General features: G+C 34.2%; 15 protein-coding genes, 2 long non-coding RNA genes and 1 pseudogene across 18 annotated transcripts; 12 read left to right on the top strand and 6 right to left on the bottom strand.

Moving 5' to 3' along the window:
• Positions 1 to 1,960: 1,960 nt before the first annotated feature.
• On the top strand, positions 1,961 to 6,821 carry LOC145611422 (E3 ubiquitin-protein ligase CSU1-like). Its single transcript, XM_081666755.1, has 2 exons — positions 1,961 to 3,372; positions 5,992 to 6,821. Exons 1-2 carry the CDS (start codon positions 3,134 to 3,136, stop codon positions 6,665 to 6,667), a joined length of 915 nt encoding a protein of 304 aa, XP_081522881.1. The 5' UTR covers positions 1,961 to 3,133; the 3' UTR covers positions 6,668 to 6,821.
• Positions 6,822 to 8,674: 1,853 nt separating this feature from the next.
• On the top strand, positions 8,675 to 13,985 carry LOC145611288 (protein PLANT CADMIUM RESISTANCE 12-like). Its single transcript, XM_081666600.1, has 5 exons — positions 8,675 to 9,857; positions 10,054 to 10,117; positions 11,915 to 12,079; positions 12,820 to 12,885; positions 13,213 to 13,985. Exons 1-5 carry the CDS (start codon positions 9,598 to 9,600, stop codon positions 13,405 to 13,407), a joined length of 750 nt encoding a protein of 249 aa, XP_081522726.1. The 5' UTR covers positions 8,675 to 9,597; the 3' UTR covers positions 13,408 to 13,985.
• Positions 13,986 to 17,014: 3,029 nt separating this feature from the next.
• Positions 17,015 to 19,573, top strand: LOC145611002 (uncharacterized). The gene has a single exon (XM_081666248.1). The coding sequence runs from the start codon at positions 17,015 to 17,017 to the stop codon at positions 19,571 to 19,573; it is 2,559 nt and encodes an 852-aa protein (XP_081522374.1).
• Positions 19,574 to 22,962: 3,389 nt separating this feature from the next.
• LOC145611003 (23 kDa jasmonate-induced protein-like) lies at positions 22,963 to 25,357 on the top strand. Its single transcript, XM_081666249.1, has 2 exons — positions 22,963 to 23,427; positions 25,169 to 25,357. Exons 1-2 carry the CDS (start codon positions 22,963 to 22,965, stop codon positions 25,355 to 25,357), a joined length of 654 nt encoding a protein of 217 aa, XP_081522375.1.
• A 1,462-nt stretch (positions 25,358 to 26,819) lies between these two features.
• LOC145612322 (protein PAL OF QUIRKY-like) lies at positions 26,820 to 28,509 on the bottom strand. Its single transcript, XM_081667689.1, has one exon. The coding sequence runs from the start codon at positions 28,392 to 28,394 to the stop codon at positions 27,135 to 27,137; it is 1,260 nt and encodes a 419-aa protein (XP_081523815.1). The 5' UTR covers positions 28,395 to 28,509; the 3' UTR covers positions 26,820 to 27,134.
• Positions 28,510 to 35,745: 7,236 nt separating this feature from the next.
• On the top strand, positions 35,746 to 38,763 carry LOC145611318 (equilibrative nucleotide transporter 3-like). The gene is made up of 10 exons (XM_081666641.1): positions 35,746 to 35,913; positions 36,184 to 36,244; positions 36,368 to 36,472; positions 36,674 to 36,829; positions 36,949 to 37,092; positions 37,206 to 37,311; positions 37,568 to 37,728; positions 37,820 to 37,980; positions 38,071 to 38,329; positions 38,453 to 38,763. Exons 2-10 carry the CDS (start codon positions 36,200 to 36,202, stop codon positions 38,561 to 38,563), a joined length of 1,248 nt encoding a protein of 415 aa, XP_081522767.1. The 5' UTR covers positions 35,746 to 35,913; positions 36,184 to 36,199; the 3' UTR covers positions 38,564 to 38,763.
• A 3,160-nt stretch (positions 38,764 to 41,923) lies between these two features.
• Positions 41,924 to 44,633, top strand: LOC145611004 (equilibrative nucleotide transporter 3-like). The gene is made up of 9 exons (XM_081666250.1): positions 41,924 to 41,974; positions 42,097 to 42,201; positions 42,825 to 42,980; positions 43,123 to 43,266; positions 43,361 to 43,466; positions 43,626 to 43,799; positions 43,909 to 44,050; positions 44,146 to 44,404; positions 44,523 to 44,633. The coding sequence occupies exons 1-9, from the start codon at positions 41,924 to 41,926 to the stop codon at positions 44,631 to 44,633; spliced, it is 1,248 nt and encodes a 415-aa protein (XP_081522376.1).
• Positions 44,634 to 46,045: 1,412 nt separating this feature from the next.
• Positions 46,046 to 48,336, top strand: LOC145611005 (equilibrative nucleotide transporter 3-like). The gene is made up of 9 exons (XM_081666251.1): positions 46,046 to 46,093; positions 46,241 to 46,345; positions 46,509 to 46,664; positions 46,765 to 46,908; positions 47,041 to 47,146; positions 47,346 to 47,506; positions 47,607 to 47,767; positions 47,864 to 48,122; positions 48,226 to 48,336. The coding sequence occupies exons 1-9, from the start codon at positions 46,046 to 46,048 to the stop codon at positions 48,334 to 48,336; spliced, it is 1,251 nt and encodes a 416-aa protein (XP_081522377.1).
• Positions 48,337 to 49,216: 880 nt separating this feature from the next.
• On the top strand, positions 49,217 to 54,012 carry LOC145611006 (equilibrative nucleotide transporter 3-like). Its single transcript, XM_081666252.1, has 10 exons — positions 49,217 to 49,304; positions 51,622 to 51,683; positions 51,788 to 51,892; positions 52,041 to 52,196; positions 52,288 to 52,431; positions 52,562 to 52,667; positions 52,882 to 53,042; positions 53,125 to 53,303; positions 53,398 to 53,656; positions 53,777 to 54,012. Exons 1-10 carry the CDS (start codon positions 49,217 to 49,219, stop codon positions 53,885 to 53,887), a joined length of 1,371 nt encoding a protein of 456 aa, XP_081522378.1. The 3' UTR covers positions 53,888 to 54,012.
• A 4,509-nt stretch (positions 54,013 to 58,521) lies between these two features.
• On the top strand, positions 58,522 to 64,452 carry LOC145612777 (uncharacterized). The gene is made up of 4 exons (XR_014106706.1): positions 58,522 to 58,632; positions 60,726 to 60,889; positions 62,472 to 62,727; positions 63,822 to 64,452. It is a non-coding gene; the product is annotated as an uncharacterized LOC145612777 (long non-coding RNA).
• An 8,325-nt stretch (positions 64,453 to 72,777) lies between these two features.
• On the top strand, positions 72,778 to 75,487 carry LOC145612072 (UDP-glycosyltransferase 86A2-like). The gene is made up of 2 exons (XM_081667447.1): positions 72,778 to 73,449; positions 74,374 to 75,487. The coding sequence occupies exons 1-2, from the start codon at positions 72,888 to 72,890 to the stop codon at positions 75,279 to 75,281; spliced, it is 1,470 nt and encodes a 489-aa protein (XP_081523573.1). The 5' UTR covers positions 72,778 to 72,887; the 3' UTR covers positions 75,282 to 75,487.
• A 488-nt stretch (positions 75,488 to 75,975) lies between these two features.
• Positions 75,976 to 79,069, top strand: LOC145611418 (UDP-glycosyltransferase 86A1-like). The gene is made up of 2 exons (XM_081666749.1): positions 75,976 to 76,598; positions 77,943 to 79,069. The coding sequence occupies exons 1-2, from the start codon at positions 76,043 to 76,045 to the stop codon at positions 78,857 to 78,859; spliced, it is 1,473 nt and encodes a 490-aa protein (XP_081522875.1). The 5' UTR covers positions 75,976 to 76,042; the 3' UTR covers positions 78,860 to 79,069.
• Positions 79,070 to 83,133: 4,064 nt separating this feature from the next.
• Positions 83,134 to 85,871, bottom strand: LOC145611923 (uncharacterized). Its single transcript, XM_081667302.1, has 2 exons — positions 85,377 to 85,871; positions 83,134 to 84,535 (listed from the first exon to the last, which is right to left on the bottom strand). The coding sequence occupies exons 1-2, from the start codon at positions 85,770 to 85,772 to the stop codon at positions 83,636 to 83,638; spliced, it is 1,296 nt and encodes a 431-aa protein (XP_081523428.1). The 5' UTR covers positions 85,773 to 85,871; the 3' UTR covers positions 83,134 to 83,635.
• Positions 85,872 to 95,179: 9,308 nt separating this feature from the next.
• B160 (protein) lies at positions 95,180 to 101,951 on the top strand. Of its 2 annotated transcripts, none has more exons than XM_081665712.1 (11): positions 95,180 to 97,050; positions 97,153 to 97,298; positions 98,185 to 98,287; positions 98,400 to 98,537; positions 98,636 to 98,694; positions 98,797 to 99,814; positions 100,136 to 100,663; positions 100,791 to 100,863; positions 100,944 to 101,029; positions 101,283 to 101,402; positions 101,495 to 101,951. In XM_081665712.1, the coding sequence occupies exons 1-11, from the start codon at positions 95,557 to 95,559 to the stop codon at positions 101,573 to 101,575; spliced, it is 3,846 nt and encodes a 1,281-aa protein (XP_081521838.1). In that variant the 5' UTR covers positions 95,180 to 95,556; the 3' UTR covers positions 101,576 to 101,951. The 2 variants fall into 2 exon arrangements, with proteins under 2 accessions (XP_081521838.1, XP_081521837.1); XM_081665711.1 differs by having other exon boundaries at positions 95,181 to 97,050; positions 98,400 to 98,532; positions 98,631 to 98,694.
• A 1,414-nt stretch (positions 101,952 to 103,365) lies between these two features.
• On the bottom strand, positions 103,366 to 110,087 carry LOC145611119 (uncharacterized). The gene is made up of 5 exons (XM_081666362.1): positions 109,878 to 110,087; positions 107,427 to 108,765; positions 106,809 to 107,072; positions 105,654 to 105,809; positions 103,366 to 103,789 (listed from the first exon to the last, which is right to left on the bottom strand). Exons 1-5 carry the CDS (start codon positions 109,883 to 109,885, stop codon positions 103,670 to 103,672), a joined length of 1,887 nt encoding a protein of 628 aa, XP_081522488.1. The 5' UTR covers positions 109,886 to 110,087; the 3' UTR covers positions 103,366 to 103,669.
• Positions 110,088 to 111,540: 1,453 nt separating this feature from the next.
• Positions 111,541 to 112,230, bottom strand: LOC145611008 (protein MOTHER of FT and TFL1 pseudogene; annotated as a pseudogene).
• Positions 112,231 to 115,766: 3,536 nt separating this feature from the next.
• Positions 115,767 to 116,780, bottom strand: LOC145612008 (uncharacterized). Its single transcript, XR_014106506.1, has 3 exons — positions 116,654 to 116,780; positions 115,942 to 116,003; positions 115,767 to 115,777 (listed from the first exon to the last, which is right to left on the bottom strand). It is a non-coding gene; the product is annotated as an uncharacterized LOC145612008 (long non-coding RNA).
• A 15,419-nt stretch (positions 116,781 to 132,199) lies between these two features.
• On the bottom strand, positions 132,200 to 134,313 carry LOC145610259 (transcription factor MYB102-like). The gene is made up of 3 exons (XM_081665570.1): positions 133,818 to 134,313; positions 133,463 to 133,592; positions 132,200 to 133,245 (listed from the first exon to the last, which is right to left on the bottom strand). Exons 1-3 carry the CDS (start codon positions 133,948 to 133,950, stop codon positions 132,324 to 132,326), a joined length of 1,185 nt encoding a protein of 394 aa, XP_081521696.1. The 5' UTR covers positions 133,951 to 134,313; the 3' UTR covers positions 132,200 to 132,323.
• Positions 134,314 to 142,339: the final 8,026 nt, after the last annotated feature.

The raw sequence follows: 142,339 nt of genomic DNA on the forward strand, positions 1-142,339 counted from the left end.
TGTCATCAAATATCAAGGCATAGGACAATTTGGACGATTCAAATGAGGTCAATTTCATGGTGGCTTCAAACTTGGAACACACTTAGTGCTTTTTTTTTTTTTTTTTTTTTTTTTTTTTGGGGGGGGGGGGGGAGTAAGGGGACTACATCTTCCATGTATTACTACTTTACTAGTAGCACGGTCCACAAGGTATGGTATACTTGATTTTTCATGAAATGGATGTTAGTATATGGGTATGTTGGACAGTATGTAGGTCATTATCTTTTAGTGGTTTATCTGGGTCAAATTATTATTTAATAGATAATTTTGAGTGATTGGCAATGTCGTGGCAAGACGATTGTTTAGTAGTTGAAATAGATTTTGTGAAAAGTTAATACTATTATTAGCAGTTTTGAAGATTGAAGGTAGTTTAGGTAAAATGACAATATAGTGATGATATTGTGCTATCAATTTTGTGTTGGAAGCTTATTTCTAGTGGAACCCATCAAGTAGCCGAAGCCCAAACGACATTCAACCAACTTTTTGTCAAAACATTGGGCTAAGTTGGGACATTAAATCCTTCCTTTTATATACGTAGTATGAAAGCTTGTTATCATGAAGGGCTAAACGGGTCTTGAATATTTCCCTTATTTCAAAAACGGATAATCCTTCTTCAATGATTGATATAAGTCGAAATATGTACTCCATTAGTTCTAAATTAGTACTTAATACATGATCATTTACACAAAATATTATGCATGTGAAAACGTAGTTATGAAAAATAATGCAAGTAATTTTGGACTCCTCATATAGTAGAAAAGTGGTATAAGTAAATTATGACATCCCAAATTGACAAGTGAAGCAAAGTGATTCACAAATTATTATCTAGCTACCAAAATCTTCAATTTCAAATTTTGTCAAACAATCGTGGGCTTGGTTGTATTCCTATATTAAAGCCAACACTTTTTTTGGTCCATCCTAACTCCTAAGTTAAGGTTTATTTTCAAATATATCTATTACAAATATTTTAAAATATTAGGATAACATTTGATCAAATTTACAACTCCTTTCATATACACACAGGTGGGGTATTTTTTTTTGCTCAAGTTTCATATACTGTTATAGTAGGTGTGTTGTCTTTAGATTTCAGTTCTTCAATTCAGTTCCTAATATCCTCCTTTTATAAACAGTTCAGTTCAATTTAGTTCAGCTCAGCTCAATTTAGTCAATCAGAACAGACCCTATATTATACAATCCTCTTGTATTCATGATAATTTATGGTCAACATTTATAATTTCTTTTATTTTGTGTATAGTAGGGCAAAAAAATAGCTATATAGGGACACAGGGAGCATTATAGAAGTATTTAAATAGGGGGAGTTTACTAGGGCCGAGCAAAACTGCCCGAAAAATCGAAAACCCGTTCCGAAAATGAGGGTACTCGATCCGATAACCTTAACAGTTTAGGTGTCCGCTCCGATAATTTGTTATTGGGTGTGGTAATGGGTATCATTTTAAAATTAACAGTTACCCGATCTAATTCGATAAACAATTTTTTGTTTTTTTTTTCCTACTTAAATCTATTTTTTCCAAAATTTTAACTCTTACTTTATTTCATAATCACTTTATAATATCAATGATTAGTAATAAGGATTATTATTAATATTTTGGTAAAGATCATGTGATATTGTTTTTAATTAGTGTTAAGTGATATATTATAGGAAAAATTGATTTTAATAATCCCACCTTTAGCCGATTCACCGTTAATAATCCCACCTTTTGATTATTATCTAATAATTCCACCTTTGGGGTGCATTCTCTTCTAATGGTCCCTGACTTGTTGGTTACCGATAGAATGGGTTAACATGCCATGTGGCACTTTGTAATTCGCTGAAATATATTGTTTTCATTTAATTTTTTAAAATTATTTTTCCCTTTCCTTCATCCTGGTCCTTTTCCCCTCCATCCTCCATTCTTCCCAGCTTGGCAGACTATCCCTCCCCCTTGCAACCAGCCACCCACACCCACGACCCACCATGACCCAACCTATCCCCATTCTAAACGCTTCATTTCAGCCGTTCCACACACCGAAACACCCTACCCCAACCTTCTTTAACCCTTGAAAAACACCACCCTAAAACGCCCCACCTCAACAAAGGCGCATCTTCAGTGTTCAAATTGGAGCATCAATTGAAATTATTGGTGTCGAATTGCTCGATTAGAGGTTGGAATTATGATTGTAGGTGGTCGAATTGTTGATTGCGGCTGGTTTGGAGGTAGAATTGTTGTCGTTGGGTGGCGGATTAAAGTACTATAGGGAGTGTGAGGTGGCTACTGATATGTTGTGGTGGTTGTTGGTTGCTGTTGCGTTGTTGAGTGACGGTGGCGGGTAAAAAAGAGCTGTGCATGATGGTGTCGTGACTGTTGATGAGTGAGCAACAAGGGCAAAGGGATTGCGTCATTGCGTGGTGTGCAGAGGCTGAATGAGGTTTATTGTTGTGGTGGTGGTGCCTGTGGCCGAAAATGTAGGGGACTGCTGGACTGGTGGTTAATGAAAGGAGACTGGTGTAGTGGTGTGTAAACAAAGAATTTTTTATTTAAAAAAAAAAAAATACCCAAAGAATAGGTCACCAGTCAAATAGGTTCATTAGAAGAGAATGTCCACTAAAGGTGGGATTATTAGATAATAATCAAAAGGTGGGATTATTAGCAGCGGACCGGTTAAAGGTGGGATTATTAGAATTAATTTTTCCTGTATTATAAAGTTTACTTATCACTATTGGGTATCTTATTGGATACCAGATAATTGATTCGAAAATTCGGATATCCGAACTTATCGGTCCGATTTATAAGTATCACTTTTAATGATATTGGTTATCGATTACCCGAACCGTTAGTTTAACGGTACGAGTACCCGTCCCATGCTCACCCCCAAAGTTTAGAACACCTTTGTTTTAGACGGTGAAAAAAAAAAAAAGAAAAAAAAAAAGGAGGTTTTCTTCACTTTTTTCCTCAAAATAAAGTTTTCCTCACACATCTAGGGTTCCAAATCCAATTTCCCCAAATTCAATTCCCTCCTTCTTTCGATCTCTATCCAATCAAACCCTGCAATTCTAAGCAGTAATTAGGGTTTTTCCCTAAATCGAAGCTACAAGATGCCTCAAAGACACTCGAAGAACAACAACGATCTCGCGTTTTTCACCTACGATGAGAAGCGAAAGCTAGGGTATGGTACCCAGAAAGAGAGATTAGGGAAAGACTCCATTAAACCTTTCGACGCTTGTTGTCTCTGCTTGAAGCTTCTTATTGAACCTTTGTGTTGCCCTAAAGGTCATGTATTCTGTAAAGAGTGTATCCTCGAATGCTTGCTTTCCCAGAAGAAGGATATTCAAAGGTAATTTCTCAATTTTTCCTTTCTTTTTTGTTTTAATTGATTGTTGATTTGTAATTTCTGTGTTAATTTGTAGTTTTGTATAGTATGATGATGTAATTTTTATGTTTGATTTAGTTTAGTAGTGTATTGTTGATTTGGGGATCTGGATTGAGTGTTGCAAAGGTGGAATTTCTTGTTTTCGTTAGTAGAATGTTTAGCTTGATGGAATAGGGGATTACTCCGAAGGCGGGCGTGGCGTTTGTGGCTGAGCGGGCTGAGGGTAGTAATGTTGTCCTCCATTGGTGAGTATGGTATTTGTAACTCGTAGTTAATCCGGATTGTAATTTGGAAATTCTGCGTTCGACATTTGACTCTCACAGTACGTTCTACTGCAAGACGAAATTCTGTTGATCTATTGATCATTCAGTTATGCGGGATGGAGTCAGTTAGATTCTATAGACTGCAATTTTTGCTCTGTAAGTTTTGGATTCGAGACTTTGATAGTCAGTTTTAGGGTATAGGCAAGGCTGAAGTTTAAAATTTTCGGTGTATTTCCTCCATTAGATATTAATTGCCTCATATTGATTATGTGGTGAAAGTATGTAATTTTTGACCAAAGTTGCTCATCGATACGTAAGAAAAAGCATAGTCATGTGAACTATTGCTAGATTCCACTCCAGTGTATTTGCAAGATAACAATTTTCATTGTTATTACTGATACATAGTCAAATATATCAATGATCATACCAGCTAATTGGAAATTCTGAAACTTAATTATGGAATGATGGAATTATGAGATGATGAGGTATTGAGGTGTGTTATGAAAATTCTCTTTTTCTTCTTTGCCATTGCTCTATTCCCATAGAGATGGGGTCAACTATATGAACCTTCATGTTTATGGATGTATTATTGTATTTTTACACCGGTACCAGATTTTAACTCATCATCATGGAAGCTTTTGGCACCTATGTGAAGACCATTCTTGATTGAGGATGGTTTGTGATTGCCACATTGGTCTGCTCGCTCTAGTATCATTGCTGAGTGGTTCTGCTATAAATGATAACTGTTATAGGCTTTATAGCGGATTTACTCTGATTATGAAAAAAGGGTGATAGTTAGAAAGATAATTTGGATTAAGAAAAAAAGGTGAAAGAGAAGATCACTCTAATCTAGGGGAAAGGGTAAAAGTTAGAAGGATTACTTTTCAATTGACAAAATACTCTTACGGGAGAGGATTTATCTATGTACTACCTCCGTTACAGGTTATGTTTAGACATTTTTCTTCTCTGCTTTGTATCAAATCGTTGCACATAACCTGTAACGGAGGTAGTATATATAATATATAATTATATATTATTGAAAGTAAACTATGTGAACAATTTAAGTGGTATTTCTTTGAATAATTTAAGCCCCTGGGTTGGGGTAACTTTGTATTTAAGATAACATAGTGATGGGTAGACTGATGTTTGAGATGCGCCAAATGCATCATTCAAAGTCAGTGTAGTTAGAAGCAAGTCTTGATCATTCCTTAGTGTTCTCTACAGTCTAATGTCAAAAAAAAAAAAAAAAATTGTTTGCAATTTCTCTTATCTGTTGTCATTTGTTTGGCTCCCAATATGTTACTATTCATTCCCACTGGGTAGTTAAACTGTTCATCACAATGTTGGTTGGCCCTTAAAGAGTTGAATTCTGGTGGTTGTAAGAAAGTTTGTGATATAGGCATTTAAAGCTCAACAATTATAATACTGTTATTACAGTGAGAGGCGAAAGCTAGACTACTGCACTTAGAATGGTGTTTGATAAGAACTCCTATTTAAGACCTGCACTGCTGTGCTTAAAATATAGCTCTATTATTTATTTAACTATAGACATTGAAAATTGTGGTTAGTACATTGAGCTGAAATAGGCAATTAAAATAGTGTTTAGGGCATACACCACAGCTTCTATTAGCTTGTCTGTTATATTTCATTTTGCTAGTTAGAATTTGTTCTATTGGATTCACAGATGCTTCCCTTTATCGAATCAGAGCATGAGCCTCTTGTTTCTCTTGTAAAGAAGGTGGAAACAGGATGTGATTATGTCCTGAATGCTAGGGTTTATTTTTTCAAGGAGCTATATTTCTTGTGAAAGATAAGGAAATAGTACTCATTTGTCAAACAGGTCATTGATTTTACAAGCTTGAGCTTCATTTGACTTGTGCATTTGATTTTACAGTATCCCCCTTGGATGCAGCATGATCTTTTAAGCTCATCACTTTGTTTCTATTTTCAGTCAGCCATATTCATACAGATATGAACCTTGTTTCTTCACTTCTTATTTTTCCTTGACATGCTCTGATTACGTATCTCCTTGACATCAGTCACTTGATCATATATATTCCTAGCAGATTGACTATCAACTATATCTCTTGTATGCACAAATGCTAGGAGATGTTGTAGGTTGTCTTTTTATGCTTTTTGCTAAGGTTTAGCCCTTTTTGCTATGGATAATGAATTTCAGCCTATTGAGTGTTGACCTTATGTTTTGAATGTTTTGAAGGAACTTCTAGTTTCATAAGAAAGGTTCTTGAACACATCTGTCTTTTTTCTCTCTATCAACTACAATATTAAAATATGCTGATTTCATCAACTAACATCGCAGAAAGTTAGCTGCACATGCTGCGCAGAAGAAGCAAGAGGTAGGAGAGCAAGAGGAGAAATTGATGCTTCAAAAGGCCCGGGAACTTGAGGCATTTGATCAGCAAAATCACGGGGCAGTGCCCCATCACAGTGATAAAAATTATTCTCATGATAAGAATGGTTTCCATGGTGCAAATAGTGTAAAGGCTACTTCTTTTGAAGAGGAAGCCTTGAGAACCATGAAAGCTTTCTGGCTTCCTTCTGCTACTCCAGAAGCAGCTGCTAAAGTAGAGGCTCCTTCCACTAGCACAACTTGTCCAGAGGGAAACGAGATGCTAAAGCTGAAATCCCTTTTCCCCATATATTTCACAGAAGAAAAGGGTGAGGACTACAAATCAACGGCTTATGACAAAAAACATATTTGTCCAAGCTGCAAGGTTACAATGACCAATGCAATGTCACTTGTGGCTCTTAGCTCTTGCGGTCATGTATTCTGCAAGAAATGCGCAGATAAGTTTATGGTCGTTGACAAGGTTTGTCTAGTTTGCAATAAGCCATGTAAAGCGAAGAATCTAGTTAATTTGAAGAAGGGAGGTACGGGATTTTCTGGTCATGATGAGAATTTGGAAGCAAAAGATTTCAAGCATTTGGGAAGCGGTTCAGGTTTAGGGCTGGTAAGGCCTGCCCAGAAGGTTTAAGTTCGGATTTTACATGTATGTAGTTGCAGGAAACAATGCCTTTCAACTGCAGTTTCTGAATGGCCATATATCAATTTTCTTTATCTGAGCTTTTGTAATTGTATTAAGATCGTATTGTTTTTCTTGTAATCTTTTAATGTTATGTGGCAAGTCATATACAGAGTATGTGTTGTTTTCATATACTTCAAAGGCATGAAATTCTGGAAAGAGATTTTTTTCTCCCACCCGTAGGGCTGTAGGTTCCTTGCACAGGATGACAGGAAGCATTGTGTAATTGTGTTTTTATCGTACTACTCCCTCCGTTTCTTTTTAGTTGACAGTTGACACGTTTTTTTTAGTCATGTTTGCTAATGCACTTAGTCAATCATTAATATCTTTAATTATAGATAAGCAAAAATTATAAAAAGTTGATATTTTGAAAGTATATAACATGACGAATCTAACAAGATCCCACATGACTATATTTTTTTATTACGTATAAAGCACAAAATACGGTCAAAGGGAGATGGATGAATAGTGCTAAAGTCAAAACGTGTCAACTAAAAAGAAACGGAGGTAGTATGTTCAAAGTTATGAAAATCTCACTAAGTCGGGGTTGATTCATGATTGCTTACAACTCACCGACATCTACGCCATAACTTGTATAGTTGTTATACCAGGGGTGAAGCATTATAGAGACCCAACTCCCCCAATGGCCCCAAGTATTCCACAACCTAGCATAAAAGCTCAAGTGTCCCACATTAGAAAAAAGGAATTAAGTCTAGCTACGCCCTTGCGGCCCTTCCCCCCTGTGTGGCTGTGTTGCACAATGAAACTTCGGCAACAAACAAACAAATCCAACCTTCACCATCAACACAAAAACAACACTGAATAGATTAGCTTTTGAATTATAGTCAAATTTGAGAAGCGGTATGCCTGTAATGATCAGATTGATTCTGTTTCATTTTCTTTTCTTTTCCCGGTCCCCAACTATTTATAAGCTGCGCTAACTTTAAACTAAGTCAAATTATGTGTTTGGTGCTAAGTTGTATTTCCGTTACGTAGTACAGTATGTAATTTATACTTCCACTAAGTCAAAATATAAGAACATTTTTGTATATATGTATCAAGTACAAAATATGAAGTACAGTCATTTTAAGGGAACTTTATCCTATCTCATACGGAGTAAAAAGTTTCCATATAAATTGTCAATAATTCAAAGTAATTCAGAGGCAGATCGCTAGCGTTTGATTCAATGGATATATTTAAGGCTATTCTCCATACAAATGGTTGTACGCCTTATACCTTTATTTTTTTTTTGCTTTTTTATTTTAAAATTTTATTTTTGTACGCCTTATACCTTCTAGTTGTACTACTTCCTCCGTTCTATTAATATTGCAACAATGAACTTTTTGCACTATTCATCACTCTTGTTTGACCATATGTCCATATAATATGATTTATACGTTAAGCAAAATATAGTCACGTGGGATCTTGTTGGACTTGTCTCATAAAATACTTTCACGATATCAACTTTTTATAATTTTTACTCTTACACAATTATAGATATTTAGCATATAACATGTGCTTTGGGATGCGTAATTTCCTCCTTGTTGTAATATTAATAGAACGAAGGAAGTATAAGATAATTTTCTACCCATGTGAATATAGGTCTAAATCAGGTGTAAATATTAGGATAGATTTGATATCTAAATAAGGGAAATTGAAATAGGATGACGACTTTCAATCAATTTACACTCGTGAATCATACACTTAATTAATGTTATCCCTATAAAGCGTAAAAGGAGGACAAAAATAAAAATTCTTGCATAGATCCTTTGACATGAATTGGTCTTTATAAAAAAAGGACGGTGGAATGGAGTATAATTGACCTCAAGAGAATCTCTTTGGACACTAAAATTATCTTTAAATAAGCATTTAAACCACAAATCTATATTATTGTATAATAATTATATTAGGTAACCAAGTTGTCATCTAGGTTATGCTTATCTTCAAATTCCCACCCAAAAAAGTAGACCAAGTAATATTATGCGTATCATCACATCTTGCCGAAGCCAAAGCAAGCAAAGCAGCAGCCACCAAACTAAATTGACCCCACATAAAATCCCCCCATTATTAGACTCAAACTAACCACCCTGAAATTATTTCCTAACCGAAAAAATTTAAAGGAAAAAAAAAAAAAAATACAGCCCCCAAATAAATTGTTTAATGACAGCTCAAAAACAACTAGCAATTGTTGCAATTTGGTTATCCACTTCAATTATCCACAAAATTCATTGAATTTTTATACTGTATTGTTCATCATTCTTTTCTGGGTGCCTCAAAAAGTTTCAACTTGCGTTGAATTTGTTCAAAGTTGCAAGAATTTTTGGCTGTAAGCTATAAATTGGGGTGATTTTGGTTGCTAAACTAGTTGGGTTTTTGTTGGGCATAAACCATTTTTTCTGGGTATCCGAAAAAGTTTGCAACTTTGCATTCAAATTTTGTATCAAGGGTGCAAAATTTGTGTGTAATTGAAGAAAGCTCTGGTGAAATTGGTTGTTGAAACAGTTGGGTTTTCATTGGGCATAATCCTCTTTAAGTTTGCATTCAAATTTGCAAATTTGTGTAATATTTGAAGAAATCTCTGGTTATTTAGTTGCTGAAATAGTAGTATTTTTTGGGCATTACCTAAAATTTTCTGGGTGCCTGAAAAAGTTTGTAATTTTGCATTTGAATTTTGAATTAAAGGGGTGCAAAATTTGCGTTCGTTTGAAGAAATTTCTGGTAATTTTGGTTGCTGTCTTGCTGAAATAGTTAAATATTGGTTGGGCATAATCTAATTGTTTCTGGGTATCTGAAAAAGTCTGAAACTTACATTCAAACTTTGCCCAAAGGTGCAAAATTGTGTTATTTGCTGAAATAGTTTAGTGCCTTTTCTGGGTCCATCAATGGCGGATTTGGGGAAAGAGGAGAAGGTTGGAGGTGGGTGTGAGAAGGAGGAAGAAGAGAGGTTAATTGAAGGGGTTGCAGTGTTGGATTTTGATATGTTGTGTTCAACGGTTGCTATGCAAAGCCAAGGGAAATGGAGGTTATTTGAAAATGAAGAAGAAGCTGAAGATGTTGGAGGAGGTGGTGGGGTTTTGAGGATGTGGGAAGGTGAAGTTCTTGATTGTTTCGACGATCATCGAATTGCCATTGAAACTCTCTGGTAATTCATTGTTTTCTGCTGTTTGATTAGTTGAATGGTGGTTCAATTTCATATGTACAGATTTTAAGAAATAAAAAAATAATAATTTTGAAATTAGCTTAGTCAAAGTTTGGATTATTTATGGGTTTAAGAGGGTTTATGTTTGTTAAATCCTGATGATTATTTAGTTGATAATTTCTGTTTGTTGTTTGTGTAGTTGTCCATGCTACAGATTTGGGAAGAACATGAGGCGTGCTGGTCTAGGCCCTTGTTTCCTTCAGGTGATGATTCTCATAATTTTGTGAAGTTTGCTTCCTATTCTAAGCTTTTAATTACTGTAAATTTAAGTCTGATTACAATAATTATGCTTTGGTATGAAGTTTGCCTTTGTGGATTGTTGAAGTTTGCCTTTGTGGATTGTTGAAGTATGCCTTTCTGGATTGTTGAAGTATGCTTTTCAGGATTGTTGAATGCTCCGAAAACAGGCCGTAGTGTAGGATGACAAACATGGCACCTATGTAGTGAGACTAGAAATAGGTTTTTCTGGCTTGTTTGTATATGAAGTGCACCTGTGTTATTTGCAAAGGAATGCAAGCTATATGGGATTCTGTTATTTTCTTGCTTCAAATCAATGATATCGTTTTGGCGAAACATCAAAAGCTATGCCACATTTGTTAGGGCATTCTTCAATGAGATTAGGTTCTGCTGCTGTGCTTTTTTGCAATTAGTTAAATTTATCTCATTTGTTTGTGTAGTATATTACAGGGTTCTGTGGAAGATTTTTTTTTTTTTTTTCTCACTAGGGGCAGGGTGCGTATAGCATGTCCTTATGTTTCCTACATATTTGATAAATTGTCATCAATTGGGAGTTATTTTTATCTAGGATTAAGGTTTTTATACCATTGAAGAGATCCAGAAGAGATTAAATGAGAGCCTTGTTGATTACAGAACTGTAACGCCTGATGTAGCTAAGGTTATTAATGATCAATAGATTTATGAACTTAAAAAGGGAATTCCTTGATTTGGAGCAGTCTCTAACTTCCTAGTAAGTCTTACCTTAGTTGCTAGAATGTGGAACTGTTTGTCACAGTTAGGTCTAGGTTAATTTAGAATCTGAATAAAAGGCCACTTCCATAGAGGAAGGTCATTAATTATCTTCCACAAAATTGTGCCTTACTTTTGGTCTGATGAAGAGGTTTGAACACTGAAGCATAGCCTAACAAGAACTGGCTTAACATGAAGAATGTATCACTAGTAAAATGTAAACCTCATGAGCCATGCTGATCTGCACAGAAAAACTACATATAACACCTTTCATTCCTTGAGGCTGCAAGCCAGTAGGATTGGAATTTATGCGTTTTAGGGGACAGACTAAGCTATCGTTTAAAATGAGTTGCCAGAAGCAATTCTGAAGACCTGGAGAACAGGAGAAAAAACAACTTTGTTTATGTCTAAATACGTACTTTTGAACTGGTGGTCTTCAAACCCAATGCTTATCAAGAGAAGATAAATCCTTGATCCTTTGAAATATGATCTTAGTATTCTATTAATGGCAACTATGAATAGGCTTTCTCTATTGAGCTTCTATTTAATGCATTCCTTATTGCTGTGAAAAAAACCAAGTATTTTGACTAGACACCGAACATTCTGCATAATAGGAATTTGGTTGTCTAGAATGTCTACCCCTTTCATAACAGCCAATTTATCAGAAGACTATAAGCTAGGATCGATTCCAGATGAGGTAGGCCTTTGCCCTTTGATGCTTTTTGCTGGTCTCCAGGTAGATGCTGAGTGTGATTATAGAACATAGCAATTTGTTAAAAACTTGGATGAATAAGGCTTTACTGTATATACACTTCATTATTTGTGGAAATTTTTATTCCAAAATTGAGTTCATTTAACCTAATTATAACGTGATCAGGGGATTATGTTGTATGATAGATTCTGAGTTTAAAAGTGGTTACCATGCCTTTGTAAAGAATGCTTTTATCTTCCAATAATTCTTATAAACTTCACTGTTCCATTTTTCTTGCACTATGAGTTATGTTCTGAAGTATTAAGTTGTTGTGGTGCTGCAGGGAGCTCTCTGTTTCATTCTAGCCATGTCAGTAGTTCTCAGCTGTGTTGCCTTCATAGTAACCAGGAGGCGCTGTTTCCTTTATTTGACTATCGCATTTACCATGTCCGTGGGAACATACTTGGGCTTCTTCCGCACACGGATAAGAAAGAAGTTTAATATTAGGGTGAGTATCTCTTTATTTGTTTTGTTTGTGATAATGGATTTTACCTTAGTCTTACCATGCTTCCCTTAGGGATGATTCTTTCATTAATCCCTTAAATGCCTTTTATCATGTTATTTACTTGGTTAAGCTTGTTCCACTGTCCCATTGTTTCCCAACTGATTGTCGAAATTGTTTTGCCTATTAAGTTTCTTTATTCATTGTTCTTGTTGTCAGTTTCTGATGTTGGCCTTGATGCATAAGTGTAATTTTTCTAGCCAATTATTCTCATCAGCTTCTATTGTGTGCGATGTTTGCTTGAAACATTTGCCTGGATCTTGTCTCATTGTCTTTTGCCATCTACTGGAGTAAAATGATTCGCAAGCTAAACCGACTATAGGTCCTTGTTACCTTTACATAATCTTCCTAGATCATGGGAGGCATGGGGAATTATCTGACTCAGCATGGCGCTGAGCTTCTGACCACCCGACATCAATAACAAATTGTTTGACACTAAATAATAGTGGAAACTTTAGTGCTTACTAAGTTATAACCTTCAGGCAAATGTGTCCTTTTTGATTTCGTCATAAACGTGATGCAGCTAAAATTCCTCTAGTAGCTAAATTTTATATTAGTTTTGGGTGTGTATATTAAACTACACCATAAATGAATGTATCTAATATTCCTCGATCAATTCTTGTCCTTAATTTTATATCTGTGCCTGTAGAGCTATACTGATTCTTTAAAATTGCTTCCAACTGTAGGGTAGCGACAATTCAGTGGATGATTGTGTTTACCATCTGATTTGCCCTTGCTGCACCTTATGTCAGGTATGCTTCTGCATGTTTTTCTATGTTTTTAAATTGAATAGGGAAGTAAAAGAAAAAAACAGTAGATTCATAAAAAAAAAAAATTATAGTCTTCAAGTCTTAGTGTTATCGTTACTCATTTCTTTGGACCAACTCCTACTTTGGTTCAGCTAGTCTATACTCTCTACCAACTTGAAATTATTATATCGTGTAAGAAACAATATGTCTGAACTTGGGATACATATACTCTTTTGGGACCCCTGAAGAATGAATAAAATTTGGATCCCCATTTCCCCTGAATAATATGTCGGAACTTGGGTTTGACAGTATTCATGAATTCTAATGCAGGAATCTAGAACATTGGAGATGAACAATGTTCAAGGAGGCACTTGGCATGGGCGGGGCGACACAATATGTATAGGAACTGTCGGTGAAGGTAGAAAAGCATTTGTTGAGCTACGTCCCCCGCCAATAGTTTCAGCAGAGTTTCACGAATCCAATGCATCACCAAGAGGTGAAGAAGATTTGCACAATCAATGTTGAGCTGAAAATTCTGGCACAAACTATTTGTAATGCCTTAATTCCACGAGGGCGCTTGATCTGTGGATTCTCACCTGCTATTTGGAGAACTATCCCTGAAAATTAACTTGGAATTTGGGAGATGTGTGTTTCAATGGCAGCGTGCACAAGAACAAGATCATGGCGAAGCTGCCTTGTCCTGCTTGTCCGAGGAAAGAATGTATCTGCAGATTGAAGAAACGTAAACATGATCCAGAAGTCTTGGATCAGGTAGAAAAGGATGGCTTAGGGTTGTTTGTTTTTAGCCTCAATTGAAAAATGCTGCTTCATCAGGTTAGCATTTAACCAAAAAAAATAAATCAGATTAGCAGGAAAAATAATCGCGGGTTGTGTGCTTTGTTTGCATTTGTTAAGTTAGCCATAGTAATAAGGGTTAACCAGAGATAGGAGTGTATTGTGTGCATTATGGGTGTATAGTCTATATACTACATTGCATCCCCAAAGTCGACGAGGCATTGTAAACTTACTTGACCATGCGTTATTTTACTTTTGAATCTTGTACATACTGTTCTTGTTGCACCAGAAGGTCCAGAACAGTACTACTTGTTGCGTTATTTTGTGGTCATCCACATCTTATTCTTATGTTGACATTCCGTTATTGATCCGTGGTAATAAATGGCAACATTGAAATTATACGTCGAAATTGATAGTCGCCTTATCACTTGGTCGAGATTAGCGTATATCCACTGAATCACGAATATAGACAAGGAGAATTTGAATCATCTTTGTAAATGACCACAAATTATACGGAGTAGGAAATAATATGTGTGTGTGTTTTTTTTTGAAGAATTATCATAATATATGTTGTTAAATACAAGTAGGTGTATCCTTCAAAAAAAAAAAATACAAGTAGGTGTATTAACAAAAAGTTTCATAATAATTTTTTTTTTTTTAGACTATAGTAATCAATTATTTAGGAAATGATTCTTTCTGGAAAATAATTTACAAAGGAAAACACAATTTGTAAACGAAATTTTCCTTTCTTTGTTTTCTTACAAGAAAAATCATATATGAAGAGGAAAATATAAGTTAATGGGAGAAAATGGATGAGAGGAGAAGTAAGGGATGTAAGAATTATGGAGGAAAATGTGGCATACATTCCTTTTAGTAGGAAAACATTTTCTACATGTAGGAGAACTACTTTTTACTTTTAGAAAAATTGTTTCCACCCCTTACTAACCAAACAATAGAAAATGAGAATTATTAAAAAAATTCCATCAAAGCAAACGGAATCTATTATTTAATTATAATGAAGTACTCTGTAAAATAAGGTCAAATTACTTTTTTAGGTGCACCTTAAAGATTTACCATCTTCAGATCACCTAGTAACTAAAGTCTTCTGTTTTGATTTGCAGGTCTACTCATTAATTCATGTTAAAGATGAGTGAGGGATTTCTGTAAATAATGCTAAAATAAAAAATAATTCCGTATATATGTCAGTTTGAAAACTATTTCCCATGATACCGTACACGTAGGATTAGTGTAGGGTTATAAAATCTGAGGCTATAAACCGCTAATAAAATTAGCGGATTTTAAAAAAGAACCGCTAATGTCATTAGCGGTTCATTTATTAAAGCCGCTAATGTCATTAGCGGTTTATACTTAAAATGCTCAGTAACTTATTAAGCTTAATGTTTAGGTTCTTCAAATAGAACCGCTAATGGTATTAGAGGTTCTTCAAATAGAACCGCTAATACCATTAGAGATTCTATTTAAAAATATCCATTACAGGTTCTTCAAATAGAACCGCTAATGGTATCAGAGGTTGTTCAAATAGAACCGCTAATACCATTAGAGGTTCTATTTAAACAACCTCTAACCATTTCAGGTTAGCAGTTCTAATTTGTGTAGAACCGCAATCTTCATTAGCGGTTTATTAATAGCCAAAAAACGAACCAAAAATCTGAGCCTACGTGGACGGTATGGTGGGAAATATTTTTTAAAGCAACGTATACACGGAATTATTTTTTATTTTAGCATTATTTACGAAAATCGCTCGAGATGAGTATACGGGTAGAGACGATTAGACGGGGGAGTGTTCGAATCTGAGGGTCGTTTGGTCGAATATTCGAATTACAATGGGGAGTGATAGGTGTTTCAATTGGGGGTGAGAAAATTTCTGCAATGCCGCAATGGAAGCAACATTGACTTTACCAGAAACGTCAGGTGTACAAGCAAATTGTATAATGTGAGTGATAATGTGATACTAATGTGACTTTCCATTATCCTGGACATGATCTAATAGTAAGTTTAAATTTCCAATGTCTCACAATTTCACAAAGTTTTGCTTTTAAGTAAGGCTTTTTGTGGGGAGCCCTTTCCCTAAATAATGTTGGGAAATTATCTAATTCCCAAATTACCGCTAATCTTTTTTTAATTCCCACCGTACCGTCCACGTCAGCGGTTCAGTGGGAATTTTTTTAAAAACCGGTTTATTAAAAAACCGCTACTTGAAGTAGCGGTATACGATTGAAAACCGCTACTTGAAATAGCGGTTTATTTACGAGAAACCGCTACTTCAAGTAGCGGTTTGTATTTACTAAGTATTTTTTTAACAAAATCACTTCCCTTTTCCCTTGTAAAATAAATCAACTGATCATCCCCAAAAAAAAAAAAAAAAAGTCGACACTCCTCAGTCCTCACCATCATCAATCCCCGCGCCGGAAGTTGTAATCGCCGCCGTCACCGACTTGCTCACGGTTGTTTACCGACACTTTGGCATAGAATTAGTGAAATTGTTGTTGGGTTTGCTAAATTACTGGTAAGTTGCTCGTTGTTTGTGCCCTAATTATTTTTTTAATTCAATTATCAAATTAATTGATTTGCTTTTTATGAATTAATAGCTTTCTTAGTTTGTTCTTGTTTGTATTTAGCTTTCGTTGCTTTTTGTTTGCTGTAAAATATAGTTTGTTGCTTTTTCTTTGTTGATCCCGTAAGCATCTTCATTAAAAAAAAATCAAATAAATTCTATGCTAAATTCATGTGTTTGACAATTTGTGCTTAAGTGTGTAGTTTTAGTGTTGATGTTAGGACTAATTGAATATTATTGTAGTATGCTTGCTGTAGACTTGTAGAGTTCAATCTCTTGGTTTCATAAAAAAAAAAAATGAAAAACAGTTGTTAGCTTTCTCTTTCTTAGTATCTTATTTATAGATTAATGATGTTAGAGTATACCATCAACATTAAGCAATTACATGGGACCATATGCATACATGAAATATTAAATTGTTAGTTGTCTCTTTCTTAGTATCTTATCATTTTGCTGGGACCATTGGCTTTGATTGTATCATATATTTTTACTAGGACCTATTAACAGCTTATTTGTTTTAATTATATAGAGGTGTTTGCATGCTTCATATAGTATAAAATATGGAATGCCAATGAATGCATAGTGGAACTTTAGGATTATTATAACTAGTTTAATTATTAGTCTTGTTATTAAGTTTGCTGATGATTAACCACCATTACATGTGTGCAAGGGGTTTCTAAATAAATTTATATTCGTGCTCGTCTTATTAAAATTTTGCAAAACTAATTTCTTAAATTAATCATGGTGTTTTTAGAATGAAACATGGAGGTACCAAACTACCCTCTATATTGCTATTGGGGTGGGGAAATTAATCACAAAGATGGTGATGTAACGTATAGGGGTGGAAATCAAAAATTTGTTTTTGTAAATCATGGGATGACATATTCACACGTTCTCAACAAGCTATATGAAGAATTGAGTATTGATCCTAGATTTGTGGAGTTGAAGGTGGTTATGCGGTATCCTATGAATGGGGCATATGTCGCAATTCCATTGAATGACGACAATGTTCTTAGGGCTATGTGGATTGCTGTGACTCAGACTTCTTCTATCGCAATGCAATTGTACATTGAACAGGTTTCAAAGGAGCCAGTTGTGCAAACTGATACTGGTTCCTTTCCGGAAACGGATTATTTTTGTAGTAAAGAGCAACCAATTTCCCTTACTAATCAAAGTGTGGGGATAGGCTCATTCACAAGAATGCTTGTTGATCCCGAATATGTCAATGAACATCTTTCAGAGATTAGGTCTCCGACCTCATTGCCTAATGTTGAAACCTCAACAAGCACACAACCACAAGCCATTCTCGATTCTCTTGACCCAAACAATGTTGATGTTTTTGGGGATGTCGAGATGAATGATACTGATGAAGATGATGATGAATATGTAATTGAAGCTCGTGATAAGGCAATTAAAGATAGCGCTCCTACTACAGACTTCAATGAAGTGCCGCAAGTTGATCCACATTTGAATAACTCATGGATGACTTGGTTAGGAAATGAGACATATAACACGGGTGGGGAATTTGAGGTTGGACAACAGTTTGATTCATTGCAACAACTGAAAGATACTGTGAAGTCTTACTCCATAGTTAGAAATCAAACCATTCGAGTTGTGGAGGTAGAGCCAGAGAAATATGTTGTTGAGTGCAAGAGGAAAGAACAATGTAGTTGTTCGTGGAGGCTTAGAGGAGTGAAATATCCAACACTATCTACTTTTAAAATTGTTCGGTACAACGGCCCTCATGCAAGTAATTGTGTTGGTGACATCGACTCCGTGGATCATAAGCTACTCACTTCTGAGTTTGTTTGCAATGCTCTTTTAGATGTCCTTCGCGTTGACCCTTCATTGAAAATCAAGACAATAGTGCAACTTGTGAAAGAGAAGTTTCAGTTCTCAATAACCTACAAGAGAGCATGGTTAGCGAAACAAAAGGCAATAAAACTCATTTATGGGGATTGGGAGGGTTCATTTCAAGAGTTGCCTAAGTACATGCAAGCGTTGAAGGAATCAAATGCTGGAACTGTTGTTGAGTGGAGGTTGTTACAGAGTACGGTACCTGGAACTTATGTTTTCCAACGAGTTTTTTGGGCATTCAAGCCATGTATTGATGGATTCCGTCATTGTAGGCCCCTTATCACTATTGATAGAACTCATTTATATGGAAAATACAAAGGGACTCTACTTATTGCTATGGGAACCGATGCTAATTTTCAATTATTCCCCCTTGCGTTTGCGGTTGTTGAAGGAGAAAACAATGATAGTTGGTCTTGGTTCATGGCTTGTATTAGAGCTCGGGTAACAGATAGAAAAGGTCTATGTGTGATATCTGATAGACATGCTGGCATTTTAGCAGCAATGGATGAGGTTGGAAGTGGTTGGGAGCAGCCCAATGCCTATCACAAGTATTGCACACGTCACTTGGCTTCTAATGTGAATTCAAAATTTAAAAGTGTCGTCATAAAGAACCTTTTTGACAAAGCAGCTGATGCAAGGCAGAAGAAGAAGTTTGATCACTACATGAACAAAATTGGTCACTTGAATGTAGAGGCTCGTCGGTACTTGATGGAGATTCCATACTATAAGTGGTCCATCCACCATGATGGTGGTTTAAGGTTTGGTGTGAAGACTACAAATATGTCAGAAGTTTTCAATGGAGTCTTAAAAGGGGCTCGTTGTCTCCCGATAACTGCCTTAGTGCAAATGACCTTTTTTCGAGTGAACTCCTATTTTGCAACTAGACGAAGTTGGAGTAAAATAAGACTTGAAGAGGGCCATGAGTTATCAGAAAAGGCTACAAAGACAATAGAGGCCAACATGGAGAAAGCCATGCACCATGAGGTTGTTGCTTTTGACTATGATGCCATAGGGTTGTATCAAGTTAGGACAGGTCGTGGAAGGAGAAAAGCTGGTAAAGGTGGTAACTCCCACACTGTGAATTTGATGAGAAAGACATGTACTTGTGAGAAGTTGAAAATATACAAGTTACCATGCTCTCATGTCCTAGCAGTTTGTCGGCATCGAAGCCTATCACACTCAGATTTTGTGGATTCTTTTTTTAGGACCGTCGAATACGGACATTCTTACTCGAAGTGTTTCACACCAGTTCCTGATCCTTGCCATTGGTCCACTTACAATGGGCCTAATGTTGTAGCCAACCCAGATCTAAAAAGAGGCTCAGGCCGACGATCTACTAGAATCAGAAATGAAATGGATGAGCGTCCATATCGTGTCAAGAAGGCATGCAGTGTTTGTCGACGACCTGGGCATAACAAGAAGACATGTCCTATAATTAGTGGTGGTGTTGGATCATCTGGGTAACGACCATTAGATATTGCTAAAATGCTTAAATTGTGTTCTAAAAAATTGAAATCTTATTTATTATTATTTTTTTCCTTATGCATGCTTGAAATTAATTAAATTTCCTCTTATCATGCAGGTCCCATGGATCCGGTGATTCGACCAGGCCCAATTGATTCATCTGTTCTACGGTTGCAAACTTCCCATAGGAGTCATGATGTTTGGAGTGGTGTGGCTGATAGAGTTTTGTCAGTTAGGGAGCATGTGGTCAGTTTGGGACGTGAGTGGAGGGTAGAGGGTAGAGTACTAGACTATGTGAAGCGCATTGGGTTTTACGGTGTGCATAGAATAGCAGGTGGAGGGTTTTTGCTTGACCGTTCTCTTCTCACTGCGTTGGTTGAGAGGTGGAGGCAGGAGACACATACTTTCCATCTTGTGGTGGGAGAGGCCACCATTACTTTACAGGATGTCGCCGTTTTGTTAGGTTTGAGAGTTCATGGCCCACCTGTCATTGGTCCTCCGTTCGAGGGATGGCATGACCTTGTTGAGGAGTTGCTTGGAGTTCGACCTGACGTTGATGATAAGGGTAAGCCATTTCTAGAGGGATCTTCTTTGAAGTTGACATGGCTCAGACGACACTTCTCACAGATTCCAGAGGGAGCTGATGAGGTTACTGTTCAGCGACATAGTCGTGCTTACATTCTTACTCTCATGGGATCTATTCTCTTCGCTGACAAGAGTGGCGATGCTGTGTCACTCTACTACTTGCCGTTACTTAGAGATTGGGAGACAGCTTCGACCTATAGTTGGGGGAGTGCGACTCTTGGTTTTTTGTACCGTCAGCTCTGTCGAGCATGTCAGAGAGGAGCGTGTCAGATTGGAGGCCCACTTATTCTAGTGCAGTTGTGGTCATGGGAGCACATTTGTATTGGTCGACCCTATGTAAGGAAGCCTCGAGATCAGTCGCAAGAGGACCTTCAGGAGGAGGATGATATTTTAGGGACTCAGCATGAGCGAGGTGTTGACTCCTTGGCGTGCAGGTAGTGTATTGCTTACAGTTTTAGTTCTTACATTGTTGTCCCTGATGAGAACTAAGAATTATTATTAACTATTTTTACAGTTGGCTACGTGTACATCTTTCGTGTGCGCATACTGCTTCTGGACTCTCATACTATCGAGATGCGTTTGACCATCAGCAAGAGGACCAGGTATAATCGTTACTTTGCTATGCATTGGCATTTGTTCATTGTAATAGTTATATTAACTTATACAAATAATATACATATTTTGGGAATTAGATGATTTGGCAGCCATATACCGAGGCGATTATGGAGCGACTTCCAGAGATTTGTCGTTCTGACATTCACATTTGGCGTACACGCGCCCCTCTTATTTGCTTTGACGTCGTTGAGTTCCACCTCCCAGATCGAGTCATGCGTCAGTTCGGGTTAGAGCAGCCGATCCCAGAGGCAGTAGACACGGACGTTGCTCTACACAAGAAGGATCGAAGGGGACAGCGTAACTGGGAGATTCGACATTCAGACCATGTACATGACTGGGGTCGACGAGAGGCATTAGTAGTCCAGGGTAACCCGTTCACTGGGACTTCTTCACTACTCATGACAGAGTACATGGCTTGGTACCATCGCATCACGAGGTTGATCATTACTCCACCTTCGCAGACACGCTCCCCAAGTCATTACCAGCCATCTAGCTCTGACCTAGTACTTGTATGAACTTCATTTCAATTCAATTATAAAGTAGTTATTTCGTTTTTGAATTCATTGTACTAACATTAAAACTAACTTCAATGCAGGCACATGCAGTTGCTGATTTGCACGCGAAGCTATCGGGAGCTACTGAGACCATCTCTGACTTGCCACCAGACAAGGCTCTACCATTTGCCATTCAAATGATACAGAGTCTTACATCATTTTGTGGGCAGACCTTGTCTAGGGTGGGGCATTCACACCTTATTGACCAGCCTCGAGTGTTCACCTCGCTATCTTCTTCTGCTTCTATTGTGCACACTCGGCCGATTAGATCACCATCCCGTCGTGGTGGTCATTCATCACGTGCTTTTCGTCCACCGACTTCCATTCACTCTCCCTTGCATGCTCCTTCCCCCTCTCCCTTACATGGTCCTTCTCCCTCTCCTACAGTTCGACATCCGCCAGTTGTCACTTCTGCTCCACTTTTTCCACCTCCCCCACCCTCTCCTCCTCCTCAAACTCTACTTGTTTCTCCTCAACATACCATCATCACATCTCCTCCACTAGTGCAACACCGGTATCAAAGAGTTCGATGGCGTGGAAATAGTAAGTCTCAGCTTGGAGTTGGAGTTGGCCTACATGATATTCCAGAGGACGAGACACCTACATCACCTTCATCATCACTTCATGGGAAGAAGCAACGTACGAGCTAGGTGTATATTTTAGTACCATTGACATATGCTATTTTGCAAATGATTAGTATTTCAGACTTTGTTTATAATTAATATTTGATAAGTATTTGACTTTGCTCTTAGATTACCTTAATACAATTTTGACTTCCATGGATTAGAATGTTTAAGTAAGTTGTTATTTGTGGTGGTTGTGTAGAAGATATGGTATACGGACTTTGCAGGCTGAAAATAGTAGGTTTTAAGGTTTTACAGGTACACTTGCAGGTTTTTTTTTTGGTTGATTTACTAATATTTTGTTTTAAAAAAAAATTTACAGCAAAAACCGCTACTTGAAGTTGCGGTGTCTGTTATATAAACCGCTACTTCAAGTAGCGGTGTATAATCTGTAAACCGCTACTTGAAGTAGCGGTGTTGTGATGAAAACCGCCACTTCAAGTAGCGGTTTATGCAATTAAAACCGCTACTTGAAGTAGCGGTTTTTCTCAGAACACCGCTACTTCAAGTAGCGGTTTGTTGCTGGACCGAAAAAAAAACCGGTTTGTTCTCATTAGCTTACGTGGACGGTACGGTGGGAATTAAAAAAAGATTGGCTGTATTTTGGGAATTGTGTGTTTTCCCAACATTATTTAGGGAAAGGGCTCTTTTGTGGGCCTAATTTGGTTTAATTGGTTAAAGTTTTAATGGGTGGTACGAGTACTCAAAATTTACGATCAAATTTTGTCCAAGTTATTTGTTCTTGAGGTTTCTCTCCCAAGAAAAGAAAATACAAATAATATTTTTAAATTGCATAATGATAAGAAATTTGTGTAAGTAGCCAAGTCTATCACATTACAACCTCCTAAGAGATATGACTAAAATCAACTCCTGTATTGTTATTTTATTTTTTTGGTGCACATAAACTCTTTTATAAATCAATCAAGGACTCTGAAGCCAATCTAGATACAAGGGTACCCCTTTTATTTTCCTTCAAAAACTAAATAAAATTAAGCCGTAATTACTTTGAAATATGGCGTGCAACGTCTTTGGAGTTCCTATCACAACCGATTACCAAAACAGGGTAATAACCCAAAGCGATCGAGCCAAGAAAGCAATGGAGATGAAGAATGCAGATGGTAAGGACATCAATGCTCGCGCTTTCGCCTTATCTCTAGAAGGTCGTTACGTAGACAGCGACCACAGCGTTGCTACAATGTGTATGATTTACAATGCAACGGGTGATCCTATAAGGCTGTTTAAGTACCATTATTGGACTGGAGACATTGGCGAAACGCCTTTGCCCGTAATTATAATGAATGGACAATGGGGTGTCTTTGTGCATACCAAAGAATTGGGTCGACCTATGAGTAGTGCTCCTACTGCTGCTGTTGCGTATCAAGGCAACAACAAAGATGGGAAACAACGACACTGGCTTATATCTTGGATTAATAATAAAGCATCGAATTATGATCCTATCAGAATCAACATCAACAAGGTAATCATAATTTTTGAAGTTCCAATAATGTTTAATTAACGTTCGATACTTGAGATCGATTCTGTCATTAGCTAAGGACCCAATTTTTGGAATTTATTTATTTATACAATATATAGAGAAAACTTGTTAATCAATAATCTAACTTCAATTTTATGATAAAACTAGGTTAAGTTCCGTGCCATACACGGTAATTTTAAAACTTAATACTTATCATTAATTTAGCATTATTATTTAATTATAAAAAATTAAACCTAATTGCAAAATAGGATAAAAGTTCTGTAATTATAAAAAAATTTAAAAAAATTGATCACACTAAAGAAAACAGAGAGAATGCGAGTGAGGGATAGCTCAAGTGGTTAGAGCTCCCTCCCGGTTCCAGGAGATCTTATACTTATAAAATAGGAAGTGAAATATTATTGAATAGTTTGTATTAAAAACTTCTCTAAAAAGCTTTGGCCAAAAAATAAAAAAATAAATAAAAATAAAAAAACTTTTGGAGGGAAAATTTTTAACCAGGAGATGACATGTGTCATTCCTGGTTTCGCCTTTAGTATAAAGTTATAGATAGATAGATTTATAAATCAGTAACATGTTTTTGCAAGTAATATTATGTTAGATTATATCAATGTGTATTTAATAATTCAATTTTTAGTATTATTTACAAAATTATAATTGAAGCTATCTTTGATTATATACTACGGAGTACATTGACAATTTTTATAACAGAACAAGTATGCTAAATTGAATAAAACTTAATGACTTGATTGTATTGATTACTCTCAACCTCATATATAATACAAGCTTAACCCTAATTTGATAGGATCAAGAAACTACCAAAAATATATCTCAAAGATATTCTAGTCATAAAATATGATACAAAATATATCCTAAAATATTCCTAAAATATATCCCGCAATAAAGTATTATTTAAAATTGAATTAACTAAACTTCTACTTCGTATCTTTGCTAAAATAAATTTAATAACATCTAAATACTTGGTAAACTAAAACTTTTATATACACTAATGGTCTGTTCACATTTACTGAATTTCAATTCAGTTCAGTTCAGCTCCAATCAGTTCAGTTCAATTTAGTTCATTTCAGCTCCTAATTTCCCTCTCTCATAAAATATTCATTTCAGCTCAGTTTAGCTCCAATCAGTTCAGTTCAATTTAGTTCAATTCAGCTCCTAATTTCTCTTTCTCATAAAATATTCATTTCAGCTCAGTTTAGCTCCAATTAGTTCAGTTCAGTTCAGCTCCAATCAGTTCAGTTCAATAAAGGGCATGTTCACATTTACTGAGCTGAACTGAACTGGACTGATTGGAGCTGAACTGAACTGAACTAATTAGAGCTGAATTGAACTGAAATTAAGTAAATGTGAACAGGCCCTAAGTTTACAATAATAGTAATGTACATTGAACAATTTTAGGGTAGGTCTTGTTCTTTTGAGCTACTCTGAAATCTATTATGCTCTGCTCTGGCAGTCAGAAGCTTTAAAGAACAGGGCCTAACTATTACAGTATTGGATTACTTTACGAATAAAGCAAATTACTTTTATTAGATAACTTTTATACATTATGCTGATATTGGGGTATGTAATGACTTTTACTCATTTTAAGGTAACCTCGAATCGTTTTAGGACAAATTTACAACGGATGTACAATAAATTGTACACCTAGATTTTCTTAAAAGTTTGTATAGTGCTTGGAAAATTCTAAAATCAAGAATATGAATTGTAGGTGTATGCAGAAATCTGTGACACAACCCAATATAATTCTACTTACAGTTGGAATCGGTTAACCTCTTATCTAAACAAGGGCAGTTCGATGAGCCAAAAGGATGAAGATGGAGGGATGATGTTTGTTTCTATTGGCCAAGGGAGTGTTTCTACAATGGAGGCTATATTGACGTTACCAGGAGCTTATTGATGTAACCATTTAATTGTCCTCTCCTTATTTTACATACTTTATATTATTTACTTTGTCTATTATTTGTTAGCCAGTGTTGGATAGTCATAATATGAGTATATGACAACTTAATAAATTATAAAGGAAAATTTGCCAACAATTATCTTTTATATGACCACTTTTAAGAACAACTACTATTAAAAAAAAAAAAAAATTGGTAGTGCCATTCAAAGTTTGTGTGTTTTTGTGGTAGTTTTTTCCTCAAAATAAAAAAATAAAATTATATGATAGTTTTTTCTCAAAAGTGGTCATTTGAATGGGAGATATACTCTAGTATAATTATATATATATATATATATATATATATATATATATATATAGAGAGAGAGAGAGAGAGAGAGAGAGAGAGAAATTTAAAATATATTATCTCCCTTATATATATTTTTTTTGAAAGAACGTAACGGAGTATAAATTAATTAAAGGACAAAAAGTCCGAGAGTACATAAGGTGAAATCTCCGGGGGGCAAAGATTCACCCATACTTGTTCTACACCGCTAGGCATAAGCTTGGCTAAATGATGAGCAACAAAATTGCCATCTCTTCTAACATGATTCCAAGCAATCGAATTAAAGCTAGAACTTAAAGAGAGAACATCTTCTATTATATCATTGAACCCATGAGCTTTAGCAAGCCTTACTGCCATACACACGGCCTTTGCTTCAGCTATCTCTGGCGGCCAACAAGCACAGACTCTTCTAGTTGCTGCGAAAAGAACCTTCCCCTCACTGTCCCTTGCGACCGCACCCATTCTCACCCATCCCTCAGTGGCGAGAGATGCATCAGCGTTAACTTTGACTGCACCAGCAGGGGGGGGGCTTCCAGTGCTTACTACTCCTCTTCTCTTTCAGCAAGGCTGAAATAATCTCCCTTATATATAATATACAACTTTTGAATATTTTATACCTCTTAAATAATAGCAATAAATGAAACATAATATTTTATCGAGGTAGGGCCTGTTTACATTTACTGAGCTGAACTGAATTGTTCTAATTGGAGCTAAATGAACTGATTGGAGCTGAAATGAATATTTTATGAGAGAAGGAAATTAGGAACTAAATTGAAATAAACTGAACTGATTAGAGTTGAACTAGACTAAAATTAAGTTGAAGTAAACAAGCCCGTAATATACTTTTTCAATGATCCTAAGTTCCTAACTACTATATTTAAAATAAAACAGAGTTTGAAAAAAGAACCCCACTAAACAAAGTAACAAACAAACATTTCATTATCGAATTTGACCCTTTGGAGTTAGGCCCCTCACAAAAATGGCAATGCATCAATGCCAAGTAAAATGATGCCAATTTGTATGGACAACTTTATTAATTACGAAGTAATACTGTGGCAAATTAGCAACATCATAGCTTTTCACTTTATTTGCCAAAATTTATCAATGAAATAGACAAACTCCCAAAATTCTTTACAATTGACAAACCTCCACCAAATTTCTTTTTTATATACAACATATAATAATAATAATAATATTTCTCCTTTCCTTTTAATCTTCACATAGAAGAACCATAACTTCACCAAAAACAACATACTTAGCCAAAAAAATCAACAAAAATAAGCAAAAACAAGATTGCTGCACACTTTTACTAAACACCGTGTCATACTACGGAGTATGATGAAGCTTTTTTATGAACTACTATAGCAAATTATAATTGACAACTCGTTTAAAATAATCTATACGTTCTTTTAAGTGTAGCGTTACTGATTATTTTGAGACGGATGAAGTATTTCAACTTTGATAGGTCCGGCCCTTTGATCCATCATCATCTCCATGTATAGGCATATTCGTACCCGGATAAGTAGCAACCATACCACCATTATTAACCCCATAATAAACAGGCTGATTCATCCCACTTAAACCCTGACTTTGAATCATATTCCCCTGCATTTGCATCTCATACATTTGACCCGGATTCTGACCCTGACCCGGATACCCAACTGGAACCTGAACCGGACCCGGCCCATATTGAGCCATATACTGCCCTTGAATTGGAACCGAAACCGGAACCACATTCCTATGAGGAGGAATCATACCCGGCCCAGACCCGGGTGCCTGTACATAATAAACCGGCATAGGCTGCTGCTGCTGCTGAACCGCATGAGCCGGGTAAGGTGAACTCGGGTTAACATTATGACTCCAAACCGGACCACTCCCATCTTCAACCGAATGCATATTTGTCTTCTCCGGTTTAGTCTTAACTGGTGGAAGGTTAGGCATAGACGGTGCAGAAGAAGCCGAACCGAAAGCCGGTGAACCAGGGGCAGAACCGGGGTTCGGTTCAGCTAACCCAGACCGATTCCTGAATTTTGCAGGAGGTTGAGGTGGTTCATCAGAGCTTTCTAACCCGAATAAATAATCTGGAACTTCCGAAACAATTGACGACGCTTCTGATCTTCCTCTTTCCAATCCGCCGCCAGTAGAACCGCCGTTCAAAGCGTCGAGAAACCAATTCTCCCTCTTCCTAGAACCATCTAGAAGCGACGCGATACTCGAAGTTCTAGAAACTCCTCCTTCATTCGTATCCGGAAACAGGAAAAGCCGCAACCGCGGGATCTTATTCGTTGAAGAGGTTGATAATCTGTCGAATTCCTCCATCATATTTTCGACGTCTTCGTCCGTCGAAACTGTAATCAAAGCGTCGAGTTCTTCGTTGGGAAGCTGGTATTTCACGGTGAAGTCAACGGCGGCGTTGACGGCTGAAGAAGAGGATGAATTATTGTTGTTGTTATTGTTGGTGTTGTTTTGAGGGGAGGATAGAAGCTTCGAGAGCTTGGAAAGTAGGAGAGAGAAAGTGGAGGTGCGATTAATGGCGACGATTCTGGTATCACCACCGACGTAACGGAGCTGATTGTCGTGAGGACGAGGGAGGATTTTACCGCCGAAGCTAACCATGAGTCGAACCACCGATTTGTCGTCGGAAAGAGGGTGTTTATGGTGGACTGAACGCGGTGTTGAGCTCACTGAGTCAGCCCCCGAGTCCATCTCCATTGTTGAAGCTTGAAGATGAAGAACAAGCAAGAAGAAGAAGAACTCGGGATTTGATCAGAAAATATAATCTGATTTTCTCTCTCTATAATTAACAGATGAGAGAGAGAATGTTTGTCAAATAATGGAGGAAGGAAGGAAGGAGATGACTGGGTTACACGTTCGGTGATGGATGAGTTTGTCACAGACGCATCATCAGAAGATTCGTTGTGTTTTTTTAGCGGTTTAGCCTAATTTGGGAGCTCATTTCATTTTAAACTAAATTAAAATTTTAAAATGAAATTGAAAAATTGGGTATTTATCATCAAAGTTGGGCCCAGTTAGTAGGTGTACACTTGATTTTCGTTAAAAAGTAAAGCATTATTGCTGTAACTAGGTGGTTAACTGTCATCAAATTTTAGATGTTATTTAAACCACAAAAACAATAAGTGATTATTAGCTACTCCTATATTATTGTCAATCCTTCGTCGTAAGGGTTTATTAAGGTTATGTTCTCGTCACCTTTTATCTTCTTTTTCATGAATAATTAAGGTAATTATGTTATTAAAAATCTAAATTAAAATGTATGGAGTATGAAAAAGTTTATGACTGTATTTATATATTACAAAATCTACAACATTTCCGAGATGTATAGTTTAGACCTAAAACTCAATTAAGTTTTGAAGTTCATATATTATATATTTATATGACGGTATAAACTTTTGTGATTATATGTATGGATAGCAGCCTACCACGCGAGATGATACATAAGGAGAATATAAAGAATACGTAATGCTTATAATAATCGTAACAATGATAATAGTAAAATTGATAACAAGCGTAATCCATTACTCAAATAATTGCATAATCTTAGATAATCATAGTGTAACATTCAACAACCGACTGTAAATGGTAGTTAATTGATCCTATTTGAGAAGTAGCTGAGCTGTTTGACGTGATCACAAGTGTATAAACAAAATGTCAGATGATTAAAAATTACAATTTGTTAAAAGCATCTGGAATTAAATAATTATATATGAACGGCATTTTCTTCCATGTTAATTTAATTGAAGCTGATTTCATAAAGGAATCACCGAATAAGCATCGTCTGGAGTTATATTGTACTGTAAGTTGCAGCATACTATGAGCTGCATTGCTAAATCACAAATTACTTAGATTCTCCTAATACACGAGTGCTATAGAAATGAACAAAGATTCGTACAGCAAAGGGGGCACTTTAGAAGTTTTGATATGGGTGTGTGAATTCCTTGCATTTTCGGATTTCCATCCGGTAATAAAGGGTTTTGAGCCTCGATAGTTATTTTCACTTATTTTAGAAAAGTAAAATAAGATGGTACAAATAAGATAAGACAAGGAAAATTAAATTCTATGTTTCAAAAAAAAAAAAAAAAAAGGAAAATTAAATTCTAAGGTGTCTTTTGGTTGCATAAAAAAAATGGAAAAAATAGAAAATCATGGGAATTTAGAAATCGAGGTTTTGTTTGGCTGACCACAAAACATAAAAATGTGGTAATTTCAAATTTATGGGAATTCTCAATTCCCACAATACATGTGAATTAAATTACCAAGTACCCCCTTGTAACTTAACATTCCTATGATTTGCAAATTCCTCTATGAATAACAAACAATTTTCAACAATTCATGGGATTTATAATGTGGGAAGTTAATTCTCATATTTGTCAATTCTTATGGGAAGTTTTTTCCCTTGTCAACCAAACAATCCCTTAGAACCCTTGTTAACCAAACAATCCCTTAGAAAATAGGTGACTTACTCATACCTTTATATCAAAACTCATGCTGGATTGACTTTTTTTAAGGTTCTAGTTCAATAATATGTCTTGTACTTTCCTACTTTATTAATTATTATTATCATTTTTATTTTTATTTTGAGCTCATTACAGCATCTAAACATGAGTAAAAGTCAAATTATTATTGGCAAAATTTTGAGATTTCGGATATGACTAGTGTTAGAAGACCAACTCAATTAAAAGCTTAAGCTGATGGTTGAGGCCCAGGAATATGTTTTATACTCTATCACGCCCCCTCACACGAGAGCTCGTTGGGCTAGAAGTGTGGATGCAACATGGGCCCTCCTCATACCCTGCGCTTAATATTTCACTTGAAAGTGGGGGTGGATGAGATTCGAACCCGTGACCTTTGTGTCACGATGGCTCTTTAAGGCCCAGGAATATGTTTTATACTCTATCAACTAATATTAAAGGTCTATTTGGTAACTGCCATAAATGGTAATGAAAATGAATTTGTATGTAAATTTGCAAGGAAAGTCAAAGTCCATTCTTATGGTAATGATAGCTCATTCAAATTGACCTTTTTTTTTCTTTAGATTATAAATTTTCATTTGCGCTTAGTATCTCCTCCCAATTAGTAATGGACTATAATGAAAAAATAATTTTTTTACATTACTGCCATTTATTACCGGTTAGTCGGTTACTAAACGGGTCATAAGTTTATAAGATCAGGAAGTTCATATACTACTATAATATTTCAGTTGAAGTTGAATTGTTAAAAAGTGGTTTATGGGGGCAAAGCAACATGAGATAGAAGGGTATTTGACGGGCGGCGATGCATGGGACCTAGTGTTTCCATTTGTCTTATGCCCTTATTCCCCTTCCCAAACGTGGACCCATATATAATCCATATACAACTTCCAAGTTGGTCCATACATTCATTATAGTTTACTTATTGGGCCCAAAATCTTAGCTTTATTTAACTTCTTTATTACTATTAAGAGGTTTACATTAATATACTTGTATTAATGAATATTGCCAATAGCACACTCACTTAAATTTCACTTTTTTTTAGTTTGACTATAGTACACTTAAACTAAAGACTATCAATTTTCATTTATCAAAACTTGTTTAGCTTCTACAATGAGGAAAAAAGATGGCATGCCAAGTTGGCAATGCCCAATTTTCAAAAACTTCATTCATTCTCTTATCCTTCTATGGCAAATTTAGTCCTGGTTTTTGTGTTCTTAGTATTTTGTTAGTTTGCTTTTGTTCATCTTTATTTCTCCTTTCCTCTTCTTGTATGCGGCTTGCCGCCTTGCCCCTCAACTAGTCGCCTTCACCAAAAAAAAAAAAAAAAAAAACAAAAAAAAAAAAAAAACAAAACAAAAAAATGTCATAATAAAATGGAAGATTAGATCAATGATCAATAAATATTCTCATTATTTCATATAGGTAAATAAGTTTTGGGGCTCTTTCACTAAGGGGCCCTATGCGATAGATCACATTCTACATGCTCGGAACCACCACAACCCTTCAAAAATCCTGTTAAGGATCCCGATGTAAAATCATGCCGAATCCAAATAATGTTTTCCTTAGACCAAGTCGAAGGCTATAATACATGATCGGATCATTTTCGAAAATTTGGTGACCCAAGTCTCCACATTTGGGGTTTCTATATTGTTGGACCACAATCAAGCTTAGTGGACTAGAAAGGTGGACCGTTTGCAGATTGGTATACTCTGGATGTATTTGAGAACTTGGACTGGGTTTTAGGTTAGCCTATAGGTTGCAAATTTGCAATCTTCATGCTGTTTATTTTTTAGGTCTATCCAATGTAATATTCGAATATAGTACAGTATGATTGTATAATCTTATTTATGCCCTGCTCACTTCAAGAGAAAAAAAAAATTTAATTCACAAAATATAATTTAATTTTAGTAAAATAAGTAAGTTTTAAATCAAGTTTAATAATTAAAAATTAATTTAATAATTAAAAATGAGTTTTAATTACTATTTTTTTTTTTGAGGAAAGTTTTAATTACTAAGTTTATGCTTAATAGGAGTAAAAAGGAAAATGATACTCCCTCCATCCCCAAATGATAGTCCCTTATGGCCTATTTTTAGTCCCAAATTAATAGTCCCATTTGTTTTTTTCAAGTACCATTAATATCAATTTTTTATCAAAATTTACTCCAATTACAATAATATTTGTGCAAATTTAACTTTCCCATGTAATTTTTGTTTTTCAATGTATTTTTATTACTCTCTCTCTACTATTTTACATACCCAATGTAAATTTATATTTTCAATGTAATTTTACTACTTTTATTTAAGTTTCTTAATTCCCGTGATTTTTGCCCATAAGGGACTATCATTTGGGGACGGAGGGAGTAGTACATAGCTTTTGAGGCTACACATCATTAATGAGCTAAAGATGAAAAACACAAATGAAATTTAACATTAATTACACTGATTTATGTGTGATATTGTCATACATTCATAGATTAATATTAAATTAGGAAGTATATTAAATGTTTATTTTTAGCCCGAAGGATTACATATACCATTACCCTAAATTTAATTTATATTCGGGTTTCAAAAAAAAAAAATGTAAGTTCATTGAATATCAGTTGAACATAAAAGACCTTAACACAACTCTTTTTTAATTTTCAAAATAGTCGCGTACGTCCTAAGTAAAATATACACCATTTTGACTTTTATAATTGACAATGCATGACTTATTAGCAAAAATTAAATTAATTGTTTTTGATAAAAATAAAAAAAAAAAAAACTGAGATGCTTGCCTATATAAGTTGACTTTGAAGTAATGAATAATCATAATTTAGGTTGGCCTCAAGTATAATTATGTAGAGGTCTAGCTAGCATTCATACCAAATGGAATATTCTTTTTTTGTTTTCTTTTTTTGTTATAGGAAACAAAAATACAACAAACGGTATAATATGGAGCTTTTTTGTTGTTATTTTGGGGCATATGGACTATGGAGAATTGGAGACAATGGAGTCACATAGAGCAATGGTATGAACATATATAATTTGAATCATTACTTATATATTTTTATTTATATATAATATATATGTACTTGTATATCCTTATATTACACGCACTAAATTACTCGATGTCGATACTAAATGATATTTATCTTAATAACATTATTAACATATACTTTATTCGTATGTCTTTTTCACAATAAGAATCAAAGAGCAGATTTGATGCCTCATTGTAAAAATTTCTTATTACTAACTTCGTTAAATGTCAAATTGTTGTAAATAATATGCAACGGATGTAATATAACAAACAAGCACATTTTAAATAATATATCAAATTGCCTTTCCTAAGATAGATAGATGTTGTACTTTAGCAGTATCTTGATTGTTGTCTTTTTCAATCACCTCACCCCCACACCCACCCCCACCCTACCGACTTCATTGTTATTATTAGTACTATTATTTCACAATCAAGAGTATTCAAAATTATGAAAAATCTTTCAATAAAACGTTGTATTACTTATTTAACAATGAAAAATAATGTAAATTACTCGTATAAAAGTCCAAGTGGCTAAGGCGTTTATACTACGTATTCCAATTCCCCTTCTAATGATTCTTATTTAATCAGCCTATTACGGTCAAATCTATCAATTGGTCATACGTTCACATTTTAGTTTCAATCTCTTGCTTATAATTTTATCAACTTGCTGTTACTCCATACCCAATTACGGAGTAGTCCATTACTCAATGCGGCTATGCCAATATTATAATCGTAAGGTTGGCGCATTTAATGATTACCTCGATCTTTACGATCTTATTCTTGTTCTCATCAATAATTAAATTTGGTTCATTTTAGCCGACTCCACTTATGAGATTAAGACTTTGATTGATTGATTGTAAGGTCTTACGATATATTAATAATTGTGTTTTAGTTACCCGAATACAACAAATTAATTTTTATGTTTCATAAATATTATTCCTGTAATTCTATATTGCAACTAATAAGAAATAAAAATCATACAGAGTATTAATAAATTTTTTTCTTTGGAGTATTAACATAGTTTAGACTTGTACTCAATTATCCCCATAATTTTTCTTAAAAAAAAAGGGTTTATCCCCATAATTTTTCTTAAAAAAAAAGGGTTTATCCCCATAATTACATATTAGATCAAAATGCCTAAATTGGAACTCGAATGTACTTACTACGTAATTAAAATAATTTTTATAGATACTTTGTATGAGATGTAATCAATATCCTTTATTCCTTGCAACTGATTAAATTAAGAAATAATATCTTTACTAGGGCATGTTCGGCGCTAGCATTTGAATAGTTTTTAGGTACCTTTTAGTGGTTTGACCAAGTCAAACCACTACTTAACAAAAAATGTAAGTGTTTGGCAAAATACTAGTTAGCTTTTATGAAAAGTTAGAAATATTAGCTTTTGAGGTTAGAGGTGACTGTTGTAAATTTAATCTATAATATTAAATATAAAATATTGATTTTTAAATGTAACTGCCAGTTAATCGTCACTTTACCGAACATTCATACCTAAATTATCTATCTTTACATCTAACAGCTTGTTGCCAGCCGAAAGCTACCTACACTGCCGACAACTATCTTCACAAAATCACAACTGACAGCTACCTTCACAACTATATTTTGCCGAACACACCTGATATTTTCTTATGGGAATTTGTTAGGTTTTATGATAATATAATGTTTCTAATTAGAGAGTAACTCGAATTAGTTAGGTCATTGATTATATCTTCTAATCCATTCCATTACACAGACTACTTCATAAACTTGATAATTTATTCAATTATATGAACATAACGTACATCTTCTAATCCATTATACAGACAACTTCATAAAAATTTATTCAATTATATGAATATAAGGTACAAAGTTGTTGTTGTTTTTATTTATTTATTTATTTATTTTTACCATAGATTTAATATTCTCTAAATATCAATATAGTACATATATCATACAAACATTCTTTTCAATGTTGACCGCGCGTTTTCTATGTGGATGGCCACACTGTATGATCGGAGTTGCTTATTAAGGGGTTACTCGGTTGCTCGGGGGTTACCCGGCCAGAGGTTACTTATTCAAGGATTACTTGGCAGAGGTTACTCAAACGACTAGAGAATACTCAGTCGATTAGGGGTTACTAAATTAGGGGTTGGGTTACTCTTGATTCTTGAATAAGTAACCCAAGCCAAGCCATCTCCAACATCAATTTTGACCTAACCCAAACAAATTAATACATATATATTCAATATTCAACCAAACCCAAAATCAATCCAAATGAGTGAAACTTCAATGACCCAACCCAAAATCATTCCATCAAAACCATTCCATTTTCACCTCGAAGAAGCCCTATGTATGACTTTTTTCTTTTTTTCTTTTTTTCCTGGCTTGGTAAAATCAATTTTCAGCAAACACAACTTTGATTTCATTTTCACTGATCTTTCATCAATGATATTTCAAGCTGTAATTTGTTTTTTTACTCAAAAAAATCTAATACTATTTCTATAAAAGTCCACCTTGATAGTTGATACTTAGAAGATATATTGATTCAATACAATTCACAAACACCTATAATTGTCATAAGAATATGAATGCTCAATTATTCTACGTATCTTCCATTGAATTTACCATTTTTATGAGATTCCCTTCAATATTAATGTAGAATATCTCTCTCTCTTTTTTAATTATTTTATTCTTACACACTTTCGCCCAATCCAGTGCCAAGAGCAGAGTAATCTTCTCTTTCTCTTTCATTCATTTATTTGACTTGTTTTTGTCATTTCTTCTGCAACTTTTTAATTATAAACCAAATCTCAAAAAAAATTCGCCTTTTTTATTTGATGGGGTTTACTTTTAACCTTTGACATTATTCCCCTCAATTCTGGGATCAGATTTAAGCTACTTAATATTATAATAATCATAATATAATATATTTGCTGATATATAATTCATGCTCTTATATACTGGTTTATTTCATACTGTCCTGTTAATTTTGTGACAGGTGAATTAAAAAAAAAATGGGTGTTGCTACTGAAGAAATTAGCACTCCTGAAAGGTTGCAGGTAAAATGTTCAAGATAATGTCTTGATAAATTGTTAATGTCAATTTGATTTTATTTCATAATTTCAGTTAAATTCAAAGATACCCTTTTGCTGGATTTGATTGTTTTTGTGTTGGGTAATCAGGGAAAAAGGAATGCTGTGATAGTTTGCTGGTTACTTGGATTAGGTTCACTCTTATCATGGAACAGTATGCTGACAATTGGAGATTACTATTACAATGTTTTTCCAGTATGAAATTCCTTCCTTTTTATTGTTTTGATTCTATTTAAAGCATGATAGTATATTTGTTGTATTAAAGTTTACATGAAAGTATGGAGCTAATTCAAGATTTAGTTTCTTTGTACATTAATGCAATGTTGGTTACATTATGTGAAGGTGAAGGTTGTTTTATTTGTTGTTGATTTTGGTTTCTCTCATTTTCTTATGAAGAATTATCATCCTTCAAGGGTACTCACACTTATGTATCAACCATTTGCTGTGGGAACTATGGCAATACTTGCGTACAATGAATCGCGAATTGACACTAGAAAGAGGAACATAGCCGGATTTGTTCTGTTCTTCATTAGTACTCTGGGTTGTCTATTGGTATGTCACTTTTTATGTGTAATTTTCAGTATAAAGTTTTGCTGGAGTATCATAAATTTACAAGTTCATAGGTGTATCAGTTGGAATTTTAGTAATATTGTGTTGTTTGATCATGACAGTTGGATGTAGGAACATCTGGAAAAGGAGGAGTTGGGCCTTATGTTGGTTTATGCTTACTTGTTGGCGCGTTTGGAGTTGCAGATGCCCATGTTCAAGGTGGAATGTGTGGGGACTTGGCTTTTATGCCGCCTCAATTTATTCAAGTATGTGTTGTGGTTATCCATCAATTCTCTGCACTTTCACATACAGAAGATTTTTTTCTGTTCTTTAGTTATTGTATAACTAGTCTTACTAATACTGTGATTTTGATCTGTAGTCATTCTTTGCTGGTTTGGCTGCTTCTGGTGTTATAACCTCTGGTTTAAGGCTAGTGACGAAAGCTGCATTTGATAAATCTAATGATGGCCTACGCAAGGGTGCTTGTGAGTTTATTACTCCCTCTATCATAATCGTTTAAGTTTATGCAGAGTTATTTTAGACAATTAGACTTCTTGGTATTGCATTAAAAATTTAAAAATGTCATGTATTGAGTAGATTGAAATGTTGAAAGTGGTAAAATAATATCTAGTAGAGCCATGGAGGGTGTTATTATTGTTCACAAATGTATATATATTCGAATCTCATTTATACCAGTGTCTTGACTTAGTAAATGATGTATCATACCCTTGCCTTTTGCAGTATTGTTTTTATCTATCACCGTAGGAGTTGAGTTTTTGTGCATCTTCTTGTATGCGTTTTACTTCCCAAAGTTGCCCATCGTCAAGTACTTTCGTGCAAAGGCAGCTTCAGAAGGGTCTAAAACAGTTACATCTGACCTTGCTGCTGGTGGTATCAACCAGGCAAGCCACACTCCTTTGTTTTACTGCATTATTAAGTTTTGTTGTACATTTATGCAGCATTTCATGGTGACTACTTCTTAAATCTTTGCAGATTGAGGATAGTGCAAAAGTTGAAGATCGTTTTTCACTCAAACAATTGATATATCAAAATTGGGATTATTTTTTGGGTTTATACTTGATATATGTGCTGACATTGTCAATATTCCCTGGTTTTTTATTTGAAAATACAGGAACTCACAGATTAGGAGAATGGTAAGTCTTTGAATCTTCTAGTTATTCTATTTATTAGAAAACCATAAAAGCCATATATATGCTGATTGAATTGGATTTTTGGTCTTGCAGGTATGCTGTTGTGTTGATTGCTATGTACAATGTTTTGGATCTAATAGGAAGATACACTCCCCTTATAAAGTTCATAAAATTGGAGTCTCGAAAAGGTCTATTGATTGCAATAGTAGCTCGTTTCCTCTTTGTCCCTGCATTTTACTTCACAGCTAAGTATGGTGATGAAGGATGGATGATAATGCTCACATCCCTGTTGGGATTCACTAATGGCCATCTCACAGTTTGTGTGATGACAGTCGCGCCCAAGGGCTACAAGGTTCGTTTTATAGTTTAAAACATTGATCAATCAGATTTTAAAACTTTTTTTTTTATTCTTGGTTGATATCTAGGGATTTTTCTTAAACAAAATTCTAATTAGTTTTGATATATATTGTTGCAGGGACCAGAGCAAAACGCGATGGGGAATTTGCTAGTTTTATTCCTGTTAGCAGGTATATTTACTGGTGTTTGCCTTGATTGGTTGTGGATCATAGGCAACGGAAAGTTCTGATAGAGATAAAAGAACAAGACATGGTGAGCCACACTTTATAAATAGCTTCAGTTGTTTAATCTTTATGGGATATACAAAAATTTCCACATTAATTCTTATCGCCTTGAAACTATAGGTCATGAACTAAGGTGAGCTGATAGATTGAACTATACAATTCACTAGAAGCAGGGGAATTTGTGCATAGTTTGATTATTATTTTGATACTTGGAAAGAAATGTCTCTATTATCAATTGTATACAAGTGTTTCTTTTTCGGTTATCCTTGTTGAGAATTTCTTCTTCTGGTTCGAGACTGAATTCACCAGTCTAGAATTGAACCTGCTATCTAATCAGAACGGACTAGGCTGCAAACTGGATATATCTTAATTTCCACGGCTTTGTGTAGCAACAATAAGCTTGTAAACAAGACACATCAGTTGACGAATATTGCAATTATCACTCATTGCGAACCATAAAAATATTGTTCAGATAGCTAACATGCTAACAAGAGCCTATAAATTAAACAAGAAACAACAGTTGACGAATATGGCAATAATCACTCAATAAAAAAAAAGTGTTCAGATAGCTAACATGCTAACAAGAACCTTAACACATTTTTCTTTAAAATAAAGCAGACAATAGCGAACAAGAAACAGGGAAGAAGTTATAATCAATTGCATAACATTAATATTTAAAGACAAGTCAAAGTAAAGAAATGAGATTTGGATGAAAAGAAGATTGATTTCATACTTTCATGAAATTTATTCATCAAAAGCACCTGAATTATAGAGGAGCTCAACTACATATATCCCGCTTTCCTCTTCCAATGTTTGCACCCGCTTGCTGCATCATATTATAGTCGTATATCTCAAATTTCACATACACATTAAACAAAATCAACGCACAATCCAAACTAGCTGCCTAAGTCTAATACACAATTGCTCGTTTTAGCTCAATTTACGACAAGGACTTGGGATAATGAGCAAGAGTCGAGAGAGGTTGAATGACTTTCGAGCACCACCACCGAACCAAGCCTCCCACAATCTGGCTTACTTGCAGCCGTGCCTAGGACATTTACTATCATCAAAGATTTAAACAAGAGAGAGGTCAATTTAAACAAATCAGTGAGGTTTAGAGACAGGCTTTGGGCTTCCTATTTTGTTGGGCTGTAGGATGTTGTGGGCTAGAAAGTTGGGCCGTTTGGCATTGGGAAAACACTGGACATAATTTTGATTGGCATATTCTTAGGTGTAACCTCCTGCACCTAGAAATAGGTGTCACTATCAAAACGCAGGAGAAACTACGTGAAACGCAGCCACACATATTTAGTGTTCACTAACGTTTCTTCCCGCATAAGATTCTTAGTTTCCTTTTTCAAATTTTTTGGTTTCCTCTTTTCCAATTTTCTCTCTTCTCCTATCTTTCCTAATTCTCATCAAAGTTTTCCATTAAAATTTTCATTACTATATTTTGTTCTCTGTTTTTTTTTTCTGGAAAAATTATTCCCTGTTTTTTTCTCCTTCTTTAATTCCTTTTTCTTCTGTTTTTTCTAGAAAAATTATTCTCTGTTTTTGCGATTGCATCTGTTTCAATTGGATAATATGATAAAAAATATCATTATGATTTTCTTTTCCTCTGTTTTTTCTCCTTCCTTCTTTAATTTCTCTCTCCTTTGTTTTTTTTTTTAATCTTTTGTTTCAATTTTTCAATTGAATTTATTATGTGGTGAATTTGTGCTTAATTTCGATTAATTAAGTTTATCTAACTTTTGAATTCATATGAATTGATTTTTTTTTAAGCTTCGATCAATTTCATTTGTGTATGAATTACATCTGATTTTTTGCATTTTTTTTTATCAATGAACATAATTATGCAAAATATGAACATATGCATAGATTCCCTTAAATGTGAACATTAGCTTTTCATAAAGTGAACATAGGCATAAAAAATATGAATATATGCATTTCAGAAAGTAAACATAACAATTCAAAATATGAACGTAAGCATTGGTTTCTTTAAGGTGAACATATGCGTAAAAAAATATGAACATATGCATTCAAGAAAGAAAACTTATGCATAAACAGGCTTAATGAGAATATTTCATGAACAAGAAATATTTACTATGAATATTTTCATTATGAACATATGCATAGGTTCCTTTAAATGTGAACATTAGCTTTTCAAAAAGTGAACATAGGCAAAAAAAATATGAACCTATGCATTTCAAAAAGTGAACATAACATTTCAAATATATGAACGTAAGCATTGGTTTTCTTAAAGTGAATAAAAGCATTTAAAATGTGAACATAAATGTAAAAAAATATGAACATAAACATTTAAGAAAGACAACATATGCATAAACATATTTAATTAATATTTCATGTACAACACATATTTACATTATGAATATTTGAAATTATATATGAACATGTAAAATATTATTATGAATATAATGCTTTTAATTATGAACATAAAAATTTGAAGAAATAAAAAATAATATGATTATGAAACATATGCATTATAAGTAATAAATGTTCATTTTTTTACGTGTTCATTTTTTATTATTAAATGTTCATAATTTTTTTCATGTTCATATTTTTTTACTATATGTTCATTTTGTAGAGCGTAGTGTTGATTTTGACGGATCGCGGATTTGTTGTTTGGGTTATTAATTGGGCCGCGCGTTTTGGGCCTTCTCTTGTTGCACCTATCTTAGGAGCATGAGGATGCACCTAAGGCCAATTGATTTTGATTGGTACTCTGGGCTATAATCTTCGATGTCACTCAATAAAAAATTTCCTTTTTTATGTTTGAGGCGATTCCTAATCCCTTTATTTTAGACGACTTTGCTCTCATCATATTATTATTTTCATTATTTATATAAGCAATAGGCAAGATAATGAGTATATAATTTTACTCTTGGAAATTTTCTGTTTATATAATGAATTTGGACTAAAAAAAGTTGTTATTCTAACAATCTAACAACATTAAGTTTGAAGGATCGTTTAGTAACATAAGATTTCATTATAAAACCAATTGACAATTGACGAAAGAAAGAAATGTTTACTTACCTTTTAATGTAAAACACGTAACATTAATATCACTAGCCTTTGTAACTCACTAACTCTATGCACAATATTATTTATTGTCAATAGAAGACTCCAAAGGCCCTGCATGCAATGCAATATGGCAATCATGCAATTAAGTTGCCATATGTAATAAGATGCATGTTTAGTGGGTGGGCGCTAGTAATTAATGAGGAGTACAACTTACAACTTAAGTCTTTAATTTATAAAAATAAGTCATATACATATGTATATTCATGTATACAAATGATTTATAAAGTTCAATCAGAATTGTCACTTGATTTTGTGAATTAATCATGGGATTTGACTCTTTTGAGGTTGATAATGGCGCTCCTGAGAAATTGCAGGTAATTAATAAGGTGTTTGAATTAATGTTTCAATGATTTTATTTCTAATTTTCAGTAAATTCAAAGAAACTATTATGATGGATAAGATTTTTAATTTTTTGTTTTTCCTTTTGATTAATCAGGGAAAGAGGAATGCTGTGATAGTGTGCTGGTTTCTTGGATTAGGGTCACTCCTTGCATGGAACAGTATGGCCACCATTAATGACTACTATTACAAAGTTTTCCCTGTATGAATCTCTTCCTTTTTTGTCCCTTTATGTATTTTATTACTTTTGGGCTGCCTCAGAGCAACCCGACAAATTAAAGTATGACGGGATTCGATCTCATGTTTTGTATGTGTCTTATGTTAAAGGATCAACTCAACCAAAAGCTTTAACCGATCATTCGTCTTTAGATAGTTGAACCACTTTTCTTACAAATTAAAGTCATCCATAAGTGAGTGAGCTAGTTCATTTTCTGGTTGTGTATGATATTAGTTCAGTTAATTTAACTATTTGAAAAAAACTTGTAACAAACAATTAAGAGAAAAAGGTTTAAAAAGGGTTTATTTGAATTACTTGGGAAAAACAATATATATACAACCAATAATCTATAAATTATGGTTTGGAAAAAAAAAAGTAATCTATAAATTAAGTACACCTAATTATATATATGTGTGAATGTGTATATACACATGCAACATACATTACAAAAGTAGTGAATGTATATAAATGTTTTAGTTTTATTTTAGTAATGTAGATGAATGTTCTTTATGTCTATTGCAATGTTAGTTCATTCAAAGAAAAATAATATTTCCTAAGCGATTGCAATTTTTGGTTTTAATTTTGTGTTTGCTTGTTTTGTTATGAAGAATTACCATCCTTCAAGGGTACTTACACTAGTATATCAACCATGTGCTCTTGGAACAATAGCGATTCTTGCGTACAACGAATCGCTGATTGATACTAGAAAAAGAATCATATCCGGATACAGTATTTACTTCATTAGTACTCTGGGTTGTCTATTGGTATGTCACCTTTCATTGAAACCTAATTTGAATTGAAGTACATTTTTGCAAGAGAATCGTATGTTGTTTAATAGGTCTCATCAATTGGAATTTCAGTGAATTTTATCCCTTTGCTTGTTTCTTTGATCATGATGACGTACAGTTAGATGTAGGAGCATCTGGAAGAGGAGGAGTTGGGCCTTATGTAGTTTTGTGCTTACTCGTTGGCGCCTTTGGAGTAGCCGATGCTCATGTCCAAGGTGGAATGTGTGGAGACTTAGCTTTTATGCCGCCTCAACTTATACAAGTATGTGTTATAAATTGATCTTGGGCTTCAACCATCAACTTAACTTTTATTTTTTAATAACTAGCATAATTAATCTTGTGATTCTGATCTGTAGTCATTCTTCGCGGGTTTGGCAGCTTCGGGTGCTCTAACCTCTGGATTGAGGCTAGTGACGAAAGCAGCATTTGATAAATCTCATGATGGTTTACGCAAGGGTGCTTGTGAGTTTACATTATAATTGTTTAAGACTATATGCACAAGTATTTTAGTCTTGTTATGGTAACCACTGAAAATTTAAAATTGACATATTTGATTATGTAAGCACATGTATTTTAGACTTTGACTTAGTAACTGATGCTTAATAATCTTGACTTTTGCAGTACTATTTTTGGCAATTGCTATAGGAATTGAATTTATGTGCATTTTTTTGTATGCATTTTACTTCCCTAAGTTGCCCATTGTCAAGTACTTTCGTGCAAAGGCGGCCTCAGAAGGATCTAAAACGGTTAAAGCTGACCTTGCTGCTGCTGGTATCAACCAGGCAAGCAACACAAGTTCATCTTAGTAGCATTAGTGTATTTCTTGAGTACCATTTTTATATGTATAGTAAGCAACACTTATAACAATTGTTTCTTGAAATTGTACAGGTTGAGGATGCAAAAGTAGAAGATCGTTTGACGCTAAAACAATTACTATGTCAAAATTGGGATTATTGTCTGGGTTTATACCTTGTCTATGTGCTGACATTGTCAATTTTCCCTGGTTTTCTGTATGAAGATACAGGAACTCACAGATTAGGTGCATGGTAAATCTCGTAATTAATTAATTTAATGTATTAGTCTAGTCTATTATGTATTAATAGTCTAGTCTAGCCCATTTCAAAAGTTCTTTTTTTTGCAGGTATGCTATTGTGTTGGTTGCCATGTACAATGTTTTCGACCTAGTTGGAAGATACACTTCCTTGATAAATTGCTTAAACTTGGAGTCTCGAAAGGGCCTAATGATGGTGATACTAGCTCGTTTCCTCTTTGTACCGGCATTTTACTTTACTGCGAAATATGCAGATGAAGGATGGATGCTCATGCTAACATCCTTATTAGGATTAACAAATGGCCATCTCACAGTTTGTGTGATGACTGCTGCACCTAAAGGTTACAAGGTTTGTCTTACAAAATTCAAGTGTTAATTATACTAATCGATAACATTGTACTTTGTTGTTTCGTAATGTTTTCATGTGTTTGTGTGTGTTTTTTTTTTTTACATTAATTGATGTATAGGGACCAGAACAAAACGCATTGGGGAATTTGCTAGTGTTTTTCATTCTAGGTGGCCTATTTTCCGGCGTTTGCCTTGATTGGTTGTGGCTCATAGGCCATGGAAGCTTTTGATGGAACAAAGAAGAGAAATCAAAATGCAATGAATTGAAATGCAATAATTTTGAAAATATATTGTCCGTTTATATAAAGCTTAAATAGATATTTGAATACAATGGATATAACATTTGGTTCGCATAGTTTCTTTCCTTTTCTTTTATAATTTATGTTGGGTGCATCTTGTTGATTATTCTTAGCAGATTTCTAGTATAACATCGTCATTCGTAAGTTCTTAACTTGATAAAATATAAAATATTGAAGGGAAAAAAAGTGCTATAATTTTATCAAGACTTAGACCCCAAAGAGCTGAGGATTGACTATAATTGCAATATATAGCCAAAATACGAAATGAAGACAATATACGTTGGTTGTCAAAAAAAAAGAAGACAATATACGTGAACTCTAAGAGGAGTGTTCTCAACTTATCACCGACCACTTGACACATAATAACCAAAGAGCTTTTGGCTAGTTACAAACTTACAAATATTGAGACTTGAGAGCCTCTACACGATAGGTCACTAATTCAAATCCCCTTTCCCTATTAGTAATCGCTAATTTCGGCCCAATTGCACCAAATGAAAGAAGAAACCTACATAATTATTGTTTTATTTTTGACTAATTATTTTCATTTTTATTAAAACTTCAGGCTATAGATGTGTATAAAAACACGTAATCTAACTGACTTGTATATGATATAATTTTAATTTTAAAATTCTATCTTATGTGAAACCTTATTTAAATTAAATTCTTCTATCTATCCTTTTCATACTTAATATATATTTTCTAACTTTATTTATTTATTTATTAATAAAATTCGTTATGCAAAGGTAAAACGATTGCCTTGAATCTCTGGTTCCCTTTAATTATCAAATAAATTCACCACACTAAAGCTCGGAGTGAAGTAAGTTTTCCTCTCTCTCATCTGATTTTATTTGAATTGAATTTCCCTTTTTATTGTAGTATTTACATCCCTTGTTACGTTGATGGTGTAATTTAAACTATCGATATAACAAACAATTTTCGACTAATTTTGTTTTGGGTGGTGTTTGCTTCAATTCAACGATTTTTATCCTGCCCTATCTTCGTATTCTACTAATTAAATTGTTTGACAAGCATGAATGCATGACCCCGTCCCTTTTGTCTAGGAGTAACTCCTATAAATTTTGCAACATATAGAGATTTAATTTGAGTTCACTAACACGTAAATTTGACTATTAATATTTATAATTCTAAATAAAACAATATTGTAAAAATCGATTTCTTGAAAGTGTAAATTGAAAGGAATCAATCAAAGAGCACGCGTCTTATATGAATATTTATTCTTTACTTATGAATCACAATATTTGGTCAAGCTATAATGTGTGAAGGGGAATTGGGGAAATATTAATAGAATTTTAATTACCGTCTTAATAGGTGGTGAATTAGCCATGAGTACTACTGCTGATGAAAATGATGGTACTCCTACTCGATTGGAGGTAAGACTTTGCTCAAATTATACGTAATTAGGCTCTTAGCTTTAAGCAGTAAAAGAATTAATACTGTGATTCTTAAACAGTATTCTAAGGGGCCGGACCCTTATGAGCCTCAATGATCGTAATATATTGTGTGTGTGTGGTGATCAGGGGAAAAGGAGCGCTGTGTTAGTATGTTGGTTGCTTGGAATGGGGTCTCTCCTTTCATGGAACACGATGCTCACCGTTGGAGATTACTATTACAAAGTTTTTCCGGTACGAATTGAAGTTGCTCCCTTTTAATACTTCATTCACAATTAAAAGTTCCTAGCCTTTGGTTTGTGTACCAATAATTTCACATATATACTTAGAACTTAACTGCATTCAATTCATTAGATTAAATTTTTGCTAATTTGGTTCGCGGCTTTTTCATGTGAAGAACTACCATCCTTCAAGGGTACTTACACTTGTGTATCAACCGTTTGCTGTTGGAACAATGGCAATATTTGCGTATAATGAACAGCGGATCAATACTAGAACGAGAAACATAGCTGGATACATTCTGTTCTTCATTAGTACTTTGGGATGTTTATTGGTAACTTACCTTACACGTGTGATTTCCGATTCCGAATTCAAAGTTCAAAGCTGGAATTTTCAATTTGTGAATATATAGCCCTTTTGTTTGATCATGACAGTTAGATCTAGGAACATCAGGAAAAGGCGGAGTTGGACCTTATATCGGTCTATGCATACTGGTTGGTGCTTTCGGTGTTGCAGATGCTTTTGTCCAAGGTGGGATGTGTGGAGACTTGGCTTTTATGATACCTGAACTATTACAAGTATGTATAATGTGTCGCGGTTATTACTTAAATTCAGCTATAGTATTGATCTTTTAATGTTACACATTGCAAGTATACATGTAATAGTGTAAAATGTGTAATACTAATCCTGTGATGCATGCCTACATACAGTCCTTTTTTGCTGGTTTAGCTGCATCTGGTGCTCTGACCTCTGTTCTAAGGCTAGTTACAAAGGCAGCATTCGACAAATCTCATGATGGACTACGCAAGGGTGCTTGTAAGTATATAAGTATATTTATTATCAATGTTAGGATGACTTGTTTAGTAGTTAGTACTCTTGTCTTTACTTAAACTTTGTGCATTTTTTTTTATCTGAAACATACTTATATGAATTATAGGCAGACTTATCGCGTTTTGATTGTTTTTTCTTTCTTATTGACACTTATTTGAACTTGTTGAACCTTTTATTTTTGCAGTACTATTCTTGGCAATCTCCACTGGAATAGAATTTTTATGCATTTTCTTGTATGCATACTACTTTCCTAAGTTGCCAATAGTCAAGTATTTCCGGGCCAAAGCAGCTTCGGAAGGATCTAAAACTGTTACAGCTGACCTTGCTGCTGCTGGCATCAATCAAGTAATTAAGATACAACACTTCATTTCACTTTGATTTTTAAGTTTCAGTTGTGAATCATTTAAGCTACTTTTTAATGAGATTACCTCTTAAAACATTGCAGGTTGAGGATGGTGCGAAAGTAATGGATCGTTTTACACTGAAACAATTGCTACGTCTAAATTGGGATTATTTCTTGGGTTTATACCTAATCTATGTGTTGACACTGTCAATATTCCCGGGTTTTTTGTATGAAGATACAGGAAATCACACATTAGGCGCATGGTATATTATAGCTCTTAATTAGTATAGAATATGGTTTATTATCAAAAGTTAACATGGACCATAAACACTGATAAAATTTGTAATCTTGTTTTGTAGGTATTCCATTGTGTTGATTGCCATGTACAATGTTTTGGACCTAGTTGGAAGATACACTCCCTTAATAAAGTGCTTAAACTTGGAGTCTCGAAAGGGTCTAATGATCGCGATAGTAGCTCGTTTCCTCTTTGTCCCTGCATTTTACTTCACTGCAAAATATGCAAATGAAGGATGGATGATCATGCTCACATCGTTACTAGGATTTACCAATGGCCATCTCACGGTTTGTGTGATGACTGTGGCGCCTAAAGGTTACAAGGTTTGTACTTTAAGAAACTCATTAGTTGATTATATCTTGATATCATTGTATATAGTGTGGCTAAATGTGTCTACAATTAATTTTGGTGTAAATTGATGTGTAGGGACCGGAACAAAACGCATTGGGAAATTTGTTGGTCTTATTTCTTCTAGGTGGTATATTTTCCGGTGTTTGCCTTGATTGGTTGTGGCTCATAGGCAATGGAAGCTTTTAATAATGAAGAAGAAAACATATTGCAAAAATTGGTACCTTTTTTTTGCAGGTATTGTGTTGGTTTCCATGTATAATGTTTTCGACCTAATTGGAAGATACACTCCCTTGATAAATTGCTTAAACTTGGAATCTCAAAAGGGCCTAATGATGGTGATACTAGATCGTTTACTCTTTGTCCCGGCATTTACTTTTAGGGGCGGGGCAAAGAATTTCAGGCCCTGTGCGATCTTTAAACTTGGGCCCTTTTTTCATAATTTAAAAGGAGGTTTCGGTTAAATAATAATTCGAACATATATTAATTTGAATTGTCACATTGATATTAAATTACAAGAAATAAAATTATAACATTATTAGGAGTAATTTCAAGGGCAATTATCTCAATAATTTGATGTACTACCTCCGTTACAGGTTATGTGCAACGATTAGACATTTTTCCTCTCTGCTTTATGTCAAATCGTTGCACATAACCTGTAACAGAGTTAGTAAAAAATATCAAAAATAACAAGATAAGTCCTAAGATATTAGTATGGGGAATGAGAAGGAAGCAAAAATACTTTAGATAGGTTATAGTAAGAAAAGGAAAAAAAAAAAAAAAGAGTACTCAAAATAAAGCACATGGGCCCACGGGGTGCTAGTGGCGAAATGTATTTATTTCAAAAATTTGATGCCGTGGGGAGTCCGATCACAGACTTCCCTTTCTAAACTTCTTGCTCCTAAGTCCTAACCATCAAACCAAGGAGAGCTTTCTTTATTTTTGCACACATATTAACTATTTATCTGTTTTTGGGACCCCAAAATTTTGAGGGCCTTGCACGGTCGCTCAACTTGCACTGCGCCTCTACTGCCCCTGTCTACTTCACTGCAAAGTGTGCCAATGAAGGATGGATGCTCAATTGCTCATGCTAACATCCTTATTGGGATTAACAAATGGCCATCTCACAGTTTGTGTGATGACTGATGCACCTAAAGGTTACAAGGTCTGCTTACAAAATTCAAGTGTTATTCATACTGTTCGATAACATTTTGTTGTTTTATAACATTAATACATAATAAATTGATGTATAGGGACCAGAACAAAACGCATTGTGGAATTTGCTTGTGTTTTTCATTCTAGGTGGCCTATTTCCCGGCGTTTGCCTTGATTGGTTGTTTTTTTTTTTTTTTTTTTTTTTTTTTTTTTTTTTTTTGGTGTTTAGAGAGCCACAAGGGCGCGGGGTGAGAATCGATCTCATGATCTCCTGAAATCGGGATGGAGCTCTAACCACTTGAGCTATCCCTCACTCTCTGCCTTGATTGGTTGTGACTCATAGGCCATGGAAGCTTTTAAAAAAGACTAGAAGAAAAATCAAAATGCAATGAAATAATTTTGAATTTGAATATAGATTGTCCATTTATTTAAAGCTTATTTATTTATTATATGAATTTATGGATATAAGCATATAACATTTGCTTCTCATTGTTTCTTTCCTTTTTTAAAAAAAAAAAAAAAAATAATACAAAAAAAAAGGGTGTATATAGTTGATTCTTAGCAGATTTCTAGTAACAGTAAATCAAATCATAGTACTAGTAAATCAAATCATATTCATAACTTGATAATAGTAACATAAACAAATTCACTACTCGTATGGACTTTAATAATTATACACAAGTAACAGATTTCCCTTTCAAAAAAAAAGTAACAGATTTAAGGGAAAAATGTGGAGTATGTTATCAAGACCCCAACAAGCTGAGGAATGACTTCATATTTGCAATGAAGACAATACGTGAACTCTATAAGAGGAGTGTTATCAACTTATCACCGACCACTTAACTTTTAACTACATAATTACCAAAGTGGTTTTGGCTAGTGGCAAACATTGAGAACCCGTACCCGATAGGTCACTAATTTAAATCCCCTTTCCTCATTAGTAATTTAGCTAATTTAGGCCCCGTTCATGCATGGTAAGTCTTTGAAAAAAAAAAAACATAATTTTATCTAACAAATAAAAGTGACTACGTAGTATTATTTTTTTTGCAAAATCTAATATTACTTTGTTTATCAAATAATAAATAAGTGTTTGAATAATGTTTTAGGTAATAAATGTGTATAGAAGAATTTTGAACGCCAAATGAAAAGAATTATTTTTGCTATTAAGATAAATAAAAAATTTGGAATGATACCATTTTTATTTTTTGAACAATGATATTTTTTTTTTGAGACAACAATGATATTATTATAGACTTATAGTTCTATCAAATATTTTTTTTAAAAAAAGGTTAAAAAGGAAAACAAAGTTTTGGAAGGAAAAAAAAGCACCATAATGTGACATGTGTCACTAGCACCCGTACGATGCACGACTTACAAATCTTATTACATATATTCATTTCACAAAAAAATTAAAATAAAATGATTAATGAGTAATATATAATGAATTTACTTACATAGATTTCTTAATCATGCATTTTTAACCTCTTAAAATAATGATATACGAGTACTAGATTAAAGTTATTGATAATTCGGCCCAATTGCACTAAAGGAAACTACATAATTACTGTATTAGTTTTGACTAATTATTTTCATTATTTTTAACTTCGGGCTATAGATGTGTTAAGAAACACATAATCTAACTATCTTACATACTCGTACTTTTTTTTGAGGCAAACTATACTTGTATGAGTTGTATCTGATATAATTTAAGAATTCTATCTTATTAGAACCCTAATTGAAATTAAATTCTTCTATCTATTCTTTTCATATTTAATATTTATTTTCTAACTTTTATTTTTCCTTAATAAAATCCGTTATGCAAAGGTAACACGTACGATTGCCTTGATTATCTCTTGTTCCCTTTGATCATCACATAAATTCACCACACTAGAACTCAGAGCAAAGTAAGTTTTTCGATCTTTCATCTGATTTTATTTAAATTGCTCCCTTCTAATTATAGTATTGTACATCCCTTGTTCGAAGCCAATTGTCATCTTGATTGTGTAATTTACACTACCGATAAACCAAACAAATCTTCACAAATTATATTTTGTTGGGTGTTGTTTGCTTCAATTCAGCGATTTTTATCCTGCCCTATCTTTGTATTCTACTTATTAATTTGTTTGACATGCACATGACCCCGTCCCTTTTACTAGGAGTACCTCTAATGAATTTTGCAACATGTAGAAATTGCGTCCACTAACACATAAATTTGACCATTAATATCCTTAATTATCTAATAGCACGATCAAAGAATAATGTGTGAAAGTGGAAATATGGTTAACAAATAAATTGACATCTTAATTTTGTGATATATAGGTGGTGAACTAGCCATGAGTACTACTGCTGAAGAAAATGATGGTACTCCTACTCGATTGGAGGTAAGACTTTGCTCAAATTATATTCAGGAGCCGGACCCTTATGAGCCTCAACGAAGATAGTGTAAAGATATGATCTTAATGAATTGATTGTGTGTGGTGATCAGGGAAAATGGAGCGCTGTGTTTGTATGTTGGTTGCTTGGAATGGGAACTCTCCTTTCATGGAACACCATGCTCACCGTTGGAGATTACTATTACCAAGTTTTCCCGGTACGAAATTGGTTGGTTTGTGTACCAATAATTTCATATATATACATATCTTTCCCCTGTTTCATTTAATCAATCTGTTAGAACTTAACTGCATTCAGAAGATTATACATGTTTTAGCTAATTTGGTTCGCGGCTTTTTCATGTGAAGAACTACCATCCATCAAGGGTACTTACACTAATATATCAACCGTTTGCTGTTGGAACAATGGCAATATTGGCGTATAATGAACATCGGATCAATACTAGGAGGAGAAACATAGCTGGATACATTCTGTTCTTCATTAGTATTTTGGGATGTTTATTGGTAACTTACCTTACACGTGAAATTTCAAATTCTGAATTCAAATCAAAGTTGGAATTTTTGTGAATATATCCCTTTTGTATGATCGTGACAGTTAGATCTAGGAACATCTGGAAAAGGCGGAGTTGGACCTTATATCGGTTTATGCATACTGGTTGGTGCTTTTGGTGTTGCAGATGCTTGTGTCCAAGGTGGGATGTGTGGTGACTTGGCTTTTATGGTGCCTGAGCTTTTACAAGTATGTAAAATGTGTCGCGGTTATTACTTAACTTCACCAATAGACTATAGTATTGATCTTTTAATGTTACACAATGCAAGTATACATCTAATAGTGTAATACTAATCCGCCCTGTGATGCCTAAATACAGTCTTTCTTTGCTGGTTTGGCTGCATCCGGTGCACTGACCTCTGTTCTGAGGCTAGTTACAAAGGCAGCATTTGACAAATCTCATGATGGACTACGCAAGGGCGCTTGTAAGTATCTTAATACTTCATGTTTAGGATGACTTGTTTAGTACTCTTTTCTTGACTAAAACTCGTGCATTTTTTATCTGAAAAATACTTATAAAAATTAGGGAAATTCCTTGTTTCTCATATTGAGAAACGAAAATTGTTTCTCATGAGGGCATTTTTGTGAATAAATCAGCACTTATCACGTCTTGATTGTTTAGTAAATCTATTTTTGCAGTACTATTCTTGGCAATCTCCACAGGAATAGAATTTTTATGCATTTTGTTGTATGCATACTACTTCCCTAAGTTGCCAATTGTCAAGTATTTCCGGTCCAAGGCAGCTTCAGAAGGATCTAAAACTGTTACAGCTGACCTTGCTGCTGCCGGTATCAATCAAGTAATTAATAAGATACAACATCAGTTCATTTCACTTTCATTTTTCAGTTTTAGTTGTGAATTATTTAAGCAACTTTTTAAAGAGATTTCCTACATTGCAGGTTGATAATGGTGCGAAAGTTGTGGATCGTTTCACACTGAAACAATTGCTAAGTCAAAATTGGGATTATTTTTTGGGTTTATACCTTATCTATGCGCTCACACTGTCAATTTTCCCTGGTTTTTTGTATGAAGATACAGGAAATCACACATTAGGTGCATGGTATAGCTTTTAATTATTATAGCATATGGTCTATTATCAAAAGTTAATAATATTGACCATAAACGCTGATAAAATTTGAAATCTTGTTTTGTAGGTATTCCATTGTGTTGATTGCCATGTACAATGTTTTGGACCTAGTTGGAAGATACACTCCCTTGATAAAGTACTTAAACTTGGAGTCTCGAAAGGGCCTAATGATCGCGATACTAGCTCGTTTCCTCTTTGTCCCTGCATTTTACTTCACTGCAAAATATGCAAATGAAGGGTGGATGATTATGCTCACCTCATTATTGGGATTTACTAATGGTCATCTCACGGTTTGTGTGATGACTGCAACGCCTAAAGGTTACAAGGTTTGTACTTTAAGAAACTCATTAGTTGATTATATTTTGATAGCATTGTATATAGTGTGGCTAAATGGATCTACAATTTAATATGAAATATTTGTTGTACATTGATGTACAATTGTACAGGGACCGGAGCAAAACGCATTGGGAAATTTGTTGGTCTTATTTCTTCTAGGTGGTATATTTTCCGGTGCTTGCCTCGATTGGTTGTGGCTCATAGGCAATGGAAGTTTTTAATGGAGAAGATAATTAATTGCAAACGGAAGCTTTTAATGAAGAAGATAACAAATTGCAAAAAACATATGCGTATAAAAATCTATAGAAGTTTTTTTTTTTTTTTTTTTTTTTTTTTTGTTTTTTTTTTTTTTTGACACAAAAAATCTATGGAAGTTATTACTTGTAACAAAATACAAGTTTATTTGAAGGTTATCAGATTTCTTAAGAAGTGTGTAATTAGTAGTTTAATCGAGTATTTGTAGTTTATTTATATGATTTTAATATGCTTTTACATGCCAACAAATTTAGTAGAAAAAATTGAAGGACTAGATGGTTTACAAAAAGTTTAAAACATTACCTTAATGCAAATACTTCTTATCAAGACACTATGCTGTTCGTTGTCACATAATCTGAACATCTAGGGTGTAGAGTGGCATGTCGGAGATCTTTCTGTTTAATTAATGAAGAACTTTTATTAGGCTGCCTTATTTCCATGTCAATTACATATTTTGAGTGAACTGATTAATAATAAACTAACTAATAGTCTATTAAAAATTGAGAGTGAGGGATAGCTCAAGTGGTTAGAGCTTCCCTCCCGATTCCAAGAAAACTTGGGATCGATTCTCATCTCCGCCCTTGTGGCTCGCTTAACACCAAAAAAAATTTAGATGTACATGCCTAGAGTCTATAAAATATTATATCTCTCTTGTCTCCCCACCCAAACCCACTACTCCCTCCGTCCCTAAATTACATTCCTCTTTCTAGCATTTATTACTATTTTTTTTTAATTATTATTATATATTTTCTAAAACATTCATTACTTTTTAATAAACTATTGACCCCAACATCTTTTTTTTTTTTTTTTACAATTTTTTAATACTCCAACTACTTCACTTACCTCTAATTTTATTCAAGTCAATTAAATTGCCTAAAACTATGTGCCGGTCAAACTGTAACACGAACGGAGTATTTAAGTTTCTTAATTCCCGTGATTTTTACCCATAAAGGACTATCATTTGGGGATGGAGGGAGTAACTTTTTGCCAAAAAAGGAAGTGTAATACTTATTAAAATTAGAGCTGTCAATTCGGGTATTCAAGTCGTCGGGTTTGGGTTGGGTCAAATTAGGTCTCGGGTTAAATCAGGATCAGATTATATTGGGTCAATCTAGCTTCAGATCAGGTTCAAGTTCAAGTTGGGTCAATTTCAGTTCAAGTTATAACGAGTCGTTCACCTTTTCGGATATAGATCAGGTTCAATTTGAGTCAATTTCATGTTCGGGTTGTGTTGAGTCGGGCTGTGTTGGGTTAACAAGATAGTACATTCGGGTACGGGTTAGTGTTGAGTCGGGTTCTGGTTCAAGTTCAATTATAAATATCAATGTGGCCAAGTTGAACTATATATAATTACGCATTATTCCATAATTTGATCAAGCATCATTAAGATTTTATTAAACCTATATACGAGTAATAGAGAACAAAAGTTATATAAGCTGAACAAAAGATTTTATTAAATCGGATTGAGGGTTTACAGAATTATACCAATATATAAGCTGAAAAAAAGGTACATAAAATTTTATTAAACCTTCCATGACTCGGGTTCATGTTTTAATTGGGTCGAGTACTAGTTCAGGTACGGATTGTTTTAGGGTCGAATTAAATCGGTTGGCGATTACTATCATGTCGGGGGCAGGTTCGGGTTCAGGTCACTAAGTATTGGATCAAATGGGTTTTCGCTTAAGATCAAGTCAGATTACAGGCCACTAGTTTCACCTCATTGTTCGAGTACAGGCTGGGTTCAGATCTTTGTCCGTTAAGGTCGGGTTCTCAGGTCGGCTCAGTTTTTGACAACTCTACCTATAATCCACACTTTTGAGGAAATTTTGAGGTTTCGGGGCCTGGTGGCAAAAGGGGTTGAGACCCTGGGGGTTATATCTCGGGGTCATACAATGCCGTTTTGAAACCAAATATGATCATGATATGTTGTCATAAACGTACGTGGTAGACTTAAGTTTACGAAATCAATGCAAGTTGTGAACGGATAAAATGACCGTTTAAGGGCATATAAAATGGTTCCACCGACCCAATTGGACACCCAGAGGGTACTAAGGACCATGGTAAACATCTCGACAATTTACATTTTCAGGCGAAAAAAGGTCAAAAAATTACAAAATTCAAGGCTACAATCCAAGTTTTTTGAGGAAATTTTGAGGTTTAGGGGCCCGGTAGCGAAAAGCTTTGAGACCTTAAGGGATACATCTCGGGGTCATATAATGTCGTTTAAAACCATATATGATCATTATATGTTGTCATAAACGTCCGTAGTAGTCTTGAGTTTACGAAATCGGTGCAATTAAGTTGCGAACGGGAAAAATGATCGTTTCAGGACATATTGGATGGTTCCACCGACCCAATTGGACTCCCGGAGGATATTAGGGACCATGGTAAACATATCGACAATTATTTTCTCCGGGCGAAATAAGGTCAAAAAATACAAAATTGAAGGCAATAATCCACGTTTTTTGAGGAATTTTGGGGTTTCGAGACCCGGTGGCGAAAAGTCTTGAAACCCTAAGGGATAAATCTCAGGGTCATATAATGTCGTTTGAAACCACATCTGATCATTATATGTTGTCATAAACGTCTGTGGTAGGCTTGAGTTTACGAAATCACTGCAAGTTGTGAACGGGTAAAATGACCGTTTAAGGGCATATTGTATAGTTTCACCGACCCATTTGGACTCCCGGAGGGTATTAGGGACTATGATAAACATCTTGTCAATTTTTATTTCCGGACGAAAAAAGGTCAAAAAATTACAAAATCGAAGGCTATAATCCACGCTTTTTGAGGAAATTTTGAAGTTTCAAGGCCCGGTGGCGAAAAGTGTTGAGACCCAAGGGGATATATCTCGGTGTCATATAATGCCGTTTGAAACCATATATGATCACTATATGTTGTCATAAACATCCGTGGTAGGCTTGAGTTTACGAAATCACTTCAAGTTGTGAACGGGTAAAATGACCGTTTAAGGGCATATTGGATGGTTCCACTGACCCAATTGGACTCCCGGAGGATAATAGGGACCATGGTAAACATCTCAGCAACTTTTAATTTCGGGCGAAAAGAGGTTGAAAAAATTACAAAATTAAAGGCTATCCACGCTTTTTGATGAAATTTTGAGGTTTTGGGGCCCGGTGGCGAAAAGCCTTGAGACCCAAAGGGTACATCTCGTCGTTTGAAACCATATATGATCATCATATGTTGTCATAAACGTCCGTTGTAGGCTTGAGTTTAGGAAATCACTACAAGTTATGAACGGGTAAGATGATCGTTATAGGGCATATTGGACAGTTACACCGATCCAATTGGACTCCTAGAGGGTATTATAGACCATAATAAACGTCTCGGCAATTTTTATTTCAGGACGAAAAATGGTCTAAAAATTACAAAATTGAAGGGTATAATAATAACCCACGCTTTTTGAGGAAATTTTGAGGATTCGGGGCTCAGTGGCGAAAAGCTTTGAGACCCTAAGGGTACATCTCAAGGTCATATAACGTCGTTTGAAACCATATATGATCATTATATGTTGTCATCAACGTCCGTGATATGCTTGAGTTTAGGAAATCACTACAAGTTGTGAACGGGTAAAATGACCGTTTAAGGGCATGTTGGATGGTTCCACCGACCTAATTGTACTCCCGGAGGAAATTAGGGACCATGGTAAACATCTTGGCAATTTTTAATTTCGGGCAAAAGAAGGTCAAAAAAATTACAAAATTGAATGCTATAATCCACACTTTTTGAGGAAATTTTGAGGTTTTGGGGCCCGGTGGTGAAAAGCCTTGAGACCCTAAGGGATACATCTCGGGGTCATATAATTCCATTTTAAACCGCATATGATCATTATATGTTGTCATAAACGTCTTAATTTACGAAATCACTTCAAGCTGTGAACGGGTAAAATGACTGTTTAAGGGCATATTGGATCGTTCCATCGACCCAATTGGACTCTTGGAGGGTATTAGGGACCATGGTGAACATCTCGGCAATTTTTATTTTCGGACGAAAAATGGTCAAAAAATTATAAAATTGAAGGCTATAATCCACGCTTTTAAAGGTAATTTTTAGGTTTTGGGGTTCGGTGGCGAAAAGTGGCAAAATTGAAGGCTACAATCCACTCCATTGTTCGAGTACTATACATGCTAGATTTAGATTATTGTCGGGTCCTTGAGTTGGGTCAGTTTTTGACAACTCTAATTAAAATATGGTCGGATCTGATAAGTGTAACACTTATTAAAACACGGAGGGAATACTAAAATATTAAGGTAAAATTGGTCTACACTCTGAACTATGACTTGGGTGCACCCAACATCCTGTACCTTACTTAGTAGTCAAAATACCACAAACTAATGGCTTGGGTGCAAAGCTCACCTTTAGTTACTTATCCGACCACCATTCTCGTCAGAGCCGGTGATTTTTTTGCTTTTTTGCATATTGAAAAATGTACCTTAAAGGTTTCGGGGTCAAATTCAACCAAAATGGGTACTTCATTTCAAGTTTCTTATTATGAACAATGTGCTTCCCTTTTTACCCTCAAAAAAAGTCTATTTACCATTTTTTCCTTTGTTCTGATATGCCAGGTGATTTGGAGAGCTTCTTCCCAGATGGGGACAGCCCGTTGATGCTACTTCAACTGGTAATCCAAATCAACATTAGCTATAACAGTCAACTGATAATCCTCCTGGATTTCTGAGTATGGAACGAGGTACAGAAGAATAGGGGTTTTCATCTGTTCGTATTTTTTTTTTTTTTTTATTAATTGTTTTTGGTTGAATTTTGATCTGGATTATGGTTTTGTTATTAATTATTTACTTAGAGGCTTTGTTTATGATCTATTACTTATAAATGGTAGAGCAAATGGCCAAATTGAAACTTATTAATTGTTTAACAAATGCTTATTAATTGTTGTAAAGATGCCTCTAAGGAAACTGATTTCACATTTTGTGATCTACTTTAAACTATTTGGTGGTGTCATGTGTGAAAGGTAGCCTCTAAGAATTTTGAGCTGCTGTTATATTTATTGCCTCTCTTTAAGGCAATGCTGATGCATATTCAATAGTAATCTCTTTTAACACTTTATGGTATTTGGTGGATTTTAATGTCTATTAATCACGCCTTAGAATGATTGTCCTACCATGGTACGTTTGATCTCGTGTATGTAAAGCCTACTATTTTATTGTCTCGTAACGAGCCGTTGATTGGTGTTTGTCTGTGAGCTGGGCTTGTGTTGTTGGATGACAAGGGCTTGTGTTGTGGGATGTGATTGCATCATACATGGATTTTAAATTATATAATTTTGATTTTATGACTTATAGATGGCTCCTCCATTGCCCATTTGTAGTCTAAAGAGTTGACTTGATTTTGCCTGCTGGTTGAGGAAAATACTGCCTATGTTTAAATTAATTAACCCTTTCTTGGGCTAACAAGGGCTATTGCCTGCCTACTGTTGGCCAAAGTATGACAAATCATGATAATCCCAAATAATGTGCTGCTGCAATTTATGTGTAGCTATAGTAATCAGATTTGATCATGCTTCTTAATTTAGTAATCTTCTATTGATTTGTATCAATATTGGTTGAAATGCTCATTTAATTTATTGTAAAATAGCTTGACTGAGTGGGTAGAAGATGTGAAACAGAATATGAATTGAGGTGGAGTGAAAAGAAATAGATTTGATAAGGTTTATGACTGATCTTTTTTCAATTTAAAATTTATCCAAAATCTATGACTACTCTAGGCAAGTACTATAGAACATTGCATACAGAGATATTCTTTATATCAATCTGATACAAGTGGGAACGTTGTTCTGTTCAGTGGAGCTCGAGGTAGCTAAGCTAGATTATTCTACCAGATTGGTGTCTTTTCCATGGCTTGACCAAGTTCTTTAGTGTCGGCATTAGGAATGTTCAACTGAAGGGAAGACAAGTCATAATGTCCTTTGTTGAACCTTGGGACAACTGGATTAAGGTTTGTATGTAAGGGCAGATTTGAAGATCAGATTATACATGATACTCTTTTCAGACTTTTGCTACATTCTTTGTCTTCTTTGAATTATCCAATTCTCATGTCACAGCTTTAAGTAGATTTGATGAAATTGTAGTCTTGGTTATGACATAAATTTTTGAAATTGCATCATTTCTTTATAATTGTGTTTCAATTATGATATTATATTGATGGTGAAATCACTCATTACATATACAGTATGATATTTAGAGGTCAATTTGTGGATAAGATCGTGCAGTATTTGTTGTTTTGTTTGAGAAATTGTTATGTTTCGTTACGATTGAATCTTGTGCTGAATTTATCTCTATAGTACAGTCTTTCTTTTGTTTATAAGAGACTATCGCTTTATGTTTAGCAATTAGAGACTAAAGAGTGTTGCATGTTGAATTTGAGAGGGAATAACAATCTGATTTAGATTCTGATATCCGCTCTTATAACGATCTGTTAATTGAAAATTAGCCTATTATAATGAGTAGATCAGTTATAGCTACATTTGATTTCAGTATTCGAATAAATTTTATTCATATGCCAATTTGAAACTTTTTCTTTGGTTACAGATTAATGTTACTGAAAATGCAATTTTATTAGTATTTTAGCTAATCTTGCACTATTCATTTTATCTCAGTACTCCCTCTATCTATGCAAATATAAGCTTCAGCACATCTTTGGTGTCTTTTCATGGTATATTGTGTTCAATATTACGCTAAATACTGAGTAATGTGACTATTTTGAATAGATATATGCACTTAATCTGTTGTCTCATTCTTCTTTCATAGCCTAATGTATTGCTGGTAGATGTTGCAAGACAGCTTATTCTTCCAAGTGTCCCAGAACCCACCATTGATGAAAGGAGAGACCGAGGGAAGCATTATTAAAGGCCAGCATGCTTTGACCAAAGGTGTAACTACAGTGGTTGATCTGTGAAGATATGTTCCTGGTTCTTCATCAGAGTTACCATGGTAAGATTTTATAAGTTATGAAGTACAAAAATTTTGCCTATATGTGCTCTGCTTTCCCTTTATAATGTAGTTATCTTGTTTTTCTCTTTCTAGAGATACTTCTTGATTCTTTACATGCTATTCTCATACTTATCTATTTATGATATGCTATCTGAATAATTGTGTTTATATCATCTGCACAAATCATGTTTCCTTTGGAAAAAGCTTTTAGTCCAATGGCGCCAAATGACTTAACTAAAATCCCTTCTAGAAGAATGCAGTTTGTGTAGCTGACTAGCTGTACATTCTAATCGTGTTTGATAAATTATATCTTCTAATCGTGTTTGATTATTCATTCATTATACTACGTAATTGAGATTTGTAATCGTGTTTATTTGCATATTGTTTGTTACACTAAAATAAATATTGTTATGAAATTAATTGCTTGCTAGCCATCAACTTAGATTGTTTTTTGCTGGAAAAGTGGAAAAATGCAGAGTTTGAATTTGTTTCAGTGGAGGTAGATGGAGCCATTGATGGCGATGAGCTGTAGCTGATGATCATTCTCTTTCTTATCAAGTCATTCAGTATTTCAAAGTTTTTAGTACCTTTTCTGCTATTTTTGGCTTTAAAATTTGTTGTTTATTAGTATCATCATTGGTGCATTTTAGTGAAAGTAGTTATAAACTTGCATGCACTACTTTAAATCTATTCAATTTCATTCTGTTTAGATTATTGAAGATAATTGTGACAAACTGACTAACAACCATAGATTGTTTAAACAATTCATGTTAATGTACTCCATATATACTTAATTTAGGTTTCAGTTACACATGCGGTTCTTTTCAAGATACAAAATTGTGGTTGAGGTTCAAAAGAAACAAAGTTGTGATGAATTTGCTATTCATTTTTGTAATTTTAAAAAGCTTGGTTAGAAGATGAAGGTTTACCTAAAACCTTTCATTCTCTTTCTCTGTCTTCCCTTATTCTTTTCCAAAACTTGAGAATGATTAATTTTATAGAAAATCATAGAGGAGAAACCAAAATTTCTGTGGCATTCAGATTTATTTATCGAACAATCAAACATTTTAGGTTTAAAATTCGATATCATTTCTGTAGCACACCAAATAATTATTTTAATTTTTTTTCCTTAGATTGAAAATATATGGCTATGATATATAAAAAACTTTCTACTATGTGTACCCACTAATAATTTTCTTTTTCTTTTTTCCTGTAGATGTTTTTAGGGTAATTTTGTGTTACTTTGATCACTTGGAAATAAATTCACTTTTTTGTTTTTTGGAGAGGAGGGAAGGGTGCCCTCCACCTTTCACCTGGGTTAATTTACACAAGAGGATCAAAATTGGGTTCAAATAGTGTGCTTAATTACCTCGATCATAATCTTAATTAAAACTAGTGTCCTTTTTCTATTAAATTTTGTGCTTTTTCTGTGGAATGATCTTTTGATGACATGATCATTTTTTTTGTTGCAAAACTATTCTAATGGTTGATGTAATGATGTTGTATATTAGTGCTTGCTTACCAAATCAAATTAATTGCTTTGTTTTTGTTTGTTGTTAAGTAATTATGTTCGATGTTGCAGAGGAGGTAGGGGAACCAACTGAATTTTGCTTTTGACCAGATACTAATGCATCAGTCTAGGCATGGTGCCTGGGATAGTACAAAGAGAAACCAAGGTTACGCTGACGAAACCGGGATTTTTTTACTACCATGAAAATAGAGGGTACTGATCAGCTGCATCCAACTCAGTGGACTGCCAAGCCTGATAACCAAAGTCTCTTCTGTTTTGACTCAGCTATTGCCACCCAATAGTGTGCCTTTTGATGTCTTCCAGTGAGGTATGTTCTCATTCCATAGCCTAAATTTTGAAGTGATATTTCCAATGTAAATTTGGCGAAGAAATAATTAATGTCTTTAAATGGACAAAGATGTTCATCTTTCTGTTCCGAAAAGTTGCAAATCCAAACTAAATCACCCTTCCCTGTGTTCCCTCCATATTCTTTGCTGAATTTAATGAGAGAGGGCTAAACAATTCAGCAGGGCAAGGATGTAAGAAGGTCTAAATTTGCATATGTCAGCGTTGTTCTGGGTTGGCAGGTTTAAATTATAAATGTCTAAGTGAGAGTAGGGAAGTATAAAAGGATTCAAACTCAATCCAAATAGGAGAGAATATACAGGCTATGTGGAGTCCAGATGCAAAATTAGTATTTCGATCTTGTTTGTTTTCTTTATTATTCGTTTTTGAAAATTATTGGCTTGTAATAAAATTGTTAATTGTCAAGAAGTGGCCTATAAATGATTTTTTTTGTGTTTGCATGTAATTATAAAGCTGCGAAAATTTGAATCAGTAATGAACAATATAGTGAAGTATTCTAATAAAAATGTGTTTGCTAATGAATGATATGATTGATGATTTTAATGATGATATAGGGATGTTTTGATACTCTGTAACTACCATGTTTGAGGAATAATTTATCATTGCCTTGTACAAATTTTAATAAATGAAGTATTATAACTGCTACTTTTTTTTGAAAATTTACAATTTTATGTATGTTAATTTTGTGGATATGTTGGTCAATGGTGGGTCATGCTGGTCTGAGTGCCATAGAAGCATTAGAAGGTTGGGGAAGCAAACAAAAGATATGGATGAGAACCTGAAGAAGTGTAACTTTGTCCAATTTTGGAAGAAAGCCAACATTAACATATAGACTTATATTTGCAATCTGCACTCTGGGCATTATTATACCTTGCATCACATATAAACCCTCTAACATCTTGGTCTCATAGACCTTGTAGTTGATCAAATAATTTGCAGCTCTTTGACAGTCAAAACACCTTATACGTATAGTGTTTTGGCTCTTGCTTAATCGATGCAAATGGACATTATACATATTATATATCCAGCTAAGCATCTTTTGTTTTGCATTGGCAGGTATTGCTCGAGAACACTAAGCATCTTCAATATCAACGATGGCCATAGCTAACGAGTGGCAAGAAGTGACCTGTGGAAGAAAAATGAGGCTTCAAGATTATGGTTGGGCTTTTAGTGTTATTTGGTGGAGTTGATCTCTCAATTGTTAGAAGTCTATTTCCCATGATGTTGGAAATTGAAGCCTTGGGGAATGGGGATATCAAGCCTTGAGAATTTGTAGTAACCTACTACGTAGTACGAGAAATATCTTTCGTAGAAGTATTTTGAACTATTGAAGAAGTGAAATTAGACGGTTGAATGTAGCTATTGAGTATTGTCATCTTTTGTGGGTTGCATGTCAATAAAAGTACTGTCTGGAGCCTTTAGGGATTAAAGTCATTAAACAGGGTAATAGCATATGATGATATTTTTTTTCTATCACAAGCATATGATGATATGTGTAAGTGCTAATTTATGATTTTTGGTTTGATATCTGTTTAGAAAATATGGCATTGATTAATGTTGAATTTGGGAAATCGTTTTTTTTTTATTTTCTTTTTTTTTTTTTTTTGAAAATGAGAAATCAGGGCTTTCTTGCCTCTTATGAACAACTACTGTAATCTTGCCTCTTATGAACACTTTCAATATTCTTAAAAATTATATGTTGGTTTGTATAATTGTATGTGTTTTTATGTAGTTACAGTTCAACTTTTGCCGGTTGTTCTATGCACTTGAATCCAACTTTAATAAAAAAAAATGTTCGAAAATGGTTCGATAACTAATAAACTACTTGTGATTCATTCATTACAATAACAAAACATCAACAACAATTTCAAAATATACAATCACAACCGTAATGCAAATTTCCATTTCAAAATCTAGGGTATATCAGTAAGAAATTGATTGGTATGTTTTATGGTTGATTTTATTTGTATATTAATTCTGTCTAGAATTAGATGTATTGTTAGTTTTAATTATAATGTTGGGGGTGAGCAACAGGGGCTTTCGAATATTAGTAGTGTATACTGTGATTTTGTTATGAAAGCAAGTTCTTGCATTGGTTCTTTCATGTGGAAATACATGAGGGGTGTTGAATTTATACTTCGTTTGGATAGGTAAATAGGAGAGAAAAGAAGGGGAGGGAAATAGATCCATCCTTCCCTCAACCTCTTACCCAAACAAGGGAACTCGATCCCCTCCTTTTCCCTTCCCTCCCTTTCTTTCTATTTCCTCTTATCCAAACATAGTGTTAGTAAAATTTGAAGTGATAATGAATGTGGTGCAAGCATGTGAACAAAGATGTGTAAAAAAACACATAATCTAACTGACTATCTTATACTTTTTCTTTTGAATGGTCTAACTATCTTATTATACTTATATATAATATAATCTTATAATTCTATCTTATTCGAAACCTAATTTAAATTGAATTCTTCTATCTACCCTTTTCATATCTAATACGTTATGCAAAGGTAACACGATTGCCTTGAATTTCTCTTGATCACTTTGATCATAAATTCACCATACTAGAGCTCATAGCAAAGTAAGTTTTTCTCTCTATCATCAAATTTTTATTTGCACGATGTATCAATCAGAAACAATATCATCTACTTGTCAATAGCTATATCATATATATCCTATTGCACGATACAATATCATCTACTTGTCAATCAGAAACAATATCATCATACAGAATTGCTATATTATCTTTATCAATAGATGATATTGTATGGTGATATATTTTTATTTGCACGATGGCTATATCATATATATCCTAACAGAATTGCTCCCTTTTTATTGTTGTATAGTATTGTTTCCCTTGTTCGAAGCCAATAGCACATCCCTTGCTCCCTTTGATGCAGGATCGTCTTCATATCACTGTCATTATTCTCCAAAAAACGCTGCATTGAATTCCTCAGCAGTCTTACAGGCCATTCCCTAAATTAAAAAAAGCAATCTCACAGTCAAGACAACTGAAGCTTTAAACCAGAAAATAATAATTTTAGAGCTTGGAGAATTGATCATACCACTGCCATGGCTTTAGCCTTCAACGTGCTATCACTACTAAGAAGGACGAGGTGTCCATGACTGTAACGGTTCCTCTTGAAGCTGATAGCACAATCAAGAATATGATCTGCTACAGAAGGAAAGAAAAGTTGTGGTGGAGGCTCAAGGGATGAGAAAGCTGAAGATCCTGCTTGAGGAAGGGTGGGTGTAGCAAGCAACCCTTCCTCCGCGGGATCATGGACATGAACCCACCATGGCTTTTCAGCCAAACAGTCTTTTATCCAGTTTAAAATCAATGACAGCTTTGTCCTTTCTCCCAAGAAACTAACTTCATGATTCAAGTAGGCAAGATTCTTTATGACTGACAAAAGACAAGAACATTTAAGTATGTAAAAGGTTTGTCATTGATTGATTAAAAGCTGTTAGATTTCATTGGTTTGTTTACCTGCTATGGGGATGATGAGTTGAGTTCCCTCGAGACCTTCAAGAAGCTGCAATGCTCTTCTTGAATTATCGGCAAGTAGAGTAGTAGTGTCCACTACAAGGCTCCAACTTTGGATTGTTCCTTTAGAGCGTTTGTGCCATGCAGTAGTCTAGGATAGTAGGAATAAATCATGTGAGATCAACAATTTTTTCAACCAAAGTACATAGTAAATAACATCTAAGTAGTACAACAGTGGCTAACCTTACTGTCACTTGATTTCCGTGGAAGAGCACTTGAGGAAAGGGACTGAAAAGGCTTCTTTTCCCGCTTAGTTTGTTTCTGTGGATTGAATAGGCTATTAACAAATGATTTTGCTTCTTTTAGAGAAGTACTCCTTGCCTTCTGCAGATCCCTAAGAAGTTTGGATGAATCAGCTGTGTATCTCTCTTTATTTGATGAGGAAATTTTGTTGTTATCAATGTTAATATCAGAGCATAATAGTCCTCCTCTGAACCAACTGCGTGATGCTGACTTTGAGCCTGATGTTATCAGTCGACTCTTAGATGGCAGCCTCCTCCTTGTCGGACTGGGGGGTGGGCGCAGAAGTGACCTATTCATCGGGTAGAGGGGTGGGCTTTGGTCACCATTTCCCAGGGACCCGCTGCTGCCTGAGGAGTCTTCAGTCCCAGACAACGTTGAACATACAACACTTCCTATCTTCATATTTTCAGAACTGATCCCAATTTGATCCTCAACTGGTGAGTCATGGACAACAGTATCAAAAAACTTACTCATCGGGATCCAATACAGCTTGTAATTTGTTTTAGATTTTCCAATTGTCAGAGTATCAAATTCATTTATTCTGGTCTGAACATTTGGCTCCAACCTTCGTCCCGACACCCACGTTCCATGCGCTAAACCAACAAAAAAGAACAGCATGAACAACAGCAATCAGGTGCACAACCAAGTAGCACCAAACAACAAGCAACACAGCAGCGCCATAAACAGCACACTACAACACACACCCTTGCACCAGCACACACACACCAGCACACAACAGAACACCCAAGCGCTTAAAACAACACACTACACAAACAAAGCAACGTTCCATAACACAACAGCAGCACACAAGTGCACTAAACAGATCAAGCACACACACATAGCAGCGGCCAACATACCTCACAGCACATCACCTGTGCACCACACCACACACTACAGCGCACCACACACCAAACCGAGTGCTACACCACACTCGAAAACAATAAACGAAGCCTCAATCTGATTGTTACGCCCCATTAGACACACCACATGGCTGCTACACCACGGGACCACAAGGACGAACCACACCCACAGGGAAAGAGGGGAAAAAAATCCCCTCACACAACGAATTCAAGAACATGTCAAGAAACCACACACTTTGTTTTTGACTACTCCGTACCCTCAAGTTCTAACCTACTCCATGTTAAACTCACAGGCTTAAACTCTTTACTATGAAAGACAGAAATAAGTTGCCTAAAACTAAGATATATCTACTAACTGTACTTGAGTGACTAAATCAACCCTTTATTTAATTTGGAAATTAAAACAAATCATAACCCACAATAATTTCATAATCAAATAACGACGACTAATTAAAACAATCTATAACCTACATAATTTGATACGCAAATAATAACGACTAATTAAAACAAATTATAACCCACAAAGCAGTAATTTAATCAAGCAGACTCTCATAAACAAAAATGTGTGAAATCACTTACTAGAATTGAGATCAGTGGCAAAAACAATCCTCTTTGAAGAAATCCTGGTATCTATACGAAGATGTCTTTTACTAACAGAGGGATGTTCCAAGAGGATATCGCAATTCAGGTGTCGACCAAGTATAACAGATTCTTCTTCCAATTCTTCATCCTCTGCATCAATCACGTGTAAGCTTATTCCTTCCATTAAAGACATGGATTTAACGAGGGAACAAAAATGTTTTTTGAGGGATGTTTTTTGAGGAGAAGATGGTCTGTGAGGTTTGTAAATTCAAAAAACAAAAATGTTCCCGGAGTATGACATCAGGTTTTAGTGTAACACAATTTTAACCAGGGTCTAGACATCAATTAATCAAGTACTAGTGTACTACGTAATAAACATCAATATTATTAATCAAGTATTCAAAAATTTTAATGAGGGTTAAGACATCAAGTATTAATATCATCATGTTGATAATTATTGAAATTGAATTATTTTTGTTAAATTAAATTTTCTTTTTGTTGAATAAAAATATTATTTGTCCAACCTAAAAATTATTACTGTAAAGCTTTTTTTTAATTCGGGTTATTATTTTACGGAATATAGACAGTAACAAAATTGGAGTATTGGAACAGTGATTGTTGACATAAACACTACTAAGGGCCTGTTCTCTTACGTTGAAATTCAGTTCAGTTCAGTTCAGCTGAGTTCAGTTCAGTTCAGCTCCTAATTTCCTTCTCTTATAAAATATTCATTTCAGTTCAGTTCAGCTGAGTTCAGTTCAGTTCAATTCAACTGAGTTCAGTCAATGAGAACAGGCCCTAAAACAATGTGTTAATTATGACATGATATAATTAAAAACTATACAATGTTAAATTAATAAATACAACAATGTAATAGCTACCAGTTAAAATTAAAACTTTGGGCAATTTTGGATGCTACTAAGTAAAGATCCTCTCCAATTCTATAGGCAAATTATTTACATCAATGATCACTGTTACTACGTAAAGAAATATGGAGAAGATCTTGCACTTGCTCAAGTCAAATTCAGTTCAATATCTAATCAAGTCATTGCCATAAAAATCAACACTATTCAAGTTGATTTATTTTGGAGTTACAAACTTACAATTAACTTTGAGTTAAATTTGGACTAAACACTTACGCCAAGGCAAGTAGATTGTTTGCACGTACTACAAATTTATATACTCTCAAATTATAGGTTCATCTTTAAAAAAAAAAAAAAAAGGTTTCAAATGCATTTTTTTTATTCTTGATATTGGAGTAAGAATTTCAAACAATTATTTGTCTATGTATTAGATGATGCATAAAGAAGAATTTATATGCTTCCTTTCCTCCACACAATTTAGCCAGCCAAAATGTGTTATTGGGTATTTGTTAATATGGTATGGTGGTGGGATTGATGGGTGAGGCTCTTTGTACTTTGTAAATATTTGTAAAAAAAAATTAGAAAATTAATTTTTTTTCTCTTAATAATACAGAATACTTCAAAAAACCAATAATCTTAACTTCCTTTCTATTTATTTTATTTACAAAAATTAAGAATTTATGATTTATTTCCTAAAAAGAAAATATATACTAGTATTAATTTTATGAAACTATTTTGGAGACAAATTAGTTAATAGTGATTTAACTGATTTTAACATATCCAACCATAGCATACAAATAAATAGCAAGTTAATGCAATTATTTCACTATGTAATTAATAATAATGTCTACCTCTAAATGGTTAATTAGTTAATCACCCTTATTCTTCAACTCAAACCCGACATATCTACAAAATATTAACCTTAAAGAAAAAATTACGGAGTACTCCTTAGTAGAAAGAAAATCAATCAATCAAGTCTTGATCTATGTTATTAATAAAAATTTATAGGAAAAAAAAAAGTAATACTACTCTTGTTCAAACACGATATGCATGTGTGATTTGTACTCCATTCTTGCTAATTCATCAATTATTGGATAGGAAAAAAAAAAACACAATTTGAGGAAAAATACTCACCAAAAATTAGCACGTGTGCATTATGCATTATATTGCTATAAAAGTATACACAAAAACTTGTGAAACCGATGCAGCTTTGCGCCGATGAACTCGCGAAGAGCAAGATGTTGAGCCTTTGATTGACTCAATGATAGAATATGTTATATGTGTAATTGTGTTTTACGAGTAACTAATAAACGTGAAGTTTCAACTCTCAACAGGAATATATATAGGGATTTTTAACATCTACCAAATTTTATATATTTAGTAAATTACTCGTATGAAACTTTCCTTGAGTTTTGATCCTTTCCATGTTTATAACTTCGTCTTTTAAAAAGAATTAATAATTAATTAGATGATTTGATGCAATGGAATGAAATATAGTAAATAAAAAATTAACATATATATACTCACTTTATATATTTTTAAGTTAATTAATTTTTTATTTACTACTCCATTTTTTTTTAATGAACATGTACAAGTAGCATTCTCTGGCGTATTAATTATGGTAACTTTACTAACTTACTTCGTATATTAGTACTATTGTAGATATTTGATGTCAGCTTTAATTTTTTTATAATTATTTTACTTAGGACGTGTTCACATTTACTTAATTTCAGTTCAGTTCAGTTCAGCTTCAATCAGTTCAGTTTAGTTCAGCTACAAACAGTTCTGTTCAGTTTATAATTTCCCTCTCAAATAAAATATTCATTTCAATTCAGTTCAGCTCCAATCAGTTCAATTCAGTTCAGCTCAGTTCAGTAAATGTGAACAGACCCTTAGCTTATTTATTGGAATTGAAGTACTATAGTTTTTTTTTTTGAACTAAATTAATTCATTATTAAAAAGTCATACAACATCTTCATTATATAGTTTTATTGGGAATAACATACATCATTAATGTACTATAATGTATATTATTTATAATTAAATACTTTCAACATAACTAAGGATCTGTTCTGATTGATTGAACTAAACTTATTGGAGCTGAATTTTTTATGAGAGAAGGAAATTAAGAACTGAATTGAAATGAAATGAAATTATTAAAATTGAACTGAAAATAATCTGAATAGAACAGGCCCTAATAAAAAATATTTTTTTTTCTCAATTGTAGTTTTAATAATCATTGCCTCATTATTACATTTGTTAATTCCACATGAATTGCTTCATTTTCATATTATATCACAAATTAATTAATGGAAAAAAAGACTATTATTACCGACCCCGTGCATCGCACAGGCACCAATCTAGTTGCAATATATAGTGATCTTTTAAAGTTGATCAAGAAGCTTAATCGGGTTGACCAGGCAAGCTTGCCCAAGAGGCTAAGGGCCATACCTTTGTCGCCATTTGAAATTTCGAACCCAAACACCTTTTTATGCTATTGGACCATTATTCTCACCTAAAATTACCTAAAGCCCAATGCCCATTAGCTAATATTGTATCCATTGGGCTAAACTCCTATCTCTTGGCTCTACTGCTATATTATATTATTATGTATGGAGTAATTTATTAATTGTACCATTTAAAGCTTTACGCTTGTCGTCTCATATAGTATCAATATTATTTTTCAATATCATTCTATAAAAATTTGATATATTGAAGGTATATATTGAGCTGAATCCAAAAAAATATTATGACTATAATTTTTTTACGAAATAACTATTATTGATAAAATATTGCAATTAATATGAAACGAGGGTAATAGTTTGGTGGCCAAGGACAATTGTACGTATTGAGAAGGAGGAGTTGTTAGTGATTGATAGCAGAACAAAGCTTACTAGCTTAGGTGTTGTTTGGTTGATGTGGGAATTTAATATCCATAGGAATTTATAGTTCTTGGGAAGTTAATTCCTTAATGAAATTCCTAGGAATTTCTTAAATGTGTTTGGTTGGCAATAAGGGAAATTGAAATTCCCATGAATTTTGGTTTACCTAGGGGGGGCTAGGTAATTTACTTCCCATGTTTTGTGGGAAGTTGAAATTCCCATGATTTCCCACTTCCCCCATTTTTGCTTTCTTATGTCAACCAAACAACTTTTCATTTTTTCAATTCCCATGAATTTCCAATTCCCCCATTTTACAATATCAACCAAACAAGGCCTTAGGGCCTGTTCTCATTGACTGAACTCAGCTGAACTGAACTGAATTGAACTGAACTCAGCTGAACTGAACTGAACTGAAATGAATATTTTATAAGAGAAGGAAATTAGGAGCTGAACTGAACTGAACTGAACTGAACTCAACTGAACTGAACTGAACTGAACTGAAGTGAACCGAATTTCAACGTAAGAGAACATGCCCTTAGTATAGTTAGTTTCATTTGGGTTATCTGGTCCAATATGGTGAGTTATTTGAGTTTATGTTGGTAACATTTCAATTTATATATCCGACAAATAAGATCATCTAATGACTAAAGAGTACTAGTCAACTACGGTGTACTCTACTATTAGTAGTCACGGGAGGCTCCACTATGCTGACCACAATCAAGCTCCATTTTTATATTTTATTTTTTTAAATTTAATCTTGTTTGCTTCAATTGTCCTTATAGTAGTCTATATCTTTTTATAAGTTGTAAAGATTGATAAAAATTATCTCTTATTGATTTTTTTTTTTTTTTTACTTTCTATTACACGACTTCAAAATATATATTTAATATATTACAATAGATATAAAACCATTAAATAGTACAATAAAGATCTTATTATTTTGAATAGATGAGGCAAAGATCGGATTATTTCATACTTGTACAATTTTTCCTATGTAATTTGGAAATCAATTCATATTATTCTTCGGTTTCTTCTCATATACAACACCCCAACCCAATCATTTATCTTCAATTATTTCCCTAACAAAGATCCCTCCCTTTTCCTTCACTTCCAAACTCAGTTCTTTTTGAGTGTTTTTAGTAAAACAAATGGAAAAATCAAACTCGAATTCGAACTCGAACTCGAACTCGAACTCGACTAAAAAGCCTCATGCGATACTAGTAGCACATCCCCTACAAGGCCATCTAATCCCCACCGTACATCTAGCAATGAAGCTAGCATCAAAAGGCCTATCAATAACTTTCATAAACACCGAAAACATTCACCATCAAATAACCCTCTCCAACCCTACCACGGTTAGTGACGGTCACGACCTATTCACCGAGGCTCGAACCACATCAGGCCTCAACATCGACTACATGACAGTATCCGACGGGTTACCATTAGAGTTTGACCGGTCATTGAACCATGATCAGTGGGTTGGGGCTACAATCCACTGCTTCCCAGCTCACTTGGAGGTGGCTGTGGCGAAGATCGTGAGTTCGAGGCCGGCTACTTGTTGCTTGATCGTTGATAGTTACTCAGTTTGGGGGTCAAAGTTGGCTAAAAAGTTTGGATTGTTACATGTATCGTTTTGGACTGAGTCTGCTATGGTGCTTGATTTATACTTTCATCTTCACTTGCTCAAGAAAAATGGCCATGTTGGTTCTGGTACTTATTTCTCCTCTTTCTTTCTTTCTTTCTTTATGTCAATCTACATGACTATTACTCCGTACTCTTGTTATTTAGATTATTCGCATCATATTGACTTTTGCATTATTATATAAATTTTACTTTGACTAATTTTTTTACTACTCTGTAACACAATACAAATGTATGACACATAATGAATAAAAACAAATCTCAGCATATAAGTTGTACATTGTTGAGCACGTACTGACGTACATTAAAAGTGATAACTCATACAAGTAATGCAAAATAGAATCGATCATGCTTATCCGTCTTATTTCTCCTATTTTCATAATAGTAAAAAATCAGTTTATCACAGGTTCATCATATGACTTGCAAGTTACAACTCATAAAATCCAATTTAGGACAACCAAAATGCCAAAGTTGTAAAATTAAAATTAGGTAACATGCACATTTTATTTTATTCGGTCAAGGTAGATTTTATTAATTTAATTTTGCTTCTCTCACAGCCCCAAATCCCAAATAATCTGTACAAGTTTACAACATATCTACACACGTCTCAAGTCCCAACCTCCCCTACCCTTCAATAATGTTGATCTGATCTCATCACTGACGTCATGGATGATGAAATAAGTACCAAATATTCCACATTAAACTAAAAAATAAACAACTCAAATTAACGTTCAACTTTTAAGAAAAAAAATCCTAGCTCTTCCAAATTAGGTTTGAATTGGACTTGTTCCACCCACTTCACCCTTTGAGCTAGTTTGGATTTAGAAATTAATTCTGGGTTATACCCTAATATAAACATCTCTAAATCTAAATGCTTCATTGTTCTTTAAAAACAAACTATAATAACCGTATATGTCGGACTAAAATTATTTCATCACAACAATCTTTTTTCTTTATCTCACAATTCACAAAACACCTTTTCCTTTTTATTAGGAACAAGTTCTCGCAACGATCCAATCGACTACATACCAGGAATAAGATCAATCAATCGATCAGATTTGACATCATATCTTCAAGAAGAAGACTTGACAACAATCCCACATCAATGCATCTTGCCATCACTAGAAGATACAAAAAGGGCTGATTATATACTTGGTAACACGGTCCAAGATCTCGAAGCCCATTGCATTAAAGCCATTGAGGCCCATACCCCAATTTATGCAATTGGGCCATTATTTGCACCTGGGTTCACAAAAAGCCCAGTGGCCACTAATTTATGGACCGAGTCAGATTGCATCCAATGGTTAGATACAAAGCCTAATGGCTCGGTTTTATATGTCTCATTTGGTAGCTATGCACATCTTACCAAAGAGGAGCTAGAGGAGATAGCTCATGGAATTAGGCTAAGTGGGGTTAACTTCCTTTGGGTTATCCGACCCGATATGGTGAGTTCCGATGACACGGATCCGCTTCCTGTCGGGTTTAAAGATATGGTTTGTGATCGAGGGATGATCGTGACATGGACTTGTCAAATAGCGGTGTTATCTCATCGTGCAATAGGAGGATTCTTAACACACTGTGGATGGAACTCGACACTAGAGAGTATATGGTGTGAAGTTCCGTTATTGTGTTTTCCATTATTGACCGATCAATTTACCAACCGCAAATTAATAGTGGGTGAATGGAAAATCGGTTGCAACCTTTGTGATGATGAGATGCCCGTAAAAAGGGAGGAGGTGGTACGAAAAATAAAGGATTTAATAGATGGATCTATGAAGTATGAGCTCAATGTTAAGATCAAGGAGACCAAACGTGTACTAAAAAATGCAATAACGACAAATGGGTCTTCCGAGAAAGGTGTTGAGAAATTCATTGAGAAATTAATAAGTGCAGCTAACTAAGAACAAATTTGGTTGCTTTAAAAAAAAAAAAAGAACAAATTTGGTTAGAATAATTATTGTATTACGGTTAAAAAATTTTGTTTTTAGTACTTCGTATTAAGTTATTGCAAGAAAACAAGATTACAAACAAGATGAAGGAGTATAGACTTGTGGTTTAATTTTAGTTTCATGGCATGTGGGGTGTACTTGTTTGTCATGTAGGGTCTTCCAATTTGTTTGGGAATCTTGTAATATAATGTTGATTTTTAAACTATTAGAGCTATATGGTCTATTTAGCAAGAATAATGTTTAGTTATTTTGGACTTCTCAGCAAAACTTTTTAATTCAATTTAGTTAAATTCAAGTCTTTACATTTAGAATTGTTTAGGTTCAATTTAGTAAATTTCAGTCCAAATACTAGGACCTAAGTCTAGTTAATCTTATTATTTTTTGTCACTCTTTAAATCCAAAACGATTAACTAATAATTATTATGGCGTATGTATAAACCGATACCCGACCTATAAAAGTATTATATAAATAATAAAATATTAAAATAAAGCAAAGATAAGTTAAAATAAACTATTAAACTCAATCTTGATTTAAAATGACTTAAACAAATGACGACTTTTCTAAACTAGTAGCTAGCTACCAAAGGGATTGAACATTTGAACATCCTTAGAAGTGAGAACATATCCCCCCAATCATTCATCCTTTAACTACTCTCCAAAGGAATAATAAATCACTTCAAAAGTTTGCAATTATCTGAACAGTTCCTAAAAATATGAAGAACTCAAACTCGAACTCGAACTCGAACTACAAAAATAAGCCTCATGCAATACTTATACCACTTCCACTACAAGGCCATGTAATCCCATTCGTTCAGCTAGCCATCAAGCTAGCTTCCAAAGGATTCTCCATCACTTTCATCAACACCAACCACATCCACCACCAAATCACTCTATCCAACGCCACCGCTTTACAAGAAAGTGGTGGCGATATCTTTGTCGAGGCCAGGAACACTTCTGGCCTCGACATAGAATATGTAACGGTTTCGGACGGGTTACCTTTAGAGTTCGATAGGTCATTGAATCATGACGAGTGGGTTGGGGCAAATACTTATACCTTCCGAGCTCATTTGGAAGTGGCTGTGGATAAGATCGTGAGATCTCGGCCGTCGGTGCGGTGTTGCTTGGTTGCTGATAGTTACTTTGTTTGGGCGTCGAAGTTGGCTAGTAAGTTTGGAATGATTCATGTGTCGTTTTGGACTGAGCCTGCTATGGTGCTTGATATTTATTTTCACCGTCACTTGCTTCAGCAAAATGGCCATATTGGACCTGGTAATTCTTGTCTTTGCTCTATTTTTTCTTTTTTTTTTTTTTTTAATGTGTGTGTGTTTAGAGAGCCACAAGAATGAGATATGAGAATCGATCTCAGTATCTCCTAAAATCGGGAGGAAGGCTCTAACCACTTGAACTATTTCTCACTCTCATCTATATCGATTATTCTAATCTTAAAATAAAACTGATTAATTCATTGAGAATCACTATTATTAGAGACTATCGTCGTTTTATTAATCAAGTACAAAAGAAAGATCTCTATAAAAATAAAGGTTATTGTGTTAAAGTAAAGGTTATTGTCTTATTATAAAGCTCATATATAAGTATATATAAGAACTGAACTGAAGTGAAGTGAACTGAATATTTTATTAAGAAGGAAATTAAGAACAGAACTGAATATAATCTGAAGAGAACAGGCCCTAAATGATCCGACCGAAATTCAAAACTAGATGATGTAAACTCCAATATACTGTAGCTTAATTTGATATGTTTTTCATAATAGGTTAATTAGCAATATCTTAATGGACCCTTTTCCTTTCCTAGACTAAATCTCTCTTCAGCTTTATGAATCATATTTCCATTAAATTAAATGACATGATTTTTCACCTCTAATGATGGTTTAACAAATGTCAAATGCGGCTGCTATATAATTTTCTCTCCCAATGAATGCATTAAAAACAAATATACAGCCTTATTGTATGTGTTGAACTTAGCCTTCGTTATCACAACCCACTTTTTTATATTCTCCTTATGTGTGATGACCTATCACAAATTCACAACCCACTTGAAAAAAATAATTCATCACTTGGATTTTTATCATTATTATAAGAAAAACAAGTCTAATAAAAAAACAAAAATGCATCATTAAATATGGGCTAATAGAACAAATGAAGTGTTGGCTCACTTAGTAACTGTACTTTTTTTACCTTATATTCTTAAAAGTGTGGGTTTGAATCCTTTTCAAGTGAGGGTGTTTGGATAGGGATTCCTTTACCCTTTCTTCTAATCGCACGTGCCTGACCTGCACGTGCCTGACCTGCAAATAAGGGACAAAAAACATTTTAACGGGAAATGATTTTGGCACACCCTAAATTGATTTTGGCACACCCCCTATGTGAGAGCACAGTTTTCGATACTCTTCTCACATTGGTGTGTGCCTAAATCAATTAAGGGTGTGCCAAAATCAATTTCCCATTTTAACATCAACTTTTATTTTTAACTAATTCATTAGTAATTACAACATACGATCAAAGTGTTATAATTTTACCACATAAATAGTGAGTGAATGGATAGATAGAAAAAGAACGATAATTAATATTTGCTTTATTTAATTTTTTTTATTAGGATCAAGTTTGCGCAAGGATATCATTGACTACATACCAGGAATAAGTTCACTAAAACGGTCAGATTTGACATCATATCTTCAAGAAGAAGACTTGACAACTATGCATCCTCAATACAATTTATCATCATTAGACGACACAAAACGAGCCCAATTTATACTTGGTAATACAATCCAAGAGTTAGAGGCCCATACAATTTCAGCCATTCAGGCCCATGTTCCTTTCTATGCTATTGGGCCTATATTTTCACCTGGATTCACTAAAAGCCCAGTGGCCACTAGTTTATGGGCCGAGTCAGATTGCACCCTTTGGTTAGACTCTAAACCTCTTGGGTCAGTTTTGTATGTTTCATTTGGTAGCTATGCACATCTTAGCAAGGAGGATATTGAGGAGATAGCTAATGGAATCAAGCTTAGTGGGGTGAACTTCCTTTGGGTGATTAGACCGGATATGGTGAGTTCTAATGATGTGCACCCGCTCCCGGTTGGGTTTAGGGATGAGGTTCGTGGTCGTGGGATGACAGTGACATGGACTTGTCAGAAAGCGGTGTTATCTCATCGTGCTATAGGAGGGTTTATAACACATTGTGGTTGGAACTCGGCATTAGAGAGTGTTTGGTGTGAAGTTCCTTTATTGTGTTTTCCATTGTTGACGGATCAATTTACAAATCGTAAACTAATGGTGGATGATTGGAAAATCGGGTGTAATCTTTGTGAAGAGAAGTGTGTGACAAAAGAAGAGGTCTTGCTAAAGGTAAAGGATTTAATTGGTGGATCTTTAGGGAATGAGCTCCGTGGTAGGATCAAGGAGATCAAGCAAGAATTACAAAGTGCAATGATGATAGATGGATCTTCGGAGAAAAATATTGATAGCTTCATTAAGGAATTGAATACAACCATTGAGAACAAACTTGGTTAAGTTTTTGTATGAGTTTGAAGATCAAGTCAACCTAAAGCTTGAATGGATAAAAATTGAAAACTCATACTTGAGGCCCAGGAATAGGTTATATACTTTATTAGATCGTAATTATAATTTGTCTTTGAATTTTATTTTTATTTTATTTCTATTTTTTGTTTATTTCTATCTGTATGGAATTTATGATATGCCTTTATCAATTATTACGTTTAACTTGGCTAAAAAAATGTCAAATTTGATTTTGATTCAACAAACAAAGATCACCCTTGCATCAAAAAAAAAAAAAAAAAAAAAAATCACCCACTCATGTTTATGTTTATTGTTATAAAGCGTAACAAAAATGGCAATTTTATGTAAACTCATAAATCCACGCAATCTTCAATTCGTTCTTAGTTCTTACAATATGTTGCTTTAAATTGTACATTGAGTAGATTAATAGGTAATTAATTAATAAGATAATGAAGAATTTGTCTTAAGACAATATAATCTTTCTATTATTTATAATAATTTGCATTATGTTGCCGTATACGTAGTGCATGAAACCTTGAATATTCTTTGCTTTGATCATATACTACTTTAACTATTCAATGCGTTTCACCCAAGGAACCTCTATATTACTTAGTATTTGGCATATAAAATTTTCTTTATCCATTGATATGATCCTTATTTTTGGGCATCTTATTGATGCTTTTAAGACATTTTATTTTCATTCCTCTTATATCTTCTTTATTTTTATCCTTCATTGTTTCATGTAGATACTTGTGTACAATTCTCTCTTCGTCTCTAGCATATACTACGTACTTACTCCGAGTTTAGGGAAGTTGTGATCCATTGTGTATAGTTTGTAAATATGTTGACATCCATAACAAGATTCTTTAATTATCATCGAATAATTGCACAAAATCCATCACCCGTTGGATTATTGCTAGTTAGGAAACAACACAATTTGGCTATACCCGTAGCATGGGAGAAGCCTAAGGTAGGGTGGACTAAATTGAACTTTGATGGATCTTCTAAGGGCAAGTATGGGAAAGCAAGCATCGGAGGGGTTTTCCGAGACCATAATGCTAAGTTCGTACTTGGCTATGCAGAATCCATCAAGTGTTCCGATAGCACCATTGCAGAATTGGCAGCCCTCCTTAGAGGCCTTGAGCTTATACTAGAGAATGGGTGGACCGACGTGTGGCTTGAGGGTGACGCCGAGGCATTGGTAAACATTATTGTAAAGAGACGCACTATGAAGTCATTGGAAGCTCAAAGGTATGTTAGTCATATAAACACAATCATACCTGAGATAAACAATTGTACCGTGACACATATTTATAGAGAGGGTAATCGAGCTGCTGATAAGTTCGCTAAAATTGGTTATCAATTGGAAAAGCCTCGTATTTGGAGACATGCTCCACCGGATGAGGTTTTGCCTATCATGCACGATGATGCTCAAGGAAAAATTGTTCTTCGGAGAAGATAAAGATTGATTGAACTAGGTGTCGATAACATGTACATAATTGATTAATTAAGCAACATATGAATTAATGTAAATTTTGCAATGCATTGTCATTTTTTTTTAATTTTCCTACCTTGAATGACAATATTCTAGCTGTACATGGTTCATTTCATTAGATAACTTAGCTTTAAAAATGTAAATAGTGTGACGTACATGAAAACTTACATTATACTCAAGTTTAGAGTCAAAGTTTGCAGTAGAGTAAAAAGGCCAAGAAAAGGCAGTACATACAATTTTTTTTTACATGCATGGTAATTTTTTTTATAAAGAGAGCAATTTTTCGGTATAATTCAAGCACCTTGATTGTACTATGTATCAAGATAACTTTTTATTGTTTCACAGCAATTTATACCTCAATCAATCAATTAAAACCTTAATCCCAAAAAGATTGGTGTCGGATATACGAAACAAGAATTCTCCCCCTTCATTTTGTCCACTACAAATTCGATTTCTTCATGCCTTTCTTAACTACTTCCATCCAAGTCATTATTATTGGTCTTTTTCTCTATCTCTTCCTAAGCTCCCCGTTATCTCAATCCTCTTGTTTCTTTTACGATGTGTCTTCTGATCTTTATTTGACATGCCCAAACCAACAATGCAATTGGCTTTACAATTACATTGTCCTCAATTTAATTCCAACCTAATTATTTTTCCTGATCTTTATCTTTAAAGGTGCTTACGCGCATCCATCTCAATTTAGCTTTTCTAATTGATTTTAAAGCACCCTTACACATGATAGACAAAAGTTATTGTACATGATAGACAAAATTTATCATAAAAATGCCTCAAAGCTCAAACACAAGTGAAAATCTCGAAAATACAATATTTGGCAAAAAAATAAAAAAAAAAAAAAAAAGATTAAGATTACAAAAATGCAGTTAATTGGACTACCTTGTAGTCTCTACTCTCTATGTCTTTATTACTAGACTAGTAGTAGTGACGATTAGAATTAAGGAAATGAACAACAGTACACAAAGCCTACTGCATACTTCGATTATCACCGATTAATGCATCCAATATTCCAATGAACATGTTTATTGGAACTAGCTAAACATTTCAGTTTTGTGTTTTTGGAAAGTTGTAAACACTGCCATCAGTTGGAATTTGGAAATTAAAGAAGCTTGGGTGAATGACTGAAGCAGAAGAGACACTAAGGAGTTCCAAGGTGATAAACTAGGGCTTCCTCTAATTATGAGGGCGTTAGTTTATTAAGTTCATTTATATAAATGAAATGTATCTAACATCACGTATATACCAAAACAAAAACTCTTTCATTTTATGTATAATTTGCAAATATGTTGACATTCATCACAAGATTCTTTAGTTGTCACAGGATAAATGCACAATATCCATCAGCTGTTGGACTATTGCTAGTTAGGAACCAACATAAGCTGTCTATACCCGTTTCTTGGGAGAAGCCTAAGGTAGGGTGCACGAATGGAAGTTGAACTTTGATGGATCTTTTAAGGGCCAGTGTGGCAAAGCAAGCATCGGAGGAGTTTTCCGAGATCATAATGCTAAGTTCGTACTTGGCTATGCGGAATCCATTGAAAGTTCAGATAACACCATTGCAGAATTGGCAGCCCTCCTTAAAGGCCTTGAGCTTATACTAGAGAATGGGTGGACCAATGTGTGGCTTGAGGGAGACGCCGAGGAATTGGTAAACATTATTGTTCAGAGACGCACTATCAAGTCATTTAAAGCTCAAAGGTATGTCAGTCGTATAAACACAATCATACCTAAGATAAAAAACTGCACGGTGACACATATTTATAGAGAGGGTAATCGAGCCGCTGATAAGTTTGCTAATATTGGCCATAAATTAGAGAAGCCTTGTATTTGGAGACATGCTCCACCGGATGAGGTTTTGCCCATTATCCAGGATGATGCTGAGGGAAAAATTGTTCTTCGGCGAAGATGATTGATTTAACTAGGTGTTTATACAAATTAATCAAGCAGATGCAATGATGTATGTATGTAAATTTTGCAATGCTGTCATTTTTTCCTACCTTGAATGACACTTTCTAGTTGTACATTGTTCAATTCATTAGATAACTTAGCTTTTAATATGTTAATAGCGTAAGTTAAAGGGAAACATACATTAAACTTGAGTCAACTAAAAAATTCAGATCAAAGTTTGCAATATAGAGTAAAAAGGATATTACTATGGGCTAGGTTTGCTGCACTATACATCAAATATCAGCTCACTGATAAAAACTCAAGAGTCGATATGGCTTTGTGAATGAGTATGCAAGTTTGCTCGAATTGGCAAAGAGCAAAAGGGAAGCCTTCAGGCATTACTCACTACGAGACATTAGGCATGAAAGAAAAGGTTTGTTCTAGCCAGGCTCAGAACCTAAGCCTGTAAGCCAAAGAAGTCAGCCCATCCAGATAAAAAAGGGCTTCCCGTGGAGTCTCAGAATCTCCGACGCCTGTGTTTTACCATGCGTCCATGCTAGGAAAAGGGAAGAAATATGCGTAATCGTATCCATGGAACATTACATCAATCAAGATAGAAATCAGCTAGATCAAAATTTGCGAGCGTCTAGTACTATGATTTTGCTTACCTACACTATAGATTCAACTCTACAATTTCAGCACAATGACGGCAATAAAGGGGATCTCTAGATGTCAGGCATGAGAAAGCATCGGTCATCTTTCTTGACTGACCTGGGAGCTGAGCAAAAGAATTCAGCCCAACCAGATGATGCAGGACTTCCAATATACTCACAGAAGTCAGAATCTTCAATACTGTATGTTAAGAGCTATCTGAATAAAAACACTAAACAATGTAACCATAAAGAATATTGAGAAAATTGTTAAGGATAAACCTCATTAAGACTACACTGTCACTGTATCAATATTAATATAACAAACTTTCAGAATACAGCATCCACATAGTTAGTCTTCTACTGCAGGGGAGGCACCAGTTAAGGTGGGAAAGCAAGGCATAATATTGCCCTGTCAAAACAAGCAAGACACGCTTTGAGCATTGTAGATAACAATTACAGCATAAACAGAACATGCTCCCTGTCCTCATGAAAGCAACTCAATTCTAGCAAGCATAAGCCTCAATCCAACACTTCACCGAAGGAAACAGAACTTACAAATAAGTACAGGTTAATATCTCGAGCTATGCAAGTAGCAAAATCAACAGCTCTGCTTTTCTTATCTTTTAAAAATAATTTCCACAAATGAGCCAATCTTCGCCAAAAGGAGCAGTCGTGCAAAATAATAGTTCAACAGGCAACTATTATCAATGTCCACCCCATCTATGCAGGCTCATCTGCCAGGGGCTTTCGATACTGACGACCCTGCTTCCTAAACACAATGCCTTTGTTGGACTCTGCACTTGTTTCAGGTTCATCAATGTCCATGTCACCAGCTTCAGTCTCCTGGTCCTCAGCTGCCATATCGAGAAAGGTTGATTGCAATGGGGTACACTTTGCATCACTTCCTTTCTCTCGACTTGCATCATTATAAACACCTTTCAAAGTATCAGACTTTTTCTTAGGAATAAAGGTCACAGATTTGGGGAGATCAGTAGGAACATCCGAGTCAGATCCTGACACAGAATTCTTTGCCTTCATCATCTCAACAAACTCCAAGTAAGCACCCGTATTTGACTTATTGCCCATTTCCTCAGTGGAATCAAGAGTATAGCATGTGTATTTGGAAGGATTTTGAACATGATCTGGAACTCTAGAAACATTCTGATTCAACTCCTCCCCAATAACTTGGACCGTAGTTTCAGTCTTATTACTTGGAATTTCACTAGCTCTCTCATCATTGCTTATACAAAGAGGGTCAAACCTGACACGTTTCGACGGCTTTGAAGTTGATTCACGCTCCTTTCTTTTTAATATAGGCTTCAGTTTGTCAAGACCTCCAGTTGACACAGAAGAATCTCCTTCAGCAGTTGAAGGAGACTGCTCTGGTTTACGTTCTGCCTGTGCAGCAGCTTCTGCATCATCTTCTTTCAGTCTAATCCTTGCAGCCTGGCGATTCGCACGAGGATCCTTCCCCTTGTTCCCAAGAATCCCAACAGCACCAGGGAGGTCATCCAAAGCGCTAAAATGTGAATCATGACCACCAGTAACATCTCTCATGTACAACCTATCACCAGCATTCTCCCTTCCTAAGGCAACTTTGTCAAAAGTATCTTCTTCAGCCTGCAAGATCAAAACCCACAAGTGATTAGACTAGCATACAAATGCAAACCATGTTAATTTTACAAAATTGTCCAGCAGTGATCTGGTACGAGCCACAATTTAACAATCTCTTCTGAAAAGCAGCCAAAAATAGAAACAACAAATAACCCCCAAGAAGAATAACTACATTCATCAGAATTATGCTTTATAATTTCCTACCACCACTGAGCTAAGAAATAAATCAATAGCTTGAGGCAAATGAAACAGCCTGCCTCAAATTCCAATCGAAGTAGAGGCAAATGATCGGTGCAAATTCCAACTATAAACAGCTAGAGGCAAATGAAACAGCCTGCAATTATAGTTCCTTCCTGCCTCAAACTCCAATCGAAGTAGGGGCAAATGATCGGTGCAAAATCCAACTGCCTAACCAAAAACAGTACGAGGACAGCACCATTTTACACACTACCGCACCCCTAAACACTCGGCATAAAAGCACCTAATTCCTCATAGCATATTAACTTAATTTGATTCTCAATTGATACACTAACTGTATTTTCCAAACAACTCAATCATATCTTCCAATAAGAACTGAAGTTTTTCAAATCATTAAGCAAAACAACACTCTCCCCTTCAATAAAATCATATATAAACCCTAAATTCAACATTCCAAATTAAATACCCAATAACAAAATTAAAATTCAACAGTGCAGAACCAACATTGTAATTTAAAATCAAACAATCATTCACTAAAAACAATCAAAACCACACTCTCCCCAATTCAATTCAATCAAATATAAACCCTAAAATATCATCAATACAACTTTTTTACCAAAAAAATTTAAAAGTTGGAAAGTAAAATTACCTCATTATCAAGAGTAGAATCCATGCCAATAGAAGCTTTAACATCCAAATCACTCAAATCAACCTTCTCACCACCATCTTCCTCTTCATCATCATCACCATCAAGATCTCGAAGATCATCATCCTGAAGCTCCTTGCGATAATTCTGGAGATTTTTGCGGGAATTTTTACGGGCATGAGAGAGAAAATCATCGAAGGAAGAAGAACAAGGGTTGGAATCTCTAGAAGTGTCGATTTCACGACGCCATTCTTTCTTCTCAACCTGGGAATCAGTGAGAGACCAAAGTGGGTTTGAAAGAGATTTAGGAGAAGGTTCTAGAGTTGCGAAAAGGGAACCAAATGTTTTCTTCACTCTCTCTGAAAATGCTTTGTCTTCCATTGATTGTGAAGACGCCATTGTTATCGACAAAGAGATGGTCTTTTCTGGGTTTTTAAAGGGTGCCAAACTGCCAACTGCGAACCGACTTTGGATGAATGGGGTGTGTTACTATTTCTAATTAGGAAAGGGTTAATTGGACCGAAAGAAAACTACGAGCTAAAAATTGAAAACGGAAGGATATCTCAAGTGATTAGAACTTCCTTTCCAATATCATGAGATCATAGAATCGATTCCCACCCCTAGCCTTGTAACTCTCTAAACACCAAAAAAAAAAAAAAAAAAAAAAAAAAAAAAAAACAATGAACTTACACGATTCAATTCGATATAGTAATAAGAAAGACTCGATGTTAATCCGACTTGTGCACAAAATTGACAATTATTAAGGAGAATAACATTTGGATTATTTAGAGATGTTTAATGTGTAGAGGTAAGAGGTGATGTGTTATGGATTTGGACTTGGGAGAACTAGCCAATTAGGTGTTTAATACAAAGCACCTCCGTTTTTTTTTGTTGTAACAAAGCGGTATTATTTGTGAGATTTATGGTCTGTTCACATTTACTTAACTTCAGTTTAATTCAGCTCCAATCAGTTCAGTTCCTAATTTTCTTCTCTCATAAAATATTCAATTCAGCTCAGTTCAGTTCAGCTCCAATCAGTTCAGTTCAGTTTAGCTCCAATCAATTCAGTTCAGCTCAATTCAGTAAATGTAAATAGGCCCTTAGGCCCCGTTCACTTCACCTTTTTTTCCTGTCTGAAATTAAAGTTACTAAACTGAAATTATTTTTGCTGGACTCAAATTATTCAAACTGAACTGAAATTAATTGCACTGAATTGAAATTATTTTTGTTGAACTGAAATTAATTTTACTGATTTTCTATTATATTTCTTCAAAAGTTACTAAATTTTACTGAACTGAACTTATTTTTACTGAATGAATTATTTTTACTGAACTTAACTTATTTCTACTAAACTGAAATTATTTTTACTGAACTAAAATTATTTTTATTGAACTGAAATTATTTTTACTTAATATTATTTTTTAAGGTAAAGTGAACAGGGTCTTATACAGTGTTAAGAATAAGCAAAGTTGAAAGACTTGGGTTAGGTTTGGCGTTGACCACCGAGAAAACTCACCCAATTACCCCCTAGAAAGATAATACAACTCAAAAGGTCCCTTTTTCAACTTTTCACTTAGGGCCTGTTCTCTTACGTTGAAATTCAGTTCAGCTCAACTCCTAATTTCTTTCTCTTATAAAATATTCATTTCAGTTCAGTTCAGTTCAGTTCAGCTCAGCTGAGTTCAGTCAATGAGAACAGGCCCTTAGATGGTACTCGTACTTTTACAAAAATTCAACTACTTATATGGTCAGTTTCATAAATTTCTCTTATTTTGTAGATGCTGATCATCAATTTAAGGCTTTCTAGTTCTAGATCTTGGCTTTTTTTTGGAGGTTTAATGTCTCCTTAACTAGAAAATGGTACCATCAGTTGTAACCAGGTAATTTTTTTTTTTGTAACATGAAATGATTATAATTGTTGACGTATTAAGTTCGTATTAAGTTAAGCAGATTGTTTTAAAATTTTGAAAAAAATCTCGTGCAATGCACGATTGTTAAATAATTATCTCTTTACTCCGTATTAAATTAAGCTGACTGTTAAAAAAAAAAAGTTAAGCTAACTATTTTTAAAAATTTGACAAAAAGTAAATTAACCATAGAAGTTAGACACGTCTTCTCTCAATACATAAAGGTACTCAGTTTAACTTTAGTTGGTGTCTAATTTAACTTAATGATAGTAGATGCCATTTTCCAAAAACTATAGAAGAAAATAATCTATTCATATTTTATTGCGAAACTTTACCATAAGAGCTGGAGGTAGGAAGTCGGTTAATTAGAGTGGTTGCTTATGGATGTGTAGTACTGTAGTACAATGTTGCAAATTTGCACTACCAACCGTTAACAACTCCTCAACGTAGTACTTGACTACTTGGGTGTAACATGCATTAGCAATTAGCACTTTAGCAGTACAAATTAAAGTGGAAGTGCTTGTACTTGACAGATGAAAATAAAGCAATTAGTACTTGTACTACATAAAAGACTTAAATTACTTTATGCGCTTCATATATTGCTCATCAACATGAAGCAGTCAATTCAAGTACTAAATGACTAAATTAGCTTAGGCTCTCATCTATCAACCGATTTGTGAAAACATCATTGAGTGCAGCATTGATGAAATTCGATTTCGAGGCGATCTTACTTGATTTCAAGTTGATCTTACTTAATTTTGAATCGATTTTTATCAACGCTGCATTCAGTTATGTTTTTGGCATATCGGATTAGCTTTGTACTCTGTAATATCTAAGAATTTCTTTCAGGTAAGGTCTTGTTTATTTTTCATAACACAACAATTCTACTTGTTTTATATTTTTTCATCGATAGAATAACTTTATTGTTGCAATAGCAAAATTGTTTGTTGCTTCGGTTTGAAAATCTTCAAATCATGTCAAAGACTCAAAATTGTTGTCTTTACTTGTATTTTCTTCCAAAGAGAGTATACAAAACTACTCGTACATTTAGTAGCCTTGAAGTTAAATGATACACGTTAAAATTACATAGCTACTATTCACGTTAAAGCTTGCTCATGGTCTCATGGATGATAAACGAATGCAACCCATTCAATTGCTCATTTTAATCTATTTACTCAAAATGTTAGATTTCGGGAAAACTCCTCAAATTGGAGTGTGTACCATTGATCACTTTATATAATGTTACAAGGCGATTCCTAATCACGTTTGGAATCTAATAAGATAATTATACAAAATATATACAAATATATCCGACAAATATTATCTAGAAAATAATATCTATCACACCCCCACAGTCGAAGCGGTAGGAGGACGAACGCAGAGACTGGATCTGAAGTCTAAAAATAGCTCCCTTGATAAGCCCTTAGTGAAGATGTCCGCAAACTGAAATCGTGAAGGCACATGCAGAACCCGAACTTCACCCAACGCTACCTTTTCCCGAACAAAGTGGATGTCCAATTCCACATGCTTGGTGCGTTGGTGATGAACCGGGTTACTAGAGAGATAGATTGCACTGACATTATCACAATAAACGATAGTAGCCTGTCGAAGGGGACAATGAAGCTCCAATAATAAATTACGAAGCCAACAAGCTTCAGAAACCACATTTGCAACGCCTCGATACTCCGCCTCTGCACTTGATTTAGACAAAGTAGGCTGACGCTTTGCTGACCAAGAAACGAGGTTGTCCCCAAGAAAGCAACAATAACCCGATGTGGGACGACGGGTGTCGGGGCAACCTCCCCAGTCAGTATAAGTAATCAAGCGAGTAGGAGCAGAAGGATATAAATGTAAACCATGATCAATAGTACCCTGAATATAACGCAGAATGCGTTTTAACGCATCAAAATGTGGCTCCCTGGGATCATGCATGAATAAACACACCTGTTGTACTGCATAAGCAATATCTGGACGAGTGAAAGTAAGATACTGAAGTGCACCTGCAAGACTGCGATACAAATTAGGATCCCGGAATGGAGAACCCGAATTGGCACTAAGTTTAGACTTAGTGTCGACTGGAGTGGCGGCAGGTTTACAGGAACTCATACCTGCACGCTCTAAAATTTCCTGTGCATATTTTTGCTGAGACAATAACATATAAGAGGGTGTGCGTGTAACTGCAATCCCCAAAAAGTAACTCAGTGGCCCTAAGTCTGACATAGGAAATTCTGTCTGTAAACTAGAAATAATTCCCATGCGCAACCTGTCAGAAGAAGTGACTAGAATAATATCATCAACATAAAGCAGTAAATATGCCAAATCGTTCCCTTGCCTAAAAGTGAAAAGAGAAGTGTCACTCTTAGCAATGATGAACCCCAACTTGATCAAATAATTCGCAAAACGTTGATACCAAGCCCTTGGGGCTTGTTTCAAACCATAAAGAGCCTTGCGAAGACGGCAAACATAGTCAGGTTTACTCCGATCATAGAAGCCCGGAGGTTGATGCATATAAACTGTTTCCTGTAGGTCACCATGTAAAAAGGCATTTTTAACATCTAACTGATGTATGGACCACTTTTTAGCCATAGCTAAACTGAGTACTGTGCGAATGGTAGCCGGTTTTACGACCGGACTAAATGTCTCATCACAATCAACTCCAATTTCCTGCGAACTGCCATCACAAACAAGACGAGCTTTGTGCCTTTCAAGGTCACCATTAGCCTTGTATTTATGCTTAAAAAGCCACATACAATTAACAACATTCACCCCCATAGGTTTAGGTACCAAATCCCAAGTTCCCGTTTTAATTAAAGCACTATATTCATCTAACATCGCGGCATTCCAATTATGGCTTTGGAGAGCTTGTTTGTGATTTTTGGGTAAAGGGGATTTATGCTCAATGGTCAAGTGGGCATATTTGGGATTCGGTTTAATAATGCCATGACGGGATCTCGTCTGCATTTGAGGGGAAGTGAGGATGTTGGGTCGTGTGAGGATGGCTGATTGGCGGGCTGGTGGAGTAAACTGATGTGGGCTAGCAGCTGAAATGGGGGAAATGGGCCCAGCGTGAGGCGAGCCCATTTGGGAAGAAGGCGGGGATCCAGCGAGATGTGGGCTAGCAGCTGAAATAGGGGAAATAGGCCCAGCGTGAGGCGAGCCCATTTGGGAATAAGGCGGGGATCCAGCGCCCAACTGGTGGGTCGCTGGTCCTGGGCTCGATGTGTCTGACTGGGCCGCTGGATTTCCAGCGCCCAATGGTTGGGCTGCCGAACCTGGGCCAGTGGGCTCTGGTTGGGCCGCTGGATTTCCAGCGCCCAATGGGATATGTTAGCCTTGAGGATTTTGAGTTTGGGCTTGATTTTGGTACATGGGCTGCTGCAAAAACATATGGGTTAGAAGCGGTGATCTGTCATCAACACCCAAAAACTCATAATCATGTAAGGTAAATTTCTCAAAGTCCTTGAAAGGAAAAATAGCCTCATTGAAAGTTACGTTCCTAGAAATAATAATTTTGCGGTTTGCAAGGTCTAGACATTTGTAACCTCGGTGATTTGAGGGGTACCCTAAGAAGACACAAGGAGTGGACCTAGGAGCAAGTTTATGTGGAGCAGTTGCTGAAAGATTAGGAAAACAAAGACAACCAAAAACCCGCAAATGGTCATATGAAGGGTTTCTACGAAACAAAGCTTGAGCTGGGGTCATGTGTTTTAGAGATTTAGTTGGCAAAATATTAAGAAGATAAATGGCCGTCTCTAGAGCATGTGACCAATATGAAGGGGGCAACGAAGCATGGAATAATAGAGTTCGTTTGACATTATTGATGGTTCTAATCATACGTTCGGCTTACCCATTTTGAGAAGAAGTGTGTGGGCAAGAAAATCTAAAAACCAATCCATTGACAAGGCAAATTTTTTTGAAGGGGTCATTGTCAAATTCGCGACCATGGTCACTTTGAAAGCATTTAACAGGACGTTCAAATTGTGTTTGCACATATTGTCGAAAATGTAAGAATGATTGGTAGGCTTGAGATTTATAAGCAAGAGGGATAGCCCAAACATAATGTGTGAAATCATCAAGTAGAACCAAATAATATTTATGACCATTAATACTCCGAATTGGAGAGGTCCACAAATCAACATGAATAATGTCAAAGGCAGAAACAATATTATTATTTGAATCATAAAACGGAAGTCTAACATGTTTTCCTATTTGACAGGAATTGCAAAAATAGGGGTCGTGCTCCTTATTACAAGAAATAAAATTATTGCTCCTAAGAAACTGTAAAGAAGAAGGCCCGGGATGTCCTAGACGATCATGCCACGGGTTGACAGCAGTGAGAGATGTGGCTAGACATGTGCTTGGAGTATGGGTTGTAACTGGATAGAGCTCCCCGGTACTATTGCATCTCGTTATTACCCTCCCTGTACGAAGATCCTTCACTGAAAAACCATTAGGGTCAAATTCAATAGACACCGAATTATCAGAGGTGAATTTACGCACAGAAATTAAGTTTTTGATAATTTGTGGTGCAAGTAGAACATTATTAAGCCTAAGGTTATTATTTTGAAGGGAAGTATGACCATAACCAGTAATTGGAATGCGATGTCCATTTCCTACTAAAATATGATTATTAGTGCTTAAATTAAAAAGGGGAAGAAGAGTACCGGGATTGTTTGTCATATGAGATGTTGCACCCGAGTCCATGTACCATCCATTCTCCGGAGTAGAAAGACCCATTGACGAATATGCACTACCAAGATCAGTTGGGGCCATCGTTGGGCCGTATGGAGCCTGGCCCATTGTGTAGGCTTGCTGAGGAGGTCTGCTCAGAACGGGCCTTGGTTGATATTGGCCAGAGGTGGGAAAAGGTGCTGGAGGCACGACCCAAGCCTGCTGCTGCTGCCAGGCTTGTGGCTGATTGGGTCACTGCTGATATTGGGCCCATTAAGGCTGCCCAATAGGGTTGGGCTGAGACTTTCCTTGTTGCTGATTATTTTGTTGCTGTTGCGAATTGGTTGTAGCTCCGCGGCCTGTAGCACCGCCACCGCGACCTCGGCCTTTTCCTCGGCCCTTCCCTCCGCCACCGCGACCTTTCCCGGTGGTGTTGCTTCCTTTGCCGGCGGCTGATTGGTGCAGCTGTTGCGGTGAGGAGTCCGATTGCTGTCCCGGTTGATGTTGAGCAACAAACGAGGATGGTGGAGGCGAGGAGTCATAGTTGCGCCGAGTTTCTTCCAAAAGAAGACGGGAGCGAGCTGTGTTGAACGAGGGCAGCGGTTCGGTCTGAGCTATCATGGTAGCCACCGTGTCGAAGTCCATTTTGTTCAAACCCGCAACCAAGCGAAGAACTAGTTTTTGATCGGAAACCGGTTGATCAACATTAGCTAATTGATCGGCGATGCTTTTCAATTGCTGACAGAAGGCAGTGACATTGGCAAAATTATCAAGATGAAGAGTGTTAAATTGATTTTTGAGGTATACCGCCCTTGTACTCTTGTTATCTTGAAAAATATCTTTGATACGGTCCCAAATTTGTTGAGCAGTAGCTTTCCTAGACAACACGGTGTTGAGAAGATCAACTGAAATCGTCCCATAAATCCAGTGCTTTACAATCGCATCTAATCGAGTCCAAAACACATCGGAGATATCGGTGGGTTTCGGAGTCTTGGGATCAATATGATCAAGAACGTTATATGCACAAGCATGGATCTCAAACAATTCAACCCATGTGAAATAATGGACGTTTGTGTAGTCAAGGGTAATCGGGATCGCTGTTTTGATATTGTTGACCGCGAGGGCCGGGTGAAACTCATTCACCGGTGGTTTTGGCGGTGGAGGAGGTGGTGTTTCGCCATCTTTTGTCATAGTTGCAAGCTAGAGTAAAAGATCAGTGAACAAGAAAAGGTGGACGACAGTTTGAGTAGCGGAAGCAAGAAGATTAAAAAAAATAAAACTAGGATCGAGAAACCTAAAGCTGTGATACCATGTTAGATTTCGGGAAAACTCCTCAAATTGGAGTGTGTACCATTGATCACTTTATATAATGTTACAAGGCGATTCCTAATCACGTTTGGAATCAAATAAGATAATTATACAAAATATATACAAATATATCCGACAAATATTATCTAGAAAATAATATCTATCACAAAACTCTTATTCAAAGACCATAACTAATTACTTCAATACAAAATCTTCAGATCATTCGATTACACTAATATGACTAACTTTTTAAAATTTAAAAATATGTAGTATGATACTCTCTCCGTTTTTATATAGTTGCTGCAGTCTGCACTTCTCCATGCGCAGAGTAGAGTTTTAGGAGAACGAAATTAGAGAAAATAATGAAATATGAAAGTAGTGGGGTAGATAGAAGAATAAAAAATTGTAAAAAGCAAAAGTAGTTGAAAGAATTAGAGTAAAGTAAATATGAAATTAATAAAATATGATTTATTTTGGGTCATTAGTTAGAGAAAAATATTAAGTATTGTTAAAGCTTTCCAAATAAGGAAATGGAGTAAGTACTAATATCCGCAAATGAAAAGTGGAGCAATTATTGAAAAATGGAGGGAGTATCCATTTCTGTAGACACATTAATAAAAAAAATTCATCGCTATTTGGTTTGAGTAGAGTATTGAGCGCCAATTTTTAGGGGGTGGTAGTTAGGGTGCTAGCGGTGGGGTGGTGGCTGGGTTTGAAAATAGTATAGTGCACCCGGGTGCACCATGCGCATGGTGCACCCGGAAAGAACATTAGGTATATTTTAAAGAACATGGAAAAAAAAAGAACATACTAGCGTTGGAAAAAGAACATGCTAGTGTTTGGAAAAGAACATGCATACTAGTGTTTGAAAAAAAACATCTTGTGTTTGGCAAAAGAACATGTTTGTGTTTGACAAACATATATATGTTTGATAACATGTTTTTCAATAATACAAAATATGTTCTTTTTGGTTCGTATGTTCTTTGAAATTGGCTCGTATTTTTTAATTTATTTTTTTTTTTTTTTGAAAAATGGCTCGTATGCTCTTTAAGGTAATGAATTCTTTAACGTATGTTCTTTAACGTATATTCTTTAACTTATGTTCTTTAACGCATGTTCTTTAACTTATGTTCTTTTATGTTATTTTAAATTTTGAAATTTGAAATTTAATTTTAAAATGAAATCTTGAATTATTTTTAGTTGAAAATAATTTAGAGAGAGAAAAATAAAATTATTATGGAAAGTTAAATTTTTTGAAAAGAGAAAAAACTATTTTTGGGAAACTGAAATCTTTGGTAGAGAATTTTTACGTTAATGTGTTATTTTTCATGAAATTTAATAAAGTTTTTATCATGTTCTTTGTGTAATGTCTTTATGTTTTTTAGTAATGCATGTTCTTTGTTAAAAACAAACATGTTCTTTTTCAAGAAACAAAATGTTCTTTTTCATACACCTAATGTTCTTTCCGCCTTTTATTTAACCGGGTGCACCATGCGCATGGTACACCCGGGTGCACCAACCATACATTACTTAATTTCTGGTTCTCAAACATGTAGAGTTTGTAGACCGATAGAGTGGCACAATGTTTACCAGCTTTTCCTTCAAAAAAAAAAAAAATTATTAGTACCAAATAATGTAACAATGCACTAGCGAAGTGCATACTCACAGTGGTCAATTAGTCATACAGTTCACTTTCAGCCTTGCAGGCTGCAACACTTGCTTTGTTGCAGCAAATGTATCAATGTATGGATACAGAATCATAAATCTACATCACAAATTCATTACCCAAAAAAATAAAGAAAAAAAGCAGATAATCCTTGATCTTTTATCTATAACCCACAGGAAATACAAAAACCAATGTCAAAAAGGAATTTCATGATTCATGGGCTTTCATATTGTTTCGATTTATTTTAGCGTCTAAACTCAAAATAAGACTCGTTCAAAAAAAAAAAAAAAAAAACTCAAAATAAGACTCGACCACATGACACCCCAAAAACACGAATGCGTTAAGGTCCAGTAAGCATAAACATATCTGTATGAGTCTCATACTCTCATCAGATACCCATGTACATTTAACTCCTCTCAATCTCTGCTTCCCAAACAGAAACCCTCTGAATAAAAACCAAAACCAAAACCAAAACCAAAAAAATATAAAAAAAATCCAATAATCTTTATTTCATAAACCAATCAAGCAAGCATCTTCACCAAATCACTGTATTCCACCGTTTTCTCTCTCCTTCACTCCATAATTCCCACTTTCTCTCTCTCTCTCTATCTCTTCTTCCTTGGGAATAACAATGGAAGGGGTTTTGGAGGAGCCTTTACCACCGGACGATCTACGATGCAAGAGAACCGACGGCCGTGATTGGCGCTGCAAACGCCCTGTTGTTGACGGCAAATCCTTCTGCCTCTCTCACATCTACCGCGGCCAAAAGCAACGCAATCCCTCTTCTACTCCCAACCCTAAACCCAAACCCGAACCCGAACCCAAACCCAAACCTCGGATTCGGATCCGTCTTCCTGTCAAACCCGAACCCATTGACGACGTCGTTTACAACCCACCACCGCTTAACCAAGCTCCCCCGCCGGAAATTCACCCGGTTCCTCCGCCGCCGGTGGTGGGTCCGGTACCGGTGCCGGACCATTTACGGTGTCATAGGAATGATGGGCGGAGTTGGCGGTGTAAGAAGCAGGTTTTGGAAGGGCAGACTCTTTGTGAGATTCACTTTAATAAGGCTAAGGTACAAAATCAGAGACGGCCCATAATGCGGAGGAAGAAGAAGGAGGAGGTGAGAGGAGATGGGCCTGGGTTGGTGCCGGAGGTGAGAGAAAATGGGGTTGGGGTTGGGGTTGGGCCGGAGGTGAATGTTAGGGGTGGGAAGAAACAGGGGAATTCTAAGGGGAAGGGGAATGCAGGTGGGGTTGTGGTGGCAATGGCGGTGCCGGAGAGTTTACGGTGTGTTCGAAACGATGGCCGAGATTGGCGGTGTAAGAGTAAGGTGGTGGAAGGGCAGGATTTGTGTGAGGCGCATTTGAGTAAGATTAAATTGAAGGATTTGGTGGAGGAGGAGAAGAGTAAGAAGGGTAATAAGAGGAAGAAGAAAGGTAAGTGTGGTGATGATTTGGAAAGAGGGGCGGTACCGGTGGCGAGTAAGGAGGTGGTGATCAAGGTGGAGAAGGAGGATGAATTGGGTGTGGGAGTTGGAATGGAGGTGGAGAATGGGATTGTGGTTGGTGAGAAGGTGGGGGTGGAGAAAGAGAATTCGAAACGAGTCGTGGTGGAGGAGGATGAGCTGAGGTGTAAGCGGACCGATGGGCGAGGATGGCGGTGTAAGAGGAGGGTGTTGGAAGGGAAGACATTGTGTGAGATACATTATGAGCAAGGGAGGTTGAGGCAGATGAAGATTACAGTTCCTGAAGAATTGAAGCTTCAAAGGAGTGATGGAGGGGAGAAGATTGAGAAGAAATTGAAGAGGAAAAGGGAATTGGAAACGCTGGAGAATAATTCGGATAAAGGGATGAAACGAATGAAGGCCGAATTGATTAGGGTGTTCTTGAGAAGGGAAATTCTTGAGAGTAAGAAGAAGAGTGAAAAACGTCCTGAGGAATCAGGGGAAGTTACTAGGGACTTGCCATATGGGTTAATGGCAATCCCTCCTGCTCCCAATGCTCAGTTTCTTGACAATGCTGGCTCTCTAGGGATCAAAATCGGGGCACATTGTTCGAGTTCTTTGGTTAACAGGCGTTTTCGGTCTAAGAACATTGAGCCCCCTCCAATAAGCTCATTGAAGGTTGTTACTTTTGGTTATAAATTTTTGTTCTGTTTTTTGTTAGTTTTTGTTTGATATATTGTGTTGAGTTTTGCTTGTTATGTGCTTTTATTGATTTATTAGGTTGTGCCTTATCCTGGGAATGTTGAGAAAGTAAGGAATAGTGGAAGGAAGAAATGCCATTGGTGTCGGAAGTTTGATAATTTGTGTTTAATCAAGTGTTCGAGCTGTAAGAAGCGGTTTTTTTGTTCTAATTGCATTGAAGAGAGGTACATTCTGTTGGATTTACTCCTTTTTCAGATAGAATTAAGTGCAATTTCAGCTAAGGCTGTTGATTCATCTCTACCAAAATAAGTAGCTTAAGCTGTTAGTTTTTGTTTCATAATTTAGAACTGGCTAGCAATGTAAATTTAGTGATAGCCCTGATAGTTTATTTTAAAGTTTAGGTGATTATGGTGATATGGTATAAGAAAAGTTGGTTAAATGAAGGCATAACTTGTAATGGATTGGGGAGAGTATTTCACTTAATTTATTTCAGTCTCTACATTTTTGTTATGAAATGTTTTTTATGAGCTATTATGGCAGTGCTCTGATCAGTTCTGTATCTGAATTTACATATTGCAATAGATTGCTTCTCAAAATTTCAATAAGTAGAGGCTGGAATGTGTCCTTCAACCTTACTAGTAGAATAAATCTTTTCTGCAAGTACTTTCCATGCTTATACTGCCAACATCTTTGCAAATTCAATAGACCATGGATATATTCTCAATCGATTTGTGGTAAAAATCTGTTAAGTTGGTGATTATTGGAAAGGAACAAGTGAACAACCAGGAATTACTCAAAATTAGTAGTTCGGAGGGAAAACAATATGATGGATCTACTGTATTTGGACAATCGAATTATTGATGCACTCTGAAACTGTAATTGCATGAGATCTTTTGATGCAACTTTTAATATTTCCCATCAACATAAGTTTCTGATTAGGGCGTTTGCCCGTATTTAGTACTTACACCTTAGCTTCTATACTTGCTATAAAAAAATAAATAAAAAATCAGCTTTTATACCGTGGCTGATCAATCAGCAACTATTTCATCTTTTTTTTCTTTTTTTTTTTTGTTGACGGGAGCATCTATTTCATCTTGCTTTATGCTTCAGGTCTGCTGATACTGAAGAGGTAAAATTGAGATGCCCAGTTTGTCGTGGAAGCTGCGATTGTAAGGCCTGTAGCTCTTCTAAATCAAAAGACACGGGTGGCAAGGTTAACTGCAAACTCTTTTCTGTTTTATTTAAAAGACACGGGTGGGGGTGTTTATTATACTGTTTGACTGTAAGTGTGCTGAGCGTTGACATTTACTCACAAACTGTTGCAGGTAGTTATGAAGGTGAAATGTAAGCGAAGCAAATTTCAACACTTGCAGTATTTGATAAATTTCCTTCTTCCTGTTCTTGTACAAATCAACGAGGAGCAGAGTGCTGAAGTGGAGAAGGAGGCGAAGGTCAAAGGTATGGTAGGTCATGAATGTTGAATTTTGGTCTATGCTTCTCAAATCTAAAGTTCCTTCATGAGTGTTTCTCCTTTCTGAAGCAATAATTTTTGACAGGGCAGAATCCCTCTGATGTTGAGATTCGACAAGCTGATGTTGGCTGCAGGGATCAATGCTGCTGGTATGTAATTTATTGATCCAGGTTTGATTAGAAATGCATATTTTGTAAATAATATGTAATCCAGTCTTTAATTGCTGCTTCACTGTCTTACCCTTGGATCAGCAACAACTGCAAAAGCCCAATATTGGATATCCACAGAAGCTGCCCGAATTGCTCATACAACCTTTGCTTCAGTTGCTGTCGAGAATACTCTCAGGGTGGATCTCTTGGGGGCACATACCCTAACACAGCAAAAACACTTTCTCCTCGTTTGAAGAACTGCTCAGATAATGTAGCAGACCTTGCTGCTTCTGGCCCTTTATTGAACTCAACATCTTCTGTCCATGTATCATGTCCACCTATGGAGCTTGGTGGTTGTGATAATAGCCTCCTTGACTTGAGGTGTATATTCCCATTAAATTGGACCAAGGAACTGGAAATTAGTGCAAAAGAAACAGCTTCTGAACATGACTTTCTACAACATATAAATGGTGTTGTGCATTGTTCATCGTGTGTCAGCATCTCTCAGGGAGTCGATAAAAGTAAAGAATTGGCAGCTTCTAGCCGGAAAGAGTCTGATGACAACCTCCTTTACTGCCCTAGTACGTCTGATGATCATGACTGTCTGCTTTCTCACTTCCAGAAACATTGGCAAAAAGGACATCCTATAAAGATCCGTAATGTGCTTCAGTGTGTATGGGGCTTGAGTTGGGACCCACTAGCTATGTTTTGTGGTTATCTAGAAAATGGCTTTAGTAATTGTAAAAATTTGAAAGGTCGTAGTGAAGCTACGAATTGCTCAGACTCATACGATGTTGAAATTGGTACGAGGGAGTCATTCACCGGATCCATTGAGGAAGGATATATGCACAAACGTCGTGAAACACTTACAGTGAAGGCAAAGATTTCCTCAGACTTTTCCCGGAAACTCTTAGAAGGATATTATAGTGAGATTATTGGTGCCCTACCTCTTCAAGAGTACACAAACCCTGGCATGGGACTTCTGAATATTGCTGGGAAACTGCCAGAGGATTTTCCAGATTCTAAACTTGGTCCACATGTATGCATCTCATGTGGGAGCAGGGAGGAAGTTGCGCGGGGTGAATTGGTGACTAAGCTGTGTTGTAACTCTTATGACCTGGTGGGTTTTTTTTTTTTTTTGTGTGTCTATATGCCTGTCAGTTCTTGTCAACATTGCTTACTGTTTGAAATTTTTGATGGCTTAAGCTAATTAGTCTTGGTTCTTATGACTACGTGAATGTTTGTTCTTTTTAATTTTTGTCCTTAAGGGAATCATCGTTGGGTTTTGGTGGGGAATATAGGACACGTTTTTATTTTATATTTAAAATTGAGAGTGAGCATCTAGAGAATTGAAGTACTTTAGTTAATATCTTGTAATACTAACAATATGCATTTTAATAATTTTACCTTTGAACTCGTTCTCCTTGGTTTTCTTTCGCAGGTGAACATCCTATTTCATGTGGGTGACGCACCATGTTCCTCAGAGCAGTTGAATAAGATTAAGAAGCTAATAAAACGGAATAGTAACACAAAGGATAAAGGTAGTCAGGCGTCTGATAAAGATCTGGATGATGAGACCAGAGTAATACATAGTGAAATTTCAGTTGAAGCAGGAGAGTTGCATAGAGTAGCTGGTGCTTCTTGTAGCTCAGCTGCTACAAATGGTGCTTCTGTTGTCAACCATCTCCGGGATAATAAATCTTCGCCTGCGAAGCTAGTTAACAGTTCTGATACTGATTCTGATGCTTCAATGATTTGCTCCAGGACGAGTCAAAGTCCTGAAAAAGCAGTAGATCAGATACCTCAGTTGGATAGTTTGGGGGATCTCAATGTGACAGATAAAAGTCCCCCTCCAGGGCCTTCTGGGGCCCAGTGGGATGTCTTCCGTCGACAAGACATCCCAAAGCTCCTAGAATACATTACAAAGCATGTGGATGAATTGAGGTTCAGCTATGGCGTTTCAGATAATGTGCGTAAAGCCTGCTTAGAATTCTTGCTCTTTTATTTAGTTAAAGTGATTAACCTGCTATTCTGCTTCCACCCCCCTTCCCCCTCTCTTTTCCCTGCTGATTCTGATTTTTGGAACTTTCTTGCAGGTAGTTCATCCAATTTTTGATGGAAGTTTCTATCTTGAAGCAGATCATAAAATGCAGCTCAAAGAGGAGTTTGGTAAATTTTCACTTTACAGCCATTTTGTTTCTGTTTTCTTCTTTGGTGACTTGACATCATTATGATTTTTTTTATTTCAGAGATTGAACCTTGGTCCTTCAATCAACGCCTTGGCGAAGCAGTTTTTATTCCTGTTGGATGTCCATATCAAATAAAAAACGTCAAGGTAAGCTGGTTTTGGAGGCCTGAGAGTACTTATTATTAGTTAGCAACATGCAAGAATTTGTGCTTCAAGGTGTTTCTGATTGTGGATTGCAGAACTTTTGTATGAGCTCATTGTGGCTGTTGAAACTTCTAGTTACACTGCATAGTTGTGTAGTGTTTGCATAATCACATGTTTTTTGTTCTAAATGTCCCATTAGACTTTTTTTTTTTCCTTGCCTACTTTGTTTTGATGTGCCGTGATTTTGTCCTTGAAGTCCTGTGTCAGCATCGCCGTGGGATTTGTATCACCTGAAAATGCATCAGAGTGCATCAAGTTGATCAATGAAATCCGTGTTCTTCCTAATAATCACAAGGCAAAACAAGGGAACTTAGAGGTAACCCCCCCTTTTTTTTTTTTAGTATTCCTTCTTGTTGTCTTTTTCTTTTTAGTGAGTGCTTTAGTTACTCATTGTGAGCGTTGGATCAGGTGGAGAAAATGACGATATGCAGTATAGATGAAGCAATAAAAGAAATATACAGATTGCGGAGTGAAGAAGGAAGTCACTGATGTCAATATATAAATGAGGTAGAACTTAATTGGGTGAAAAAGCAAGGCATGTAGGTTGTCTTCTTTGTATTGTATGTAGTTAGTACTTAGTAGTAGGTTTTGCTAGTTAGGCTATTGACCTAATGATAAAAAGAAGTGGCATCTTGTTAATTGAGGTTCTGTGCTCGGGGAGGGTGCTGTTAATCTGCTTGTTACAGCAGGTTCAATTCAAATTGTTGAGATTGTTTTAGCAGGGTGTATCATTCTTCTTTTAGTGTAAATAAGGCGTTCATTTTGGCGCTCCTGGTTTTTTGTAGATCCATTGTATCCAAGGTATTCAGTATTCTCATTATTTTGGCTATCAAGTAAAATGATGTCCAAAATGTTCTGTAAGAAATTGCAACCAGTAGATAAAGGGCATTTGAATTGAGTTTCAGTATGACTTTTTAACATAAACATTACATGGTCTAATCTTGTTCAAGAATTCTGGAGTTAAACAGTGGATCTACATATGTAAACAATCAGGATGTAGTATGAAATATACAAATTGAAGTTATGGTTTAGAAATCTGCTTTCATGACATGGGGTCATGTATTTAATGATGATTTGTGTACTTATTAATTCTTTGCATAATTCCATAAAACGCAATGCACCAGTGAGCACCACACCTATACTTTGAACATTTAGTAAAAAAAATTGAACAATCGCAAAATTTGAACATTTAGCAAAAAATTTGAACAATTGCAAATTTTGAACATGCAGTATATTAAATACAATACTATATACGAAGTAATAAACATCAATTTTTTGAAAAAAGTTTGCATGACTTGTAATAATTCAATAGTTTTGTAATATGAACATTTCTTTATAAAAAAAAAAAAAAAATTGCATATTTATGTTTAGTTTTTGGGACGTGTTCATATTTTTTTTTACTAATTGTTCATTTTTTGTAAAGTGTTCAAATTTTTTTTATTTAAATGTTCAAAAGTATAGACGTGATGCACCTATGCACCATGGTGGCATGGTGCACATAAAAATTATTGGGATGGACTCAGCAATTTAAGTATCCATATCAGACAGATAAACACGGTACGTGTCCAAGTGCCCAAGTTGGCTTATTTGTGAAAAAATTTCAAGATTTTAAGTTTTTAACTTATATTGAAGTATCCAAATGTCATACATGTCCATGTAACATAGCTAAATCTTTAAACAAGTCATTAAACAAATTTACTTATTTAAAGAATGTGACAAAAACTTAATTAAAGGGTTACATATTTTAAGAATTGTGGATACGTTGACTTTAATCTAGTACCGTTGCCCATGTTCTTTGACTAGTTACATCTAATAACTCATGTCAATATCACTAGTATTATTTTATCCACTATTAATAGTTAATCTTCGAATCACCAAATTCAACCATGGGTGATGGCTTGCTGCTTGCAGCGAGCAAATAGATGCCAGTGACATAGATCTGATGATCCAAACCCAGACACTCTGAAGTCTGAACACAACCGAATTTTGTGTTCCTATTCCTATATAAGGAGGTATGCGCCATATAGCAACATATAAGATCCTCTCCCTCATTTTAAGTTGGCTAGGCGAATGTGCCCAACTGCCCAAGGAACTAAATCGTATGTCTTGCTGTATCTCTCGATACTTCTAGGACATATTCGTTCACCTGCACTATACGTACCACATAGATAAAGTAGTTATAAATCCACATAAAGCTCTAGCTTGAAATTCACAAAATGTTTGTTTATTTTCTTAACTGAAAATAAACCAAGAATTTAAAGCTATAGTCGACAACTTAATGATGAAAACTCTGCTACAGAGAAGGTCAAAATGAATACAGAATGTATTTGAATATGTACACGCCAATTAAATGTAAAACAAGAAACCCTTTTCCCGGGAAACTATTACAGGTGTTACTCTATATTAGTTGAACATCAAAACTCAAATTAAAGTTGAAACAAAAGAATATATATCGGACCAAGACTCGGAGAAGAGAGAAGAAAGATGATCGAACGTGACCTAAAACTACAGCTTATTTCTTATGTATAGTATATGATCCATCAAAATTTTTAGCAGCAGCTAGTAGTAGCAAGAAGCAAATTTCTATGGGGCCATAAGCCCCTCAATAGTATATGAAAGAGATTTTGCCCAATCAGCTTTGAACAACAAAGTTTGAAGCGTGTGCATCACATTATAATCTGGATCGAGCTTCCGCTGCCAACCCTACAACAAAGAGAGAAGACACAGTGCCAAAATTATGACAATTAAAGATTTAAGAGTAACAAGCTATTTCAAATAAAAAATTCAGTAGTCATAGTTAGCCCATCCTCTTCCTTCACTGATTCATTATGAACCATCTAAGGTAAAGCCATCCAATCTCAAGGGTTTTTCTTTCGAAGAAACCTTATTTAGTCAAGGAAACCCAAAATGCCCCTAAAATGGGATCTTCATTACCCATTTATATGATGGATTTATCATCTCCTAAGTCCACACATAAACCCCTACCTCACCGACCTAACAGGAAAGAGAGAAGAATATGTTGTTCTGATTCCTAAAAGAGTCTGAAGATGCAGATATTTTTCACATTAAAAACTAAAGCAGTATAGCATTAAACACCTAGTTGATTGCCAATAAGACAGCAACAATGTAAGACATCTCTCACCCACTTCTTCCCCTTAGGCCATGTAGCAGCTCCTTTCTCATTTCATGTCCTGATACAACCTGATATAGGCCCTTTGACCACATGGTTCCTGAAAACACACCCTAACAGAAACCCATAAACCAGGTACTTGTATACACACTTTCATCCGTTTGTTGATGACTTGAAGAACGTGCCATTTAACAACATTTGCAAGATTATCCTCATTTATTTGTTCAAAAACTTCTTAAACACTGTTCTACATTATCGCTACTCTAGTGCAATCTTTGTGGCGCATACACAATAACAGATTACATGCGACAATTCTTTTGGTCGAAATGAAATAGAAACTAGTAACTTTGACTTGTAGAATATAAATGAGAAACTTCTCCCCTACATTCCCAGAATGGAGTATTTTAGAGTAAATAACCTAAGCTTAAAAGCCAAAGGATAGACCAGACAAAGTTTCAACAAATTATTCAAATGATAATGGTGCAGGATCATGGGGCTTGGTTTTAATTAAAAGGTTCAATTCAAACATAAAACAAAGTAGATAATTTGTACAAGGGCAACTTAAGAAAATTACACTTCCTCCGTTTTTTCAATGATTGCACCACTTGCTTTTTAAAGAAAATCACAAATATCCTCCGTTTTTTCAATGATTGCACCACTTGCTTTTTAAAGAAAATCACAAATATTGCACCATATCCATTTAAAGAAATAACATGTTCTGTTCACACCGCAAATACCCAATATACCCTTACTTTTAACACTTGATTCTTTAGTTTATGCTTAAATCACATGGTTAATTTTGTACTTCTACCCCTCTCTCTTCCTTTTTTTTTCCAATCAAACAAAGCCTTAATCCCATAAGTGGGGTCGGCTAACATGACCAAATTTTGATTATTTCGTGTAGTCATCGACATAAATCTTCCTCCTCCATCCCTTACGATCCAATGTTTCATCCTCATGCAAATCCATATACTTCATATCCTTCCTAACTCCTTCCAACCAAGTCATTTTCGGTCTCCCTCTCCCTCGTTTGACCCCTCCATAGTCCCACTCTTCCACTCTTCGAACTGGTGCACCCTCGGGTCTCTGTCTTACATGCCTAAACCAACGCAAACAATTTTCCCTTAGTTTATCTGCAATGTCTGCCACACCTACTTTCTTGCGAATAACCTCATTTCTGATTCTATCTCTTAGAGAGTTCCCACACATCAACCTTAACGTGCGCATTTCCGTAACTTCCTTTTTTCCACTACCAAAAATAATTGTTCCCATCCTATATGGTGCAATAATAAAAGAATGGAGGAAGTAATATTTTCAAGCCACAAATATACTACTTGTTTTTGAGATGTAGCAAAGTACAAATGCCAAAATAAAAATAATTCAAAGTAGACAGATTCCCTGTTTATTCGGTACAAGTAGCCAGGATAAAGTGGTTACCTCAAGGACCAAAGTAGTCACAATTACAGTGCACACATCACCATCAATGTTCACCTTGTGATGTCTAACTTGCTCAAGTAATTGTTGCATGGCATCCGCTGGATGAACCAGGTCACCTTCGGGAGTAGCCCAGAAATCGAAAGACTTTGTTACCTCCTGTAAATATGCAAATTTAAGTTTCAATTTTGCTGCATTTATTGAAAATATATCCAGGCAAGACAAGAATGTATTTTTAGCACATTTAGATAGATCAGGTAGGGAAAATCTAAAGCATGTCTTCACCATAGTCAGAAGCTCAGAACCCACAACTATTAGCCCCACCCAAATAAGAAGATTCTAATTAGAGGATTAAGAGCTATGTATGAAACCTGAAATATTATAAGCTATACACCAACCCAGGTAATGAAATAATGAACTACAATACAACTCAAGAGTCACTTTGTAAGAGAAAAAGCTACAAAGAAAGGCAACGTACTTGCCAACTTGAAGAGAAATCTAGGCTCTGTTCTCATTAATTAATTGTTACTGAACTCTTACCGATTTTACTACAATTATTATAATTTTATTTTTCTTTCTGATGTGAATTGAAATTTTCACAGAGATGACTTTTTATAATCAAAACTAATTTTTGCTTATCAAAACAGACTTGCAATTGTCTTGCAAGTGCTCTAGTAATAGCTGAACCAATTTTCACAGATTGAAACTACATTTGCTTATCAAAATAAAAAAACTAATGATTACTAAAACTGTATAACATAAGTTGGAGAGAGCTGGGTCTTATAAAATTCCTCTCTTTTTTTTTTTTTTTTAATAATAATAATAATAATATATAATTTGCTTCTCTAAACATGGGTAAGTGGAAACTAGCTAAAGTTAATTAACAATTAACATTCCCAGAAATTGAGCAATTAAGCACAAGGCTACATATCTTTCATCAATTTAAAGAACAAAATTGACTTCCCCACTTAAACATTATCAAGAACCAAAAGATCTCATTCCCTTGAGTATAGTGTTGCCGAGTGTATATAAGTGATTAAAGTTTCAAGACCAATGGTTTTAGTCCTCACACAAAAGCAAACTATAGCAGAAAATAATATCATAATTTGAACCTTAGCTGCGTTACGGAGTAAGAAATTAAAGAAGAAAACAAAGAACCTGTATGAATGCCTCTGGATTCGGACAACTCTGCCGTTTTGAAAGTTGAAGGGTGCGCTCAGCTACAGTGCGACCATCCCGACGAGCAACAGCCTTAAAAAACTCCAACAAAATTACACGGTCATTTTTTGAAAGCTCGGCAGTCATGCCTACATCAATAAAAACGACGTGAGGCTTCGATTTTGCCCCTGCTTTACGCTTGCCATGTTTCAACCGGACTAGAATATTTCCAGGATGCATGTCTGCATGGATGAAGTTATCTACCTGCAACAAGGAACATTTAGGTTTACAAGGCTTCCCTGAATAACCAAAAGGAATAAGGTCACCGCTCTAACAGACACTGTAAACAAGAATTTCCACTACATGTCAAAAGACTCGAGTAGTAAATAAGCAAATATAGTCAAAAAAAAAAAAATTGCCAATAAAAATGGCTGACCTTATGGACCGATGGACATACACATAACTTGGCCTATAGGCCACCCTCAAACATTACCAATCAAATAGACAGATTCTTAAAGTAACAGACACATTACACTGCAAATCAACTAAAGAAGACATAAGATAATTGAAAATGTTGATAGCTTCGTGAAGACAAACATAATACATAGTTTTGTTTACCAATAGCATCTTTAGAAGAGCATGGGTGCCGATGTGAGCCAGAGAAGTTTTAAAACGTTCATGCCCATCAAACCCATCAACATAATGTGACACACTTTCCCCATGCTCAAAGGTTTCAACCAAAACTGCAGGATGCACTAGCGGATAGAGAGGTTTTGGGAAGGATACATCTCTCCATCTCCGGAAGTTGTATATAAACCGATTAAGATTTGCAGCTTCCCTGGAAAGATCAACCTGTGACATCATAAAAGTTGCAAATTGCTGGACACTTTCATCTAGTCTCAACCACTTCAGTGTAGGGATAAGTGTGGATATTCTTGCCACTGTGTTTATTATAACAAAGTCCCTTCTGATAGAATCACCAACTCCTGGATGCCTAACTTTCACTGCAACTTCAGTGGGTTTGGTCTTTTGGCCAGGGTGTCGGAAGCGCAAAACAGCCCGATGCACCTGTGCAATACTTCCAGATGCAACAGGCTTCTCATCAAAACTCTCAAAAATCTCGGTAAGTTTACGACCAAAGGCTTGTTCCACAGTTTTTTTTGTATAAGCATAGCTGTGCTCTGGAGCTTTAGAATGAAGCTTTGCCAGCTCAGAACATAAATCTCTTGGGAATAAATCAGGTCGTGTAGCTGCCCACTGCCCCCATTTTATAAATGCAGGGCCAGCTCTTTCCAGGGTACGATGCACAACATGAAGCCAAAAACTTCTGAATTGAGGTCCACAACTATCTGCAAATGGAGCCATGGCTATGCTGGGTGAAAATAATAATGCCAGATAAACAACTCTTAGCAACAAAATAAGAACCTCTAGTACGTTTGAAATCAACCTGCTCATGTACATATGTCCATCTTGTGCCCGTGTATACACAGTGTTACTAGAGGAAAAATAGTCTGATTCAGCATGTGATCTTTGGGTTAGAGCTAACTCTCCAAATATTAAAGTGAAAATGCCCGGCACCAAAAGGTGGGATTTGGTTAAGGCTATGCTGAATACTCCAGCAGCCCTGCTTATGGTAGGAATGGTTGAAGTGTAGGAAGAACGCATCTTTGTAATCCTTTTCCAAGCAGTTTGAGCATGATGTGCCACAGTGTTACTTGCATACATTGAAGAATAGTTCCTAAGAGAGCCATTCTTGTAAAGGAATTGCAGATGTTTATACGAAGTATTAAGCACATATCCTGAATGATTATGTCTGAACTGTGAATACAATCTATATTGCGGTAAACATGGCTGGAAGAGGGGGAATATTCCCTCCCTTTTCAATCCAAGATTGCTGCTGCCACGAGTTTTTAGTAAGGAATGTGTGGCCCTCCTAATGTTTCCAAACATCAAAAGTCTGCAACCAAACAATGAGTTCGACCAAATTAAGCATGACATATCAATTATTTTCAAGTTAGCATCATAAAAACATTCTATAGAGTTATTACTTGGCCTAAACCAGTAATGCACGCAGTTCAGAGTCAACAGAACAATAATAAAGAAGAAACATACATCTCCAAACGACAGAAAAGAAGAAATGTGCCAAAAGTTAGTAAGCGGAGAGGAAATCAAAATGTTCAATGACCCTATATTGCAAGAATAGCATATTAATCTCAATCTCCCCAAATGTGTATAAACTTCATTAGCATTCCATCTTGTTTCGAATAAACAGAATGTCCGGGAGGAGTGGAGGACCAACACTGCCATTCCATTATTCAAAATCATATGATAAAGCAAAAAGGCAATCAGACAATGTTAGCTAGCAACAAATAAACGCCACTCTAACACAAACACGACTTTGTCAACGACTATGTAAACTTTAAAGCTAACCACCTTTGAGATCAACATACTTGTAAACCAAACTAAAGAGCAAGGACTATACTACTTAGTGTTCAAACAGATCAACCTAACAGGCACACACTGGTGTTTATCATAATTAGTTAATTAGAGCAGAACAGTCAAAACCCGCATTCGAGCACTGCATTTCTATTTCCCACCGCCTTGTAAACCAAACCAAATCCACTTTTTTTTTTTCATCATTAATGCATTGCATTTCTATTTCCCACTGCCTTTGTCGATTTCTCAAACATAGAGATAGCTGACTATATTGCTAATTCCCAGCATATACAAATCAATCAAGCTGAATTAGAGCTAATATCTTATAATAGCAGCTCAAATATAAGATGTAATGTGAAATTGGATACATTTTATTTAATCATGCAAAAAAATCAAATCTTGATTAAACAAGAAGTCTAACATTTCAATCACAAAACTCAATTAACTCGCAATAAAATCTTCCCACTACCCAAATAACAAAACCCCACAAAAATCTCAAATTTGTTACCTATGCAACACCCAATTCCCCAAACCCAAATCAGCAAATAAGGGCACAAAATCTACAATACAAAAGCAAAAACAAATCAAAAAAATTGCAAACATAATAATGGGAAAGAGGAGAAAAGAATTGACCTTGACATTGGAGGAGCAAAATAAGGAAGATGGGTGAAGAAACTAGAAGAAAAAAATGGAGGGAAATTTGAGGAATGAGCATTTTCTCATGTCGATTAGCTTGATGAAGGGGAAATCACAGGATTTGAGCACGGCCCGTGTTAAGCAGGTCGACGGCGAAAGAGAGAGAAGAGGTCGGTGCGCACGGTGCGAGGGAAGAGGCGTTGCTGGTGAATGGTGGGCTTGTATGGTTATTTTCTTTGAAGCGTGGGCCGCAAGAAGTCGCAACTTATGTACTGCGTCTCTAATTACTCTAACAAGGGTTTTATGGAGTAACATGTAAAGACTCGTACTTTCTCCGTTCTTTAAACATTACTCTACAATGTTTGTTATTTTGACGCTATTCATGTACTTGTTTGATGACCGCATATTGTGATTTATGTGCGGGAAAAAATCAACTTTGTAGTTATATGAGATTTGAGTTGAGCTTTGAAAAAACGTATTTCTCTATCATGTTGCAATATTTAAGGAACGAAGGAAGTAATTATATTAGCATTGAAAGTATTATATTTCAAAAGAATACATAGAGAAATAATAGCTTTATAAATATCTTAAGTAGACATATAACACTTTAAAATCTTATATACGTAGTAACGTAGTATAATATACTTTCTATTACTCTGTATTTTTTCATTTTTTTCATTTTTTTTACTTTTTTTTGTCAATAATGTCAACCTTTTTGGGGGTTTGACTTGAGACTTGATTGTGTCTTCACTCTTTCATTATTGACCTTTCCTTTTTTTTTTTTTTTAAGTTTGCTCTTTAATTGTCGTCAAAGGCTTATTGGTTGGTTTTCTTTTTCTTTTTAATATTTTTTAAGTATTATTTTACTTTTCAAAAAAAAAAGGGAAGAAATGGTCATGTATGTGTTAATTCAAAATGTAAATATATACTCTAGTAAAAAAAGTAAATTATGGTCTGTTCCGATGTACTGAACTGAGCTGATTGGAGTTGAACTGGACTGAATAGAGCTGCAATAAATTGTTTATGAGAGAAGGAAATTAAAAACTGAACTGAACTAATTAAATCTGAACTGAACTGAAATTAAGTTGAAGAGAACAGGTCTTAGATTATGACACTTTATTGAGTGCTTCATGCCTTCATAATAAAATCTCAATTTATTTCTAAACAAGACTCAACTATATAAATACTCATATTAGATATACTTGTAAATTTTACCAATTTCATATATATACAAACAAAATAAACGGTTTTCAAAACAAAAAAAAAAAAAAAAAAAAAAAAAAACAAAATAAACAACATTTTTGACTGATTCAACATTCAATTAGTCAGCTCACATTAGCATTATCAACTTCTGATCTAATTTTGGTAGTTGATCAAAATACTAATACATCAACAACAGATACAGACCATATAGTCACATAAATATCACACATATATTACAAAATACTACAGTATACATTACTACTAATAATGCTAGTTGTCTAAGATAACTAATTAAACTACAAGTCCAAATCATGTCATTAACAACAATTACAAAACTTCCTTTATTCCATATATAACAATGATAACATTGCCTTTCTCTGATATTATACACGGATCAACTCAACTAGGATTAACTAGAAACTAGTAAAGCCTAATCGTAATTTAGCTAGCAATTCGATCAATTGTCGTAAGCTATGTTAGCTTCTTTCCGGGAGTTAAAGAAGAGGGCAGCAACCGGCTGTCCAAGGTCATTATGGGACGCAAAATGACGGGTATTGAAATTGCCACGGGCGTATTCCGGTGGAAGTGGCCTAGGCTTCACTAGCGGCCCCTTCTGTTTGTACAAACCAAACACATAACGATGCTTCCCTGTAGATGGCTGCGGGCCCATGTACTCAACCAATGTTCTTCCTACAAACCAATTAAACACATCAACACAACACAATATATATCGATAGATATGTGTTATATATAAATGTACATACATATATATATATATCTATAGAATCAAAGAACAACCATTATCTATCATAACAAAAACAATAAATCGATTAGTGAATTTTTTTTTTTTTTCATATTAAAGATAAAATACTCATAAAATATATATGATTAAAGATTAATACGGAGTAGAATATTAGGAAACAAGTTGGTTAAGTATACTTACTAAAGTGTAAAGATCATCAGGATGAGGGTTATAAGATGACACTTGAAGATAAGGCCTATTTTTGGCTTCTAAGGGCTTGATTTCGCACCCGTTAGAGACCGTTTCGGACCCGTATCGAACCATTAGCTCGGCTTCCGGAGTAAACGGCTCGAGTACATCTCCGATCACTTTTGCGGCTGCTAGGATCTCCGGTGCTTCAGCCATGTCTTGTACTATTAATTACTAGGTATGTATGATATTTGACGTTGCAATTTGCATAAGGGGTTATTATATATGTATTATGTTACGAAACTTTAGGATTTTGATTATCTTTATTTAACAGGTAACACGTTATAGAATATAGTAGAAATCAAAAGATGACATTTGGATTTCTAAAATCTTCTAGATATATGCCTTGTATGAGTTGTATCATTTATTTAACTTTTAATTGAGGTTCTTTTGGATTTGTGGTTTGCAAGTTTGCCACTTTTCATTTTTAAATTACCATTTTCAACTTCTAAATAAAATTATAATTAGGATAATATTAGCTTAGGAGGGAGCCTTAGTTAAGTCACAAATAAGTGTACGTATTTATCAAATTACTACCTCTGTTTTATATTACTTGTAACGATTAAACATTTTTACTTTTAATTTTGTGTCAAATCGTTACAAATAATATGAAACGGATGTAGTACTATATATTCATATATTAGTACACATAACACATGTACTAAGTATGAACTTCAAAATATTGGTTTGAACTTATACTACGTAGATGTCTTTTCTGATAAGGATATTTTATGAAAATAGTTGGTTAATGTAAGATTTAGCATTCCAATGTAATGTACTTGTAAGTTGTAACAACATTTGTTTATGATAAAGCCTGCCATTTTAGATATCCTATGCAATATCAAATGAGCTTGGTATTGAAAACTTGGCCCAAACAATAATGCCAAGCCCTTTTTATAGGTGTGCAGATAGCCCTATTGCATAGGTTCTCTAAATTGAAGGGCCCAAATTGTTAATTTATTATAACCTAATTTGAGTTTGTAAAAAAATATTAATAATGTTAAATTGTTAATTTCATAGCAGAGACATACGAAGTAGATAACATTTTATTCGTCAAAGGGTTGTAGTTGGTCATGTTTGTATGTTACATATTTCTTCTTATGATGATTTCACAAAAGGTTAGCCATGAGGCCCATGACGGTTGTTTCTTAGTTTTAGATCCAATCTTATCATACTCGAGATAACTTTTGGTGTTTGTGTTAAATACGAGTTAGGGTCACACCTGCAAATCAAGAGTTAGAGTCTACTTCACAAGTCAAGAAGGTTCCATTCTAAAATCGTAAGACAATAGTAGTAGCATTTTAGCCTTATAAAGTTTTTAACTGATTGACACTCTTTTCTTTTATCAATGTGGGACTCTTACATGTAGGGATGACAATCCAGTCTGGATCCGACCCTATTCCGCCCCGATCCGAGGTAAAAAATCCACTCCGGGTCCGAGAAAAAAGTAATCCGAGTTCAACTCCGTTAAAATAATCCGACCCCGAGTCGAAGGAGGGTCGGAGTCGGATTCTACGAAAAAAACCGACTCCGACAAATGTCCGACTTTGACGGATTATCCGACTCCGACTCCAATAGATGGTGGATTTTTGTGTGGGTCATGGTGGCATTGGGTGTGGGTTGTAAAGGCCCAAATAGCCCAACATCTCAAAGTATATTGAATAATGAAAAAAAAACTCAGAGTCGGAGGTCGGATATTGAAGTCGGAGTCGAATTTAACCTCCGACTTTCTGTCGGGTCGGAGTCGGATCTAGCATAATCCGCTCCGAGTCCGACCCGTTGTCATCCCTACTTACATGTGCTATTTGGTAAGATATACTTCAACCCTTTTAAATAAGATCACTTATAAGAAGAAGGAATTGTACACATTCACGCGTATTTACAACTGTACAAGCATTGGATAGAACAAAATAGGAATAAATAAAATCTGATAATGTAGGAGCTGAGTACGTAATTCAGTGCGCTAGCTTTATTAATTTCAGTGGACTCACTCGACTGAGTTGTCTGACTTCGGCTTAGTCGGTTTCAGGTAATCTGTCTCCAGTTTTTTCAGTTTATTCTAGTTTATCGGTTTGATAGCAACCTTATAAAGTTTGATTGAATTTTCTACCCAAAACAAAGGTGTGATTTAATTGAATTTTGCACAATTTACATCTTAAAAGATAGTGTCCAATATTTAACAAATTACAAGCCTAATATGAGACAATAAAAGATGTATCACCGATGATATTATGTTATAAGATTATATGATATCATCACAGATAGATTTGTGGTAGATATTTTGTTATACGACAAAGTGGTTATAAACTATATTAGAACTTCCGTGGTACAATATAATGTATATTCACACATCATAATAAACCACACTATTACAAGCATAATGCAATAAACTTTGGACACACTAGTGCACACACACAGGGTCACATAGATAAAACAAGTACATGAGAAACAATAACCTATCTCATTTACGTATAGTAGTAACCCCACCAACACGTACAACATAACTAACTTCGAATCAACGTTTTTTATTTGCAGCCTCTTTCTGAGAGTTGAAATAAACGGCAGCAACCGGTAAACCAAGTCCATTTTGTGCAGCAAAATTCCGAGTGCTGAAGTTGCTACGGGCTTGTGGCAGTTGCCACTGCTGCGCAATTGGTCCGTTCTGTCTAAACAACACAAACACGTACCGGTGTATTCCGGTGGGCGGTTTTGGTCCCATGTACTCTACCAACTCTTTTCCTGCACATTTCATAACTTTCATTTTTCAATTTGTTGGACCATTAATGATAGAATTATATATTTACTACGTATGTCATAGTCAATCGGAGCAAAAAATGACGTAAGTGAACATCACTAGATAAGTTTTGAATGTAATATAATCAATAAATAGTTGAGGCCACCCAAAACTGAGCCCTACAACAAAAATTGAAAGGGATTGAAACTAATCATGCACCCAGAAATGATATACGAATCCAGATTAGCTCAAAAGGTGAATCTGTTGAAAACAACAAAAATAAATAAATAAATAGTTAAGACTATTTTATTTCCACAAGCAATGTTTGTATATGCATATGACTATTACTATACTAGTGGATTGCAACTAGTTTCTTTAGTTAATAACTTAGGATGATACCCATGATGTGGGATCAAATTATATTTACGCCATTGTCTTTTGTGTCTCTCTATAGTCTATAGATACAAAAATAAGGATATATAAATTGTACTTTATAGCATAACTATGAAAGCATAGAAAAAGCAAGAGGGATACATAATGAAACATTTGTTGGAGATAATTTATCTTAACGAAGAAAAAATGTCCCTATAATTGACCCCAAAAGGCATCAAATGACATATGTAATGTCTATACTTCGTGTTTTTTCAAATGTGTAGCACTTTAAATTTCACGCTTGCTAATTTGGCGATGTAAAACCAATATTATAACATCATTAATACGAAGTAATTATTAAAACATAAGCCGATACTTTAAAGTCTACTAATCTAACAAGATTTTATGTGCCTATATCTTTCGTAATTTCATTATACGTAAAGGTCAAAGAGAGTATGATAAAGAATACGAATTGACATAATACTATACTTTCTCTTATAAATAAAATGAAAAATATTAAGCAGTACAACGGAATAGAAATTCAAAAAGGACTTACCTTTGGAAGCATCCATTCCTTGAGGAATATCAACCATAATCCTGTTGAATTAGTCAAAACAACCTCAAATTATTAAAATCATCGATTAATTAGCAAAAACAAATTATTCTGTTATCAAAGTTCTCCGTCAATAACACACAAGTTGTTGGGCTCACTAGAACACAACAAAGTACATAAATAAACATGCATGTGTTATGTGTCTAACCAATGAAGCCATTCTTTCATTTTGGGCTCACTAGGACTTGGAGCATCCGGATCAATCATGATCTACAAGAAACAAATTCATATCAATATAAAATGTATGTGCACATGAATATTGTACAAAGTTCATTATAAGGTAAGGTACGACCCAATATGATATACGAATAATTATTGCGGAAAAACTCTTGGTGCATAGGTCCTATATATTTGACATGCAAATAGGATGACATTTTTGTAAATAATGGGTAGCAGAGGGTGGAATATATAATGACAAAAGGTACCACGTACTACATGCACAACAGTACACAAGAAGTATTATTCAGACAACTTATACTTTAATGATACATTATTTACATTATTATACGTGCATAATCATTAAGAGAGAAAAAAATATACTACCGAACTCCAGATTGTCCTCCTATAGTCCTATGTGCATACCAAATACATAGGACCTATGCGCCTAGATACACTCACTGCATGGTCCTGGATTGATAATGCACCCTCCTCTCACCATATACAAGTGACTACCAATTCATTTAAATAGGACATATACGATATGATATTACACATATCGTAAGAGAAGAAATCAATAGTTCGAAACCATGCAATAATTTATATAGCTCTCAACTTCTCAAACAATCAATATGCTACATTTTCAAAAAATAATAAACTTAAGCAAAACAACAATGAAAGTTATATGGATGATATATACGTACTATAGTATAAAAATTATCTGTTGAAGGGTGACCCGAAATTTGAGCAAGAGGCCTTTCAAAGGCAAGTGAAGGTTTGATTTCACAACCATTGAAAATGTGTTTAGTACCATATTGAACTCGAAAATCGACCATTGGAACAAACATATCAAGCACATCACCAATTACTCTTCCTACAACCAAAGGATCGACTGTTCGTCTAACCATTGTTGTCATTTTAAGCTAAATATTGTAAACTTTTTTTTGGTACCTAAAATTGTAAGTTAGCAGATATTTTTAGACATGGTCATAGTAGGTAGCTAACATATATAGTAAGTATACATGTCGCTGAGTGGACTTTGCTAAGTGGCTTCAAATGAGTGACACGTAGCATTGAAGCTAAGTGGTTGACACGTAGTATACTGAATGTTGAGTTGGACACGTGTGGGATATCCGAGGATGTTCTGTCTCTTTAAACTGTATATCATAGTAACAGTGCGCACCTGCCGTCTTTAACTCTTTATTATGATGTAACCTAACGCAAATTATTTGTATCAGGTCGTTATTATACACACCAAGTAATAGACTCGTACAAGTATAAAATATTTGTAGTGCTTGTTTGGTACAAGACTACAAGTACTTTGGAAGTTTGGATATCAAAGTGCATCTGGCCACAACGTCTTATATACTGTGTATTGGAAACACATAGGAGGAGGGTTTATAGTTCATACTATAGAGTAGTATTCTCTCTGTCCCAATTTACTGAAACATTTTGATTAAACACGCTTATCGATGCACATGTTTGATCGTTGATATCTTTTATTATTATAGATTTATATAAGTTATAAAAAGTTTATATTAAGAAACTTTAATTAAATAGACCTAACAACATCTTACATGATTACATTGAGTTTAATTAAAAAAAAAATGGACAAAGAGAGATGTGTGAATAGTGCAAAAAGTTAAATCGTTGCGAGTAATTTGGGACGGATCGGAGGGAGTAATAGAGAAATGGTGGAATCATATTTTAAAAAATGCGTATAGATCTAGAACAAATTGACCTATATCCTAAAATATAACTCTAATTTAAATTTTACATCTATTATATGATAAGGTTTTGACCTAGGTAACCCTAAAATTTAACTATAAATAGCATATCATATTGTTGCGAAAAAAATTAAAAAAGATCAAACCAACGATATATTTTTTTGGTGTTTAGAGAGCTACAAGGGCGGGTAATAAGAATTGATCTCAACATTTCTTGAAACCGGAAAAGGAGCTCTAATCACTTGAACCACACTTCACTCTCTTAAACCAATGATATGTCCCTCATTTGCACCAGGCCAAAAAAAAGTCCCTCATTTGCGCCAAAAAAAAAAAAAAAAGTCCCTCATTTTCAGCAAAAAAAAAAAAAAAAAAAAAAATACACGCACCCGTAATCCCATTATACACACACATAAGTCTCTCATTTGCACCAAAAAAAAAAAAATACATACTTCGAATATATATATATATATATATATATATATATATATATATATATATATATAAGTGCGTGAGATAACCTAAAATAGGTCGCGAGTACTTTAAAAATCATCGATATGATGATGCTTATTACCAACATCTCCCGTAAATTAGCACACTGCACAGGTATACATGATTATTCTACTTCTGCTAAATTTATACATGTACTAAAATTATTAAGTTAAAATATCATACATTCATACATATTACATAACACATTAACACGCTAACTTAGGGTAGTAAAGTAAAAAAAAAAAAAAAAAAGTTATGTCCACCAAAAATAAAGTTCAAAAAGTTGTAATCATCTCATCCACTAACATATTACATATATCAAGGTCAAAAAGTCCCAAATTGAATTGTAAAATAATATCTCTATTGGAGCTTGGCTCTACTTTAATGTTGTTCATTGACATCCTTTGTCGCATAATTTACATGTACATAACTTATTTAGTATTAAGATTAGCATATATAAGGAAAATATCAAATAGAAAAAAGGTAGTCATTCTTAAAATGATTATCATTATACTAAATTTTCATTGGCAAATTTTAATTTATATTTTATTATCAAAATTAATTAAAAAATATTTATCTAATTTTAAAATTTCAGTTATCAATTTCGAAATAATTTTTGATTTTTTTATAATTAGAAGTTGGAGCTTGTTGTGAAACTTCCGTTAAAGGAATTGTTCATTTTAATAATTGGTGCCTTGGTGGTGGTACAAATGATGAAATGCATGTATGACTGTATGCATCATCGGGTGATCAATGATAAGTGATAAGTGGAAGTTCCACATATGCCAAATGGCAGTATGAGGTACCACCAACGGCCACGTAAACTTTATGTAAAATCGTTTCAAATAATGTGTAACGGAGGTAATAGTTCATTCTTGACTTGTTTGATGCACTTCCAAATAAAATTCAAAGTACTTCCATGTTATGACTTTATCATTTAGTAAATAAATGTTGAACAATTCTACTTTGACTGTAAGAAGAAACAAAGCAAACATTGTACACCAATATATATATCAATATATCATCAAACATTGTACACAAATATATACTAGTACTTCGTATCATCAAACAAACTAAATTACTACACCGTAGTAATAAATGAAAAGCCATAACCATTAGCTCAATGTTCAAACTAAGTTCAAAAAAAAAAAAAAAAAAATGAAATCAGAATGGCAAATCGGAAATTATTAAGTTAAAACTATTATTATTATTATTATTATTATTATTATTATTATTATTATTATTTTATTATTATTATTGTTATTATTATTATTATTATTATATCTCAAAAACAAAAGTCATACAACCTACAATAAATTAGTGGGAAGCCAAGATACAATCTGGGCCCCCACTCCTCTAGCTATAGCAAATCCTACCCTAGTGAAGATATGAGCTGCAACAAGAGCCCGGCCCAATGTCTTGCGTCGTCGAGAACCTCTGAATCCGCTTCAGTAACGCAACAGCCTCCTTCTCTAATTCCCCAAGCGAAGAAAAGGAGAAGGGAATGAAACCATATCCAATCGCTTCACATCGAGCTTCATACTTAACCCGCTTCCGATGAGCGGCATCAGCCACAACCCGCCCAGGTATAAAGTCAGGTAGTTATTATTTGTAACACCCCAATAATTCTCCCTTTTCCAAACCACTTAATTTAAATAAAATAGTGGAGAAACATTGACATGTTACCGCCACGTGTTTAAACGTTAAGGCTTTATCAAAGTATTGCAGCGGAAAACCAAACATAAGTCTTTAAAAATAACACAGTTTAGAAAACGAATAAGTCAAAGCTTACAACATCAAAAACATGATTTTGATACTAAAAATATAATCTTTATACTACAAAAACAAAACCCAAAACAAATACATATAAAATTATACAAAATAATAAAAATAAAAAGGAGGAAGAAGAAGTAGAGGCCACGTGGGCCAGCTGCTGGGCTGGTGGGCCAGCAGGGTCGCCGGCGGCGGCGGCAAGGGGGGGTGGCGCCGGTGGTGGCTGGCGGCATAAGGGTGGCAGCAAGGTGAGCTTGGCTCACGTAAGAAGGAGGAAAAGAAAAGAAAGAGAAAAAAAAAAAGAAAAGGAAAAGAAAGGAAGAAAAAAAAAGGAAAAAGAAAATAAAGGAAAAATAAAATAAAGAAAATAAAGAGGATGAAAAATAAGAGTAACCTTTTGTGTGGGAAAAATTTGGAGATGTATGGGGTATTTATAGGAGAGAGAGTGGTGTAGGGTTAGTTTTAAGATTGGGCCTCATAAAATTAATGGGTCAATTAGATAAATGAAATGAGCTAGCTTTGTTTAATATGTATGATATAAATTGTAGAATGGACAATTAAAAATCTTTTTAGAACAAAATCAATCATCAACCCAAAAATAATTTAGAACTTTAAAACTTAAATCCCGGAAAAACACATATAAATATTATAAATAAAATAAAAATTCATTTATAATATATTTATAAATATGGGGGATTACATTATTATTATTATTATTATTATTATTATTATTATTATTATTATTATTATTATTATTATTATTATTACTATTACTATTACTATTACTATTACTATTATTATTACTATTTATTATTATTATTATTACTATTATTATTGTTGTTGTTGTTATTATTGTTATTATTATTGTTCTTGTTATTGTTGTTATTGTTGTTGTTACTATTGTTATTATTATTGGGCCGAGATCATTTTTGGTCCACTCTTAATTTCTGTGTCAAAAATTGGGTTTGGCCCAAACACTAAGCTAGGCAAGAATTTGTCCATGGCCCAAATACCAGATCCAATGTCTCTGTAAGGTTATGGACTCTAATTTGCTTAACGTGTGAAACTTCTCTTTCACTCAAAACTCTGCACTATCATGTTTGAGATTGATGATAAAATTTATCAACTTTAGTTTGATCACTAATTTATTACACCATTTTATCGCAATTAATACTATATAATGACAATACTACTGTAGAATAAGTCTCAAATACAATTTCTTACGGGATTAAAATCGAATTTAATGAATTTGACCACAAAATTAAATGTTCGTGGACGGACAAATTCCAAAATGACAAGAAACATACTAGAATCGATTTTATTAGTACAAGTACTAGTTATGCTAACATGAGAAAAACTTGTGTTAAAATTGCCAAACATCATTACGTCAAAAAGTTACTTTGAGTAGATAAAAGTACCTAACCACTTTTTGAGATATATTTATCATGGAGTATATTTACATTCACACTACAATTATCCTATGGCAATGTTAATTAAAAACGCATATAAAGAGGTTTGAACTCCTAACCTCATGGAGAAAACACCACATGCCTTACCATCTTAACTACCAATTATTTATGTTCTATTAATCCATATAAATGTATTTAAATGCAGAATACAAAATTGAATCGATCCAAACTCAAAATCTAAGAGACACATATTATTCTTTATATTCTCTTCAATATTCAACATTACCTTCCAAATTAGTAATATTTCAAACACTTTATTAAAAAAAACGAAAAGATATTACTCAAAGTAACATCTCGGGGCAACACTAGTTATTATGTTAAATACAGGTCTAGGCTGCACCTACAAATCAAGAGAGAGAGTCCACTTCACTTCACTAGATCAAAGGAAATTCCATCCCAAAATCATATGGCGATAGGACGAGTAGCCCCTTAGCCTTATAAAATAATTAACTCTCTCTTTTTCGACCAATGTGGGACACTTACATGTGGTGATACTTGAGAGGTTTATTATTCAACAAATTAATTTGAAACCGTGTACCAATTGCTACGAGTATACGGCTAATATTAACTTATGTGACATATAGGACTATAGCTAATAACTAGGTTAGATCCCGTGCCATGCACGGTAATTTCAATATTTATCATTAGTTTAATACAATTATTTTACTATAAAAAATAATATCAAATTGCAAAATAGGATGAAAGTTCACTAATTACAATTTTTTGAATCTTTAAAGAAAACAGAGGAAGAAATGCATGGACGACTAATAAAAATAACCATGGATTACATTACAAAGTTATAGATAATATTACATTATTGTATTATATGACTTTGTTCCCGTCATAAAATAAATTAATATATAAATCTTTGTTGAATGTGTAAAAATGAATATACTTGCCAAATAAAAAAGAAATATTATCGTAAAGTAAGTATTAAATTAAATACTTCTCTAAGAAGCATTGAAAAAAAAAAAAAAAAAAAAAAAAGACCTCTTGGAGGGAAAATTTTTAACCAGGTTATGATAAGTGTCATTTCTGGTTTCGCCTTTAGTATAGGTATATTGATTAGATGACCAAGAACATGAATAAATAGTAGCTAGCGTAATAATATTGAGAAACCATGCATGATTTGTTTTGCAATTGCGTGCATTTTAAGAAATAAATCATCTTATATTTCCAGAAAAGATGATAGATGATGAAGCAAGGGAGGGAACTTGCCCTCGAAGTCATCCCTAAATTACATTTATGAACTTAGGCTTGAAATTTAGGAGTAGCTTCCACAAGAAATTTTGGACCTTAAGTTGTTGAAAAATTGAACTAAAATATTTTGATGAAAAATTTACTTTTACTGTTAGAAATTACGGAGTATTGCTTGATTAATTTATTAGTTCAGACGTGCACACACTCATAAACGAAGAAACCCGTTAGCTAAGCTAGCTAACCTATAAGTTTTTATTTCCTTAACATTTATTGAACATTATTTTAGAATATATGTAGAGTTTTCTCATTTTTAATCTAGAACTTTGTATTAATTTAATTATTGAAATTATACGAAGTACTTCCTCCGTTTCTTTTTAGTTGACACGTTTCTTTAGTCACGTTTGTCAATGCACAAATTAAATCATTAATATCTTTAATTATAAATAAGCAAAAATTATGAAGTTGATATTAATAAAATATACATTGTGACGAATCTAATAAGATCCCACTTGACTATATTTTTCCTTGCATATAAATCACAAAACATGGTTAAAGGAAGGTGTGTGAATAGTGCTAAAGTCAAAACGTGTTAACTAATAAAAAACGGAGGTAGTATATTATATTTACCAATGGTCAATTTGGATAAAGAATACGAGACATTGAGAACAATTGCCAATCTTCAATAGACAAACTACTGTGTCTTGTACAAGTACTAGAAAATTTGAAAATCTGTATATGAAAGGTGTTAAAAATCTTAAAATAACGTGATAATCCCTTTGTTTTAGAATGACCTACAACTTGATTTTAGCACCTTTTTTTTTAAAAAAAAAAAAAAAAAAGTAAGATTTTTTTATTTTTATCATTTTTTTTTTGAGTGAAGAGATTTTTTTTTTTTTTTTTTTTTATCATACACAGGTAGTGTTATCAAATCAGGTAAAATAATATTTTCTTCATCTCAAATTATTCGTATTAATTTGACTTTTTGTATTATTTCAATTCATACTCTCAAAATTGACCATTTTTATAACATAAAACTTAATGTATATAATTGCAAATTATAACTTATAATAATATTTAGATTATTAATGATAAAAAATGTAATTCTTTTTATCTAATAAACCGGATTAGTTAAATTTGTATGTCAGCAATTCAATAATTAAACCACCATGTCATCAAACGTAAAATGAAAACAGTAAGTTATGCTGGACATGAGTGTATAATTAGGATAAGAAAAGAGTAATGAATCCTTAGCTGTGTACACTATCCTAGTGACACCTTGACCTTCTTTTTAATGAAAATGACATTCTAATAAACACAAGAAAAGGAGGCTAGCTAGCTAAAGAGATCATATTCGAATTCGCAAAATATGGTCAAAATGAAATGCTGCAACCCAACAAAGAGAGATAATTACTCTTTGATGAATGATGACCAATTTTTATTTTATTATTATATATAATATAATTATTTGGTGGCGCTTTTTTAGCCAAGTAAGATATTCCAGCTCACATAAATTAAAATGTGAGTAATAAGCAAACAAAAATAATGTATGCATGAAAAAAAGATGGGAATTTTGGAAGTAAATGTAGCAATTTAGTGCGTAACGAGCAACGACATTAATAACCTTTTGGGTCACATTTCAAAAGTGGGCGGTCGAAATAGAAACTTTGTTGATGTTCAAGATAGGGACACACACATACACTACTACATATTGGAGGCATACAATTGAAACTAGTACCACTAGCTAGTTGAGTATCTTGAATATGTTTGAAGTCAAATTTATTCGTTTTCATTACTGCGGTGTATTTTTTCAGCCGTAAGGCGCGTAACAAGTTGTTACTCGTACGTTTTTTTATCTATACATTTATGATTGTTTTAGTGTTGACAAAATAACTGCTAGCTTTTTTTTTTTTTTTTTTTTTTTTTTTTTTTGACAGAACAAAAAAAATAACTGCTAGCTAGCCATGCAAGATGTCATTTGTATAAAATTGTATAAAAGAAAACGACTGTCACAATATGTATAAAATTGACCCCAATTTAGATACGTATGTACTTAGGAGGCTAATCTTCCATTAAATTCGCATATTACATCTAAAACAATGTCATATAAATGGTAGTATCATCACCTTATAAATTTAATCTTGTTATACTGTAATAAGTTATTTAATATTAGTCAATTTTTTCCCCCTTTATGGATGAGGTAAATATTGATTTCTACTTTCTAGAAAAAAATTATTCAAAAGGCAAATTGATAACATTTAGGGTTGTAACTTATGATTGTGTTCACAATATAAAACCAAATCTTATCAAAATTGGCAACATTTTCTTCTTATAGAAATATTTTCTAGAAAGTATAGTAGAAACATAGAAAAAAAAAAAAAAGGGAAGCATTATTAGAAACTTGAAAAATAAAAACATAATAACACCAAATACTAGCCTTTTTATTTAATTATTATTTACCTTTTTGGCGGGACCAATATAAATGAACAATACTACTATAGCACTTTAGAGTGATGGAACTCAAATCAAATGGCAAAGAGTGTTTGTGTTATTCTTGAATGGTCGGTTGATAGTCAAAAGACTTGCGGAAGTATTTGTTTGAAGTTCGTGACTCATTTTATTAAGAAAAGAAAATCACATGGATTTTCAATTTTATCCACTTTTTATTTAACCTTTTAGCTTCTTTGCTGTCCTTTCTTGACGTGCGTATGTCGTATGCCTTACGTACAATATTATCAAGCTTTACAAAACCAGTCGTAGGAGCCCTAGGAAGATATTACTTCCATATTACTATTTACTATGCAATATTTGATCAATTTGAATTTTACATGTTTTTTACTTGTATGAATTTAGGCTAATTTAGTTGAACTTATTTGAAATTGATTTCTCATCTCTAAAATAAGTGAAAATTAAGAAAACTGAGGGTCTGTTCACATTTACTGAACTAAGTTTAATTGAATTGAACTAAACTGATTGGAGCTGAACTGAACTAAAATGAACTGAACTAAATAGAGCTGAACTGAACTGAGCTTAAATGAATATTTTATGAGAGAAGGAAATTAGGAGCTGAACTTAACTAAACTGATTGGAGCTGAACTGAACTGATGATTGGAGCTGAACTGAACTGAAATTAAGCAGAAGCGAACAGGCCCTGAATATAGTTTATATCAAACCCTAAAATGTACTTCATAACAACATTGAAGACATGAACCTTATATGAATTGAAATTAATTACACGGCTACATTTACTGTGCCCAATCCAAACACAAAGTGAATACATTTTTATCCAAATTAGAATGATGAAACCATATTAAATCAAACCGCAATCAATTATGATGCTTCATTTTAACCTCTAGTTAATCTTTACATACCAATGAATTATAAATATTTGAATTAAATTATTATTATATATAATTGTTACACATTCCTTAAAATTCATCTGGATTTTTTTTTAAAAAAAAAAAAAATCAAGGAAAATGATCCCATAATCGCAGCATTTCTCATTAATGGTTGTCATTGCATTATTTCAATAGCTAATATCTTTAATCATTAATAAGTAAAAATTAATAAAATTCTTAATTTTATGAAAGTTTACATGTATATATTGAGGCGAATCTAACATGGTCTCGTCTCACATTACTATATTTTCCATACTTAGGGCCTGTTCTCATCGACTGAACTCAGCTGAACTGAACTGAAATGAATATTTTATAAGAGAAGGAAATTAGGAGCTGAATTGAACTGAACTGAACTGAATTTCAACGTATGAGAACAGACCCTTAAATTAGATTTGATAGATCATGATGAGAGTCTTGTATTACCATTTCATAGATTGATTAAAGCTAGCTCAAAGTTGATGATTTTGACTCCTCTATCTTAAGCAAATTAAAGAAGAGGTTTTCCACATTAATTTCTTCTAGCACTCTTTGTTGTTTTCTTGATTTTAATTAAGTCTATAATTCTAATTATTATATTACTCATACTAATTAATTGCACAATTTGTGAGCCCCTAAATATAATAAATGTTTATAAAAAATTATTTTTCAATAAAGTCTTTGCTAGGTTTGAATCATTAATTTAGGATATACAAGAAGTTAATTATCATGGATAATCAAAACGTATTTAAAATCCTCTTTTTTGTTTGTTTGATACTTGAAATTGATATTTCTAAAAATTAATTAATTTATTTATTTGTCAACTCTACTTGCATTAATGAGTTGCTTGTTTTGTCACTAGTCTCACACTACAACCAATAATTTTCCTCCATTATTTCACCATTTTCAACCCATCATCAACTTCCCACTTCCGCATTAATGATCCAAGAAAACATAAGAGTGGAAATGGAATAATGTTCTTTTTGTATCAATCATATTGTTAGTCCATGCATGATTATTTATTGTTTATATTATATTCCATAAAAAAATTTAATGGATGAAATTGCTATAGGGCCAAAATTCGGGTCAATGTGATCCAATATGCAATCAGAACACGTAAATGAGGTCGACAGCTCTACATAGCGGCCCAATTGGGCCCCTTTATAACATGGTTGATCAAATTTTAATTAGAACTTTGTAACAAAAATTTCAGGTCAAACTAGGATTAATGGGCCCACATGCTTTTATGAGCCATGATTGCAAAGATGATTGATTAATCCACAATCAAGAAGGTCAATTTGGTAATTTTATGTATGGTTTCTTGTGCATGGCAGCATGGGTAAAATAGTTGGTGTATTATTCTTATTTACAATTAAAGGTTACACGTGAATGGGTCAAATACAGCTTTCAATTATAAACAGTGCAACGCAAATACAGTACTCAGTAACAAATTATACAGTATGAAATTAAATTATGAGTTGGAATTCAATGATATACACCCTAAGATTGTACTTACATGTCGAAATATAGACAGATACTTCGCATTAGATAGAAGATCAATAGTTATTAATAGGTGACAATTAATTTTGCTGGTAAAGTATTGTAAAATAAGCAATACTTTGATATATATGAAGTATGTAATAAAATCCGATCTACATATATATATATATATCTATCATAATCTGTAATTTATTGCTCTAAAATTTATATGTAAATAGCAATATACTTCTTAGTATTAAGTATTGCATGCATATATTTTGTGATCATGTCATAATAATTATCTATCAATAATATAAGGATTTACTCTAAGTTATTTGACACTTTGAGCCAATAGAGAAAATTTTTATGGTACTTATAATCACAGTAATGAAATTAAGAACAAGTGACACGTCTAATAGTAATAGATTTAGATTAAGAAAAATTATGATATGTGACTGTAATATATGTCATCACCTCATTTTTTCTACATAAATCATTTCATAATATACGAGTTAATTATGAAAGTTACCCTATATTTTGTTGCATCAGTTATCAAATTAGGCTAGGCCATAACCTATCATTAATTAGGTAGCAGTGGTAGCACCTTAGTGATGACTAATTCTCACATAGAAAAATAAATATTAAGTTCAAACAATCAAACAGACTATTAATTGATCTAATTCTTAGAAAGTGATTTATACTATTAAGCATAACATAATAATGACAACATATGATACCCTTCTTTATAATAATCCCATAATTACAAGGGATTAGTTGATCGCATGATAGTTTTTTGTGCCATGCATGCAAATGATCATATATGATTATATTGTCTGTATTATGCACAACACAAATTTTTATATATGGCTGGCCACACGGTGTGGCCAATCATTATAGGGATTACTTCGTTAGTGTAATAAAGGTTACTTAGTTAGTGTTAAGAGGGTTAATTCATCAATGTTATATGGTTACTCAATCAGTGTTATAGGGGGTTACTCAGTAAATATTACTAAGGTTACTTGATCAGTTTTATAGGGATTACTTTGTTATTTTATAAGTGGTTACACAGTGTGGCTGGATAAGACTTGTTGTATACACAATTATACATGCAATTTAATAATCATAATTATGTAAGCAAGTAACACCAAAAAAATAAATTATGTAAGCAAGACATTTGGTCTCCTTATTTTATTCGAGCTGAAATATACCAAAAAAATGTTGAGTAAATTTTATAATACGTTTAAATCTTTTTTTTATTGCATACTACAATATGATTTTATATTGATCTATCCTAGTAAGACAGATATACGAATTGAGCAAAATTATACGGAGTAAGTTAAATTATTCTAAGGACCAAAGTTAAGTTAAGATCGGGTTCGAATCTCACCTCTGTTAAATTTAATTTTTAGTACTTGTAAACTTATGGTAAAAATTAGAAAGTGTGTCCTTGCAGCCAATAAGTCAAGTAGCCAAGAAAGTTGGGTTAACGCAACCATGTATCCGTACAATTACAAAGTCAAAATTCATTAACAATCTTCCGCTTATTATTTCAACTCAACGACAAATGAAGAGAGTTCAATCTTTTATGGACTTTAAGGTCTTTAACTAATAAAACAGGTAAACAATGTATATTAATTTAGACATAATAACTCATAAGTAAATCTTACAAAGATTAATTAGTATTTGGTATTTTTATTTGGTAGAAATTTACGTACCATATGACTCTTGTATTATTTGGATTATTATTTTATTATTCGGATTTAGTATGATCTTTTTGTGAGCTTTTTGACAACTTTATGTACTCAATGTAAGCATATAACTAGCAAACAATGAAGCTAGCGAGTTGCTCTTTGAGTAAGATGTAATTACAATATACATAGTAGTTTTGACAACTTTATCATATACTCGTACTTTGTAATATTTTGTACTCGTATAAGATATATATACTTGTATATAGTAGCTATTTAAATAATATTTTATAAAATCATATTTTAAATCCAAATTATACATACACAAAGTATTATTACAGTGAGTTATCGTATTATTACTCGTATACTACCGAGTATCTAATTAACTCCTACAGTTTGAAAGTACTCTATCTAAGTACTTCAATTGTATATCTTTTGCATTTGTAAATTTGAAATTAACTCCTACAGTTTTAAAAGTACTCTATCTAAAATATGGTTAATTAAAAAATAAAAGTACTCGGTAGTAATTAATCTTTTCCACCCGTGAATATTATAAAATGGCTAGTTTTCTACAAAAATTAATTAATTAATTAATTAAAAACAGCAAAAAAGAGCCTTAAAACTCCAGCACAAGACACACGCCACATCTTTAAATCTCAATAAAGTCAAAAACTTTTTTTTTGCCTCTTTACCAATTAAGAAAAGTGGTCCCAATTATAATAATTTGTCACCTCTTAACATAATACACGTGCCATTGCATTAGTCAAATAATTCACCTCCAATTGAGATAATCTTTTTTCAAAGAGACAACAGACAAATTATTGTAGTACAAACATTATATTATTTTAAACCACATATTATAAATTAATTAGGAGTATTATATTTTAATTAATGCATAAGCGTGATTAGGCAGTAATTTCATAGGTGGTCGGACACGTGTCCTAATCACGTGCTGTCTCCGGCGAGGTCGCTGGGGACTCACTGTCGGTATCCGTGAAACCTGTCGTACATTATTACTATTACTAATTCACTTATTGCAAGGTGTACAAACGAATTACTTTTGACTTGTGATAAAACAACCCTTATACTTCATACATATGGAGTAATGACTTCTCAGTTTAACTAGTACTACATATTTATCAAAGTAATTGTATTCTTTAGTTAGTAAAATCATACTACCTCGACTAAAAAAGATTAGTCCGATCTTGTATGAAAGATCGTTCATTTTTAAAAGAAGAAATTTGACCATGTATATTCTATTAATATATCCTTTCGTTCACATATGTATATAAGGCATATTATACTATCAAAGTTGCAAATAATATGAAACAGAGGTAATGTAGTATATATACTCATATAATTTTGTATTGCATAGTTTGTTTCTTTGTATCTCAAAATACTTGTTTTAATATCTTTTATTATCTTTAATAATAGCAATATTCACATACATGTATGCATTGAGAGTTGTACGAAAAGATAATAAAAATAACAAAAACAAATGAAGAGAGTAGTGTGTTTACTGTTAATCACTTCATTTCAACCTTGTCAAGAAATTCAAAAGGTAAAAATAGTCAATGGTCATAATTAATGAGTCTTTTCTTCAATACTACTCCCTAGCTAGAATTGTTTAATTCTATACTCTTATAAAAAATAACAAAAGAAGCAAGAATATGCAATGAAAAATACGACTATTCTTGATTATTAGTTATTCACCATGTTCGACAAAACTAGTTATTGTAATAGTTCCTAGTTATGACAATAATAACCGTAAGCTTGTTTTACTTATATATTAGCTAATTAAGGAAGAAATATGAGTTTTTGGAACTGCTATAATTCCTAGTAGTTGTGGTATGGAGTATTGAGTTAATTGGCTACATTGGACTAAAGAGTAAATCAATTTGAAGTTAAATCGCAACCATTTTGAATTATTTATTACTATTATATTATTGTTACTCTATATGTATACATGAAGTATTTGTTTCAAATATTTGGTACACTTTTAATATATCATATTACGGAGTATTTTTTTTCCTCATTATCATGTTTGAACTCAGGTTTTTCAAAAAAATTTTGGAAAAAAAGAAAAATGTCTCCTATACATATACAATTTAAATTAAAGGCCTCAATTATTATATAGATTATAGATATAAGAAGAAAGATGACCAAAAATGATATGGACTTAACACTTGATTACAACAGCAATAATTCGCTATGATTAATTAATTATTACACGGATAATATTCATTATTCTACACTGAATTAAGGCAGATTTAAATAGGAAAAAAAGAGAAATTTTTTAACAAAATTAAATGAAAAAAAAGACCCTTTTTCATTCTGGCAGCGGTGTTTCCAATAATTATAAAGACATCATATACACTATTATGGAAGTGCATGATTATTTAAAATATGAATCTTAGATATGTTCTTGCTTTTTATAGGTTGTTTGCCGTTAAAGAATACCATATTAGGTTTGCCAGCTGGGAATAAGACGACATTGATTTACGGAATCCATTAACTTTGTTTGATATTATAATCACTTAATTAATCGCATGGATCATTGCGTATTAATAATACAAATACTCCGTTTATTTTATGATGCCAGCTAGGTTTGTAATTTCTTAAGTATTGGTAGTATCTAAGACATGAGATCGAATTAAATCCCGACTACATCACTATTAATTGAGAAATATAGATTGTAGTAATCCCGACTACATCACAATCCTACATGATTATTAGATATAGTTTATTATTAGTACAAAATTTTCATACGGATTTAAATTAATTAAGGATTATTGGCACATAAAAGACTACTGGGGCTGATGACACATCTCACATATTGTGACTAATTACTCAACATCAAATGCGTTAATTCAATATCTAATTTCAAGAAAATAGTACTTTAGGTGTAGAAAAATATAGCCACAAAGTAAATTAGGAGAAGAAACCATCGATATCAATTGCTATAAATCCAATCATGGGAACCTTCCAATGAAGGCCAAAACAAAGTGAGATATGATGGATATACTGAATTTTTATGCATTCATCAGCTGAAAATTACATAAAGTATAAAATTATACAGTATGTCCACAATTAAAATAAACTTGTTAAAGCAAATGAAAGAAAATCTATTTTTTTTTTAAAAAAAAAATCCTAATTAAAAGAAAAATATATTACATGATCAGTTGGTTTGAGCTAACAAAAACTGATTTACATCAAGAAAATCAGGGATTTCAAACTTAATCATGTCACTGGAATAGCTTTCTGGTTCGTCTTCTGTCCCGCTGCTGTTGACATATGTCGTTGAATTCGAACCCGAATTCAAATGTGTAGGACTTGAAGATGGAGTTGACATAACTGATGGTGCATAGCTCATGAAGTTTGAATGTGAACTTATGTTTGATTGAAAAGTCGAATTATCAGACAGTGAAGGGTCCATGAATGTTTGATCAGAACCATAATAGCCGAAACTTGTAGGTTGAATATTAACCAAGCCATCCGACATAGCCAAACCATTACTTTGCCATTGATCAAAGTTTTGTGCATCAAAGTTCGAAATACTTGTAGGATATTGTTCAAAATTAGGCTCCATCAATTGAGCTTCGTCGAAGTATGGTACACAAGGACGAGTAGCATCTATTGTTGTAATCGCGGTATTAGCAGTGGTAGCAGCAGTAGTAGTCATAGTAGTACAACTAGGTAGAGGATTTTGAATTGGGGTTTGAATTTGAGTAGTTTGTACCATTGGGTTAAAGTTATTTTGCATTTGGGCATTGCTAGTAAAATCATTGTTTCCTTGGTAATCTTGTAGGTTTTGGCGTTGATTTGAGAGAAGTGAGGTAGCAAGTTTTAAGAGATCAGGGTTCACCAAAGGTTGCATTCCAAGTAACCTCGACATGTTCATTTGGGATGATTGCGATGAAGTGTTGTTGTAAAAGGATGAGTTATTCAACAAAGAAGAGAGGTCTAAGAGGTCGAGGCGAGGGCTGTGGGTCACGGGGTCGATTCCCATCCTAAGCAGCCTCTTCCTGATGTGAGTGTTCCAATAATTCTTGATTTCATTATCAGTTCGTCCTGGTAAGCGAGCTGCAATAGCCGACCATCTGTTGACAGTCAAAGAAAGAAGCAAGATTAGACGCAAGCTAAGAAAATCAAAAGTTTCATTGTGATGATTGTGACCTTAGTATAGATTTTTCCGTGCATGAACCTTACATCTACATCTCTACAGTGGTCCAAAGAAGAAATATTGGACATCTTCTTGTAAAATCTTTTAGTACACTCATCTATGTTTTTATAGTAAGATAAGAAAAAAAGACTTACTTGTTACCCAAAATGCTATGGAGCTGAATTATGGTCTCCTCTTCTTCAAAGGAAAATCTTCCTCTCTTGATGTCTGGTCGGAGATAGTTTGTCCACCGTAGACGACAACTCTTTCCACATCTTTGAAGTCCTACACAATAAGAACAAAAGTCCATTTTAGTTCATATGCAACAACACATATACCTAAAAACTTGTTGACACATATTTTAGTTTACAAAATCATCTATACAATGTCTGCATCCCAAGAAGGGAGCTAACAACCCGAGGAACCGGGATAGCGATGATTAGTCTGTTAATTATGAGCAATTACAATGGATGCATACTTAAAACGAAGAATCGATCAAATGAAACTTACCAGCATTCTTAGGAAGAGTTCGCCAATTGCCATAACCATGTTTTTGAATGTAATCAATAAGTTTTTGGTCTTCTTCAGGAGTCCAAGGACCTTTCTTCAAACCATTTTTATCACAACAAGGAGCTCTACCCATGATGAGAGATTAAGAATTAAGAGTATGTATGTCCTTAAGATTATTATAGTTTTGAAGTGTCTTAAAGAAGTAAAGATTAAGAACTTTTTTGTAGAGAGAGAATATAAAAGGGAGTTTTTGGTTTTAGAAGGGAAAAAAATGTATGTAAAAGATGAAGCAAAAATGTTGTAGGGTCCGTATGAGGAGTACAAGGGGATTATATAAAGGAAATGAGGCTGACATAAAGCGGAAGTCAACAGGATTCGGTGCCGTCCTCAGTTTATAACATAGGCGACGTGTCCCTTCTCTTTGGAGAAATTCAAGCCCCAAAGATCACATAATCTCTCCTTGTCATAATTATACTATAATTGTCCAAATGACATACAAAGTTCTATAATTAATCACAATTATAATACTAATCCGTACCATAAAAATGGGATCAATAGGATATTAATAAATTGAAGACTAATGAGTCACATTTTCTTGAATACCTTATCTTCTAAAATCTAATGAGTGCCCATTTTTTAATTGAACTATTGATACTATAAACGTAATAATTCAATCATCTCATAATAGTTTTGCACATTTTGACTCTCTTCAGTAATTACTTGCTCGTATGTCTCATATTATTAGCACATTTGTCCATCTTAGTATATTTTCTACACTAATTATCTATATTACTCGGACTTGAGTAATCATGTCCAATAAGAGTATGAGTCTAACTCAACCATCATTCTAGAAAAAATCAATAATCAGGATTTAAAATTAAGTGACAAAGTGTTTAAAGTTATGTTGAATTGACGATAACTTTTAACACGGATACTTGACATGAAATGAAAAGTTCGAACAACATAGCTTACTCTTCTAGAAAACTATGTCAAAGACAAAGTTAAAAGCATAACGTAATAAAGGTCGGATGGAGTAAATCACCAAAACAACAAAAATTGTAAGGAAAAAAAAAAACTCACTTAGTAGATTATGAGATTTATATTTTAATTTTTTTTTTTTGAGGGGAGATTTATATTTTAATTAATTACTACAATATAAGATTTTCCATAAAAATAATAATTAATAATAAGTTGAGTTGTATGAAATTGATACGGATCATATGCATACACACACAAAGAAAAGAGTACTATCATTTTCCGGCGGAGACTGTGTGCATGCTTTGAGGATTCATATTAGCTGTCATTAACGCTCTAACAGCCACGTACCCCCTATCCCGCTCAGCGTCAAATGACGCTTTTCTAAAGACCTTTTGGGTTACATTATTACATGGCTTTCAAGACGGGTAAGATCTTCCTCCTATCGCTTCACTACAACTGTAGACCCTACTCTCTTCCCTCCCTATTTATTATTCTTACGTGATTTTTGCTTTATCTTATTTGCAACAACTTAAGGTTTATTTTCCATCGGCTTATTTTCAATTCAATTCAGTTCAGTTTAGCTCTAATATATTCAGTTCAGTTTAGTTTAATTCTTATCTTAATTTCTTTCGCTAATAAAATATTCAGTTCAGCTCAGCTCAGTTCAGTCAATCAGAATAGACCCTTAATAGTTTATCCATTAGCCCGAGATATTTTCAAAACCAATATTCACCACAACCACAAAAAAAAAAAAAAAATACCAATTTTACCATTGAGTAATTGACAATTACATTAGTTAGTTAAAGTCTCGAAGTTAAAATTGAACTTCATTTCATTTTTGTTATTGCCCACATATCTCACTACACAGTACATACAAGCAACTATCATCCTTAAATTTATAAGAAGTACTCCCTCCGTTTTTTTTGTATGCATCACTTTGACAATGGTACTATTCACATATCATGATTGACTTAATTTTTTCACCTCTTAAAATAAATAAATGTTAGTATTATATAATATATCATTAGATTTGTCATAATGTCTAGTTTTATAATACTCCCTCCGTTTTTAAATACTTCCTCCATTTCTCTTGGGCACGTATGCCGATGCTAATATTTGATCAATAATATCTTAAATTATCAATAACTATAAATTATAATAATTGAAAATTAATAATTCATTGAGACGATTCCAATAAGTACCTACAAGACTATATTTTTTCTTATATATAAATCACAAACATTAGTCAAAGCAAGATAAATGAATAGTGTAAAAAATAGAAATACAGCAAGTATTTAAAAATGGAGGGAATATAATTTTGTTACAATTTTTACTAATGCACAATTAAAAATATAAATGGTCAAAGTAACGTCTCGGAAAATGTGCCGGTCAAACTGATGCATATAAAAAAAACAGAGAGAATATGTACTCGCATACCATGAAGTGCAAGAAATGGTTTACAACATCACTATTAAGTACACACTTGTATGGAGGCAAGAAGCCAAAGTATTTATTAGTTTTTTTTTTTTTTTTTTTTTTACCATAAAAGAAATAAAGTAAAAAATAACTAAAATAGAAGTTTAATAAAGATCACACCAAAATAAAAGAGAAAAATATCTAGAGTACAAAAAATGAAGAGGAAGTATCATGTTCATAATTAAAAGACAATGACAAGGACATCAAAAGGGTAGGGGGAAGAGGACATTGAAAACTGAATTCAATAATTCTAACATTTGACTAAGTTAGGCTATAAGAAAAAATCGATTTGAATGCAAATTTAGATTTGGGAATGATTAATATAGTTAACTTAAAAGACATTTTTTAGAAGAAGTTTTTGACTTAAAATTGAGTATTCTACTACTGCCAATAAAAAAAAAAAAAAAAAAAAAGCCATTACCATTGCATACTACAATACCTCATAACCAGAGATTTTGCTAAATTCTGCAAATTGACAGCAAAGGAAATTCTAAGAGGAAGAAATTAGGAATTGAACTAAACTTAAGCCGAAGAGAACAGACCCTTATTAGACCCACAAACAATAATGTATACCATAAGTAGTTTGAAGAATGTTAATTAATTCAAGCATATTCTAACAGAGTTAATCCATATGTTTTATTTTCTTTTCCCCATACCTTTTAATTGATCTCCATTTTAACATTCTTTCTCTTCTATCCTTATTTATCAAGTAAATAGTACTTTTATTAAGAAACAAAATATAACTATGTACTAAATATTAATACATCTATATATTCCAAAATCAAATAATTGAAGAAATACATTGATACAAGTCAAATAATATAATAACATTTTTTTTATACAAGTTCTCAATTTATGATGTTTTATGATAATCCTAATTAATACTAGTTGACTAGCTTAAAGCAGCAAAGGTAATTTTACATTTTAACTCTATCACATTCTACCTTTATGTGATTGGTTTCATAGTAGATATAATGGTGACAAAAAACAATAAAAACAATTTTTTGAAAAAACTTCAAATTTGTATTAGAGAAGAGATCCATCCAAAGTTAACAGACCAATGAATTGAAATTTCACCTTCCAAGAAAGGTTCCCAAGATTTATGATGAATTAGAAGTTCATGTACCTGTATAGAAAATTGACCCCTTAAAAAAAATTATCCTTGACCTCAAATCTCAATGCTTAGCCCCCCCAAATGATTAGCCAATGTTGGGCCAAGCCAAGGTATGCTACCAATCACTAACCATGGAACAAACTTATAATATTTGTCATTAGTTAGTATAACTTTGGCTTAAAATGGATTTGTTGTGTGCTTTTCATTGGGGTTCTTTATTATAGTCATATAATATTAAAAGTTTGGAGTACTTATTTGGCAGTAGTTATTTGCGCAATCAATAATAGAGGTCTATCATGCAAAGAATTAATAGCACTTAATTGGTTTGAGACTTTGAGGTGAGTTGTGAAGTAACTCTCCATAACTCCCCTTTTTTTTTTTTACAGTTATTATTCTGTTTTAACCACATTTGTAAGGTTGGTAAGAAACCACCAACTATACATTCTACCTAGTACCCTAACCTTAATGGTTAATAATGTACTCCAATTGTTAAAAGGTATCGTAGAACTACTAGAACTAGATGTAGACTAAAGATCCATTTAAGGTAGACTTGAACCATGAATTGTGATCTTGGGAGTCAATTTAGTCTTATCAAGCCATTGAAAATGAGGAAAAGACGATGGGAAACCTTACCCCAAGAGCATCAGGTTTTAGTATTAGAGCCCGAGTTGTGACCTTAGGTCAAAAAGTAGTGAATTCATATCTAGATAATTCGTATATTAGATATACTATATTAGACAAAACATGGGATTAAATACATGAGGTATAAAGTCTTTACTTTATATCTTTTATATTTAGAATAATTTTATTAGCTCTCACAGTTCAACTAGTCATATTTGCTAATTTTCTGTTTTAGGACTGATTGAAACATAGATAACTTGGAGGCATACATTGGATTTTTAGATTAAGTAAAAGTTATATATTAAACAATATTGGCGCCTTACCTTAAGCAAGGTTCTTAATCATCTCATGATTGAGATTGAAATGGTGACAAAAACTCCGAGATCCAAAAAACTTGGGTGAAACATAAAGCAATCTCCTAGCCGCAAGTGTAGATCTTCTCTTTATAGACAAGGTTGCTTTTCCTATATAGCACAAGAAACTCAAGTAAATATATTACCTTGTACAGAAAAAATAACCAAATCACAAGAGAAAGAGGTGAAAAGCTAGCAGGAACAAGACACTATTTTCCAGTTTACTTCAACACAATGTTACTTAATTGAGTTAATTCACTCGTAGATGGACTGGCATTGGTTTGCAATTCGTTACCTAATTTGTTACTTTGTAATTTGGACAAAGATTACCAATTCAATAGTATAATTCATCTTTTTTTCATTTCTCGTGGGGGTGAGGGATAATTAGGTTACAATGGTTCGACATGATGAGACCACAAACCCACAACACGGTGCTAGGCCTATCCCTCCTCATCATAGCAAATACTAACACAAAACTCAGTTTAAGATTGTACGTAACTTCATGATAGTTTATGCCTAGTAACAGCACTAAAACCCAATACACTTATCTATTTAGCTATTTTGAAGGTCAAGAATGTTCAGAGGTCACCAACATCTCCCACAGTGGTGCTCTTTTACAGCAAGAAGTTTATATATCCATGTAATTATTCAGCATTAGTAAACCATGAAATGATAAAACACAAATTGTACTAGCGAATTTTAATTATATGCCCAATTTAATAAAATAGAAAGCGAATGCAAATCTCATACTAGCAAATTAGGTAACAATGAACCATATACTACCTCCGTTTCTTATTACTCGCAACAAATGGGTATTATTTGTGAGATATAAAATATTCATTTGTTGCAAGTAATAAGAAACGGAGGTAGTATATTTCTTTTGGATGATCTTGCATTATTCTTGCCCGAGAATTTTGTCCCAAAAAGGATCAGATAAAAGCCAATGCAACGATTAGTCATTAAGCAGCCAATGATAGAAGGCATGTAATAGTCTCTACTGGTACAGGACTTAACCCTCAAAGCCTTTAGCCTTTACTAAAAAAGTCAATATGAACTAGATATAAAAAATGCAAGTAATTTAATGGAGATAGCTAAAGAGCAAATAAGAAATATTGTTGTAAAGGTGGCACATCAATTTTGGGAAAGATCTGGTGAAAATTGATGCAAATAAACAATTCAAATAAAAAATTCAATTACCAAAAAGGAAAGCAAAAGTCTAAAGATCATTAGATTTGAAATACACCTCCATTCCCCAAAATTTCCTACTTTAGTGGGAAGTTGGTTTTGCAAACAAATCAATTAATATTAACTGCATAATGACAAACAAATAAATAGATTAGGACCACTTAATCAACTTGGTTATACAATTAATCACAGTCACCATAAAGAAGAGTAGATAATTATATTAATAATTTCAATTGTTTTAACTAAATAAAACTTTCTCAAAATCACATGTAAGTAATTTTAACATATGTACTCCCTCAAGTCTCTCTAGCCCTAAATATTAATTGCCATTTCCTTTTTTTTTTTTTTTTTTTTTTGAAAACTTCGTCATTTCCTTTTGGCGTGGTCTAAAATTATTTTGACACTTGTATTGTATAAATGACATTAAATTATGTTTTGGAAAATATAAAAATACAAAGAAATAAATAATCACTTCTCACAAGGAGTAATACCAATATAATAAAAGTAAACTTCTAGCACTAATATAAGGAAAATGGTCTAAATTATCAGTTTAACCTGATGAAAAAAAAAAAAAAATGTTAAAAGTCATCTACCCACTCCAGCGCATAAGTTATAGGAATAAACAACAAAAAGAGAAACTTTAGTTGACATGATTGCTGGAAAACAAGCCAATTAAAATGTGAACTAATTTAAATTATATATTTTTTTTCACTTCTCTAAACACTTTAATTAATGAGCAAAGATAACACTTTGTCCAATTATATGTTTCCACGTTACAAGCATCCTTTAAAACTCTCCCAGAATATTCTTACTGCAACTTATAGTTAACAGCAAATGATATCTAGTAAGACTAGTATTACTCCTTAAGCAAAATAATGCAACAGTGTGCATGAGAATCTTTCATGTACATCCAACAAAACTAGTATGGATTATTGTACCTTCATTTATTAGTCAGTACAAATGAGTTTGCATGAGTATACGTGGCATCAATCAAGTGACAGCCTAAGTTATGTTATGTAGGGTGCACATGACACTTTAACTCTACCACTTTTCATGTAAGTTTGGAAATCTGAGGATAGTTCATATAAGACCAATGCTGGAAAGTGTTGCAGTAATTTGTATTGAGTATGATACTCTGGAAGATTATTAAATCCTAGAACTTTGCATTAAAATACTGGCATAGCCTTATGTTTAAGATATGGCCTTTCAAATAGCAGGGGAGGTAGAGTACTTACCTCCAACACAAACCATGATCTTTAGAATAACATATAATGAACTGACATAATTAAAAGCGTTTGTATAGCCAATAAGGCCTAGGTAAAGTCTCATATAACGTGATATCATTATTTATAGTTTTAGAGGTGACCTCTTATTTTATACTAGTAAATTGTAATTTTGAATGTATTTACAGCAAGTTATTACTCTTATCATTCTTTCTATTGTATTGACTATTGTAACAACAGACACCAATGAAATGAGAGAGTGAATGCTTTTTTAATTTGGGTAAAATGTAGAAAAACAATTAAAGACTGTACAAAGTACTGAGAATATATATATTTTTTCATTTTTTGACAGCCTATTAGATTATTTAAGTAAATTTATGTGGTGGGATAAGTGAGGTAAAAGTGTAAAACAAACGATTTTCTTTGTCATAATAAAAATATAGTAGAGGTAAAAGAATCAACAAAGAACCACACCTACATATGAAGTAGCATTACAAAACTAAATAAATAAATAAAGAGTGGAGTATGAGACAATCTCACACAAAGCTTGCTTCAAGTGCCTAAACAAGCTCTTACTTTGAATACATTTAACATTGGAGGCTAGTTGGCACAATAACTTGGATGGGTGAGTTTGATCCATTCAACTATGTTGTTCAAGTAATATTTACATTCAAAAATAAATACCATAATTATTTCAAGAGGTATTTAGTATAATAATTTTTAGGAACCAGAGACAAGAAAAAAGCTAATAGGAGTACTTATACTTTAAAGAGTCTGTAATATTGTAATAATCTATAGCATAAGAAAGCAATTAGAAGTTCAGTCTTACATATAAATATAAAAAAATCCACAAAGATGCTTAACTTGTCTGATTATAATTCTACTAGTAGAGATAACAATTAACAGAAGATAAAAGATCAAAAGTGATTATATAATCAGACTGTAGAAGCAGCCAAGCAGGTGATCGACACATCGACTATCATGAACATCTGTGTGATATAATAAATTGTAGACCCTCCATAGGATTTAAAGGGGTTATGACAGGAGAAAGGGTTTCAACTTTCAACATATTTAAACATCTGATATCTTAGAAGTTTAGAACATTTTCAGACCATGCAATTATGTCACTCAAACTCTTAATTTCACATCTAATACTCATTTAGGACCAAAAACTTTGGTAAAATTCATTCAATAACCATAAATGATAATTAGGACAAGATCAAAGTCTCAGTAGCACAGCATACATCACTGTTAATTCCATTTCATTCACCTCCCAAGTCCTATCAAAGGGAATCAAATACAAATCAATATCTTTCAACTAATCAACTCCCTTCAGTTTCCCAAAAGTCCACAGGGAGGAATTTGGGTGATCAAACAGCAGATTAGTAAAATGACAAGCAATGATTTGTCACCTAGAACTAACTTATGAATCAGCTTGGACAGCTGTCGAGAACACAGTATCAGATAATTTTTTTAAAAAATAAGCACCATAAATCACAAGCAGTAAACAGCCTCAATAGACTCTAATTTTGTAATTATCTACAAAAAAAATATTATATTTTGTAAATAATG

The sequence above is a fragment of the Chenopodium album genome, chromosome 24 (genome assembly GCF_948465745.1).
Source record: "Chenopodium album chromosome 24, dcCheAlbu1.1, whole genome shotgun sequence".
Classification (NCBI taxonomy): Eukaryota; Viridiplantae; Streptophyta; class Magnoliopsida; order Caryophyllales; family Amaranthaceae; genus Chenopodium; species Chenopodium album.

What these genes read in the sequence shown, in the direction of transcription:
- B160 (XM_081665712.1), top strand. Translation starts at nt 95,557, where the DNA reads ATGGAAGGGGTTTTGGAGGAGCCTTTACCACCGGACGATCTACGATGC. An exon ending in CAAAAGACACGGGTGGCAAG is followed by an intron (nt 98,288 to 98,399) that starts GTTAACTGCAAA and finishes AAACTGTTGCAG; the next exon opens with GTAGTTATGAAGGTGAAATG. An exon ending in TGCAGGGATCAATGCTGCTG is followed by an intron (nt 98,695 to 98,796) that starts GTATGTAATTTA and finishes CCCTTGGATCAG; the next exon opens with CAACAACTGCAAAAGCCCAA.
- LOC145611318 (XM_081666641.1), top strand. Translation starts at nt 36,200, where the DNA reads ATGGGTGTTGCTACTGAAGAAATTAGCACTCCTGAAAGGTTGCAG. An exon ending in GCACTCCTGAAAGGTTGCAG is followed by an intron (nt 36,245 to 36,367) that starts GTAAAATGTTCA and finishes TTGGGTAATCAG; the next exon opens with GGAAAAAGGAATGCTGTGAT. An exon ending in ACTCACAGATTAGGAGAATG is followed by an intron (nt 37,981 to 38,070) that starts GTAAGTCTTTGA and finishes TTGGTCTTGCAG; the next exon opens with GTATGCTGTTGTGTTGATTG.
- LOC145611006 (XM_081666252.1), top strand. Translation starts at nt 49,217, where the DNA reads ATGGATGCTCAATTGCTCATGCTAACATCCTTATTGGGATTAACAAAT. An exon ending in GTATTTTGGGATGTTTATTG is followed by an intron (nt 52,197 to 52,287) that starts GTAACTTACCTT and finishes TGATCGTGACAG; the next exon opens with TTAGATCTAGGAACATCTGG. An exon ending in CTGCTGCCGGTATCAATCAA is followed by an intron (nt 53,043 to 53,124) that starts GTAATTAATAAG and finishes AACTTTTTAAAG; the next exon opens with AGATTTCCTACATTGCAGGT.
- LOC145611422 (XM_081666755.1), top strand. Translation starts at nt 3,134, where the DNA reads ATGCCTCAAAGACACTCGAAGAACAACAACGATCTCGCGTTTTTCACC. An exon ending in CAGAAGAAGGATATTCAAAG is followed by an intron (nt 3,373 to 5,991) that starts GTAATTTCTCAA and finishes CTAACATCGCAG; the next exon opens with AAAGTTAGCTGCACATGCTG.
- LOC145611005 (XM_081666251.1), top strand. Translation starts at nt 46,046, where the DNA reads ATGAGTACTACTGCTGATGAAAATGATGGTACTCCTACTCGATTGGAG. An exon ending in GTACTCCTACTCGATTGGAG is followed by an intron (nt 46,094 to 46,240) that starts GTAAGACTTTGC and finishes TGTGGTGATCAG; the next exon opens with GGGAAAAGGAGCGCTGTGTT. An exon ending in TGGCGCCTAAAGGTTACAAG is followed by an intron (nt 48,123 to 48,225) that starts GTTTGTACTTTA and finishes ATTGATGTGTAG; the next exon opens with GGACCGGAACAAAACGCATT.
- LOC145612322 (XM_081667689.1), bottom strand. Translation starts at nt 28,394, where the DNA reads ATGGAGATGGACTCGGGGGCTGACTCAGTGAGCTCAACACCGCGTTCA.
- LOC145611003 (XM_081666249.1), top strand. Translation starts at nt 22,963, where the DNA reads ATGGCGTGCAACGTCTTTGGAGTTCCTATCACAACCGATTACCAAAAC. An exon ending in TCAGAATCAACATCAACAAG is followed by an intron (nt 23,428 to 25,168) that starts GTAATCATAATT and finishes TATGAATTGTAG; the next exon opens with GTGTATGCAGAAATCTGTGA.
- LOC145610259 (XM_081665570.1), bottom strand. Translation starts at nt 133,950, where the DNA reads ATGGGTAGAGCTCCTTGTTGTGATAAAAATGGTTTGAAGAAAGGTCCT. An exon ending in AACTCTTCCTAAGAATGCTG is followed by an intron (nt 133,593 to 133,817) that starts GTAAGTTTCATT and finishes CTTATTGTGTAG; the next exon opens with GACTTCAAAGATGTGGAAAG. An exon ending in CATAGCATTTTGGGTAACAA is followed by an intron (nt 133,246 to 133,462) that starts GTAAGTCTTTTT and finishes GACTGTCAACAG; the next exon opens with ATGGTCGGCTATTGCAGCTC.
- LOC145611923 (XM_081667302.1), bottom strand. Translation starts at nt 85,772, where the DNA reads ATGGCGTCTTCACAATCAATGGAAGACAAAGCATTTTCAGAGAGAGTG. An exon ending in ATTCTACTCTTGATAATGAG is followed by an intron (nt 84,536 to 85,376) that starts GTAATTTTACTT and finishes TTGATCTTGCAG; the next exon opens with GCTGAAGAAGATACTTTTGA.
- LOC145611119 (XM_081666362.1), bottom strand. An exon ending in CTCTTCTAAAGATGCTATTG is followed by an intron (nt 107,073 to 107,426) that starts GTAAACAAAACT and finishes TCCTTGTTGCAG; the next exon opens with GTAGATAACTTCATCCATGC. An exon ending in ATCCAGAGGCATTCATACAG is followed by an intron (nt 105,810 to 106,808) that starts GTTCTTTGTTTT and finishes GCATATTTACAG; the next exon opens with GAGGTAACAAAGTCTTTCGA.
- LOC145611288 (XM_081666600.1), top strand. Translation starts at nt 9,598, where the DNA reads ATGGCGGATTTGGGGAAAGAGGAGAAGGTTGGAGGTGGGTGTGAGAAG. An exon ending in ATTGCCATTGAAACTCTCTG is followed by an intron (nt 9,858 to 10,053) that starts GTAATTCATTGT and finishes TTGTTTGTGTAG; the next exon opens with TTGTCCATGCTACAGATTTG. An exon ending in CTTGCTGCACCTTATGTCAG is followed by an intron (nt 12,886 to 13,212) that starts GTATGCTTCTGC and finishes ATTCTAATGCAG; the next exon opens with GAATCTAGAACATTGGAGAT.
- LOC145611004 (XM_081666250.1), top strand. Translation starts at nt 41,924, where the DNA reads ATGGGATTTGACTCTTTTGAGGTTGATAATGGCGCTCCTGAGAAATTG. An exon ending in GCGCTCCTGAGAAATTGCAG is followed by an intron (nt 41,975 to 42,096) that starts GTAATTAATAAG and finishes TTGATTAATCAG; the next exon opens with GGAAAGAGGAATGCTGTGAT. An exon ending in ACTCACAGATTAGGTGCATG is followed by an intron (nt 44,051 to 44,145) that starts GTAAATCTCGTA and finishes TTTTTTTTGCAG; the next exon opens with GTATGCTATTGTGTTGGTTG.
- LOC145611418 (XM_081666749.1), top strand. Translation starts at nt 76,043, where the DNA reads ATGAAGAACTCAAACTCGAACTCGAACTCGAACTACAAAAATAAGCCT. An exon ending in AAATGGCCATATTGGACCTG is followed by an intron (nt 76,599 to 77,942) that starts GTAATTCTTGTC and finishes TTTTTTTATTAG; the next exon opens with GATCAAGTTTGCGCAAGGAT.
- LOC145612072 (XM_081667447.1), top strand. Translation starts at nt 72,888, where the DNA reads ATGGAAAAATCAAACTCGAATTCGAACTCGAACTCGAACTCGAACTCG. An exon ending in AAATGGCCATGTTGGTTCTG is followed by an intron (nt 73,450 to 74,373) that starts GTACTTATTTCT and finishes CCTTTTTATTAG; the next exon opens with GAACAAGTTCTCGCAACGAT.
- LOC145611002 (XM_081666248.1), top strand. Translation starts at nt 17,015, where the DNA reads ATGGAGGTACCAAACTACCCTCTATATTGCTATTGGGGTGGGGAAATT.